This window comes from Megalopta genalis, chromosome 6 (assembly GCF_051020955.1).
Source record: "Megalopta genalis isolate 19385.01 chromosome 6, iyMegGena1_principal, whole genome shotgun sequence".
NCBI classification, from domain to species: Eukaryota; Metazoa; Arthropoda; class Insecta; order Hymenoptera; family Halictidae; genus Megalopta; species Megalopta genalis.
In genome coordinates this window covers 4,047,295-4,154,378 of record NC_135018.1, presented here as the reverse complement: position 1 = coordinate 4,154,378, position 107,084 = coordinate 4,047,295, and the positions used below count along the sequence as shown (strand labels likewise).

Here is a 107,084-nt window from a genome sequence, read left to right as displayed (position 1 = left end):
GTCGTTTATGTCAAACCGAAAGGAACAACAGCTACTTTTTTTTTTTATTACAAATACACCTAAGCGTTCGCACATGTGATCTAGCAAGTTTGTTCCGATTAACAATAATTGGACTGCGGACTTCACGTATTTCTTGGCGAGCATCTTACCGAATACAATATATTTAGATCTCAAAATTAGTCTCAAAATCATCAAAATATATAGACTTCCAGTTAATTACTGTCTCAAAAACCGCGGTCATTTATTTGCTGATCGTATAAACAAATACAGACAATAATAAAAACAATGTTGTATAGTTTCAATGTCTTTCGTAACGCATTCCCCGCTGCATGGGTCGTCGGTGATCCACGATGTATATTCGAAACGAAACTTAGGTCGATAAGAGGTCCCTATCCTTTGGCTTCATGTTCGGAATAAAACGATACAAATAACAAAAGGCACAAAACATATACAATTAAATATTATAATACGTATATAAAATTTCGGGTGGTCAGGGACGTATAATAAAATTGTTCATAAAAAAACGAAGGTGCACGTTATTACTATTGAATTTGTAAACTAGTCGACGCGCGGTTGCATCGCTATCCACAGTCCAGTTAATATACGCTAACGCGATTTCTATGACATGTACATTAAAAAACATACTCGGACGATCCGCGTTACACTTGCGAATGCTGCGTCGCACAAGAATCTCTCGCTACGAACCACATTTAATCTTAATAAAATATATCGAATACACGCATCTGAGTGTTAACCCCCTACGGTCCAGTATGGCTTCAGGATGTGTCCTGGTTGCGGTGATTCTACAGGTAATGTTGTTCACCTGTTTATCTTGACACCTCGCTTTCCGGCGATTATTTCAGAATTTTCAAAAATCTGTAATTTATAGCTAAACATTTTTTAATCATTTTATCAACGGTAGTAGCAATACCAATCGTTAACAGGTCACCTTAACAGTTTCCTCTAGGATTATTATTTAGAGGATTCTCTTTGTTATGCATAATCATTACAAATTCTATTAATAGACTTCAATATAAATTTAAGATTTTTAAGAACACCACTAATGGAACCTAGCACATTGTTCGTTGAATTATTATAAAGGATACCACAGATCGGTTAAATTGAATTATTCAATATCACCGTAAAAGATAGTGACAGTGTACACCTTGAGGATTCTAGTCCTTAAACGTCCAATGAATTCAGCTATGAATCGATTAGGAAATTTTGACGAATCAAACATAAAAATGTAAACATCTAATATGAAATTTTGTTCGGATCCAATAGAAGAAGACATGGTTCGAAGTGAGTTGGTCCATAGAGAGTTAAGAGGAAATATCAGTGGTCGTGTGTCGAGTACATCGTATGGATCATGTTTTACGATTTATTAATCGCGCGATAACTCATTCTCATCTATCATCACAGACGGAAAAAGACTTAATTATAATGTAGCGAAGGGCCGACGAGTTCCGTCCACATTCGTCTCGCTCTCCTTCGGCACCACAGAGGTCTCTCGGTCTCTCTTTCTCTTTCACGCACACTCTTCCTCTCCCACTTTTGCTCTCTCTCTCTCTCTCTCTCTCTCTCTCTCTCTCCTTCTCTCTTTCTTTCTTTCTATAAAGAATAAAGTTCAAGCAAAAAAACAAGATCACACCGAGACGCTCCTTGCGGTAATCTTTAATCAGGTTATGCTTTGCCGTTTTTTTTCTTTTTTCTTTTTGTTCATTTATTTTTTACTTATGGTAACATCGAGAGGGATGCCGAAAAAAGGCGTCCATCGAACACACGGATTACTCGCACGACAAATAACGAAAATTCTGCACGAGCATTAACAATAATAAACCATGTGTGCAGAGGACAACAAATCGCTGGTTAAAGTCGCTTAAACTATGCACAAGACTTCGCAATTTTCAAACCGTCGTCATTCAACCTCTTCCACATTGTACTGGATTCATTCAAACGTACCCGCGCGAGAACGGAATAAATTGAGATTCACTGAATGATCACTGGATCGTGCTGGATTACGCACGATCTAGCAGCCACGAAGCTTTTGTGCTGGTAGCTCGAAGATGAAATGGCGATGAAACTGAAGAGGACGCTCATTGACGTTAGAGCGGGGCAAGAATCGCAAGGAATCATTGTATCGCGAAATAGCGAGATGGTAGAAGACCGATGGATCAGAGAACCGTACGACGAAGCCTTATGTGGTCGCTTTCTAAATACAAAAACAGTACCATTGTTTGTTGAATCCTTCTCTTTTCTTCAAACTTTTCTATAAAAATCTGTTCTTATACAGACGTCCGCAGTCTGTTACATATACAATCGTACTAATGAATTTACAATGATCCCAATCGAAAAGTAATCGCTAGACTGCAGACATGTGCTTCCAGTTTAAAAGCTAATCAATTTTATAATTCAGTAATCATATAGCTTCAACGTTTGCAGTGTTTGTTAGTTAGAATATCATTTTTAATTTTTGCTTGTATGGTTTACAAACTATTTCTTCTTAAGTTTGTATATTCTATATGATTTACTAAAACGATTGGCAGAGATAGAAATAGTTTCTTGAGCCTTCAACAATGGCACCGGTACTGCAGTGTTCGCACACGTCGTTTTTCCTCACACGGTTCGCATCTCCGTCATGTCGTGTACGCGTGACAACATTTGGTGTGTATACAGAATGCAAAGACGTCCTTATTCCGAGGAATCACGAATTTCGCAGTTGCGCAATAGTATCTTCTTATCACAATAGATCGGTGAAAAGTCGAGCGCCGCAGCAGCGCGTCATCATAATAAGTAGTGGTTTTTCGTAAGCCTTTTCGAGTAGAACACATTACAGTCTCTCTGAACGACAATGTTAAAAAACCATCATCTAAACGAAAAGCTAGAGCAAAGGTGTCTCTTAGGAATCTAATAACGCTACCTATTGCTACTAACAGATCCGTTCGTCGGGAACAGTTACTTTCAATCGGTTCTACGTATTTTCTCTTTTTTTTTGTTCTTGTTTGCTTTGTGTTTCTGTTCTCTGCTTGGTCCCACGAAAATTGCGCGATCGCTCGAGAAAGTACACATGATCTAATTTTTTTTGACGATTCTACAAGAATAATGGACACCAATTTTTCAAGTGTGTGGTCTACGGTCGTACAAACTAGAGAAATACGAACCATAATTGACCAATCTGAAACACAAAGATTCTAATACGCATTCAGCTGACTTTCATCGGAATAAGGCATGCCGCCGTTTTTGTTTCTTTCTCGGTAATTACAAAAAACGACATCGTCTTAGTATTTGGAAGTCGATTGAGATTAATATCACGCTGAAGCGTAGCTACAATAGGAAGGTCTCGCAGCATACGAAGCAGACCGGGGCGTCGTTTAATAAATCTCAAAGAATTATTAACGAATCATTCTATTTAGTTAAGCAGACAATCACATAAAAATTAATTTATAGAGTTTCGAGACAGAGAGAATATTCTATGAGAAAGTTGTAAAGACTTATCTTTCACAACTATTACAGGAATACAAATCCCATTTGCGTTTGAAAATATTCTGTATTATTTATTATCCGATTTTCTGCAAAACAAGATTTAATCGAAGCCCAGGCCTGAAAGAAAATTGCGTCCCGCGTACATCATCGTGACGCCTCGAATTCTCGAATCGTGTCGTTGTTTGAAAGTTACAAAAGAGCCCGCCATCTTGCGTCATGATTCTATGTATTAACAATTAGTACAGTTTTGCGAGTGTTAAACACGCTCAATCAGCGATTAATCCTAAGTATCTTCACATTTCGGAGTATCTGAAAATAGAGATATCTAAGCATTTGTTTTTGTTTTCTTTCTTTTTTATATACTAATCTGACCGGTAACTCTTGAATACCTCCTCGTTCATCTAATATGAATTCTCCTGATAAGGACTAACGTCAGTACTATCGAGTTGCCTATCCCTTACATTATGTATAAGTCGTATCAAAATCAAGGAAAAATAGGTTTCGCGACTGGACAATAACGAACATGATAGTACGAGCGTCTTCCGATGATTAATATTCTTTCCTTCCATGTTTCTCTTATTTCTCTCTTTTTTACCTTTCGTTCTTTTTCATCTCGTCGTCTATCGTTCGTGTCGTAAAGTTCTCGAGGAAGTGAACACTGCTGAAAACTTCTGTCAAGACTTCGAAACGTAAGCTTGACGGAAGCTTGGGCGCATCTCTTGTACCACTCTTCTAGTAAAGCTTTTATATATGTTTGTATATATACAAATACAACAAATTAAATCTGTTGTCTGAGAGCCTCTATCATGTGATCACGACGAACATTAACTGTCCCGGTTTGGGTGTTTGGCAAGGAATCGTCGAGGCCAGGGTAGAGGCCAGTCGTATTGTCGTGGCACCGTGCCGCCCACATTTTTCTCGAAATATTTGAACATACGAAACCACCAAAGCCGGGTCAAGAAGTTGTTCGGTTCGTATTGCTGGAAATACGAAAATGCTTCCATTAATATAGCTGTTCTACTAGGTTGGTGCCAACGATTTGTCGGTCCAATGGGCCGTATTACGCCGTATATGTATATGTATATTCGCTGTAGTTAAGCAGAATTCATTCTTTTTTTTAATTGAAGAAGTCATAATGCTAAGAAACGTTTAGATCTATAATACGAAATGCATGTATGCATATGCCAATGGTTTGTGAAAGCAGTCCAAGTTTCGAACTGAATGCTGTTTTAACGACATAACTGCCAACTCAATTTAGCGATCCAATTTCCTCTTGGTATCACATTTTTATAGCGTTCAGTTTAATTTCTTCTAGATTTATGATTTTCAAATATGTTATTCAAATAGTTCCCTTCAATTTTACTATAAAATATTTAATATTTGCAATAACATTTTACATGACGTTTTATGAAAACAAGAATCCCTTGCACCAACCTGATATTATTTCATTTATTTTTATAAGAGATGTATCTCATTATAGAAAAATATTGATGTGTCGAATTTTCTAAGCTAATATACATTCACTTACCTTAAGGTGCGAATTATTGGCTAACGTATGATAAATATACCATAAGCGTGTGGTTACGTAGTAAGCTATGAGGACGTCCACGGTATAGTGTCCATGGGCCACCAAGACCATTACTACCCCAACGAGAACCGTTATGCCTGCTAGCCAATGAATTGGTTTACACCTTCTTGGAGAATCTACAATTTCAAATTTCTTTTGAAACTTACAATTTAATAATATCAACGTCATCAATTTTACGATTAGTTGTTACATAAATTCTCAGTAAAATTTGACACAGACAGATTAGAAGACCATGTAAAAACTGGTAAGGAACGAAATTTGTTACATTTCCTTTACTTTTTTTGCATAAAAAACAGTGCAGTCGAAGAATTCATCTTTTAAACCCGCTGTCTAACGATTAGCATATCATTTAATGTGTAACTAAGTTTACAAATTCAGCAGACAAAACGGGACCAAGGAACTGAAAAAGTTTGTCAAAAACAGAAGTTTCTGAAACTCTATACAGTGGGACTGTTGTCTAGAATATATGTAGCAACCAAACGTTTCAATTACAGGGGTAAGTACGTACATTCCTCGATAATCAGGTAACTAAGTACAAGCACGACCGTATGACCGCTGTAAATGTAATCCCCACAGTAAGTGTGCTTGCCATTTATAGACAAGCCGAAGCCAGAAATGAGCTGCAGAACCCTCTTCATAACAAGAAGCGGACTAGTATTGTTCGCTTTCGGGCTGCAGAAATATGTCTTACTGGCTACCGGCAGTACTGTCACGAACATCGTGACACTCCTCATCATATACAACAATCCCATCAAAAGAAACACCCGCCTAACAACGATAAACCTGAAACAAGATACAATCATGAGTATAACAGTAATTTCCTACAATGGATCAAAAAAGTATTGGCACGCTCAGTGTCTGACAATAATCCAAATTATGAAAGTAACATATTGAACAAATTTAGTTCTTGTAGTTTTTTATTAAGCACGAAAGTGTGAAACCAGTTTAGAAATAACAATGATTTATCATTGAAATATGTACATATACGTACGTATATTGTGTGTAATAAAAATCTATATATATAATTTATTAATAAATAAATAAATAAATAAGTATATATATATATATATATATATATATATATATTATTTAATTATTATTATATATATATTATTTATATTATATTATATATATTTTTTTATAATTAATTAAATAGCAATATATATTTCTAAAATGCATAGAAACGTGACACTTATATCATGCTTGTCTCTCAACTACTATAATCATTGTAATCTTTACATACCTATGTTTATGGAAAATAATAAAAACCATAGCTGAATTGGAGAGAATCATAATCAGAACTTCCGACACATTAAGAGCCCAATCCTGTGCTGCAATATTATCCAATACCACATCTGGTAGAGGTCCGTATGTGTTTCTGTCCGGGACTCTTTCGTGCACCATTGCAAGGGACGCTGTCGTTAATATGAAGTTCACGACCATAAATAAAAAAGCTGCAACAGAACCATGACACCCATGAAGTTATAGTTAACGGTTTCTCATTATCACGCAACAAATTATTTGACTATCAAGTAAGCAAAATAATTCAGTCACTCGCATATAAGTCATAGTTTGAATAACCATTTATGTATGGAAGGTGTTTTCAAACATCTATGATTGTAAATACAGTGGAACATCGTTTAACCGGAGTCGGATCTTCGTATTTAAGTTATCACGGATAACCGAATGTGTTGGGTAATCAAAACCGAGAATACTCGGACGTCGGTTAACGACATTCCATTAAAAAATATTTTTGTACCAGGTCTTGCTTATCCGATGGGTCTCAATTTATCCGGTCTGTTTCGGTCCCAATGGGACCCGATAATCAAGGTTTCACTATAACTACAAAAACGTAGCTAACATAAAAAAAGATCAAAAAACATGTTCTTCAATTGTTTTCTATGCGAATTACGATGATGATATAATTTTTCATTTGTAATTTTCTAGGTCCAATTTGAATTAATTTTTAAGCTTGTTTTCTCTTGTTTATCAAAGGAAATTTACATTATTCAGTCCCAAATGTGTGAAAGCTTTCGTACAAGCATAAAAAATAAAATACACTTTTGAGTTAAGAAAAGTTTAAGACATTCAAAATCGTTCTTCATCAATTTAACAAGACACGTTTCAAAGGGGCATGGACATTAAGGCGTTGAAGAAACTTCACAAATGTATCATTGGAAGAAACTAAAGCTAAATCGTTCGACATGAGGAACGATGTTACTAGACCGATTCGTTACTTATTTTTAATCTCGTACGGCCTTGGACGATAGGTTCGATGACACGCCCTACAGAAGCTTTATCATTCAATTTGTCCCACTACCTCCTAAGGAGGTAGCACGCGTGTATATGCGAACAAATTTGTATGTTGTCACCTTCTATGCAATTAAGTATATAAATGTAAATTAACTCATAACGACGTGAAAACGCAAATAAAATAATTTATGTATTATGTTGTTGAATTATAAAAATTACTACACAAAACCACATGAAAAATGTATCTATGATATATCTGTTCTTAAATTTTATTTCATAATCAAATTAATGTTTATAAATTTCAAAGAAATTCTTTAGGATCGGGCGAAAGAAGAAATAGTGCAAAAATATATATACATATATTAAGCAACATCAAAATTCAATAGTGTAAATTGATCAAATAAAGTTTCGTGTAAAATGTTGCGTTTACAGAATTTTAGGTCTCAATGCTTTAAGAAAAAGAGCTTAATACCACCGCAATGTTTACAACGAGGATGACAAAATTATTTACTATTCATAGGACTGAATAATCGCTGGACCGTTTCAATTGAACATCTATCAGAAAAACGATCTTCTCATTAGACAGAAGAGAAAATACTTAACAGATCCACTACTGCTGAAGAAATACATATGTATGTATGAGTCATTTGCATCGTTGTTTACAAGCTTATTCATTTCAAGATATTTGTATAGTCGTGTATTGCGTATATAGAAGGATATACATATTACCTTATGTTTTGTCGATGGATGACAACAGAAGGATCGATAACTGCAAATAACGCGACTGATATGACAGGAACGTTCGTTACATCAGCAGTTAAACTATGTTCCAAGATAAATGAAAGTCGTATGAAAACGAAAAATCTACAAGCATTCGTTTATTGGAATATACGGAAATCAAGATTAATTTCTAAATCTAGCCCCAAAATAATGTCATTATTTATCTATTAAATAATAAAGCAATTCACGGAACTTAGTATTTTTTAAAGAAATAATAAACAATGTGACAACTTGACAAAATAGTCTTCAAAATCGATTTTCTCTTTTACTTCAACCAATATAGTGGCACACATATACATAGATTACATTTCGAAAGTTCTACGTTAATTATGAGCTCATGGGAAAAGTAGCACATTGCGCAGATAGATATAGTTGTTGAAAACTTCAAAGAATACGCTTAAAATTTTTTCTGCATATAGTTCTTTATCATATATAGTTCTTTTATCATTTCATTGACAGACAAACAATAGGTTGCACATATTTTCTTCAATTTCCAAAAGTTTCTGGCACTTCTCGAGTAAAATCGAACATTTAAATTTGACGATATTGTTTCTCTACGCTTGGCTCATTGGCTTCCTAATTATGATTTTTGATATTAGATAAACTTGAGGACAGATGTTATAGTTCACGTTCGATGCAAACTATATTCTTAGATAAATGTACCAGAACCAATTTAAGTAATACGATATACAAATATGAAAGGATTGTGTGCAAAGTTTAAGATTTTTTTTTAATGAAAAATTCTAAAAAAATCCGTATTCTTCAATTAAAAGAGAAAAGTTTTTGGTATTCCCGCAATGACGTAGTAAATTGTCAACTATAAATAGTCGAGACTTCTTTTCATCTGAAACTCGCCGTAGCAAGGAGGTTAAGGGCGATCTCTTAAAAGCGTTTCCCCTCCGGCTGATAAGAAGAAAATGCGCCTGCGAACTAAATTTTGGCACCGCGCCATTTCCCGCGAATATGTACCGTAGTAGTAGCAGCCGTCGCGGCAAAGCTTTTAATTACTGAATATCCCACGCCCTGTACGTACCTCCCTCCGCGCACGTGTCCCTCCACTGAAAAGTATTATGCACCTCATCCACGCGAATAGTATATTTTCAGAACTACGTACAGCCCGAATTTTGAAAACAAAGGAGAGGCACGGTCGAACGGAATGAAAAAAACTGCTTTCGTATTCGAATGCGAAAGAAAGAATTAGATGTAGAGTAGATCGAGGTAATACGGGGCAGCGCGTAATATGGAGCACCGCCAATGAAGAAGTGATCTTTAAAAATAATTACGTGTATTATTCTCTCAGAAGGAATAAATGATAATTATGCCAACGCGAATAAGCATCGATTATATGGTATATTATACAAAGTGAATCTAATAACTGAGCTATGTCGAATATTTTTTAATAAATAACTTTCTAGAAAAGTTTCATGAAAATCAACAGATGTCACTTCGTTATGTTGCTTTGTTAGATCCGCATCCGTGAAGAATCCCAAGTTTAGTATCGATCTATCGAGGCATGCACATGATACAAATGCATTGTTTAAAATGAGACGATGATGTAACATGCGGTTTTATGTTGATATCAGGAAGTAAAGAACTTGTGTGGAGAACAATAAAACAGGAATACTATACAAAACTAGAGAAAGTCATTATGAATTAATTAGTAGGGCAATGAAGAAAAATGCGGTAGCGAAGACCATGTTACTCGTTCGCATAAAACGGACTGTAAAGAACATCGTTAACGTTAGAAACTGCTTTTGCGTCTTCGTTATGCATGTGAACAAACAGATATTGCACAGTATACGAAGATGTATGCTTGATGTTAATCCGCAAGGCTGGTTGAGAGGAAAGAATTTTGTTGTGGAAAATTAAATTCGTAATTATTATTTCGAAATTATCGACAACAAATAACAAACAATTGAATATCTAATTCGATATTGATATAGTGTTCGACAGTATTGTTTACCAAATAGATAATTGCGTATATCTAAACTGAGAGAAAATAATTGACCAAGAAGAGATAATCTTCTTGAAAATCATATAAGAAGTAAATAAAAGAAAGAAATGGGTAATATATAAAATTTAACTTAGACAATTGTATAACTTTAACAAGTTATATACATAATACATAATTTAGATTAGTTTCCTTCATTTTGATTAACCATAGTCACGAAGAGCTTTGGAAATCTATCTGTAGGTCAGCTTTTATCAGTAATTAATTCGAATATTTATGGAAGTTACTGTACTTCACTAAATGTTGTGGAAATATAAAATGCATCACAACTAGAAATTGAACCGAATAATTTTGCACTATATCTAATGTTAAAGTACGAGAAAAGATAAGTGGTCCCGCTATTTTAAGACGGACTACCAACAATGGACTTGGAGTTGATGAAATTGTATTTTCAAACACGATTTTTTGGAAGAAACCAGTCTCGTGGAAAATAGTCAGTTTCCTATTGAAAAATGTCTAGCTACCAAAAATACTTATTCCGTTTGAAGCTATTTCGCGGCTATATGTAGTGAGGAAGATCACGAACGATAAAGCAACCAGTTAAACGGGAAACCAGTATTCCCGTTCTGATGAATCGGTCGCGTCCGATTCATCATTGGAGAACGCATCAACCGCATCGGATCAGGCTTGGTACAGATCCACGGTGAAATACCAGGCCACGCAATGACCTCGATCTCGATCAGCACCCCGTCGTGCGAACGAATTGCGCGCGAGCAACTGCCCTAAAAAGTTCATTGCCGACTAAATTACAGGAAAAGTTCTCCTTCTCCTTTCATACAGTTCGTTTCATAACACGTAGCAACAAATTTCAGAATAAACAAACCCTGTACACTTCAACCCCTTGCACCGTAACGAGTCAGATTCGCGATGAAGATTTCATAAATGATCTACTAAATATAAATGTTATATTAATTTGTTCTAAATTCAAACAAAATGGTCTCGTTCGGTTAGGGACATTATACAGTTCAGTTTTCATCGAAGACTTTTCCTTCCCACGTTCTACACTCGCCAACTATGTATTATAATAAAAACTGTACAAAATCTAAATAAATCTGATCTGACTATTTTACAAAGCAATGCACAAACTTGTCAATTTGACTACTCGGTAGGTTTAGTGGTAAATTTATAAAAAGTGTACAAAATCTAAATAAATCTGATCTGACTTTTTTACAAAGCAATGCACAAACTTGTCAATTTGACTACTCGGTAGGTTTAGTGGTAAATTTATAAAAAGTGTACAAAATCTAAATAAATCTGATCTGACTTTTACAAAGCAATGCACAAACTTGTCAATTTGACTACTCGATAGGTTTAGTGTTAAATTTATAAAAAGTGTACAAAATCTAAATAAATCTGATCTGATTTTTACAAAGCAATGCACAAACTTGTCAATTTGACTACTCGGTAGGTTTAGTGTTAAATTTATAACTGCTACCGAGTGTTCATCGGCGATGTCCAAGGGAAATGGCTTACCAAGGAAGGTTTTCCATTTCTCTTTTGGAAAACGAGGCTCCTCGCGGAGAGGCGCGGGTATATCCAATTTGACGATGCCATTCCCGGATCCGTTAGGCAACCCAGGATGTCGACCGAGGCTGTCGATCTTCTCATCCTCCTCGTCCTCGTAATAGTCCGAGCCGGATGCCACCCCGGACCACTTGTCCTTCCCTTTGGTCGGTGCACCAGGTAACAATGGCTGCCGTTGATAAACGTCACTCGACTGTGCCATTCCGTTGCTACTTCCATCAACCGCCGCCTCGACGTCTCTCTCGTGGCCCTCTCCGGCGTCCAATGGTCGATCGAAGCTTCCGTAATCGCTATGCAGACTTTTAACCTTGGGGTCCAATACCATCCTGCGAACAGAAAACACGGGTACAGTCGCGGCAGCCGAACGTCGAGCGGGGACAACATCGATTTTCCACGGAAATCGAACGATTTCGCGATCCCCGGCGATAGTGAGGATGGAAGATCGCGAATTCCATGGAAAACTCTAGGAACCCTAATGCACACGGACCTTCTGTCGTTCGAGGAATCGGAGCAAAGTATGTTGGAGAGTGAGAAGCAGGCTTTTCGTCTCTCGGTCATTTCAAGACTCGAATAAGTTTCCATAAATGGTACTTCGATGTTAGCGATATTGCCTGTTAAACAATTGATTCAGCTGGTAACATTCGATACCATAAGAAATATTTCACGGATTTTAAGTAAACGATGTGAGTTTCGTCAATGTACACATTCGTGCCATCGGAAGTATCCAATAGATTCGTGATGAAATATATGTGCATGCATCGAAATTGTAGCTAATAATGCATTTAAATTGATTAAATAGCTATTGCACTAGAATGCGACGTGATAGGATACTTAGGGTGCCGTTTTTGTTTAGCGTACAAAGCTCGGCTTTGGAAAAGCTGTGGGCGCTATTTTGCAAACAATCGCTTAACACTCGCACTACCATGATCTATTGAAAAAAGTGCCTAAAATTATGATGATAACATAAAAATGGTGCACCACAGTTGTGCATTATTCGAATAACATTTCGAATAAATTCTTCGAAAAATATTTTATTTAAGAAATATCTCGACTAAATTCTTCGAATAAAATCGTATTCGAACAATGCCCAATTCTGGTTTATACCGCAACTACATCTATGCCAATGTTCGTTCAGTAATTATTTCAGCAGAATGTTATTATTTCCAATGAAAGTATTTTTGTAACCTCAATAATTATAAAATGAAATATCCGAGACCTGTCATATTTTTTACTTCGATATCGTTAATCTTACCTCGACATTTTGTATTGTGCAACTGGAGGATTCGGTGTAAATACGATGAGTAGGGTACGAAAGTATCAATGAACATGCAGATTTAGTATTTATTTATAGACGTATGAGATCGAGCTATTTCCTTCTTGCATGCTGGAGCATAAAAAACCAACGTCATGTACGTTTAGTTTGTATTATCTTGCAATTGTGTAATCGAATTTTATCTTGTATTCATAGAACATGTATGATATACATGTGTAAGGAAACATTGTGACGAACATTTTCTTTTTAATTAGCGACACAATATTTTGCACTAATTTTCAAAAATTATTTTTAGAATCGAAAACGTAACTAACATTTGCTGTGTACAGATTGCAAATATTATGCATTTATGAGAAAAACAGAGGAATGAAATGTAAAGCACATAGTAAAATCATTAGAATATTTTTAAGTGTGCTATTATATTATTTTCAATTTATTAAAATTATTTAAAAAAGGAATTTATTCTATTTCTTTTTAAGATCGATACAGAAAATGTTGATTTTGCACATTTGAATAAAATCAAGTCAAAGAAATAATGAACAAAAAATTAATGTCACGTAGAGACCACATCGACAGCACAGTTATTAAATAATTGAGAAAGTTCGTGTCACTTTTAGATTTTATCATTAATACATTGTGCAAATAGAGGCATTGTTATTATCGCATTAAACTAAACAACTATTTCCGAAATCCATTATTCGGAAACCGACAAAGCATTAAAAGGATGTTGAAACACTTTTGTGTTAACAGAAACAAACATCTTCATGACAAGAGCATTGAACAGTTGTCTTTATCACTAAGACAGCATGAACTAATATTTTGATTACAGTTGCTACAAATCGTAAACATGTACACGTTTTCCCAGAATTCAGCAAAGATTTTCCTTGTTTCCCACAACATAATTTGATACGTTCATTTTCTACGCTCATTCACAGTCTACTTCTTAACTGGTCTAATTTGATTAATACTATGTCCTACTTGCTCTCCCAGCAGACAAGTGTTACATTTCACTTTTAGATTAAACAGCATTAATTTAACACGTTATGTACGTTCCCGGGTATCGTTTTAATCAATCTCAACTAAAATCAACTTTCTATGAAATCACAAATTCAATAACCACGTATCTTATCTTCGTCGGTTTGTATCGTTCAACGGAACATGCGGTCTGCATGCAGCTAGTTCGTTGACGCTCAACGATGCAGTCACTCTAACGTTCCACTTTTAGTTATCCTCGCAGCCAGCGAAAGGTTATCGTGTTAAGGATACTTGTCAACTGCTTCAAGAACAGGCTTCCCCAAGATCACGAATGGGCGAGGCATGATATCTGGACGAAGGCTGTGAATAGCACGAGGACATTTCGCGATTGCCCGCAGGAAGCGGATACCGAAGGCTCGACGATGCACAGAAGCGCACTAGCATAAACAGGTTTCCAGAACGAACTACTAGGAGATGAAAAAAGTTTTCCGTTCATTTAATTTCCTTTCCTGCTTCGCGTTATCGTTTATTGGAGAACCGTAATTATAGTACCGCAGCAAATTGTGTTCAACCAGTGAATAATCTTCGCTTCCCTTTTATTTTTACTTCAATCTCAAAGATAGAATCTCACAAATGAAGGGAAATTATTTTCATAGATCCTCTCTCTCTCTCTCTCTCTCTCTCTCTCTCTCTCTCTCTCTCTCTCTCTCTCCGCGCGCGAATTAAAAGCATCTTTTACACTACTGGTTTTGTTCGAATCAATTTTTGTTCATACAATATTGCTAATAAATTCTTCTGTACCTTTGGTTTGCTTTCGGGCATAATTAACTTTATATTTATCAAATAAGATATATTAAATTTGTGTATTCAACATTTTCAATGAAATGTATGAAATCTTCATCACTAGTCTGACCTGTTGTTATAGTACAAGAGGTTTAACTTTATAAGATTTTTGAGATAGCGATCAGCAGTGAACGTGTGTGAAAGTCTTCTAATATCTTCATAATTTCATATTTTAGCTATCCAACTTTGTCATAAATTCACAAAATCCACGGTCCAATACATAATAAACTGATTAATACAAAAGAAGAGCCGAGTGAAAGAAACCCAAGAAAAGCATCGAAAATGAGGATTCATGGAAAAGGTTTCCCGTTAATTTAATTTCCCGTCCCTTTCTATGACGTGTTCCATAGAAGCCGACCCCGAGGCGGCCACTTTGCCCGTCCGCGGGTCGAATTTAATTAAGTCGGGCTGCGTTCGTTTCCAACGATTAACTCGAATCATGGTTAATTGCTGATTTATCTTAACGCCTATTCAAGTAGCGTGTAACTTCGTTCGCTTCCGTCGGAGACGCTCGACCGCCGCGATGAAAAATTATGCGTGGGTGGACAAGCAACTTTACGTCGGCGGGTCCCATTGCACTCTGCACGCATGACAAATAATCCGCAGATAATCCGTGTTCGTTGCTTAGTCTACGGATGCTTTATGCGACTCGATAAGCAGAGGAAATTCCATCGACGCACAGTGTAATATTTGCCCGATCTCGCTAGCTAAAACTATTTTTTTTCACTTAACATGTGTAAAATGTACTTACTATCTTACTTGTAATAATTTAACTTAAAAAAAATATTTATAAATAAATAAAAATAATTAATAAAATATTCAAAACATTATTTTTATTATTTAAAATGTACCGATTAACATAGTAGGAATAATTTTAAATATTAAGAAACAAATATTATTATTTGCATTGTGTGAGGGTTATACATGTATTAAAAACATGTAAAAAAAACTGGAAACAATCGAAACCAGCTTAAAGATCATAGAAAACTATATGAAACTATTACGAAGTATTTAAAACCATTAAAAGCTGTTGCAAAGTATTAAAAATTATTGAAAATAGTAAAAGAAACTAAAACCGATTGAGAACTATTCAAAAATTTTATACAAGCTATACAAATAATATAACATATCATTTAGTATGCCTTATTTTGTTCCATACATCGATATAAAAGCTGTATTGACACATCTTGGCAACCAATTCTTTTCGCATTCTTCACAGAAACCTTTACAGTTTCCAATGCCACGAAAATGAACACCGGGACTCGCTTGGAAGCCTAATATCTACAAAGTACTAATTTCTAAAGCTACTCTTCTAAGAATTAACAGTCCACCATTTTGTTTGAAGTTAATAGAAAACTTTTTCTTGTTTAAAGCAATGAATCCATAATAAAATAAATCCTATTTCACAACATACGACACAACAAAGCACGTCAAATGTCAAAAGACTTTGAGTCGAACCGAATCTAATTTACTTATTAGAAAAGATTGACGACCTTGATGATGCAAACTATAATACGTATAACTATATATGTACGTATAAGTGTCTAACATATAATAAACATCTATTGGAGCTTGTTATCTATATTATCCATTATCCACAGAACAACAGGAGACTAATTGAGAGGGAAACATTTTGATTAATACCAAGCATATTAATTATCGATAAATGTATTGCGTCTCATTAATTCTCCCACCCGTCAAAGCTACTTCATTGTTAATGAGACTTATTAAAATAAAATTGAACTTCAATATCAAGATTAAATATTAATCACTTGCCCAACGATTTTTTCACAGCTGTACACATTAAATCTTTGTTGTTAATAATGTCCAGCATGAAAGAAGAATGTTATGTCATGAAATGAAGTTTTGTAAAATTCACAGCAACGATGAGTTATTAGACTTTTTAAGAAAGTTGTTGTTTATAGGATGGACCTATGAAGAGTTTGCTATAAGTCTCTATGAATAATAATCCAAGCTTTAACAATAAACGACTGAAATAAGAAGTGAACTTATAATTTTATCGAGCTTTATATCATTGTAACTATCAGAGTAATAAAATTACACGGAATTACGTAAACGAACTAGAACGACATCAAACCCCAATTACGTCTTCTCCTAAAATTAGTCACGTTCTTTGCTTATTTAAATATGCTTGTTGGTTACAATGGCCCTTCACGAGAAAGAGGAAATGCAAGAAAGAATATTTACGTCAGCCTATTATACGATAGTTTTACGAGTCGACAGAGTCTTGACCTCTGGGGTCCGATAAACAGACGAAATGAGACCTTTACGATTCTGACGTCATAATGTCGAAACCTGAGAAATTTTATGACCAGGACCAACCGGCGCACAGTGGGACAAATGGGCAATTTAGGTGGAAAAAAGTTGTCTCACGGCGTAGATATATATTCTATTTATTCTTCTTTTCCAGAATGTGTACTGAGACTAATGATTAGTAACCATGTAAGCATAGAAATCGTTGCACAAAAACTTGGAATCATGACATGATGAAAATATACATTCGTGTTATAAATAACGTTATGTGTATAGCAACTAGTAATTGTTTTTGAACTTTTATTGATTATGAACTTTTATTGATACTGTGCATGAGTAGTGATTCCGAAACATCTATAAAAATTTGTTTATCGATGCATTTTAGAAGTTCTGGAGGCTTATATAAATTTAATTTATTGTGCCGTTTAATTCACTTTAGAAGTGAAGAACTAAATAATAACAAGAGATACCGGCTTCGAATTTATACGATATAAAGTTTAAAATAGAACAGATTTGTCAAAAATTGAACTGCTAATATGTATCTGGTATAACCTGCTGGTTGCATCATTTTAAAGTTTTTCTGAGACCTTCAAGCCATGCAGCCACAATGTAAGGAACGAGCGTTCAAAACGGGTCAAATTTATCAATATATATCTGTTGTTTTCTTACCGTCTTTTGTTTATGCAGTTCTCGAGTGCAGAAGAAATTAGTTTAAGTCAGTTTTCAGACACTAAAATCACCAATTTGCTTTTTACCAATAGGAATATTGAAGACTAAAGAGGAAACTGTGAGGTGTGGGTTGAACACACTACAAAACATTCTCGTAAAGCCCAAACGTTAATTTATTGTCAGTGTTATAAACAGTCGTAGAAGCAGTCCACAAAAAAATAAACAAATTTTACCGTCAGGAAATCTTAAAGATAATAAACCAAACAGAGCTTCCGTCCAACTCCATAAGCATCGAACAGACTTCAGAATCTCGAGATTTCAGATTTCTTGATTATACATATATTAATTTTACTTATGTTTTATTGTATTTTATTTTTTGTAAATGTAATGTATAAATAACATATATACATACATATAAACTAAAAAGTCTTTTTTAATTTCTGTAATTAGAAACTTTTGTTTGCAATGAAAATCAACAGAAAATAAAATTTGAAGTTTCCCGTTTATATCGACCACATATAAAAATAGCGTTACTGATGAGTAGGAATTCTTTTCATTTAGTTTTATAATTCGTCCTACTGTGCGGTGATCTCTATGCATTGCGGAAAATAGCAAACGGGTGAGGAAATGGAACAAATACCGAGGAAACCTTCAACAAGGCACGATCGATCACGATAGCATTATTCTTAAAGCGTTCGTTTCCGCTGGTACCTTGGTTTCTATGAAGGCCTCTCGCAAAGGGGGCATTTACTAATCACATAAATATTTGCCTGGTGGCTGAACGATCTATAACAAAATGTCAACCAGTTGCTTATTCGAAACTAACGCTGACTTCAATTCGATTCTACGTTGTGTGAGACAGGTTCAATCAATTCTATCCCAAAATTATTAATCATAGATCTTGGTGTAAAATAATCATCAAAATCAAGACTGGGTTCCTTAAAGTTAACATGTATTTACGAAACAAATTGTTGTAACACAATTGCTTTATCAAACTCTGTCAAGTACATACAATTTCTGTATGTATAATAGATCTCGTCTTTTCGGCTCTTATATTATTAGAAAAGATATTCTAATTTTATTATTTATGTAATTGTGCAACAAGGTTCTTTGGATGTTTTTCACTCTCATAGTTATGTCATAATTGCATAAACTGCACGGTCCATTCATTACTAACAATAATACTCTTCAGCTATCAGATATTTCTGTGTTTAAACTTGTTATATGATTACTATGGAGGATGTGTAAACGTCGCTGTGACGAGATTAACCACATAGTGTTGGGAAATGACAAAATAACGAATTATTTTGTTTCTGTACACGAAGTAAAAGCTTTGGTAAATCGTGACACTGCACAGATTGCGAAAAGTGATGATTGCATATTACGTAAATCACGTGTTGTATACGTTCTCCTGTCAAAGAACATTTTCTTCTGTCATCTACACACTACTTCGGAATGAATTATTTTTGTACATTAAGTAATATTTCAATTATCTTTAAACGAACGATGTGTTCGGTCAACAGGTTGTGTTAATTAAACATGTGGCCTAAACCAGTGTACCAAGTGCTAAAAGCGACTGGCATGTGTTGCCTTATAAAAGCTACAAGATTGAATTTACTTAGATATTTTACAATATTTATGTTACTACGTGTCGGAATGAAGAAATTTATTTAATGATTTTCGATGAAAGTATCTTCATAAATTCAATAATCGTAGAATAAAAATTGCCAAACGAAAATTGCCATGTGACCGGCGATGGTATGGTTAGTGTAAAAAATTAATTTCACTTAACGAAACAGCACAAAATCACGATTTTCGACATCTTCTAATTTCAAAATCACCTATTTGTACAACAGGCGTGCAAGACCTGTATCACACTTTGAAATAAATAAATATTATTCTAAAATGTACACAACCAGACCTGTTTCTCGTTTGAATACCCAAGAACCAGTTCCGCGTATTGAGTACACCTACATTTTCTCTTGAAAGCGAAGTATCACAGTCAGATTACCAGCGATGACCATTTCTTCCGATTCGGAGATAATAGTGACAATTTTGCGCGGCTGTTCGAACTCCATAATCTGCTTGAAGAAGGGGTCGGGTATTGAGCCGTCTAAAGTGAAATTTTAGAAGCACTTCGGCCACGATAACGTGTTCTCTTTAAAAGCTTGAGAAATGGTCGCTGGGCGTGTAAACGGATCGACGTGAGTTTGTTTACACCGGGAATCGTAGGAACCAGGAACGCCGATATCCACTTTGCATGCGGTTTGATAACCGCGATCGTATGAATTCGCGACAACGCTGTCAGCCAAGCTTAACCCTAATACCGGCCACGACGTTATCGTGCACGAACTACCCGCGGAAGCCTCTCATCGGCGGACAATAAATTCTTTGTTGACCAGTGGCGGCGTTCGGCCAGTTTTAATTATAACTGCGCGTCATCGTGTTATTCACGTTCCGTCGAATCAGACGTGTCGATCTGTACGGTACGGACAATTAACATACGTATACGAGTAATTACAGGATTGTGATTCTGTACGTGCAGACTTTCGTACATTTCTCAGGGTGTCGACAGGGTAAAAGGACAGAAATTTCGAGTATCTTCTCGATCTCTAGATCTAGTATAATATAGTAAAGTTGTATACTATATTGATGTTTGCGCAGCACATTCTACGCAGAATTTCCCACAGTCCCACACACGCTTCATTTTTATTTTTTAATTATTTATGAATAGACTGCGAAAACTAAAGAAAAAAAAATACGTTTTCGACATTAGAAATTACCATAAATAATTAACACTGAAATAACTGTACTGTAAGTGCATCTCCTAACAGCTTCCGAGTATATCTCAAATCTCGATAATAATTAAAAGAATGATCTAGATGTTTAGAATTTCGCTTTGACTTTTGTCATGGTGCTTCATTAGAGTTTTGCTGTTCCAACTAATCCGTTCGAGACGGGACTAGCCCGTTAAGAGGGTTGCATACTAATAGTGACTATACATATTTTATAGTCACGTGCTGTATTCAGCGATCCTTCGATCCTATAGGTGACGTAAAAACACTTGTCACACATATTTTAATAATTTCACTTCAAAAACTTATAATTTTTTGTGTGACATTCGCGATAAAATACAATTCCGTCGTAACTACAAAAGGTTAACAGGTTCTTTTTTTCTCGACTGAAACCTAAATAATAGCTACATTTAATTAATGTTATAACTTATTATAATTATATTATAATAAATTTTACATTAAATTGAACTTCATTCTATTTTATCTAAATGGAAAAGAAATCTTTTAAAGTGATATAATTAGTTATTTATTCCGTTGGTTTAAAAATATGTTTTTAGTGATTTTATAAATTAAGTATTCGTATTTTTTTTTTGTTAGACTTTTTCAATAATCACATTTGCGATTTTGATCCAATATTTTCTGTTAAGTATAATAGAGTCTGATGGTTGAATTTATATCTAAAAAGTTAACGATAGACTCTTAAAACGACTAAATGTCATTGTAATTATGAGTACGCATTATATGCTGTATCAAAGCAAGGTCCGTGCTCCCGAGTGTTTACACTCGTATGATAAAACTATGCAAGAGATTCACATACATACTTGGTGACTGATAAGGCGATAACACAAATGTTCGAAGTGCAATAAATAATTGCATATTGATTAACGCTTATTTAAATGCTACATCGTTCGACAAGTTTTATATACATGTACATTTATATTTTTAATAATGTTCGAAATATTTTTTGACACGACAGAAAATTCAAATATTTCCAAAACGACGGTAATGAAGAATTACTTTTTATTTAATCATAAAGTTTCTATCAATTTAATAGCAACGTTTAATAAAACAAATATCATTCATTTTCTGCTGTAAACATTTTGGTTATACCAAATATAGCTTCGAAGACATAAGGAAATAGCAAAACATCAATTAAATGATGTATAAAGACCTATATTATGACATGTTTCAAGTGAAATTTGTCTCGAAGATAAGTTTCGAGATAAGATATGTTTGCTTTTTGAATTCTTTAAGCTGATAAGATTTTCTTTTGTTTCAGCTCACAAACTATACAGCAACAAATTGAAAGAAAACGAACATTTAGAATGTGTAATCTAGTTGCAATGTACATATATATGCAAGGAGTTGAATTACTGCAGAGCTTAGGTTTTTAAATCTGTTGCTGCAATGCTTTCAACACCCAAAAAAGCAAACATTTTTAAAGCGTGTGCATAACGAAAGTTTATGAAAGCGACAGAACTTTATGCATCGATCCAATATCTATTTTCAAAGGGTATTTTGTCTCTGAAGAATCGAATTTTGTCAAAAATAAAAACTGCTTGTTTAAAAGATTTGGAATGTTTGAAGAAAATACGAATTTTCGTGTTACCGATGTTTCTTTGTAATTGGCATCGCTGCTTTGATTTGTAGTTTCCTCACTAATAATTAAATCTGAATTATATAAACTTTGATTTATATTATAAAACTTCATTCTATATAGCCCACTGTACATAAAGAAGGTACAGGGACAATAAAATGGTCTCACCTATTTTGACATCTCGATTTTCTCGTTATTATTACTCGCAACGAAAAATGTTTTAGATCAAGATGTTTCGTCGCATATTGCAAAATATCACCCGATACACTGAACAATGTAGGGTAATCATTACTTTATCGATAATAAATAATATTATTTTGAATAATAAATAAAAGCAAACGTCTTAGTATTACAGTGATGGTCATTTAGAATTACTTAAATTGAACTATCAACTTTTCTATGCATCAATTGATCTATTAAAAATGCATGGATCCATTAAAAGATACGAAATAACTAAAAACATCAGAATTTGCTTCACTCGAGTAGATCCAAGATCCACGGCTGAAAATTTTCTGTGTTACGTGGAAGGATACGGAAACTATTATCTGTTTGCGCAATAGCTTTTAAGTAGTACTTACTCAATGCGCGATATGACCTCGAGTTCTTTGTGTCGTTTGTTCCGGATGAACAAAATGAACTTATGACAATACCAAACGAAAAGGAGCTCGGTCAAAATGTCTACTCACGTACCTGACAAACGTGACTAATGTTTTTAAGTTCTCATGGCACTAAAGCACTTCACTTCGGTATTAAAAATGTTTAGTTTGCATTACGTAACTGTCTTTGAACACACGCTGACTAACTTTAGAAAGTGAAAATACCATTTTTTCCAAATACCAAATCAAGAAGAATAAAAAAGAAATGTATGATGTTAATAACTAGATTAGTTTACTATTTGTGTAATTTTATGGGGGAATGTAGCCTCGTACCATTGGCTGTTAGAATAGCAGTTATTTCATATTTTTGAAACATCCACTTTAGAACAATGCTTATGTTTCAGTTTGAAACACAATTCATGTGCACATATATACAGGGTGGGCTAGAATTCATAATACAACCGAGCAGAGAGTGATTCTATATTTAAAAAAAATAAGAAACAAATTTGGTATAACATTTTTTTATTCCGGACTACGTTTTCGAAAAAATCAATTTTTAAATTTATTCATTTTTTTAAAGGATTGAGTTGCCGTCACTTCTAACGCAGTTTCTCCGCCCGTAGCAGCGTTTAAAAACATTAATTGTTGCAAACTATGTAAGTACTATCCGCTGCTCTGAAGAAGTCCAGCGAGAAAAGTGTAGAATCGATTCCCATCGACCCACCCCTATTAACTCTCTCGCAGAAGCAGGGTAAACACGTTTCCCTTATTGGCAGAAATTATCCCTTCCTATTAGCCCCAAATTAGCCGCCATACTGAATTTCCATGAAACGAGGGGTTCGAGTTCGGTCGAATAAAAACAAACAATGCCTCCTGACTCCCGTCACGTCTCGCTCCCCCGTGGTCGCCATTTTCGACTAAGAGCACATCAGACGCGTGTGACTGTGCTTTCTATGATTGTGTGTGTGTGTATTATTTACGTGACCGCTGGCGAGCGAGACGCGCGACGGGAGTTATGAGGCGTAGAACAATCGAGACAAAGTAATACAGACACAACAATTAAAAGATGCAAGAGCATTGACTTATCCCTAAAACATTAACTTCAGATTCTTCTGATGAACACATAATTATTTGTAATTATTAATTACTAATTATCATCTTGATTAACTTCTCATTGGATTATGTAGCAAATCTGCTGTACTATGTCGTATCATATGATATCTTATGCCTACGATAACGTATAACGGTTAAGAACCTGAAGGTAATATCGAAAAACGAGAATTATAGACTTGCAGAAATTATAAAATAATTGCCAGTAGATAATGTGTTAATCGGGTAAAGATGCTTAATATAAAGCCCATCTTTTTAAAAATCATAATATTCGATTACAAATTGGTTATACTTGTATAACAAAGTTGTGCTAATTCAAATACAATGCAATTGAAATAAAATGTAATTAAAGTACAATGTAATTGAAACACAATGTAATTAAAATACAATTCTTCAAATTACACATCAGAATTTTGAAGAAGTGAGATAAATATTTCCTGTACTCATTTTTTGTCTCTCCTGCGTATCTTCTTCTCTTATTACCTATCAATTTATTACTTATTAATTTGAAATTGGTGTAATTTAATTACTTAGTATTTTATAATTGTATTCCAATTGAAATTACGCATTACGTTGTAATTTAATTAAATGGAGATCTGAATCATGAATTACAATGTGATTGAATTACTTTGTAATTGGATATGTTGCTACAAATAATACAAAATTGTCGAATTAAATTATAAACGGAAAATAAGAGACTAATCCAAGTCGCTAACAGCGCATTATCTCAAAATGCATGTTTTTATTATACTTTTGTAAAGTCTTTAGACAATTGTGAAAATAACTATAAAATCAGAGCTGAAAAAAATAGAAGACAAGAATAAAATTAAAATTATAAGCTGGCTGATTAAAAAATGTTGAAAAATACCTAAAAAATTTCAAGATAAGTTCATTGTATTTTTTCATTATTAATAGAACTGTTCTATAATTAATATTCTAATCTCATAAAACAGAAAATCTACTTTCACGATAAAGTATCAAACTTATCTATTGAATGTCCATTTTTTATAAAATTATAGGAATTCACAAGTACGTATCTTCTTAGTGCAAATATGTATACATACATATGCGTCATCTCAATCAATATCGCTACACGTATCTGAAACCTCAAAATCGGTCAAATATCCAAACGTTAATCGCTTTCAATTCACAGTACTTTTCCATTAACCGGTTTCACGCTCCAATTACTAGTTAAAACGTTGACACCACCGTTTAACGCCTACTTTGTATTTCAGTAACCAGTGCTTATATATATTTTTTTAGGCTAAACGTGATTCAAAAAACTATTTTTCTTCCTCGACTTCTAAGGTGCCCAATTTTAAGTAAGAGTAAAATTCCCAATTTTAAGTAAGAGTACAATTTTCCATTTTAAAACTTTTGTTCACTAAATATAACAAAGAATCTTCGCACTTCTGCAATTTTCGAGTAAACTTCATTCTGAAAAATAAAGTTTCTATTTTCACATCCCTATGCTTAATTTTTTGGTTGTACAAGGTGATTACTGAAAAACTGCAAAGTACGAAGAAGTCATAACTTATTCATTTTCAATCTCTTTTATTTTCTTTTTCTATCCCTTGGAGATTAAAATGGGAACGTGTGATGTCTAGTAGAGAGCAAAATTCATTAATTTTTTTATTCCAAATAGCCAAAGTCCGACGTTCAGAATATGAAACCTTGCATGAGGAAGCCTTGCATTGAAATTTTTTGTTGAAAGAGCCCGTATTTATGAACAAGAAAATGGTTGTCATTTGAGGGATATTGTCTTTTACACATAATACTGAAAACTATCCATTGATTATATTTCCAAAGAAAATAATGAAAAATTAAAGAAACGTGTGTTTGTGGAAGTTATTTTTGTTCTATATCATTCAGTCATTTAGTGGCGAACCTCTAACCCTGACCAACATCTATTTTTGTCATCAAACGTAATGAGAAATTGAGTTCGCTTTCTTTCCTTCTGAAGATTTACAAATTTAATCAAATCTACAGAGTTTAAACGGTACATATTTCTCCATATTCGTATTCAATATAATCTTATAAAGGAAAGTTATTATACTTCAAAGCACTGTATTCAATCGATAAATTGCGGTTAGACATGTTCTCATCGCGTCATGAGAATCAATTGTTCCCGCACTCAATTTCGTTCACAAGCCTAACCCAGTACGAAACACGGTCGAACTAGATTGGAGTTTGATCGTGAGCTTATTCGCAAGGATATTCATCACTCGGGACCATCTAAAAGACGATCGGCAAATTATCCAATCGAGTTCAATGAATCGGTATCATCGAGGGGAGAAAGTCTACTACTCGATGGCGAGGAACAGCAGTGGAATCGGACGCAAGACGATCGCGGACCACCAAACTGCACCCCGTGCATAGTTTTGCAACAGGTGAGCAATATTTTAACGAGGCTGTGGGACACTGTGGCTCGAACGTAATTGCGTCCGAGCGCACGAATGAAGCATATTATCGAGATTATCTAGTTGAGCGGAGGGAATATCGCACACCAATAAAACTGATATATCGATGATAATTGAGAGTGAAATGGTCACTGCTAATTTTATGCGAATTCAAGATAACTTCATTTCCTGTCACAATGATTGTGATACAGAGTTGAGCACTATTCAAATTGTTTCGATTGTTTCTTTTTAGACGAATATTTTATTCGAATAACAATTATGTATTCATTATAAGTTGTGCGATTTTTTTGTGCGAATAAATTATTCAAACAGAGATTGTAAAATTATTCGAATAATAATACGAATAATTGTTGACCGTTATCTAGATCAATTTTTATTCCATCGGATATTTATTTGATAGTGTCGAATTAAGTTGTATTCGTTAATCCTTATCTCTTATCCGCAATCCGAATACAATTTTGACCAACTCTGCTGTGAAATGCATGTACCAAGCGGTTGGTTTCGAATTAATTTGAAATTTTTAGAAGTTTAATTGAGATGTTGACAAATCTTCGAAATTTACTTATAGAGCAGTAGTATAACATTTTGGTAAAATAATTAACTCTCTATAATTTTTCCTTACTTTGCTAATTGTATCGACTATGCAACGTATGCGAAACAGTAATAATAATTTTTTCAAATGTTAGAATGACGCTGCTATTTATGTAAATATTGAAATCACAATTTTTCGCAAATTGTGGACGTAAATATTCACCTTTCGAAAAATGTCCGTATATCAATGTAAGGCAACAATGCAACAATTTTTTGTTTAAAATATATTGCACAACACTAAATATAATTATAAGAAATTATTTTATGCGTTTTTAATCTACAATTCGTCTTTTCGTCTGTTTTCGTTTTTTTTGCACATAATCCAGATGAAGATTGCAAACTCGTCAACGTACCTTCTGTCTAACGGTACCATCTGAAGATGCACAGGTGAAGCACACATATTGATTTTATAATCGTTTACAACGGTCGGCTATACTTTCAGTCACAAATAAATTAAAAATTGTCCGCATTCTATGATTGATAAACACTATATTAATAAATAATTAACATTATTAAACAGTAACGTATTTGTCGTATTTCGAAAATTCTGGTTGTATCACTGAGTGTTATATTATCTAATTTAACTTAATTTTCCTCTAAACGGCGAGATATTTTTGCGAAATTGAACTTTTCTTTCAAACCACATATAACTTAAACGATAAGTATAAATAACAGATCCATAATTCTGCTTTATCCATCAATTTAGGACAAAGCTTATCTGTGTGTGACGAACTACTGCAATCCGTTTAATTACTAATGAAACAAGTTTCACAATGCGGAGATTTACTGAACTTTGTCTCGTCGCGAAACAGATACAGTTCTGACTGTGAAATATCGTCGTCGTACGTCTGGAAAAAATATTCATAAACATTGTTGGTATAGTTGTTTCTCCTACTATAGGTATCTAGTTACTTCCAGCATAATACGTCACTGTCGGTAGGCGGAACTTGACAAGGGAGGGAACGATCGCAGAGTCGAGTTCGGTGCTTCCTGCTATCACAGTACCAATTCGTAAATACAGTGCGGTGCATAACTTTGGCAGATTTGGCTTTTGGATACGTATACATAAAAAGCATTCATACATGAAACCTGCCATGTATAAATAATGTTAATCAAGAAAGCAGTTTCTTATTGCTACAACATTACTATGTCAACAAGTTTATAATATCAGTCCATCGAATATTCAAAAACGATATAAAATTTAAATGATGCTGTGACACATCGCAGCGTGCAGAAATGAAATGCCATTCCTTCTCCAAACTTCTATTATTTCTTCCTTGTCCCATGAAAAATTAATGATTTTTAGTCAACAATTTCCAAGAAGGGACTAAGATATTATAAACAATGAACTCATAAATTATCCTATACAAAATCGAACGATTCGACGTTTCCAGTTAAACTTTCACCTTGGTTCGAAACAGCAAAGTCTCAAAGGAACAATGAGAAAAGTTTATGACGCCGCAACAAAACGAAATAATCGAGGGGTAACAATGCGACGTTATAAATATTCGTTGCAGTCGCTCGTGAACAATCATCGCTCTTTCATTCCTTTCTTCTAATAAATAATTTTTCTTCGAGAGATTAACGCTTCTCGTTGCTGGATTTGTATCGTTCGATTCAAGCCTGTATCGAAAACGGGCAGATCATCGTGGTACAATCGGCAAAGAAATGATTCTTTACATAAAACTGAGCCGAACATATATAATAAAATGTTGTCATACGAGGCTTCATTTCCGAGGGAATCGAGTTTGAAACTTCGTTAGGTGCGCGTGCACTGGGATATGAATGAGGTTTGACAGGCCGGGCAAACGAACCAAATTGTATCTAAGTGCATGCGTACATAACGAAGTTTCAAACTCGATTCTCTCGAAAATGAAGCCTCGTATGACAAAGTTAAAACGACTCCTTTGTTTGACCCTTACCCACAAGTTTGATCGTGACAGATTAAATCGATTTTCCTTCTGCCAAAAATTTCCACAAAATTATTTATTGTTGTTTATACGTTAAGATTTAGTATTTGATTAGTATTCTCTGGGCATGGGAAACCGATTTAATTTATTTACGATTAAACTTGTGGGTTCGGCGAGCCTTCCTCTTAGAAATTCTCGGATTAATGAAAATCTGTTTAAAGCATTTTCTAACACTAAATATTTCTTTCTTAGTAGTTGGAATTTCGGAAATCAATAAATCGAAGGTACAAGATAAATTATTCCTCCTATATAAATTTCAACTTTGAAATTATTCTGCGCGCGTTGAAAATAATGGAAACTATAGTGTAACGTTAAAATTGAACAACTTCTCAACGAAAATTTCAGCCAACTCTGTGTTTCCATAAAAATGTTATTACATCTCGATAAAGAAAACCTGAATTCCACTTTCAACTTTTTCTCCCACTAGTAAATTGCTACAAAATTCTCCGCTGAAATTATCATAAAAAATGGAGATATCAACCATTGACTTTCGAAAAAAGAAAAAAATATATATAAACTTTCTCGCTACTTCATGAAGATTGATCCGTATCTGCAACGTCACGGCCTATATAGTTTAAGATTATCGTGCCGTTGATCCTATACTCCATTTTTCAAGCAGCTTGGCATTGATTAATCAATTCGTGCGTTCGTTGCGAGCCGTTGTTGAAATTTAAACGTTCGTCGATTCCGCGAGGAGTTATATCAAATATTTATTCAGCGTGACGAACACCGAAATAAACACGTATAGGAAATCGATGGAATCGCGCATCCCGTAAATCGAAGGACATGGTGACGCAATACGAACGTCAGTCCCGTTGTTTTCGAGCGGTTTTTCGAAAGCGCAAGATGATTGTTCGCCGCGAACGGTTTTTAATTAGTTACCGGCGCACGGTGAAAGCTGCTGATTGCGTTGTTGCATGCATCGAGTGTCTCTCTTCGATCACATAACGTCGAACAGTGTAGTTTTGTTTCGATTACGAGATAGGGAGAACGAAAAATATGCATCACGAATTAGGGGAAAGTTGTCGAATGCGTTATTAGTGACCTAAATCGCACCTCGTGAATTAATTTGTTATTATATACCGTGCGCAAAATTTAGTAACATACTATATTGGTAGCATAACCGAGCGGGGGGTAATGTAGAAAATAAGAAAAAAATTTTGGTACAACATTTTTTATCCAAGGCTCCGTTTTCCAGAAAATTGACTTGAAAGTTTGTACATCTTTGTAAAGGATTTAATTATCGTCTATTCTTCTACCGCAGTTGCCTCTGCCCGAGATAGTGTTTACAAACATTGACAATGATGGAAACATTCCGTTTACTTCATAGTTCGTTAATTGCGATTAAAACCTGCCATAATAAAGTGTACGACTTCAATGTATGCTGTAAAAGAGTCGAAATACTTTTGATCGCCTTATAGAATTATCTTTCAGGGAACTGGAGACGTAAAAATATTTAATATCTGTATCAGCTAAATGATGTTTAAACGGCAGAAACAAGGAATAATCCGATTGTGTAAGGTCTGATGAATATACGGCATGCGCAGAACTTTCTATCTCACCAAACAGATGACATACAAATCGTTTATACAGATTAGGTAACGGTTTTCTATAACTAAAATACAAGAAAATAATAATATCACAGATTTTGTCGTGCTGCGATAGTGCTGTATAAATAAACTGCGGATTTTATGTACTTATGATAAAAATGAATTCCTGCGATTTAAGACAGCATTATTTTCAGATTAATTGAGATTATTAAAAAAGATTTTCTGTCTGTCTTCTACTTGTAGCAAACGACGAAGAAAATTTTTATTTTGGGTAAAGATCTGCAATCTATTTATGAGTTTTAAAGTTCCAAGACACAGAAAGATATTGAAATTTAACATCGCAATCAGCATAACTTCTACACTAATCATAATAATGGTTACGTATGTACTGTTACAGTTATCCTACAATTATTTTATAATAAAATTTCCAATCACGCTTAAAGAGCTCAGTTACGATCAAGAAAGCGTTTCCATCAGAAAAGCGCTCAGCAAAAAGAATCGATTGGACACATGAAATATTAGCTGAAACTAGGACGATGTAATTTTTCTCTGATGTATACTCTTTCTGAGCACAATGTACCAGTAATCGAACATGATCTACTTCCGCTAATAGACTTCTTCAACGGTTAGTTAGGTGGTCGATAAAATACGAATTTGACATAGCTTTCCGAAGAAAGGTTTTGACACTTTGTATTTGTTCACGAACAATTTATGTATATCCCATCAGATATGTATTATCATTTGCGAGTCAAACATATGTTTGTTGGATTATAATATAATTTTATGATTTTTTAAATCTGTAAAATAGTAGATTGTAGTCTATGTTTATAAGTTGCTAATTTTAGTTTATGGTGCTTGGATAAAGAGCAGGCATAGATGTAAGTAGTAAGTAGTCGTATTAGAATTAAACTATAATTAAGTTACAGAGATAACTTAATTATAGTTTTATAGTTTTTTTACGTATTAAAAATGGTTCTGTTTTCTTACACCTTTTTCCTTAAGTTACAGAGATAACTTAAGTTACAGAGATAACTTAAGCAAGAAGGTGTAAGAAAACAGAACCATTTCTAATACGTAAAAAACCAATAAAGCTGATAAGTTATTATCATTTGCGAAACGTGGTTCGAAAGCAACAATTAAAATTGGATTCTTCAAGAAGGTAAAAATTTCAGACACTTTCACGGTTCGATAAATGATCATGACAATAGCTATATTAATCTTTACAGTCAATTGTCAATCCGACAAGAAAAATAACAGCGATTTCCTCTTACAAAGTGCACTAGAAAATTAATGGAAAGTATTAATATTCAGAGACACTTTAATAAAAGCGATGTGATGGGAACAATTCATACGAAAATGCATGCCTGATCTTTCTTAACAATCAAAAACTTATCAATCTTTCGAATTACTTCTTTGAGTAAATTCTACGAATTAGCGATTCGATATCAAAACATGTACAACAGTGCTGCACCAAAATATTTATTCGTCTTTGAACTGTGAAATTGCGCGTCAACATCATCCGATTCCATCTTCTGCAGTAGCGTGTAGCATTTATCTGCGTTATTCGATATAATTACACGCTGAAAAATCGCCAGGACAAACGGGCTAGATGAGAAATCATTATGTCAATTACACATATGGCAGAGCGACGGTAATTCAAGACTTCAGATGGGTGAAAGCAACAAGAATCATGAAACCAATCAACGAAAATAAGTATGATGCAAACGTCACACGTGTCGAGACACTGTGAGCATTCATGCGTCGTGCTACAGAAACTTCATAAATTGCTCGGATAACTGCCATCAACGAGCAACAATAACGGTCGTCTGAACAATCATCGGAATTGTCTCAGTTACGTCAAACGTTAAGTTTCGTTTATGCCTCTAGTTTATTATCTCGGTTATTTAACATCAGTTATTTATTATCTCCCCGACCGATAATTATCATCGAGACACTGTCTCGACTGTCAGAAAGCAATTGTCGACTCAGTACTCCAAATCGATACCGTGCAACGCAGATACCGCAAAACCTATTGATCGGCGTTCGCTCCTCCAAGATCGACTCGACTCCACAATTGAATAACAAATCGCTGATGCAGTTTGCCCACAAGATGCAGTTTGCAATTACGCAATAATATTATGACCAGGAGTGCTCATGCGCGCATCGACGAAACCGTCGTTCGATCCAATTCGCATGATTATTGAAAGGTGCTCGAAGACCGTGAAAACATTTATGAGTGATTACCGTGACTGCGGAGTTTAGTGACCGAATTACTACAGCTACAGTGGTGTGAATAATTATAGACTCAAAGTAGCTTTTACATTTTGTTAGCAATATTTAAACAAAAACTTAACAAAACGCCAAATTTACGTATTTCCATATTAGAAATAAAAAATATCATATTTGTATATTTATATTTTCTATTATTTTCAACATGGAAATATGCAAATTTGGCGTTTTGTTAAGCTAAAAAAAATATCATATTTGTATATTTCTATTTTCTATTAAGTTCTCGTTTAGATATCAGTAACAATGTAAAAGTTACTTTCAGTCTATAATTATGCACACATAGTTTGGAAAATGTACTGATTGTCCAATGTAATGGACAGTATTCTCCCCAATGTTGCTAAATGTATATTTGCAATTTGCAAATATCAGTACTTTATAACAGAGTTCGATGTAGCTAGATTTTGATTTAGAAATTGATTGTTTTTAGATAAACTGGACAATTCATGCAAGTGGCTCTACAAACTATGCAGTACTACCTTGCTCCCTAAATAACCATTTGTATCCCCACAATTTTACTGTGCATTCAATTCCGGAGCGAATCCTGTGTCAGCAGTGAATCGTCTGCCAATTAGAACAAACCAATTTCTGTCCCCATCCTCACAGCTTAGAAAACTGCGGTCCGAAAATGTGCAGCAGTCGAAGTACAACTGGGTGTTTAAAATACAGTGGAACTTCGATTCTGCGGACCCATCGGGACCGAAACAGACTAGATAAATCCAGATCCATCGGATAGGCAAGACCTGGGTATAACATAATTTTTAAGTGGAACCTCGTTTAACCGACGTCCGATTATTCTCGGTTTTGATTACCCAGTGTTCGCTTATCTACGATTTTGATTAACCGGATCTCGTAACAGATATAATAGCATTCTTAAATACGAGCAAGCATCTAGCTCTAAAGGCCATGTTAGTTACAGATAACGCACCTTCGCATTCAACAAACGAGAAATTGTGTTCCCGCTTATGCAGCTAATGATGTTAAAGAGAAATTATAAACTATTGCTGATGGTGCATATTCTACAACATGAAGATCTTATAGTTTCATTGAAATCAGTTAACATAAAAGAAAACATTTATATGAGTGCCAATACGTGGCACAAGGCACAGTTGAGTACTATTAAAAAATCATGATTTAACTTATAGAAATATAAAATTTTTAATTCTCAAATATTAAATAAAATTTAGCAATCCGAAGATGAAATAAGCCAGGAAATTATACAACTTGTCCATACACTGTAAGAATGCGAAGAAGTTAACTTAAAAACAATAGCCTACTTATCACCCATAAATAATGTAGGAGAATTACGAGAACTAATAGGAAATGCATATCAAAGAATATACGAGATTCAGGAGAAATACTTGCAAATACGTTGATCAATTATCCATATTCGAATTTTCAGTTATGAAAGAATCTTTGTTGATGCTGATCTGATAAAATCTTGTATTGAAATAACTCCTAATTGTATCGCGATTCTCACACCGAATAATTAAAATCACAGGTAAATAAAACCCTGGTTAATTAAATAAAACCCCGATTAATCAAAAAAAGCGCGGATAATCAGATCTCGATAAAACGAGGTTCCACTGTATATGCAGAATAAAACTGATATAATCGATAAAACCGCATTAATCTATGATAAGATATGAAAGAAACAATGTCGGCCAACGACAGAATTAGACATTATTCGAATAACATTTCGAATAAAATTTGATTCGAGTAATATTGCGAATGAATTCTTCGAATAGAATTTTATTCAAGCAATATTTCAAATAAATTCTACGAACACAATTTTTCAAAATACTTCTCGAATAAAATTTTATCGAAACAGTTTATTCGAAATATTTCTTGGCTAAAATTTTATTCGAATAAATTCTTCAAACAATGCCCAACTCTGACCAATAGTAATTAAGAATAAAAAAACATGAACGCGCTGAGCGTTTTAATGTTCTTACAAGTATTATCGAGAAACTTCTTGTTTTCACCGCACTCGTTGCTAACAGACTCCTTTGCACTTCTGTTCACAATCATTCCGTCATTCACTCATTTTTCAGGCGAACAAGCACCACGCGACGCGAACAAAATCGACCCCCCAAAACGAAACGCGCACTAGCACGGCCCGGGCACGACGACGACCAAAATACGGCTGGGTCGTGGTCGTACATCGAAGGACTAAAAGAGCGACTAGCCGTGCGGCCAGCTCTGTAATCTGGTGTGATTGGCCAAAATTGATTGACAATTGACAAAACGTAGCCGACGCGGGGCTGCGCGGCTAGCCATCGTAATGTGCGCTGTTCCATGCATGCTATCAGTGGTGCACGATTAAATTTACTTTTAATCTTAGAACACAAGGACGGAGTATGATTACAGTGAAAAAAAAGGTGACAAAGGTACATCAATATGATATAATCCGCGCGCAAGGTGGAGGGGTAAGATATAAAGGATAGAACTACATATTCTGTTTAAAACGGGTTACTGTTACCACACCGGCAGTTATTTCATCGACAATCATTTCATCAACACGATTTCACGACACCTAAATTCGTCGACAGTCATTTCATCGACACCAAATTTTTGTCCATAATTTTTACTTGTTATTTTCATTTCATAAAAAAACAGCAAAGCTAATGATACTGTAAATCATTTGCTATATTTATTATTTTATTTGATTCATATTATTAAATAACAAATAAATACATAATATATTATACATTTTATTAACTTTATTAACAGATACATATTAGAGAGAGAGGGGGGGGGCCGGAAAGTAATGTCGTTTCTGCGCACATATTTATCTGTTTGAATTTAATGTAAACAAACGACATAACTTTCCGGTCCCCCTAATATTTAATGCGTAACATAACACGAACACTGATCACTGTACGCAGTAGAGGTCGACGGCATAGATGTAAACATTGTTGGCGAAACTCGGTGCCAGTGAAACAATTGTCGGAGATCTAGATGTGTCGGTGATATGGTTGTCGGTGAGGTGATCGTCGGACATCCAAATGTGTCGGTGAATGAATAAAGTCGGCGAAATGCGGTGTCGATGAAATCGTGTCGAGGAAGAGACACAGTCGGCAAAGCGATTGTTGATGATTTCAACGGGTCCCTTTAAAACAAACCTTGCACGGCATTGACACTTTTTTTCTATCTCCAGAGTTGCCTTCAAACGTTCCGCTCTTTTGGCTATTAAGGCTAATTGAAAATCTTACTATCTTTAAATATAATAAAGAGCAGAAATAATTTAAATGATTCGAAATCATTATTACAGCTTCCATTTTCCTATTTTCCTGCAATATTTTGTTCTTCACTTTGCATTACATGCTCTTGTTTACTTTACTTTATCATCTTTTTATATTATCGCATTATCGTCACCGTAAGGATCTCGTTGTATATAATATTTGTAATTATATTTATAATGGAAAAATTTCCATTTCCGTCAATTGAATAAGTAATTAAAATAGAAATACTGTCAGTGAGAGAAAAACTGTTTTCGATTTAGAACTAAAGTGCTTCGAGTGCAAAAGGATCTCGTTGTATATAATATTTGTAATTATATTTATAATGGAAAAATTTCTATCTCCGTCAATTGAATAAGTAATTAAAATAGAAATACTGTCAGTGAGAAAAACTGTTTTCGATTTAGAACTAAAGTGCTTCGAGTGCAAAAGGATCTCGTTGTATATAATATTTGTAATTATATTTATAATGGAAAAATTTCTATTTCCGTCAATTGAATAAGTAATTAAAATAGAAATACTGTTAGTGAGAGAGAGAGAGAGAGAGAGAGAGAGAGAGAGAGAGAGAGAAAAACTGTTCGATTTAGAACTAAAGTGCTTCGAGTGCAAAAGGTTAATAGTCACCGTCCGAACCGTAACGCGTGACATTGGAAGCCGCGGTTCGAGAAAATACCGTCGAACGGCGAGCAAGCACGAACAACATCGAAGTCGCATTCCCTCGCGAACGCCGGGAACGTCATAACGTGACGATTCATGGCGAGTCGCGAAAACACGGCATCGATACAGAAGTGGTGTTTACGTCACAAATAAACGGGCCTGGCTCGTGACTCATTTCCTCTTTCCCCGTAACTGATTCACAGTACCACCTACAACGATTGACGCACTATGCGGACATCTCGGCCCGACGAATCCCCAGATGACGCTGTTTTCCGTTTAAATGACCGCGCGATTTCCGAACTTCTACTGCGAGGAGATTCTAAACTAGAAGTGTGCGAATACATATGCGTACTCGCGCACTCAAATTTTACGAGCCGAGCTGAACGAAATTGCTCGAGCCAAGTTGATCGTTTGAATATTCCAAGTTACTCGAAATCTACGAACTGTTCGAAATAATGCAAGCTACTCTTGAAGATGCATTCAACGCCTTTAAAGCTTCTTCTCTTTTCTTATTATTCATAAACGATATATCCAATTGCTTCAAGTACAGCCTTTTCTTATTGTTTACGAATGACCCGAAGATATCTCACTGAAGATATTACTCCATTGAATCTCCCCGTAGCGCGATACTTTTACAATCAGACTTACGCAACCTTCAGAGATGGTGCGACGATACAAATTATCTTTTAATGTCTCGAAGTACACTGTAAATAGATTCTCGCTTAAGAACAGTACGTTTAGATATGATCACACTTTGGGCTACGTTAATTTAACTTATTGCACGGATGTTCGAGATCAGGGTGTCCAACTTTTCGACTAATTTGTCTTTTGCAATGCATATATACAAAATATAACAAGTAAGACTTTTCAAGCTTTTGGATTTGTACAAGAGTCTTTAGGCTTTTTTAAGAATGTAAATGCTCTGAGATTACTGTATTCCTCATTCATTCGTCCTATTCTGGAATATACATCTCTAATCCGATCTCCTTGTCAGAGTTATCTATCTAATCAGATTGAAACTGTTCAGCATCACTTTCTACGTTTGACCATCCTACGCAATGGGATGTCCTATACCATTATTTGATGGGAATCACATTGCGCATCAAACCAAGTTTAATCTCTTACCGCTCGAAAGGAGACGCAATATCTTAATACATGACATTATCTTTGCTCACAAGGTATTTACTTAATAGCTTCATTGTCTACCCGAAATTACTGGCTTTATTTTGTTTAAGTTGTTCAGCAACTTCTATTAAATCGAAAATACTTCTTCGACACGAAAACCACCGTACACTTTATGGCGAACAGAATTGTATAAATCACGTCTTCATCAATATGAATACCTATTGCGCTTTATCTACCTGCGAATATGACTCTATAACACTTACTCCTAAGGGTTTTCCTATTTATTGAATAAATAAAAAAAAAATTTCACTCCGAAAATTTTCAAATAACTCGAATATGTTCGAACAGATCTCTAATTTTCTAGTTGCTCGAGAATATTCGAATTACTTGAATTACTCGAATATTTACATTTGTATTGTATGTAGAATTATCAAGCACTATATGAGTGGGTTAGAATTTTAGCGGCGTAAGTCACATTTTCGAAAATGTTGACTTATATCTTAAAATGTAATTTATACATGCCAAAATGTTAAAAGATAAGTGAAATAAATGATAAAGTTACTATAAGTTAACTTAACTGTAAATTATCTTAACAAGAAATTTGGTCAGTAAACAATACATACGTTAGTAAACAATAACACTCCGTGCTTCACACAATAAGGCAATTGTAACTTATGCCACCACAATTTTAACCCACTCATACGACGCTATAATTTAATTAACTTGCTTTATAAACTACAGCATGAGTATTCGAATAGTTTGGATTTTTCAAGTATCGCATTTTTTTGGGCAGTCCATCGATTTCAAGTAGCTCAAAAGATCGAGCATTGCTCGACTCGAAAGATCGATCATTATTCGATTCGAAAATCGAGTACTCGAATAAATCGAATACTCGTTTGCGCCATACGAAACTTGCTTCGACAACGACAGATACCTGTTTCGCTGTCGAACCGGTCCTAGATATCTTCACCGTGTATACATAGATAGGCGCAATCGGTACCGACGCATCAAAAAGTTGCATGACACGGACGTCCCTTGTCGCGATTACTAATCACAATCACGTGACGAACCGTCCACATTCGGTGATATCGATAATCATGCTAACCAACTATGTATATCGAATTCTATAAGCATGTGATAAGAGAAATTCTTATACCGAAGTGAATGAACTCTCTGAATTTCTTTGATCTACGAGCTAGTTTGTAAGGCATATTTTGGAAATCGTCTTTCTTCATTAGTTTTTAAAAGATTTAATTTTTGGAAAGAAGTCGAGTTTCCAAAGAGAATTTATTCTGGTTAAAACGTAAAAGCTACACGAATGATTCTTATGTAGGATCATTCTATGTATGTATACATTCTCTCAAATGCATGAATATATTTCTTAACATATTTCTTAATAACAACATTTAAATATTGTTTCAAGATTGTTTAAAAACAATTTTCTCTGAAATAGTAGAAATTTGATAGCTGCTATTTATAGCTAAATTTTATATAATTTTATGTAACATGTGAACACACACACACACACACACACACACACACACACACACACACACACACACACAGAGAGAGAGAGAGAGAGAGAGAGAGAGAGAGAGAGAGAGAGAGAGAGAGAGAGAGAGAGAGAGAGAGAGAGAGAGAGTGTTATAGTCTGTAATTAGTATAGTATAACGCATCACTTATTCATATAATAGTCAACAGTCTCGCGCAGTGAACACTAGAGTGCTGATTTTAAAAATAATCACTGGCTCGCGAAAATTGGTTGGATCGAAATCACAATTAATAATTAACAGACAGGTAAACATATTAAATTTCAACTGTCTCTTAAACTCTACCGAGACCAAATATTGTTGAAAAAGACACCTGATTTAACTGCAATAAAAAAGTGTTTCACAATTTTGATAGTAATGTAGTAAAAAAGACTTAATGACATTTGTAGAAATATTAAACTAACATTTGAAGCTGTCTAAAACTTTCTAAAGTTCGTTACAATTAAATTGTGTATTTTGAGTATTTATAAAAACTTACTGAAACTATTAAACGAAGAAATATATATTTATTGTAATCCTGTTCCTTACAATGAACACCAAAACTACCATACCAGACAAAACGAATGATTTCTAACTTTGTCTTTCACTATTGAAATTATAGAAACCTTTCTACGAGAAATTTTGCGATAAACTCTGAGTAAATCCAATCTAGTATTAATGTAGAAGACTCTATCTCTCTCTCTCTCTCTCTCTCTCTCTCTCTCTCTCTTTGATTTTGCGGTCTAATTATGACCCACTATGGAATGCGTTTTCGAAATTTTGCAGTCAAGAAATTAATGTGCATACAATGAAAAATAAGAATCGATGGTTGCTTGATTGTACGGTGTATTTCCTAATGACTCGAATTTCTTTAATTAAGAAAAGTCCAATGTGTTCATCGATCGTGAAACGAACAATATCTGCAGCGTTTCTTGGTGCTAACAAACAACAATAATTCATTGAATTAATACGTACACTTTGTTAAGTAACCCTGTCAACAACAGAACAAGTTTCCGGCTTATTATTCCTCGCACAGCAATACCGATCCAAACTATTGTCTCCCACTATTGTCGACGCACATTGTCAGCCATATCGATTCGTTTTCACAGTCCATGGGCACGACATCCACAGAGCAACATTGTTTGAGAAATTGTTTGAAACCGTCAAGGTCAAAACCAATTACGCAGTCGGATAGAACAAATCGATGCTAATAATCCTTAACGCGGGGAATCGTATTAATCACCGAGAGACAAATATATACGTCAATTACGTTTACGTGACCCCAAAGTTGGAATACTTCCTTCCAGAACGCGATTTTAATTTAACACTCTGATGAAAAGCTACAAACATTTGATTTCAAATAATTCGGAATTTTCCAAATACTTTGTATATCAAGAAATTTATGCATTTGTGGTATCCTACAAATATTCTAAATCATTATCCTAAATAGGTGATCTTCATAGGTGATCTTTCAAAATTAAAGCTAATAATTAAGATTTCTTTAATTCCAATGAAAAAAGATTTTTTCACTTTTATGATGACACGATTACGAAGATATAATAACGTTCACAGAAATACAGGACAGACTATTTGCAGCTATATAAAATTTTGTTAATTCAATTTTATTAAATGAAAGCTTTGAATACTAATTTTTCTGCATTTCTGCAGTTTCATAATAACCAGACTGAGAGTCTTTATGCATTTATGATACAAGGTTCTAATATGCAAGGTTTACAAGGTATGCAAGGTTTTAAAATACAAGCGAACCTGCATATTGGTAAAAATAAAATATATTATTATTCTACGTTCAAGGGATTTTCTAGTTGCTGTTAGTAATCTTTTCCTTCTTCAGATTTTAATAAAAGAATTCATGCAAATGAGAATTTACATAAAAGTCCGCAATATAATTAGAGAGATATAATATTTCTTCTAATTATGAAAGAATGTTATATCGAAAATATTATTTTTGACACCATATATTGATCGCTTCTTCCATATTATAAACATCATTCACAAAAGAATCACGATACAGTACAAATTATTTGCGATTAGGTGCAGACTTTTTGTTACGGAGGCTAAATCAGAAATACCTGTTTTCAGTCATCTCGTCGATCCTCAAGATAATAAATTAAATTCCAGAACTCTCCAAAGCAATTAAGCTATGCGAATGAAATCGTCAGCAAACGCCTGCAAACTGTTCGCAATATTATTCTGCAAAGTAAATTCCGCTGCACTTGAAACGAGTTTCTCTGCGTCACTTATTTCCTGCGTTCTTGATTATGCGATTAACAAGCAGACACTTTTTTGCTTTCAGTCGTCTTGGCTCGACGTAAATCCGGACATTTAACAGGAGTTAATGCGCGACCGATTCAATTTTCGTACTTTCAACCGTTCGCGCTACTATTGTTCCTGCTGACTCAGCAGCGCACTCGATTATGTGTATACAATTTTATTTTCGGCCGAACGTGATACAGTTGGTGAAATATGATTTCCGATCGAGTGTAGCAGGCATCGCAGAAACGCAACGGTTCGATGTTAAATACTCCGTAACGAATTAATTCCTGCGAACGACGACGAGCAACAACGCGTGAACTCTAAGAAATTCCCCGAAACTGCGAACTATGTCAACTGTAGCGACACATGTCGTCGATAACTTGCAACACACCCGCATCGTTTGTCTACAATGATATACTTATTTCCATCCTTCTTTTACAAACATGGAAAACGCTCGCGGAGCGCACACATGCACGACCGTAAACAGAAAATAATTGCCCGCTTACGTAAGCCGTAGCTGAGCAAACGTTTCCCACAAAAGCGACTAGAAAAACGGACCGACACGTTCCCCGAACCATTGTTTTACGACAAACAAAAAATAAAGGTCAACATCCCAAGAAAAGCTGATACCACTTATACCACTTATTTTATTTGTTGAGGAGATAAACGTCACCAGAGCTTATTCATTAAAAGACGCAATAGGATAAGAATTCCCTGCGGCAAAAATAGAAATTTCGTTTTCTTGTATCAATTTTTCAATTCTGTTAATACTTTCACTGTTTTCAACTACGTCTAACCATTTTTTGTCACAGGTCCATAAAATCCCCAGTCTAATTATGAGACTGAGATAATTGGAGTGCGTGCAGTATAACCCTGCCATACGCACAAATTGTAAAATTTGTTGCACACTCTGATCTTTGTAGCCTGCTACTTGTAAGTATTTTTAAGATATAGTTGAAGTATTTTTAGAAAATTATGACAATATTTTGAGAGAAAGGTTAATCTTTATCATTCCAAAATCTGAAGGAAAAATAAGCATTTGCAGTAATTCTTGTAAAGAAACATAGACAATCTCAAGTTATATCTTTACCAAGTTACTGTATAACGTATCTCTTCGTCGAAATATGGACAAAATTTCATAAAACATACATACATAAACGCACATGAATCTCGATTTTCATCAATTATTTTGTTAAAGTTAATATAAAACAACAATTTTGTTTCTCGAATTAGGAAATTTCTTGTAATAACAATGAAACAAAAATATTGTTTCGTGTACTTTATAAATGTTATAAATGCGTACATAGTCTAATTACTACTATAAATAATAACGTGCAGAAAATTAATTTTATTATGTTACTATCCAGGTGCCCCACCCTCGAATATCGTTAATGCGAACCTAATTGCGAACAACTGACGACATACAGTGGGCTTTAGAAACTATTTGAATACTACACTTCTGATCGCTTTCCGTTATAAATCACGATCTAAAATCATGAATTTACTGGACATAATTTACCGTGTCGGTCGACGACATTTGTCGCACGATAGGATCAAAAATTGACGTACCATTAAGCACATTAAAACGCCGACTGCCGAGACAGCAGCCATAAAGATCCCACAAAATCTTTTAACAGCATTCACAGCTACAAAGTTCTTTTCGAACACTGAAGCAATGAATTGTTTATTTTATATTATTTGATAAAAATGGCGAAAATATATTTATTCTGATTTTGTAATAATTTTGCTTGAAATGATTCTTTACAATCTCACTAATTTTATATTAAAAACTCTTTAGCCCGTCTTTTCGATGAGTCTTGTTATTCTGGTGCTAAATAACGTACACAAAATTAATTCCGACTTTCCGCGCGTGAAAAAAAAAATCGTTCCAACAAAATTTGCTCCTCTCAGTATTTATATCACTATAAAAATTGCTTTTTAACTCTATAGATGAAGAATTGTGCCATCGACGTACGAACCACGTGGCAGTTCGGTTAAAGTGATAATCGTACGGGTACACCTCCCGATAAAAAGGTAGCACACCATACAGGTATAACTCTATTCAACTTGTGAAATAACACATTACATTGCCTCTTCGACGTATATCGTGTTTAGACCAAATTGCAAACTATTTTGTTATGTGTTAGCACATTTCTTAACCGATCAGCTGTTGCGACCTCATTAAACGCAAAAAGTAAGTGTCGCGAAAAGTAAGCAATGCGGCGATGACTAACAACGCATAATACATCGTTCACGCTGTATACAGTTTTTTCATAATAATTATTTATATTTTTTTATCTGTTTGTTTTATTTCGTCTTGATATTTCAAAATTTACGAATATATTTTAGTTTTCACTAAAATTGCAATTTAAACATCACATTGTAACTACTTTTTACGCATGACGAATATACTCGTCAAAAACAGCTAACTGGTTATCAGTGTGGAACATATTATTTTACAATATTATAGAATGATTGGCAATCTATGTATCAAACAGATCACATACTGTTCTCAGTTCTTCTACAATGATGAATTGTTTGCCATTAGTATATACCGATTTTTCTGCTTGTGTCTACCAACTTTCGATAACGTTCTAATTGTGAGATCTTGTTGGTGAGTCTAAAATTTGCATATTTTCCTATTTGTGATACTTGTCCATAAATTTTGGTATATGGACTCTCGCATTGTCCTATTGAAAACAAACTTTAACTCATAATTTTAGATGCATATTTCTCGATCTATTTTGTAACCATTTAAAATTTTGATATCAGTATTTCTGAAATTTCCGACGTCAAACTAGATCATTATACCTCCATTTCGATTTCAACATCTTAACATCCTCGTTTCCTTTTTCAAATCGTGAAAATAGTGACAAATGTACTTTTCGAAAAATTGCAAACAAGCTTCCCTGTGTACCCTTGTCAACGGTATTATTTTCCTACGATTATTTTCCTAGTTTCAAGTGTTTACATATTGTATACTACGCAATTTCTATTCCAATTTCCATTGCGATCTCTTTTAAACTTGCAACAGGATTCGATGTTCTCCTTAATAATCACATGTTCCTCATGAGACTCATATATATCATCCTTTCTGTATATTCTGTGCATTCTTTCCCACTTCGAGAACATTTCTCAAGAACTTCTAAATCACTTAACGATTACCACTTTCGTAACTTTCGACATGGAAAAATTTGAAAAAAACCGTTCCAAATGTAAAGAATGAAAACATTTGATCTTGAACCACAACCCAGTAAAATCACAATCTTACACAATATTTGGCGTTAACGCGTTAACAACGCGTTTGGGCGAACGAGCAACTCAGCACTGGCAGAGAAGAGCAATTTCAAAAATGCGCTACCTTTTTCTGTCACACGTTCTTCTGTGTAAACCAATTGTAAAGCAATTCAACGAACGGACCAGAAGAAACTGACTGAAAATCGGCAAGTAATACGAAAAACCGTATTCGACAACTGCGATCATGGTAGCTTTACGTAGGATGAGAAAAGTAACAAAAGCAGGCAGAAAATCAGTCCGGCGGGATCCTTTACTTACGCGTCCAGCAAAATAACAGTTTGCACCGGCTTCATGTTCGCACGCAACGTAAATATGTACTACGGGCAGCGGAGCTCGCGGTAAGTAGGCAAGGGAAACGGAGGAAGACGGAAAAAGAAGCCGAAGGCGCGAAGAAAAGAGGGAGCAAGAGAGAAAGACTGCGCTATGGTATGTGACCGGTAAAGAGCGGAGCGACCATATTACTGAAAACTATAGCCGTCCTATATGCGCATCGATATGCACTTAGTTAGGCTCCCGGCAAGGCGGAAAGCTGGGAGACACGAGCAATTCCGAATTCCGATCGAAATTGAGAACTTCGTCGACGCTCGATCATTTGGATCGAGGGTGCGCCCAAACCCAGGTCGTCCTCGATCGAGAACTACTGTCGATCGGCACGGAAAATTCGACCGATTTCAAGAAGGCGCGGGACGAGACTCGAGTGGCAGAAGGAATCGGGTTCCGAGCCGCGATCGTAATTACTCAATCACGTTTGGGCGTCGTGATTCGTCTCGCGTTGTTGGCGCCGTACTCGTCGCGCCCGACGCTCAACCACTGTGTATCAATGATGTCTATATTCGCATCGTTAACGACACCACCGATCGATCTCCGACGCAATCCAGATTCCAACGATGAATATTCAACGCGTTCAGACGAGCAGCCCGATTCGAGCGGGTGCCTGCTAGGTCTCGCGGAAGGTACGACGTCGAGAAAACTGGCCGGTTCCCGTAACTACGTCGGCAGAGCTCGGTCATGTTCGAAGGTGTCTGCATGATTTGCGTTACCGACGATTCTCGAAATACCCGGGGCACCCGGAAACGTATATACACGAGATTATTTCGACTTCTAACGGGAGAGACGCTGCACGGTCGCTCGCACACGCCGATTGTTACGGAAGGTAGAAGAATAGTGGAGCCGGTTACTGTGGGGTGACCAACTCTGCTGTCTGTGCCTTCGTTTTGTTTTCCGGCATAATTATCTTTATATTTATCGAATAATATTAAATTATTACATTTTCTTACTCTTTCAGTTTGTTTCTGTTTGAATAAAAAATATTTGTTATTCTGGTATGTGTTGTTTCTGTTTGAATAAAAATATTTAAAACTTAATTATCTTATTCGATAAATATAGAGATAATTATGACCGGAAACAAACCAAAGCCACAGCAAAATTAGTCACCCCACAGTAACCGGCTTCACTAGAGAATCGTGTAAAACGAAGTTTTCTTTCTGTGATTAGAGTTCGGGGAAATGTTAAGTAATTCTGTATGTTAGGTCACTTCTTATCACGCTTCGTATACAGGCGAATCGCAAAAGCTGGAGCTTCCTAATTGGACTTTGTCTCTATATGTTATATTTCTATCACTGATACTTTTGTAACTCGAAGTTATGTATGAGAAACTATTGATTCTATATCGTCTTTTTTTTTGTTCAACTGTTCCCTACTTCGTATCCCTACTTCTTCGCATATCTATGGAAGCTAATCGCTTTTCGTCAACATATCTAAATGTCACTATCTTTCACACTTTTCATCTTTCACGTTTAAAAAGCTCTGTATGGTGAAATAATTTTAGTTCAAATCCAGAAAGATTATTAAATTACAAAATAATGAAAATATCAAAAGTTGCTGAGCTTTCTACATATAAGATGTAAGAATATCTATAGTAAATATTATACAAATACAAAACGTAACGCCTGCACTTAAGTAGTATTTTATTCGCTGTGGAGGAAGAACTAACGTTATGTGGTAAACAAAAAATATTTATTACAAACGGAGTCATTAAAGCAATATTGGTGCTATTCATGAATATTAAAGAAACTTGAATGTACCACTTCGTTTTATACAATCAAAAAACGAGAATTTCTATACACACCATTTTATCCTGTCTTTATTAGTTTTATAAATATTTTATGAAATAAGTTTCTTATTGTACATATATCTTGAAAGTTGGAAATATTTCAAGGAAACAAGAGATTTTGCAAATTTTATGAATGTGCCTACAAATATGAAATCATACAATTTACTATGCCAAGAAAAGAATGTTTACATTTTATGTTTGTTATAACAATTATAATAACAAATATTATTACTTCTATCAAATTCGTACTGTTTACAGATTTTCGTGTTTTTTTTTGCATTACGTTTTGTTTATATTGTTTTATAAACATCAGAAATATCATCGTTTTTAAGAGCTGTCTAATTTTATCTACAAGTAAATGTCAATAAAACATCCAAAATCTTGCTCTCTTATAAACACAGATGTAAACACAGTAAAAAATATCGTCATTTTTTTCGGAAGCTTGATTTAATTTGTCAAAGGTTTTTCAGATGTACGCAAATTATTGTTAATATGAATCTATTACCGCCTAATCAATGAATTGTGTAAATTAAGATAAGCAACATAACTTGATCACCTTGGGTACAAAACTTGTTCCCACAGTAGAAAAAGATTGAAAACAAATCACTGTCCCGTAAATAATATAAACATGGACATATTTACATTATTTAGTCAATAATTGTTCACAAAAATAGCCAGTCACATCGAACTATATAGTTTCATCTAAAAAGCAAATCAAAAACTACCTTTGACTTGTTAGTTTATTTTACCACAGTCTATAGATAAAATAATCTCATTAATTAACTATTAAAAATTTTGATTTACCCCTTACTTCATAAGCCTATAAACCTAGCCGAACTTTGCTCAATATTTATGATGACCGAATACATAGCGCATGTATAATAATAATATCTATGTATACACAAATATGTATATGTAAATGCTGCTAATTCCCAGAAATGTTGTTACAAGTAAAGTTTCATTTTAATCGACGCGTACGAGCTCAACGATGTTCTTTAGAAATAATAATAATAATAATAATAATAATAATAATAATAATAATGTCACTGGATTCGCCCTGGCCAGTCCGGCCCTGCATTGAATCACCGAGGGAAGACCGAACAGATTATTTTATGTGAGTCGTATTCGAATATCCCAATGATTTGTATTCATACTGATCGAGTAGGAGGCTGGATATGAGCGTACAAGGTCTCATGGTAGGTGCAACGCCAAAAATACATTTCGAAATCGTAACGTAGGTGAGCGCTCAAGTCGAGTCGAGACGAGTCAAATAGCCCGCGCTTGTTTTCAGTGCGGTACGTTCGGTGCACGTGCACTCGACAAACCACGAGCACGCGCGCACTCGGAAACACGCACAGGTGGTTCGGAGGAATCTCGATTGAACTCCGTCGCCCTTCGACAGGCAACCGCGAACGATCGATCACTTATTCCGAAGTACACGCGGTGCACCAATAATCGAGTTTCCATTCCTTTCCCGGCACGAACGTTTCAAAAAATGATAACGCACTTAGCCCGAGATTAGTTCATCCGCACATGGAGAACGTATTTACAGAGAAAACGTAACGCAAATAACACTATTGGTTTGAAATACCTACAACGGAAGTGAATTATCGCACTCGTATACTCGTACTCAACTGTGTCACGCTATCATAACGTTCGTAACAAATTATCCGATGTAATTATTTATAAACCCGTCGGAAAAGATAGACATTCCCAAGTAGTTAGATGTTACCGACTTACTTGAAGGGACAAATTAGAAATCCCAGTTATAAACAGCCCCCCTGAGAACGCGAGAGACATCGAATCGATGTCTTGTCCGTAAAGAAACTACGCGAAAGATTCGTCGCGTCGCTGGAAACGAGAAACCCGGTGGTAGGAGAGTTAGATGGGCGGAATCATGCAACTTGCATTAGGTTTTATGACTGCCAAGGCCATATGCTTTCCATAAAAACGGCGATATAAACGTCTCAACACAGCGGCTCAATTATTAGAGAGGAACAAGCATCCAGAGATCGTCGGAACGACAGAGTTATCGTCTCGTTATGTGAACACAGCCGACTCAGGTTCTTTTAAGTGCTCGTGACCTATTAGTCAGTTTCCCTTTTTTTCCCTAGTTTGGAATAGAGTGGAACTCGGAATATAATAATAACGCGTTAGCTATGGTCTCATTACGATTTTGCACAAATCTAAATGAAAGAAAGTATTTAGTAAACATTTTAATCTGATTTCTTGCGGGAAGGTATTAATTTTACGACGGTCAACGATCAATCTGGTTTTGAATAAGATGTCCGTGATGGAAAAAACAATCAAACCATCAATTATTCACCCCTATGTTATTTGTGATTGCACGTATCGCAATATCGTTATTAATAGTAAATATACACACACACAGTGATGCATAAAGATTATGAGTTATGCTTTGTCTAACTAATATACCCGGAAATTCGTAATACTATTAACGAAATAGTCATCGTCCTGCCAGTTCATGTCAGTGTAAGCAAAATATTTGACATTGTTTATATTTAAAGAAATATTTTCGTTGAATATTATTTTGGGTACTATAGCGTTAAAAAAACGCTAAAGTTATGTCACTGAATATCACGTGCTCGTCAATACCATTCCTGGAATGATCAGAATGCGTCAATAATCACAATTCAGTGAACTCTGATGATTGAATAGTTTGCGACGATGAATAATGCACACGCGTAACGTATATAAATCGCTGTATATAATAAAAAATTTAAAATAAGGTTATTAAATTTTACAATGCACTCGATATTATGAAAAAGTTCGAATGATAACACATAGTATCAGTATTTCATATTTAGGAAAGAGAAAGCAGCCTCGAATTTCAAATTGTTCCAACCATGCAACAACAATGCTGCTCTTCTATTTAAAACATACAATTACTGTATCTACTTTAAAGTTCCGTGGAGAGGACACAAATAGACTGAACTGCGTATTCGAAACAAAATCGTGTCATGCAATTACAACATAAATATGGAACGACTGGATCGTGATCGGCCATCCTTGTGGCACGGTTGTTTACAATCTGGTTGTAAGGAGCTTAACGGCATCTCGCCAACGGAAGAATATTATAGTAAGGAAAAACGAGAAGTATAGGAGCAACAGTATCGATACCTCTAGATCAAATATCCACCATACCTTGTTAAAGCACTGGGCAATTCGACCTTGACAGGCAATCTTAACTTGTGCATTTTATTTTGCTACATACACGCACTACTGTATCTTTTTAGTCTCTCACTACTCGGTACGTGCTAGAGAAGCGTGCGATTTACGGCAAACGATTGTAACAGAAACATAACCAATAAATGTAGAGGGCCCGATTCGGCGACCCATTCGGAACAATGCGTTCCACGAGTGTGCAACAGGAAGGCAAAAAAAAACACATTTAACAAACAACACATAAACTAACCAATACTTCAAAGGGGGAAGAGTTCTAGTGAATGACTTTTACATGGACACTTGGATGGCTAACGACTTCTTTATGGCTCGCAATCTTTCAGGGATGCAGGCTAGAGTTACGACGCAACTCATATCCGCGTGTTCACACTATCGTTTTCGATTCCGACGAATGTTCAATGTTCGTTCATCGCACTTGCTATCTGCACTTACAACGCGTATTCCACGAACAATTCACTGTGTACCGTATACCGAAAGTTGACAGTTTAGTTGACAACAAAAATAAAAAAAGAAGAAAGAAGATGGCGTCAGCCGGACAGCCGTGAACGGGAAGATCGAAAGGTACAGGTCGAGAAACTCGAAGTGTTCTGAATCATCGTCGCGTTTTCTTCTCGCACAGTCCATCCGATTCTTTTGAAGCCTCACGCGCATAGTGGCGATCGTTGAAGTTAAACAGAATTCATTACCAACGGTTGTTACAGAGCAACCTTATCGACATCTCCATTTCTGGCGGTAAATTCAATTTAATGTTCCGTTAAAATTCATCGAAGAACACGATTTCTTAATGGAATCAACTATTATTACACTATAGAAACTATTAACGACGGTAGGAAGCATAGTATTTAATAATAAATGTGTCGAACAATTTTTAAGCTTGTGATTTACAAATTGGAACTTGAATAATAAAGGAATCATTCAATCAGTTAAACGAGTCTCCTCGAATTGTGCGATAAATTATTGAAATACGAATATGACACGATTACGTTTACCTGATCCAGCTTCGTCGGATATGATTAACGTCTACATAAAATATTGACAAGCAGGCTTAACATTAACAGACAAGTGCTGAAAGCATAAGCAGCTTGGTGAGAATGTTACTAGCTTACCTAAAGTACGCTAGCCTCCAACAGTAATCCGTTTTGATTACGAGCAGCTGTAAGTTCATCATATACGCGAACGTAGCTCAAAGACATGTAAGATCGTCGGATACGTCGGCTGGTGCTCACTTCCACACCAATCAAACGAATTTCTTCGCCTTCGATGTTTTTTTGCGTATATTTCCAATATTCGGGGCGCGACTCGTGGACGACCTAATTCACGGTTATCGATCAATCGAAAGTAAAGCGTGCTCGTGCACTTAAAAGTGGTCGCACGAATAACAACGGTATCTCAACACACAATGAAAACATTCGTGGATACCTTTTGTTTCTTGTTTTTTCTCTAGCAATTTCCCTCCCTCTCGAAGACCTTCAAAGCCACACGATATTCGAAATATTAATCACGATACATCCACCGTGCACCAGGATATATCGCGACGAATTCAGTCACGTATTAATGCGACGTTCCCTTGTCAAATATCTTCACGGTCTCATGATCGCTTTACTTTCCGCTCCGCCAGCAAGTGCCACGGTCACATCTCGTCTCGTCACAGTGGAACTCGAGTTGTGACCGAAAAGGCACCGGAGCCTCCACAGAGTCTCCGCTGGAAAGCTCACAAGCGCCGCACAGGGGTCGTTCCGAAAAGCGCAAGCGCTTCTTCATAGATCGCGCTTTTCTCATGGACGAACCTGGTGGACTGATGGTAACCAATGACGTCATTGCGGAAGGGAAATTCATTCACGAATGTTCGACGCCGTCGCGTTCCTAAGGCCAAGGACCTTCCCTTGGAAACTACAGATGTTCGTAAATTTTCAGACTTATTATCAGTCTACGCTTTTTACATTTTGCCAATTTGCTGTATAAATATTAAGCAGTTAAAATATTGTAAACAAACACGATCTACATATACTGCTCTCCGATGAAAATGATCAAAAAGGTAAATGCCCGATTAATGAGAATTTTAGTAATTTATTTACGTATAATAGAAATTTTAAATAATGCTTGGTAAATTTAAAAACGCGTGTAATTCCTTATTCTATGATGTTTTTTTTCATACAGAACAATGTTTCCTCAAGGTATTTAATCTAAGAGGGAATTTCTTCTTCTCTTGGGTAATAATTTGTGCATTCTGCATTTTTTATAGAAAAAAAAACAAAAACAAATAGAATTACTTTACTTTTTAATAATGGGTTTTACCTCACATCGATCATTCCTTTGTTAGCTACTTTTTAAATGAATTTATCTTGCGTCTCTAAGTAATTATATTTAGTTGTATTTTTTTATTTCATTGACAAAGTTCGGGGTGGTTTCCAGACGTACTTGTAACGTCAATGACGTGGGTGGTTCTATCCTACATTCAAATGAAATTAATTAATTTGAAATTTTGTATATTTTAATTATAGTTTTGAAATGTTACTCAAATTACTTCGGTTCTATTTACTTAAAATTACCTTTTGCATAATTCGCGCGCACGTAGACAATTATTCACTTTCTTATTTATGTTCTGTAAAAATAATTAAATAGTATTAAAAATCTTAACATCTATGCCAACATAATATTGTTACGAACAAAACTTTGATGGATTAAGTTTAGTACGATTCAACATAGGATGGCTCATAGGCAAACACTTCAGTATATTTTTGTCTATTTCACATGTTTAGGTGAACCATTTACATATGTGGCTCGTTTATGACAAGGTGTCCAAGTTTTTCTCGCCAAACAGTGCCAGCGTATTTTATAAATAAAAGTGACATTAAGATATCATATAAACATAGGTTCGTAAATGTTTTTACTGAAAATTAAAAAAGAACGTAGAAAAACATTAATGAGGATATTGGCGTCTTCCTTTCGATATCCAATACAAATAGCCCGGAAATATTTATTTCAATCGAATTTCAAAATGTTGCCTACCTCATGAGTATACAATTGACATTTCTTTTTATGTTATTTTCACTGATTTTAATAAGATTTAAAATCGGTTTAAAATTGGTTGAAAAATGAGATAATTCATTGCATATAACATGACATGTTTATATGTATAGATATACGACAGTTCAAAAAAAGGAACCAATCGTAAAGCTTCTTTTATATGACACAGATGTCCATGAATGTCTCCATTACTTCAATTTTTCACTCTAACCTGCGAATCAGCAACACAATAACAATCAAAAGAGTATTGTTAAAAGCAGCATAATAGTAATTCTTATCGGTGTTAGTTAAATAGTTAAATATATAATGGTAAGTTTTGATTAATATTGCGTTATTTTTCATAATATTGCTTCCATTCACTTCTAAGTCACATAACCTCATCTTTAAAGAAAATTTTCATTGTAGGATGTATTTCTTATGGTTCGACGAAAAAATATGACAATATTTACTAATGCTACGGAACATACTTCAGTTTTGGAACTTAAAAATATGATTGAAGGTAAAAAATGCATAATGCATATATGTACAAATTAAAGAAACTAGATATGACAATCGTTTCCAGTAAACATTATTATTAAATCAATAGTTCTTTTCCTTCTTGATTAACAAGTATTTATTGATTATATTATACAAACCAAACATGTAAAATATATGTTACGATGAGTAATAAATTAATCACTATTATTTTGTAGGTATAATAAAAATACCACCTGCAAATCAGCAGTTGTACAAGGATAACATAGTAATGTCAAATGGATCAAGTTTATCAGCATATGGAATAACATCTGTGACAGCAAAACCCCAATGTCCTGCATTAGTAGGATTAGCCATACGTGAAGAAAATGGTCGATTTGAACCCTTATCGATGACTCCTTATTCATTACCACCTGATCTACCAGATGTGATGAAGTCTCAAGAAAGCAGTGACTTTGAACATATACCTGGTCTCATTCCAAAGCATTGAGTCAGTTGACAATAAGGTGTTGAATTCATTATAATTTTATGATTGTCAAATATTCAAAGAAAGCTTAAGTAAGCACGATGCAAATCTTATAACATGTTAATATAAATTTATTATAACTTAGTTTCATAGTCTTTTAAGATGTTTTTGATTATTTATCAAATATATTTTCAATATATGTTATTTACTACAAATTTCCATGATTTTTCAATGAAACATGAAATAAAAGATAATCTTTAAAATTTTACAAAGTATCGATAAGAATATTTATTATTTTATTCATACAATGGAAATACAGTGATTATGAAAGCATTTAATATTAGTTTTTACGGTTGTTTATATTTTGTAATCCATTTAACAAACAATTATTTTGAGTATAAAGTCTAATATTTTTATCTATTACATTTTATACGTGAAAAATGTGATTAATACTTCTACCATACAGAATTATAAATATGAAATAATCATAAAATGTCTTCTAAAATATATTGCAGTTTTAAAAAATAGATAAAATATCTGAATTAACAAATTGGATTTAAATTATGGGTGATGCAAACTGAAAATAATTTACAGAATTGAAGTATTCACATAGTATTATACAATAATATACATATATACCGATTTGTGTACATTTAAACACAATGGTATATAACTTATTGAGTGGGTCTTCTACTGCAGAACATGATTTTTGTTTTTCTGTTTTTTTTTTTTTATAAAGAAACTACGCAACTTCTTGCGTCGTATATATCTGTTAAAATTGTTCTCATGGTTTCTACAACTTCAGTCGTTCTGTTCATCTAAAACAGAAAAACGGAACAAATTCTTAATCAAGATACATTTTTCTACAAGTACCAGAAGGACAAAAAAATTGATAATTTAAAAAATGGCAGCATTTTGAAGTTTAAATATCGATTTTTTGTTGTTGTTTTTAACTGTAGCATACTGAAAAGTAATAGAAAAAATAATGATGTACTAGAGGTACACGCCAAATTTGAACGAAATCGGTCAAGTAAATCTTGACATATCATGGAAGCCAATTCGAAAAAGGTAGTTTTGAGAAAAACGCATTTAAAGTTTTCCTATATCATCTCACCAAAATCATGCTTACAGCTAATTTGTCAGCTCAGGATCGTAGAAGGGACCTTTCCCTTGTTTAAAAAAGTCGTGCACCGATAATTTCTATCTCTTTGTGCAATTTGGACATTCTTTGCAGCATCTGTTACCTGGTACTCATGAGACTATTATACTATTGCCTCCTCTATTCTAGTGTTTTAGACGATGTGTTTGCGAAACTTGGTTCCGACACAGTGATATACTGATTGCTCCTGAAGTTTCTTTTCTTCTGTCGGTCTGCATGGACCAGGATGTTTGATTGTTGTTTGGACAAATCTTCGGAAAGGGAGGATCCTACGAAGCGGTAGAGAAATCTACTTGCAGTAACGGTGCAACTGGTATAGGTCGACACAGCAATATGTATAATTTCATTAATTTTAGGAGTTCAGTGATATGTTTTTGCACATACATTTCTAAGCCTGTATCCTTTAAGGAAATGCAAAAAAATCGAATTTTTTGGCAGTTTACAGTAGAAGATCCTCTTTAATGAAGTTTAATATTATCAGCATTTCTAATGATATTTTAAATGTATAATGCGAATAACATGTTTTTCTGCAATATTAGATTAAATAATAAATCTGGATATCTTAAGTCTACAAATTATGGTGAATTACAGTATACAAACCAATATTGATAATATTTACTTAAGCATTCAATATCTAACACATTTTCATCAGAACATGCATGATCTGAATAAAGTAACTAATTTAAGTAATTAGTGTACACCTCTCTATTGGACAACATAAGGCATGATTTATTATATTTTAGTTTGTATAGATAAAAGAAATCTTGATTCTCTAAAAATAGTGTAAGATAGTAAATGATTGTGTTATCAGATATAGTCATTGTAACTTATTGCATTTAATGTTCTTAGCTTGATTGCTATATAGAAGTCTAAATATAAACATTTAATGATTTTTTTTAGCACATATTCTATGCTATTTGTATTTGATTATCAAGTATAAATAAATTTACTAATATTATGAATTTATAATATTAATATTGTACTAATATTGTTCAATAGTGATTATAAATATTTTATAATCCACAAAAATGTTAACTTTTGTTGATCAGTGGATGACAATAGATGGTAGATTGCATACTGTGCATGTGGGTCAATGGTGATTCGTGATACAAAAAAAGCAAAAACAAATAATAAAATATGTTTGTAAAGAACTCGGTTTATGACAAAATTAATTTTCAAAATTCATTTTGTACATGTGTACTTTGAGAATGTTAGATATTAGAATACAAATCAACAATAAATTAACTCAGCTATAAAATTAGACTCCTATATTTATGTAATACAAATGCAACTAAAAAGACTTCTTTTTTTATTTCGTTGAGATTTGTTTTCATAATTTCAGCTTCTTTCAATGGTAATTTTCAAACGTAATTATTAGTATGTAATGAAAAGTACATTGGCTTTGAGCTGTTTTAAATACTACTGGGTTTTGTATTTATATTATGGTCTATTTAAAAGAAAGAATAATTCCACTAAGTGAACTACACCGCATTACTATAACGTTATTCTGTATTGTAATAACTTTTGGATACACCATAATAACATTAGTAATTATTTCTATTTTTATTTACTAACATTTCTGTAATAAAGTCTTTATAAAATTCTTTTTTACTTGGTATATAGTGGCCACCTTCATGTTTTATTATTTTCTTATTTATAAATAATTCACTAACTTCCTCCGTCATTTCTGTAAAATAACAGTTATTTGCCGCAATATTTTAATAATATATTACTATTACTTCCTTTAATAAATTATGAAAGACTAACCTGTTGGTATAACTTGATCAGTATTTCCACAAATGTGTAAAGAGGGTATATTTATTTTGTCATTGTAATATATTGCATGAGGTGCACATAATGACTTAAATCCTGATATAATGATTACAAAATTAAATTGAATTTCCAGTACTGAAAAATAAATAACTTTTATTTAAATTTCTTTTTGCATAGTTTATACTTGTTATAATATTTGTTTACATTTTTTCTGTTGCATATAACAAAGTATAGTAGCAAATGCTCCTCCTTGTGAGAATCCTAAAATACCATCAAATGGTCCAGACTTTTGAAATACTTTTTTTATTAAATCTATACTATCTTCAAAACCTACACATAACTGACTTGGTATAATTGCTTTAAATATATGATCTTCTGTATTAAACCACCACCCATACCCTAAAACAAGTAACATAAAGCGCCGTTTGATATTTATCCATTCACAGCTTTATACATAGTAGTTACATAAAACCTTACATTATAAATTTTTATTTTACAAAAACTAACTTTTCTAAATTACATACCTTCTTCTGATTCATCAATGCCAAAATTACTTTTCATTGGAACATTGTGTGGGGCTCGCAGAAACGTAAATTCGACTTCTTTTTTGAAACCTTTCCTCAAAGATCCTAATTTTGTATAAAAAATAGTATCTGATTGAGCATATCCATGAATAGCAAGTATCTAAAAAATATATTTCATAAAAGTAGTATTCATTTAGATTTATACTTAAATAGAATTCTTAATAATCGCTCACTCGTAATTTTGTATTTGCCATATTTGATAGATACTTAAGTTACTTAAAATGACCAATTCATCTATTTTTGTATACAATCAAAGTTGTAGAAACATTACAACTATCGTTTATTGTTAAAACCTAGAAAACTATAGGTTAAATTGTTTTTGATGATATTTACTAATATAAAGCATTACAAACAATTAGAAACATATGTAGTTTTCAAATATCATATGTAAAAGCTCAATTTCAGAATGTAGTTGTATATGTATTTGTTGCCAAGGAATACTTGCTGCTATCAGGAAAAAAACACACAGTTTCTAATTTAATTTAGTGACCTGTCACTTTGACCAATAGTAAAACTGTGCGCCTAACAACCAATCAGATTCACATTTCTTTCAGGTAATTTATTGTAAACTAATCTTAATGTATGGAGCAACGTACTAAGCTACACATAGATGACTCAACGCACAATTTTAGAATGGCGCGAAATTCAAATTATAAACTAAGAGAGTGACAAAAGAATGTGACATGAAAAATGATGAAATATTGATTTCACAAACACTAATGACAATTCCCTCTCTAGTATTTTGCTTAGTAATAATTTTAAATACTATTTTAAGCACGCAATACCAATAAAGTAATGTTGAAAGACAAGATTTTTTGATCACTTATTTTGAAAGTCGACGTATATATAATTTATTTATTTTGGTAGAATTAGAAAAGATGCTAAAAATAGTATAATGACGATTTTTACACATTACCGTTATTGGTCATAATCTTTATTTATTATACATCCCTCATGGTACGTACACTGTTTATCATTTATTATAAATTTTATATTGAAAATATTTTATTCAATTAATTTCAAATATCTGTTCAATTTACGCTTGTAATACTGGTCTTTCATGTTTCCCTTCTAGACGATCGTTAACAGCGGCGTATCCAGTACCACCCTGTAAATAATATTGTTAATATTTTTATGCTCACAAGTTCCAATCAAATGTTTAGTAATTACCCTTTGAAGCGGTATAATGTCGGCTTCAGTCAGTTTTGTGCTATCCAAAGGATTTATCCAGTCTCTTTTTATAATCTTTTCTACACATTCCAAAGTTATTACATCACCACTAAAAACAAAATAATTATTGTTTAATCCTATTGAATAATAATTAATATGAATAATATGTGAGTTGGTTAGAATTATAGTGCCATAAGTCACATTTTCGAATATGTTGACTAAAAAGATAAGTGAAGTAGATTATAAAGTTGCTATAAATTAATTTAACTCTAAATTATCTTAACAATAAATTTGGTCGATAAACAATGCACATGCTGGTAAACAATAGCACACTTTGTCTTTCACAGTGAGGAAAATGTGTCTCATGCCACTATGATTTTATCCCATTCAAACGTAACCATACGTTGTTCTTATAATTGCACATGGGACACTATTACTTAAAATATCATGAGTAATAGGACACATATATCGTGCTTGTTTAACAATAAGAGATTTTTGATCATCTGGGTCTTTCACTTCTGTGAATTTTACTGGTATAAGATCTTTTATTTTCAATGACTTTCCACTTATAGGACAATAAATTGTTTTGTCTGGCTTTTGTAATATTGAGTCTTTAGCTTCTGGTGTTTTAGAAGGAATCCAAAAACTGGGGAGTATTTTATCCTTGCCGTAGCACATATTAGAAACTGAAGAACCTGATTCATCTACACTACTTTGACTCCTAGAAACAATATTTTTTTCCCCCTTCAAAAAGTTCTGTAGCTTTTGTAATTCTTCATTAGCAGTTTTTTCATGACTTTGTTCCTGGAAATACCATAGAATTTTATGTTAAATTTGATCCATGTATAACCATTTTAATTTCAGCTGTCCCATAATGAGTTGATTCTATAAAAGAGAAATGTATAGGACTGGGAAGGGTAAGAAAAACCAGAGAAGTGCTCTGTATATTTGTTACAAAAACCTAAACAACATTTTTAAGAGCTTCAGGCTTCTCTTAGTTTTGAAGATAAGGATCATGGGCATCTTGCTCTTACATCTCGTAGATGCACATACTTTCAATTTTACTCAACTCATTCTAGGGCGACAAGGTAGTATTTATATTAACCTCTTCTTGCCGTTTCTGTTTTTCATATTCTTTTAATTTTCTTGTGTATTCTTTCTTTTTGGTCAAAACGTATTCCAAAATTGCCTCCTTATCAAACAAATAACCACCTTTCCTATAAATAAAAAGTCAGTAATGCGGAACAAGGAAATATATAAATAAAAGTTAACTCGATGATACAAACGTTATTACAGGGTTTCTACATGGTTGTAAGGTAAGACAACAACAATCAAAATCTTTCACAGAATCTTTGCCCACTCTTTGTGTATTTGTTCCATAACCAGACGCTGCTGCATCTTTCTTTTTCTCGTGATAAGTGTAAACAGCACCAGCAGTACAATTTCTTGCGTGTCGCGTCATGTTTTGTTTACTACAATAATAGACAATGGCTCCTACTGCTGCACACCTCCAGGCCGAAACTTGATTTGTCAGCGAAGGTCTATATAGAAATTTCCTTTGCTCTGATTGGTGTTGCCCTCTGATTGGTGAACATAAAATCAACGCAACTACACGTGGAATAAGTTACGGTAGTGCGGGACAACCAGCCTAATAGCATGAGGTAGGTAGAGAAATCTGATTGGTTGATGCTTTACAGCTAAACAGTACTGCCCTCACGGTTCTAGACAAAGAGAGGAAGTGCCGAGTGAGCAAGAGAGTAGGATATCAGCACAACCTCAAGCAAAACAAGTCACACCGACGACCAATGCTCCATTTGAAACATGTGGCGCGATATTCGACTTGCACTTTACGTCCCATAGGAATCAGGTATATTCTTTTTAACAGTGAATTCAAAATTAATTTTCTATATTCAAACAAATTTTTTATTCAATATGTGCACATGTATAAGTGTTATTGTATGCATGTATAGAGCATGTAACTTTATTTGTACACACTATGTTAACCATGAGATCAATATTTACATTATTCATTATAAACTGGAGTTATGAATTCATATTGTAAAAAATTATCTTTTTTGGTCATTATGATCACTATCAGAATCATTGTCTTTTTTATGCTTTTTACGTTTCTTGTGCTTTGACTTTTTCTTCCTCTTTTTATGTTTGTGTTTTCTTTTCTCTTCACTAGAATTATCTGTTTCAGATTCGCTATCACTTGTCTCAGACTTTTCATGTTTTTTGGACTTTTTCTTACTTTTCTTCTCTTTGTGTTTCTTTTTTGCATCCCTTTGTTTTCTTTGCAATTCCTTCTCTCTTAACTCAGTCAAAGGGGTAACATAATTTTCATCGCTATCAGAACTTGTGCTACTGACATCCAACACAATTTCTTTGTTGGGATCAACTTTAATGAAGTTACGACACTGATATGTAAGGTGTCCAGCATAGCCACATTTCTTACATGCTGGACGAATATGATCTTTATTTTGTGGAATCAGTCTAGAAAGAAATTCTGGATCCATACCTACAATGAAGCAGAAAAGTATTACTAGAGACAAAGAGAGAATTAACAGAAATATTGGCTTAAAGCATATGGAAATATTTTATGCAGATAAGATAATACATTAATCCCACTAGATAAGATGCAAATATAAGTAATTAGGTATCTAATATATACACAATATAAACCTTTAGTCACAACAACAATTGCTGTACAAAATTTTCATTCTTCAGTCACAGGTCGCAAAATATATTTTTAATTTCGCTAACATTATTACGAACTTAGTCATATGTTCGTGAAGAATACGTAATTATGTATGTAGATGCGTTTAACTAGGATTAGTTATTAAAAACTCTTAGTTGTAATTGTACCTTGTACACATGGCTACACAACAGAAATTTAGTTTGTAGACATAGAGGTCGTAGTTGTGAGTAGTAGGTGGCGCTGAAATAAATTTATTCGGAATCATTCGGAATTTTGACAAGATTTGTATTGCTAAGTAAGTTTGTACGAAAAAATAATTTATGTTTATCTTCTCTATTATCTTCTCTGTGAAATTGGACATTGCTAAAGAATTTATAAAACATCTACAATTCGTTTTAATTATTGTAAATTTGACATTGAAGTATATAGATAAGTAAATCGATATAGAAATTTTGTGTTTTCTGTATTATGTTCGATGTGTATACTAATCATATTTAGTGTAATTTTTAATAATATAATCTCATGTTGTTATAGCTATTTTCAATACATTATCTTATTTTCTAAATAATTGATGAATTTGTTTATAGGATTTAAGTAGTAGTTTGAATAGTAATAATAATTAAAAATCACAGTTACAAAAAGAGTGTTTTGCAGTTTGACCCCTTTTTTAATCTTATGCTTATCAGCAAGATAAAGTGTAAAGCCCACTTGCTGTAGGATACACATTTAGTATATTATTCATTTATAAATTCTAAAATCTTGAATTAATTTTGCAACTTATTTATTATTTTTGTTTATTTATCTTCTGTAAAATATTGTATAACAACGATATTATAATTTGTAAGTGATAATAATATTTCAAACAATAGTTGTACTATAAAAATCTTTACATGCTTCATTCTTTTTAGAATAACTTGGAAAATGAATTGGTTAATATTCCTGCTACTTTTTGTAAATGTTATAAATGTTACTATGGCTTGGCGGATGTTTATGAGAGGTCGAAGTAGATATGGTAATTTAGGTACTCCAATTTTGCCAGAAGATCAAAACGAAGTGGAAGAGCAATGGTTTACACAATATTTGGATCATTTTAATCCAACCAATGCGCTCACTTGGCAACAGGTACTGTAAAGAAGAATTTATAAGAATTATAAATTTAAGAATCTATAATTAAATTGATATATTTAATGAATCTTCTACAGAGATATTTTGTAAATGAGGATTATTATAAAAAAGGTGGTCCAATATTTTTAATGATTGGAGGGGAGGGTGCAATTTCTACTAAATGGATGAAAGAGGGCGAATGGATTGAATATGCTAAAAGATTTGGAGCTCTTTGCTTCCAAGTTGAGCACCGTTACTATGGAAAGAGCCATCCAACATCGTAATGACATCTAACATTGTTACTATATCTAAATATTCAAGCAATACCATTGTAACACATTCAATGTTTACAGAAATTTAAGTGTAAAAAATATGGTCTTCCTTACGTCAGAACAGGCACTTGCAGATTTAGCATACTTTATAAAAAGTATGAATGACAAGTTTAAATTACCAAATAATACTCAATGGGTTACGTTTGGAGGATCTTATGCTGGTTCATTAGCTGCTTGGATGCGTGCTAAATATCCTCACTTAGTACACGGAGCAGTTTCTACGAGTGGCCCATTGTTAGCTGAAATAGATTTTCAAGGTAAATGTAGAAAAGATCCAATACTTTACTGAAAAGAAAGTTGTATTAATTTATAATGGTTACAGAATATTATATTGTTGTTGAAAATGCTCTGAGAAATTACTCTCAGGCTTGTGTAGACTCACTAGTGGAAGCAAATAAACAGTTTCATATAATGTTACGTCACCGCATTGGTCAGGAGGGTTTATCGGAAAAATTTATGTAAGTCGAAACTTATTTATTTGTTTAAAATCTTCAAACATGCTAATAGAGTTTCGTTATTTTATAGTCTATGTGATCCTATCGACTCAGGACACACAACACGCAATGATATCTCAAACTTGTATGAAACAATAGCAAGCAATTTTGCTGGTATTGTACAGTATAACAAGGACAATCGTAATAATTCAGCAATGGCTAATTTGACTGTTGATAGTGCATGTGATATTCTAACAAATCAGTCATTGGGTATTGCTATTAATAGACTTGCGATCTTAAGCAATACAATATTGAATGCATCAAAAGAGAAATGCTTGGATTATATGTATAGTAAAATGATTCATGAACTTCGAAATGTTACTTGGTCTAGTGAACAGGCAGAGGGAGGTAACTAATTTTGACATTAAATTTACTATTTTTTTTTTAAATATATTTCTTTTTTTTCATATTATAATTACATTCTTTCAGGACGTCAATGGATGTATCAAACGTGCACAGAGTTTGGGTTCTTCCAAAGTTCTACTGCGCAATCGAATTTATTCAGTAACACTTTTCCAGTAGATTTCTTTATACAACAGTGTACCGATGTATTTGGACCCAGGTTCGGTCATGTACAATTGTTAATACTTTTTATTACTATACAGAATAATTTAAACTTTATTTCCCAATAGGTACAATATTGATTTGTTAAAGTCGGCAATAGAGCGAACAAACACTTTATACGGTGCACTAGATTTGGAAGTTACAAATGTAGTGTTTGTACATGGATCAGTGGACCCTTGGCATGTGTTAGGAATTACAAAGTCATTTGTTCCACAAGCACCTGCCATTTACATCAATGGTATGTAGACATCAGATATTTTACATGTGCAAACTTTATAAATTATCGATTTATTGAATTATTTATTTGTAAAATGTACAGGTACTGCTCATTGTGCAAATATGTATCCTCCATCCGAAAATGATTTACCTGATTTAAAGAAAGCCAGAGTTGAGATTGCACAACTGCTTGCTCAATGGCTTGGGTAATTAATATATCTTAAGTTTTCAATGTAATATAAGTGAGACTGCTTAATGATACGCGGATTTTCTTTCCTAGTTTTTAGTGATACAAAATACAAACAATGATTAAAATTATTTCAAGAATTTTGTTAAAAAATTCAAGTTTTTATTTCTTTATATATTGCTTAAATATCACTGTTAACAATCAGGCTACATAAATATTTTTCGGTCATATTTCTGTGCATTAACGAGACTAACCTAACATTAGATGTTTACCAGCATTAGTCATCCTGTGCTATGTTAAATGACAAGAACATATGTGTAAATATATTAAACAAGTTTGCCCATAATGGCACTATTACAATTTTTTGCGGATTACAAAGATATTAAATACATGTACAAACTTATTCTGAAAATATCTTACTTCAGTCAATGAATAAGAAGATATCATTCCCTAATCGTAGTTTCGACAATATTGAACTGGTTAAGATAAAACGTATCAATACTATGTATATATAAATAAATCAGTATCGTCAACTTTGATTTAAATCATGTTTTATATTCTTATATAAGCACCACAGCTACATCGATTTTGGTTCTGAAATGGACAGCATCAACCTTTCCTTAACGACACTTCTCTTAAATATCTTGTGTTGCTGCAAGAAATTACTTTAACTTCTTAAAGGTGAGGCCAAGGTGCCCATATCAGATTTTTCAGTGCGTCGAGTACAAAATTTTTATGAACATCATACTATGAGAAATATGGTTGTAACAAAGAATCCCTATAAATATCTCTTAGAAATCGTTTGATCAGTAATTAGTAATTATTTTCATTTTTTGGCATGTTCTTTGATCAACTAGTGATCCTCCAACATCAGCGAACAACTCTCCTTCTCTTACTTATACTACTGCATATACTGTATTTACATTAGATAACAATGTGGTAGTAAATAATTTACTGTATAACAGAATAATAATTGTAGGACGATTTCATTCTATATCTTGTCCACAAATCGCGCTGAAAGTTTCCGCTACGCAATATTTCATCATTCACCACGTTTCTAGAAATTCTATTGCAGAATTCACGTATTTTCCCTAGCAAACCATCTTTAATTGGTCACAGTAATATGAAACTACCTAAATGTAATGATACCTTAGAGGTGTAAAGTACTATTATAATACTATATATATTCACATATTGCATAAAATAAATAATGAAATAACAAAAATGGCCAAATAGTAAAAAGGATAGACAAACAGAATAAAATGTTGCTTGTAAAAATGTTTTTATGTAACAACTTTAACCAGTTATTGACAAAACATTTTACTCCAAACAATATTCTGTTCTACCTTTTCTTAAACAAAATTGTTTGTTACTTTATCATTTACCTTACACAAAATTAACATTACCGCAAGATATAATTATTTTCAGTTAGCTTCAAGTCACCAGTCGATTAACAGCTTTTTGCCAGAGCTAGTAATTAATGTAAAAGCTTCCACGTAATCCAATCGTGATTCGCTAGAGTATTGATTCACCGAATTTCTAATAAATGAGGTTCCTATCTACGAAAACCGGTGTTCAGTATCTGTGATGCGATTGAGACTGCCTCCACTCAGGTGTAGAGTTACCATGGTGATGGTGATGGTGATGATGATGACGTTTCTTGTCGGAAATACTCGCGTGTTTGCTGGACGGATACGTGGCCACGTCGCTAATCACCAATTCTGAGCCGTCTCTCTCGGTGTTGTTGCTATTACCACGATAGTTCTCTCGGTAGCCTGGTTCATCCAGGGTTTCCTTGCGACGAAGCGGAGGATGACCAGCTTTTTGGCCTGCAGTTTCGTGCAGATTCTCCCAAGCTTGTCGGTAGTATCGATTCAGACCACCTCGACTTTCGGAAGAACTGCTACCAAAACTGGCTACAGTGTTGCAATCTGGAGATGCACGGTGCCTATAGTGCTTGCTGCTTCCACCACGATTTCTGTGTAAAATAGAAAAACACTTATGTAATACATTATCCTCGAATCAATGATGTGACAGTCAGATTGATTAACATATCTTTTAACAGAAAAAGAATATGCATTTTATTGTATCGATTTGGTTTTTTCCGTACAGCTATTTTTTAAAATGCACATTACAAATAAAATAAAAGAAAAACATTTTAAATAAAAGTTGTATGGCATCAAGACGATCACTTGATGAAACAATTCAGTTTTACTAGTTTGAAGATTGATTTCAGCTTTTTAAAATGATATACAATTTTTTTACCGAATTTTAACAGAAAAAGAAAAACTACGTAAAAAGTATTATGTGTTATAGTTTGAACTAGAAAACCAAATCGATCAAGGGAATCACAAAATTAAGCACCTTTTCGGTTACATATGTATGTTACAGTCCACCACCAAGCTGAAAATTTGAGGAGCAGAAAGAATATGAAGAGAAATATGGTAAATCTATCTTTTCTACGATCAAACTTGTATAAGTAAATCTATATTTACTAAAATTACTTAAGATACAGCCATTATTCTACATAATCATTATCTTTATAATTTGAAAGGAAATTTTAAGTATTGATCTGGAATAGTTGTGTAGACACCTATTAATATTGTAGCGTTCTTCATTGGTAGATTGTGAAAAAAAATGTTTCTATTAGTATGGAAGATAGGGATAGTTATGTAGGTACTGTGAGTGTAATTATTCAAATATGTACAACCAATTCTACTCTTCATTTATGTCTACTACATACAGGATGTATTAATTTGTAGTAATAGTAACAGGAAGTGAGTTTTCATTTATAAGTAGAATCTCCATTTTCTTGGATATTTTACTTGAGTATATCTACTTAAAATTCTTTTGTGGCAAATGATTCCTATTGTTAATAAAATTTGTTTTATTACTATGAACTTCCATGTTCAGGAAATTCAAATAATATCTTCAAAGTTCACAAGGAATGTCTAGAATCATATTAAATGTTTGGTGGTTGGCCTAGACTCTAACGCAAACGACCAGGGCAACAAGATTCCAATCATAGATGAAAAGGATCAAACACTTTCCTGACTGTAACAAGTATTACAAAACAATAAACCGCTAGTGACAATTAGTGTAAGACTCGACAATTCTCAGCATTGCTGTCATTGAAAGTTTAAAATCATCAGTGTTTACCAGGGAACTCTCTCGTTTACCGTAGAAGCTTTGGTGGGAACTTCGAGGTGAAGTGCATGATTCCGGTGCGTTCAAGAAGCCTCTATCGAGTGAGGTGGTGAACGAGCTATCGCTATCAGTGCTCATTATTAAACCTTGCTCGTTTACCTTGACTAGTGGGTGGCGCATGGGCGGTTGTAGTGGTACGTGGTGATTGTTGATGTAGTGGTGGGCGGTGGTTGCGTGGAGGGTGGAGGGCGATGGTGGTTGGCTGTATATGTATATATATATATATAGAGAGAGAGGGCTAAGGTAATTAAGAACTAGAGGGATGGATTGGAGAAGTATCCAGCGCGATGGGCCGCCGAGAGACCGAAGGAATAAGGATTATCGGTGCCGCGGCGGGCTGTCAAATCGCGGCGCCCCAGGTGCTGGTCGGGGAAGGGCAGCGCCAGTAGCGTATACCAACGCGAGGGCATTCCAGTTTCACCTCTTCCAAGGCCACCACTACCGCCACCCCTCAACGCACCAACCCCACCAAGCCCCCTGCGGCGCCTTCCTCTGACGCTGCCACTGCCGCTAGCCATCGCAACGCAAACGGGCTCAGTGTTAATAGTTATCCTTCATCATTCAACTTCCCTTCCCTTCTTTCCTTCCATTTTCTTTTCTTTTGACTCCTTCGCTCTCCTTCTTCACTTACTCATTCTCATGCTTAACCCCTTCATTGCTTGACTAAATCAACAACTTGATCTCGACTCTGCAAGGTATCTCAATTCCAATGTATATGTACCTCATATGTTCCTCAGGATGAAAATTCAGCCATTTTCTTTTCTTTTTTACGTGGTGCAACATGTCTAATTGTGAGTTCTTCTTGTTGGTGTTATAAGGTGAATTTTAATTCTCTCTCTAGTCTTACGTTGAAGTAGACTCTTACAATATAGTGATTTGTTTTACTGATTTACGTTATATTCGTCAATAGTGTACATTGTATGTAAGAACAGTTACATTTCTTAACTGGGAGAGGGGAGACACTTTGTACGATAAATGGTTGAATTGAAAAGTTCAAAAGAATCACAGTTTGCTGTTCTAAAGTGCAAAAATGGATGAAGCATCCTACGATCTTTTGAAGAGCGTATGACTGTTAAATTTTTATCCTAATAATTATTCGATTATGTTTATCTATATCAATTATTTAAAATCATAGTTCCATTGCTGTCAAAAAATACTCTACAAATTTCGAAATTATAATTGTTAAAATAGTACTTTAAAGCTTTATTGAAAATGGAAAATATTATTGCACAAGAACATTACTAAAATGGTAAATTCTTGATATTCTTGTAAAAAATTCAAATTTATTTGGTCTTGGTTATGTAAAATTCGTACTTACTTAAGATATGTTATATCCTACATTTATGTAAACTGGAATATTCACAGAGGAGCGATCTAATTTGTAATTCCATGGAAGCAGCAATGAAAGAGTTAAGCGATACCTATACGTATCATAATTTTGTGGCTATTACTTTTCTAATTACTTTCTTAGCACATATAAATGTACATTAAGGAATAGCAATCGTCATTGAACAAATTATTATTTGTTTCTTATTTAACATTTGAAATTCATTTCAGACATCCTACCCCTTAAAGTAAGACAAAGTTTTACTGTGCACACCGAAATTAATCTTGTGATACTAATTATTAGTTAGGCGTCGAGGAATAGAATCCTATGACGAAATTATCAATTTTGTACACGTTTCATCTCTGGAAGAATTAATCCCGCTAACTTTGTTACATTACTTACAACACTCAAGATGTATCAATTACAATATTTCATGAGCAGGTGACATGAAAATAGTAAGAAGGCAGACAAAGGTGTAGAAAACAGTTTAAACAAATGTAGAGCAAGCGATACAGTATACACACGTAGAATCGAAAATAAAGTATATTCTGAATATTTAGATAAAAGCTAGTTATGTATAATTTGTCCAAGAAATAATGCCTGTTAGGATGATTCATGATACTGTAGTCTTTAAAGAGAATACAAAATGGTAAACCGAAAACTGATAATATGCGAAATATTTTGCAATGCTCTAAAATTTTAGATGGATATAATGCAACCTCCACCTACATTACGTTCGAAATAGTACATTATGTTTAGTGATAGACGATGGTGATAAATATAGAAAACCAGTCTGCTCTAAACGATTAGAATATCATTTTCTATAAATAACTATAACAATTGTACATGAAAGTTGACTTTGAGTATTTTATACAGCATTTATAAAACAAAATAATCAAATAATAAGTTTAATAAATGTTGAAAATTTTAATTTAGAATCATTCTTTTTTGACGCACTTCTGGAATGTGCAACAACAATCGAAATGTTACAGAAAATTATGTAAAAAGACGTAATCACATATTACATTTCACGAATTATACTACAATTTAATATTTAAAATACCTACAACATTACAATAATTTTGTTTCTACTTTTCGTTCAATCTGTAATTATTATTTCTAAAACGCAGGTTCAAGTAAAGCTATCTTAAAAATTCTGATCTCTAATGATCTTGAGCAGGATCTAACCTAAAATATTATCATGCAGAATATTTCTTTGGCAATGTGCAATAACAGGCGTTACTTTTGGATCAACCTCAGCAATATGATCACAGAATCGAACAAGGGAGGTACACTAACGAGAGCAATAAACGAAGCTTCAATAAATAATTGCTGACATCTTGAACATTCATCAAATGTTGATGGACAGATTCTATCCTTCTTTCACTATTCAGCAGAAAAGTTGGCGCGTCTTGGAATAATTATGTAACTTAGAATACAATTATTTGCATGTAGCAAATACTATTGCAAACAATAAGTAAATGAAATAATAGTCTTTACTATTGGAATACTACATTAACCATTATAAAAAAAAACTAAAATAATCAAACTAATGAACAAAATAGGGACCAACTATAAAAAGGAAAAAAATGTATAAATACGTAGCAGTGATAAAATATCAGTAACAAATGCTTGAAACTTCGTTCATACACATCGGTCCGCTTGTAACTTATCGAAATCGTGTACTTCCCTTGCAAGAAATAGGCAAAGAACGAAAACCTTGGGTTCGTTTGAATGATCTGCACACAGATTTACCTGCGTATGAGTATCACAACTGTGGTAATCACTGCGGCGAGGAACACGAAGCCACCGAAAACACCTAGAGCAATCACAGCACCCAGGTTTAGCTTCGCCTGATGGGTGTTGTTTGGTTGATCCGTGTTGTTTATTCTGTACGGCCCGGATGGCTCCGGCACGCCGGATCCGATACCGATTTGTGCATTATCTACACCGCTGCCGGAAATCTCATTGTCCTGCGGATGATCACTGCTGTCGCCGTTCAGGATAGCTGGAGGCGGGGCTGTTGGCCTCTGCAGACCTACACTCGGTTTTCTCGGGACCGTCTCTCTGACCGTCGCTGGCAATTCGCCTGTACTGGCTATCTTTCGAGGTGGAGCGACAGTGGTTGTGCTCTTGGTAGTGGTAGAACGCACCTTTGGCGGCAGGAATGTGTGTCGTGTCCTTGCTGTTGTTGGTCGCACTGTTATCCTTGGAGGAACTGTTACCGTTGTTCGCGGTTCCTCTGTAACATTTGGATCAGGTAGCTGAACAGTTTGCAGCTAGATCTTAATTTTTTGCAATGACAGTAATTTTTATATAGTTTCAAAGTTTTCCCTTATCACCCCTAGTTTTTGAGAATTTTGGAAGAAAAGAGATATTAACCTTTTAGGCACGACGCGCCACTATAGTGGCTTCCGCGGATATCATCTTTTAGAACGACACGCCACTATAGTTAGTGGCTTTCGCGGATGTCATCTCTCTGGACGACGCACCACTATAGTGGCTTGCTCTAATAGCAAATAATCGTCTTCATATGCATTGTTTCACACTTCTTTTGTCTTCACATCGATTTACAACAGTCTACAGGGTGTCACAAAAATGTCTCGCAATCCGGAAATGGCGGGATCCTCGGATCATTTGAAGCAACTTCTTCCTTTACAAAAATTTCCTCCGAGACACCGTTAACGAGTTATTAACGAAAAACAGTGACCAATAATTGGCTCGGTTGCCTCGCGCCAGCTGAGCTGGGATTCGACCGCTCGACCGCTGGTGCCGTTGGCTCGGCCGACTCACGCCAGCTAAGCTGGGATTCGACCGCCTCGACCGCTGGCGCCGTTGGCTCGGCCGACTCACGCCAGCTAAGCTGGGATTCGACCGCCTCGACCGCTGGCGCCGTTGGCTCGGCCGACTCACGCCAGCTAAGCTGGGATTCGACCGCTCGACCGCTGGCGCCGTTGGCTCGGTCACCTCGCGGCAGCTGATCTCGCCTCTCATTGGTCACTGTTTTTCGTTAATAACTCGTTAACGGTGGCTCGGAGAAAACTTTTGTAAAGGAAAAAGTTGCTTCAAATGGCCTGAGGAACCCGCCACTTTCGGATTGCGAGACATTTTTGGGACACCCTGTATATACAAGTATCAGACTCTGTACAGTACACATCAGACTCTGCCGTCCAGAGAAATAGCCTCGCGCAGAATTCAGCCGTACCTAAAAGGTTAATCTCTTTAACTCTAAATCTAAAATAGTTCTTCTGACAAGACAGTATTTCCACTTTATTACTGCATTTTATGCATATGAAATTGAGTGTTGCGACCGAAACACTTTTGATAATGTAAACATTGTTTTGGAACCCGATATAACAATTTTCAGAGTCACTCGGCTGCATAAGATTGATTTAATGCGAAGTGTCAAGATAAATCGAAAAGAAAAGAATGAATTAATGTAATTCCGAAAGATACTCTGCGCAATGGAGGTAGCGTGTAAAGTGATGTAAGAGCTGAGACTTTACATAGAAGTAATTGGTGTACCTGTACACGTTGGTGCGACATGATCGTATAATCCAGTAGGCAGACACAGTATCTGCCTAAATCCAGTGAGCCTGTAACCTTTTTCACAAGTGTATGTGACGATGCTGCCTACGAGTAAACTTCGATTCAAACCCGCCTTTCCTGATATCGTCTCAGTCTCGTCTATTTCATCTATTTGAATGTAACTGTGGGGAACAGGTGTTGGAGGATCGCAGAGAATCGGCTCGCAACGAGGCGGTGGTCCGTTCCAACGTTCATCGATGTCGCAAGTCAGTCTTGCTCGGCCTTCAATAGAAAATATTGATCACTTCTTGTATGAAATGTGAATTTTGATAATAATCTGGAAGCATCAATTCAATCTACATGTGTGGATAGTAGAAATACTACGCTGCAATTCTTATAAAAAATTGTAGATCTCCTTACCTACTATTTCAAATTGGTTCCTTTAAAAATTGAAAGCATGTAAGATATAGGCCACTGTTACGATCTGAATATGGTCAGCAATTTAAACGATGGAAAAAATGTTTGACCCCATAATAAACAGTAAAGAAAACTTGTGAAAGGAGCATAAACATTTCTAACTACTCTCGCAAAACCAAAACATTATATGTGCCCATAATTATGAAAGTGGTCTAAGTCAAAATTTAAAAAAAATGAATTTATCACTTATTTCACACGACATGATTTTAAACTAAATTTATTCAATGTAATTTTTACGATATCGTCAAAAATGAACCTTTAGATAGTAGTTGTAATTACAACGTTATACGGAATTCATTTAGTGTTAATTATGAAAGTGGTCTAAGTTAACAATTTAAAGAAATTATATAAAGATAACTTGAAAATACCGCGTGGCCCTCTACCGCGGGCGAATCTGTCCCTTGGCTAAAAATTCAATGCATGAGATTCTTGAAAAATAAACCTTATAAAATGTTTTGTAAGACTTCTTTAGATGATTCTGAATTCCAAGGTTTGGATCTTTCACCTAAAAGAGGAAGACCAAAAATATACGAAAATATTCAATTACTTCCATTATACAACACCACTAGACCAGTAACGGAAGAAAAACATAAAGATCTTATGTGTTTACTATCATACATCCCTCCAGTTTTTCAGGAACATTTTAAAAATCTTAAAAACTCGAAATTATGATAAAAATGGATTACTTTTTAAAAATGATTAATAAATGTTTATGAATTATTTCGTTAAAGTTGTTGTTTCAAATGGACCGTTTATTTTAAAAGTGGTATAAGTTCTTTTTTTTAAAGAAATTCAAAATGCCGAATCTGAGCTTGTATTGTCTAAATACCCCACGCAACGCCACTTACAATTTTTTTCGACGACATTGGACTTACACCACTTTCAAAATAAACGGCTCAAATAAAAATCACAATTTTTTATTACTTTAAGTCAATTATAGGACATTCAGTTAATTTTGAAAATGGTTTAAGTCAATTCAAGCTTTAAAAACAACATTTTCCTATGAAATTCACACAAAATTTCATATCTATAATAAATTTCCATTAATCAAGACTAATAAAATTATAAATTAAAATGTCGCATAATGTAAAAATATTTTTTAATTTATTCAAATGCGATTCATTAAATATCTCGAAACAAGAAATATATGACTTAGACCACTTTCATAATTATGGGCACATATAACAATGAGTATCAAAACAGCTAAAGAAAAATACAATCTGTCTATCAGGTCACTAACGCAGTCATGCAATAATTCTCTGTCCAGATTTAGATACTGATATTTGCGGCAATACATCGAGGACGGCAAGAAAGATTAAGCATGATCGCTATTACAAATCGTGACTCGACAGTTTCTGTCTCATTGATTAAATGGCATCAACTTTACTATACTTTCATGAGCACTGGCTCGTTCGGCAGTGTGCTAGCCATCGAAAAATTTGCCCGGTCGAGAAATAATACAGCGGAATAAGAACATGAAACGGCAGAAATATGAATTTATTTTCCTCGTTTTCCCCGAAGAAAAGATATTTAATTCAAGATCGAGTCACAGATGTCGGATATCGATGAACCAGAACCGATTCTTACCAGTCATCTCGTATCCTTCCTCGCAGGAATAAAGCACCTGGCTTAGATAAGTAACGGTATTGTTGATAAGTGTGTAGCCACCGTGTTTTATGCTCGCCGGATAGCCACATTCGATGCCTGAAACGAGCAAGTTCGAACTTGAGATCAAGCGAACTGTATATGGTTCACGAAGTCACGGGACTTCTGCCTGACATTGCGGGTTTCTTACTTTTGCACACCGGCGGGAACTCGTTGTAGAAGCCGGTGTCCAGGCAGGTACGGGTCGACGGTCCTATAAGAAGGCTGCCCGCGTTACAGGTGTACTCTACCGTTGCTCCAACTTCGTAAACGCTCGCTGAATTTCGATCCGTCGCTGTGATCACGCTCATTGTCGAATTCGGCGGTTGTTCTGGGCGACCGCACGCACGTGGTTCTGTAAGTCATCGTACTATTGTACCGGTTCCCTAAAATTTAGGGTCTAAGGGGTAACGGCATTGGCTACTACTCATTTTCTAATAAGGGTGGGACCAAGTTCAATACATGCTTAAGAATTCAAGTCAATTTTAACAACCAAGTTTTGTTTCATAGGTTTCGATTACTGCTAAAAAACAATAATGTTTCGTCAGCCCTTTGAACTACAACAACGAATCAGATTTCAGATGAAGATTTCATATGCAACCTACTAAATATGAATATTATTTCTTTCTTCTAAATCGAAACACTGATTTTTCTGTGATCAAAATTTTGGAATGAAAACAAGCGAAGGCGTACAAGAAACAAAAATTGTCTCATACTATTTGAGCAATTATTAAGGGCGAATAAGTACTATTCGATGTGTCTATGAAAAGTATCATTGTGCACATTGGGTTAACACTAAGCATACTGAGCATGAAAATTGGAAAAACTCGTGTTGCTTTATAAGAATGACAAGGCTGAATGTATTTGGATCATTCCTGATTTTTATTATAATGTATGCTCGAGTTACGAAATTTATTTAAGCGTTTTCTATGAAAGAATCTTCACCGTTTCAACACTTTTAAAATGTAAAATCTGAAATCGGTCATTTTGTGACCGGCATTATATGTATAAATAAAAGATTGGAGGGAGGAACGGAGGGAAGAATTGCATATTTTTGATTTTTGCAAAATGTATTATGAAAATGACAAAAATGCAATTTATTGATTATTAATAAAATATATTGAAGCTAATGGTAAGCAATAAAAACAAGCTATGTAGAAATCTCTACTAACAGTTTTACCATACCAATAGATAAGTAAACGGTGGAATGAGCGCATTTAAATCTGACGTGTGCATGGAATGAGAAATTTTATTGTAAATGGATTAAGTGTAACAGTGTTCCCATACGATCCAGTAGCAACGGAAGAGAAAGATGTATTAGAAAAGTGTGATTCGAAAGTCGATACTCACGATGCTGACAGATGAAATTTAATCGAGCCGTACAAGGTGTATCAGACCATAGCCAGCCTCTGCTGCCGTCGTATCGAGCGCAATCCTCTTCCGTGCCTTGAGGTAAGCTCCAGAATGAAACTGAAACCTCATCTCCGCTTTCCGTCCATCTCCAAACCGATCGATCTTTCTGATCCCTTACCGCGCCCATCCAGTACTGACTCGATGTGTCGCTCCTTCGAAAACGAAACGTGCTTGTAAGCAAAGACTTGTGCGACAGCGAAGAGAAATAATGTAGCGTTTAGTTCTTCCGGTGCACAATGTAAACATATCATTTGAGAATGTTATGCGTATTCGAATGGCAAATATAAAACTGCGAAAACCACTGACGTAAACATATCTATGTAGACGAAGTAGACTCGATAACAGAATTGAAACCTCCGCGTTGGAAGATATTCGGGCTACAAAAGTTGATCGAGTTCAGAAATTTTGAAAAGTGAAATTGAGTTGCTTGAGATTTGCAGATTCCAATCAATTTGTTACATTAAATCATGTTGCACAAAAACAAACTTGTATCGATTTACGCTGGTAACACGTCGATAATAAATGTGTTACCTATGGCGTCTCCACAGTTCCCAGGAGATGAATCCCTGCAGCGCAGGATTACTTTCGTCCACCAAGGTACCGCCCCGTGCACGACAAAACGCCAATGCTTCTCTAAACACCATTGGCTGACGATTATAGAAAATGTAACATTTTCCGTTGTATGTTGCCGTTGAGCCCGGTGGCTGGTCCCTAAATTGTGGACACCTCTCTATCGGGAGAGCCTGCAACCAAAGAGTGACGATACTAGTTTTTATAGCATGCGAAAAGAAAAGACCTTCATTATTTAACCCTTTGCACTCGAGGGCTCCGGAGCGGAGCCATTTAAAATTTGTCTTCAAACTCGAGGGCTCCGCTACGGAGACAATGCAAATAATTTTCAGTTTTTAACATAAGAACAAAAACAAATCGTAAAAATTAGTTATAGGATGTTTCGCTGTTGGTGACAAATGACGTTTGTATCCATAAACAATTAAAAAAATAATAACATACAACGATGACTTTTCTTTTAATGCTTATATCATGAACTTACATGTGAATATGATCTTTTCACTAAAATGGCTTCGAGTTGCTGGTAATATGACTCAAAAAAAACTTCGAGTGCAAAGGGTTAATTACTAGAAAATAATCCTGAATGTCTTCGTGGTAGAAACAACAATTTGGAAAGGATCGAAATGATTACTTTTCGTCAGATCATTAGAAAGGGATTGTTTTGAATGTCTTTTTGAGGTGCTAACTAGTAAGAACAACAATTCCGGAAGAATCGGAATGATTAACACTATGCCGTCCGCAGATCTTAGATATGATTCTTTCGTTTGACGCCGGCATAATAGCTTGGAAATTTTAGATTTAAAAAAAAAATTCGAAGATGGCGGCAATATAAATTCCTAAAATTAAGATAAGTCATCCAAGAATTTTCGTACTTAATTCTTAGTTAAATAAGCGCAATGCTATAGTTAGTTTGCTGCCTTTTAACACCTAAGAAATATAGTTCAAATGTTATTTCAGTTTTTTAAAATGGCACCAAAGTGGTACCACCGGCATACAACAGATAGTTTTTGCATGGCACCAGCGCGGTCCCACTGGACGGCACAGTGTTAAGATGGCTGCTTTACATTTTAGGACTTTACCTGATCGGTATAAACGAAAACCTCGCAGAGAGAAAGCTGCACCGGTGTAGGTGTCGGCGTGTTTGCCTCCAGGTGTACGGACACGAAAGCTCCGGGCATCGGTGGATTACAAGGCAGAAATAATGGTTGTCCTTCTCCTTGGGACCCGGTGAAGCGATTGCAAATTGGATTGGTTCCCAAGTCTGGACGGTTATTACCGACACGAACGACAATTGTTCCGGGTACCCCATCGCCTGCAACAGAGAAAAGTGCATAAAATAGAAAACTTATTAAAATAGAAACATGTTCCCTCAATAATAATAATAATAATAATAATAATAATAATAATAATAATAATAATAATAATAATAATAATAATAATAATAATAATAATAATAAAAATAGGTTTATCAACACGATGACCTCTGTGTTACCTATAAGTGAGACCTACAAATCTTTGTTCAGATCTAAAAATGAATTTTTATCGTGGCATAGTTGTGTAAACCGAATTTCATTATGGTATGCAGGATCTTTTGTTTCAGTTTTATAAAAGTTTTCAGGGTGATGGCAATCATTGCATTAAAGAAGAGTGTCTTTGTATGTACCTGAGAATGTTCAGCACATGACTGTTATACTAAAAGAGCAGACGTAGGATTCCTAAATAAGGAACAGTAACATTAATTAAGACTGAAATGGCTCTCTGTGGAGCACTTCCTAGAAATTCAGGAACTTGTTTCAATTGTTAATGATCTAGCAATTCCGTTCCGCCACGTCTCAAAATTTATGAATACACTTTACGCATGCTTTTTACAGTCACGAATCGCTATCTGATCGTATACACGACATTCTGCTACTAATAACTTTCAACGACTCGATAATTTGATTGCACACCACGATTTAAGACAATCTCGTAGAATATTTGGATTCACGGGATACAATAAACTGAACGATACTATTTATGCAAATGAAAACGGCTTTCATATCTCAGTATAGTGAGAGTGTGCAGTAGAGACAGTGATTTCTTGTTTTGTATATTGCCATTAAATAATGTGAATGGAGGTAAAATCAAATAAAAATTTAAGAAAGATTTGGAAAGCGCGCGCTGCACGAGTTATATACGGCTTGCGACAATAAATGAATAAAACGCGTTTGTCACGAACAAATACGATTGCCGTGTTCGGTGTAAACGGTGATCGAGAAACCTGGCATTCGAACGCGAATATACATATAAACTCGTCTAAAATAATCCGGAGCTCGGCGAGTATACTACATCTTTCGACCTGGAAAACACTTAAGGCGTGACCAGATGGACAGCCGTCGTTTCGTCCACGACCATCAACTCCAATTACATGCTTTCCACCTTTCGTTCCTTGTAATCGCCTACGCGATGGTCACAATTTTCTATTCAGCGAAATTGTTCGGTATTTCCATTATTATTATGTATTATTTACTATACGAGACGAATCAATTGGATGCGTACAACTTAAGTGACAGTAAAGAGTTCATAACTATGTGTGAATGTTAAATTGAATTCAAGTAATTCAATATTCCCTACAGACTATAATGCTTACTGTTAGTTTGATAATACACAGGTAAGATAATATCTAAAGTATAACGATAAAGTATGTGTATACTCACGAAAACGCAATAACTTTTTTAAAACTGGACGAAACGATTTGAATCTTTTTAGATAAAAGGGAGACTGATATACTAGACAATGACTAAACTATTTTGTTTCAATTTTGCTATTATTTGGAACGAAAAAAATAAAATAAAAAAACTTTTTTTAACTCGTTTTTTAACTTTTTTTATCTGAGCCTAGAACGCAAATTTAGAAAATGCGTTTCGTAGATCTCGGTTAACGCAAAATTAAGTTACAAGAGTTAAAAGATTTTAAAAACTGCAGATTTCTCACACTTATTGGTAGGAAATGTCGAAAATCGGGACAAAACTGCGATTTTTGCGATCTTCAATTGTTTACAGCTCATACCAAGGTCAACCAATTTCGATGGCATTTTCAACGCGCACATATGTATGTAAGTTACCGAGATCTACAAAACGCATTTTTTAAAGTTTCGTTATAGGCTCAGATAAATAAATTAAAAAATGAGGCTTTTATCTTCTTTTGTCATTCTAGTTATGGTCTAGCAAATTGATCCCTTTATCGAAAAAAAATTCAAATTCAAGTCGTTTAGTTCAGTCCTAAAAAAGTTTTTGCGTTTTAAAAGTTTTCCGAGTATTGATGGGGATCTCGATATCCTCCAATAAAAGTTGACTCAGTATAAAAGTAAAAGTAAAAGTAAAAATAAAACTAAAACTCTCTTATTCTTAGATTATAAAACTATAAATAACTAAATCTAATCTTAAAAATTCGATCATGATCTGCTACAAATCCGCATAACAATGAGTAACCAGAAGAAACCTATAAACTGGTTAATAAAAGTTTCTTTTTAAACTGACTGATAAAGATGAATTTTTCAATAATAATGGAACCAATTCTCGATGAAAGGAAAGTTGAATATATGTAGTGACATGCATTGAGTTTCATGTTATACTGAAAGTACACTTAGCACATCTAACAATGCTATTGTTACTGTTATTAAGAATCCGTTCACTGCTGAAGTGTAGATGATCCACGAGTCATGAGCACGCTAGCATCATCGAGTTTTTTTTCTGTTATCCTGCTAGAAAGACGGTAGCAATACGATAACCGAACTCCTTTGCAATTAAAAGTGCTCGTGCAATGCGCTCGCACCACTAAGATGCATCGTGAAAGTTGCACCTTGTTCTTCCCTGCCGAGGCAGAAACGCTTCCAAATGTTTAACCAATCTGATCACGACAGCTATCATTATGCGTGAGTCAGTTCGCAAAACGCGATCGCGATCGCGATCGTGGCGATCCTCTTTGTGGATGCTACCTGAATCCTTACAGAAGAAAGCTGTATTATTCAGAGTAGAATCGTTTTTGTCCTGAAATGAATAAGGAGTACATTCTACGTTCAGACGCATTAGGAAAACTTAATGAAAGTAACGTTGAACCGTGATAATTGCATCGAATCTTCTCGTTCGTTGAGCGGAACATTTCTGGATGAGTTTAAATGCTTGAAAATCAGTTTATTCTGCAATTATAAGCCGAAATTCTGTAATTTCAGTCTCACAAACGCCATAGCATTTATTAACTTCGTAACTATTCAACTTCGCTCGAAATATGTATTAATTGATAAAACAAAAATTCGAGAGAATTCAAAGTCAGGAAAAATTAAAATCTAGTAAAATTCTGAAATATCGATAAATGTGACAACTTTAATTTAAAAATGATGTTGAATATGATTGTAAACGAACAGAGAAATGAGAGATTAAAATTTAAAATTGGCCTGCGAAATATATTCCCAAATGTTTTAAGAATATTTGTTAGTGCCGGAGTTTCTGCGATGTTTCGTGAAAGGATAGAAAATGGGTTTCCTTTCCGTGAACAACAGAGCACTCTCACTCTTGATTTCCGTGTAAACGTGAACGTCTGTCATTATTATCGGACGTTTCGTTTAACGGTGAAAGTTTTACCCCTGTTTGATCAGCCATTTGTCAGTGGAAATCTATTCCGCGACAAAATCACGGAACTTGTGAAACAACCGGCACGGCACGTCTCACCGAGATCGTAAATGCTTGGATAAGTATTCACGTGAAATGCTCCGGAGACATTTTAAAGTCATTCTTTGTACCGTGTTAAAAATTTCATGAATATTTTTGATACTTTCCAAGAAAAGACTATAGCAAATTTATTGAAGGTTTGCGAACAATTATTAGTATATATATACTAATATTGTTATTATATATATTAGTATATATATACTAATATTGTTCGCAAACCTTCAATAAATTTGCTACAGTCTTTTCTTGGAAAGTATCAAAAAAATTCATGAAATTTTTAACACGGCACAAAGAATGATTTTATATATATATATTTTCTAATTTTTGAAATTATTAATGAAAGAAAGAAATTTCTATTTAGACTCCGAATTTTACAACTGATGCAGAAAATTTTTATTTTACATAAACATTTGTAGACTATAATTAAACTACGAATTTCTATGTAAAATCAAAATTGTCTAAGTCGATTGTAAGAAGGGGACGTTAAATGAAATAGTATTTCTTCATTTTATAATTTTTAGTGAGCCGGAAATAATATACCTACATTTTTAAGTTTTTCCAATGGCGTTATAATTTTGAATTTGATTTATTCATGTTTGTCATAAATGCATTAAATCTGCAGCCAGTTTCTTGAATTGTACTGTGTTTTACGTACAATTTTATCGTAATTTCTATTGACTTCTTGCATCATTTATGGTAGTGAGTTTGCAGCAATGAATAACTTTTTGAGGACTAACTAGCCACTGTTAAATGTGTTCTGACTTCTGTTGTGTATTTATAGTTCAGGAAAAGATCGATCATTAATAGTATAATGCTGGCAGAGTTTAATATTGGACCCAACGAATGGTTTACCTAATTGGTTTACAATTTTCGAATCGCGAGTTTTATGCAGTTATAAAATCTTCAAGAGAAGGAAGATTGTCTGCTCAATTATAACTATTTAAACTGTGAAATATTATAACTCGTTAGGATTGAATTAGATTTACAGGAATGAAAATTAATAATCGAATGTGTTGATCACGTTACGATAAAATCTACGATTTTTTCGTGGTAAATTAAATTTCAGCGTTATGAATGGATCGAGGAAGTTATTAAAACAGAATTGCTTCAGTCAGTCAAATTAGGTAATGTGTTTAATAGAGGAGCGTTACTTGGCCGTTTAAGAACTCATTCTGAACGAAACAGTAAAGTGGAAGCTCCAGGCAGAAAATGAAAATGACAACGGCCGATAATAACATGCAGGAGTGCAGAGCGATGCACCATTATTCAGCGATCAAAAGTGAAAAGACTCTCACTTTCGTTCTGGAAAGTTTCTAAATATTTCTCGCGTCCGAACAATGCTCGCGATGGACGAATTTACGGCCATATTTTACGGCTTGCTGAAGAGACGCCATAATTTTTAGTGGTTCGGTCGCAGGCATTAATCGCGACGGCCAACTTTTCTCATAGAAAGTGTCGTATTATTGCGAATTGTCAGTTTTCCGGAAGACGTAAAGTACACCGAATTTCAGCTTTTTAACATCTTCTAGGGTTTAGCACCGTTGACAACTTCAGGTATTTTTTTATTGAAATTAACCGCTTGCTATCTCCGGCAAAAATTATTTGTTAATTAAACGAACTAAGCGATTGTCATGATCATTATTTGTATATTTCAGTAGGCAATATTATCGTTAATACATTGCGGTACCATATTCTTCACAGTTGCAATGGTTAAAACTTGTTCAATTGTAATAATTTCTTAGAAGAAAAGGAAGATTAATATTTATTGTCAAAGGATGTCAGGAAGCGTTATTTGTTTTTATTCGGCCGAACTCGAGTCTCTCGTTTTCTGGAAATTCAGTATGGTGGCTAATAAGGGGAGGGATCATTTCTGCCAATAAGGAAAACGTGTTAACCGTATGCTGCGAGGACGTCTACATGGGTGGGTTGGTGGGAATATACTTTTCTCAGCGGACTTCTCTGAACAACGGACAGTAAATAGTTCGCAGCAATTAATGTTTGCAAACACCATCTCAGACGGAGGCAACTGCGGTAGAATAGACGATAACTAAATCCTTCACAAAGATGAACAAACTTTAACCCTAGAAAGATAACCATATGACAACGTACGTAAAAGATAACCATACGCTTCAGAGGCGCATGCTTTTCTAAGGCGACAATTTTATACCAACAATGGATATTTATTTAAATTAATCTAGTCATTTTAAAGGTTTAGCATTATTGTAAAAATAAAATGCATTTATATTATATTTTTTTATATTTTAAGTAATTTTAAACTTACATCACTAGACCTCTATGAAAAATTAACAAAAATTAACAGTCTTCGCAGGCGCCTCTGCGACGTAGATTATCTTTCTCGGGTTAAAGTCGATTTTCTCGAAAACGGAGCCCCGGATAAAAAAATGTTATACTAAATTTGTTTCTTATTTTATCACACAGGATCACCCTCTGCTCGGTTGTATTACGAATTCCGGCGCACCCTGCATATAGAAAGCGTTCGTAGTTATTTTTTCCTGAATATCTCTATCCAAAGTTTAGTGAAATTGTTTGTACTTAGTGAAATCTTAAGACGAATGATCATGCAATCCTTACACAGCTAGAAAAAGAGAGTATGAAATGTGCGAAACATTCTCGTAATAAGCATCTATCGAATTTGGCACAAAAAATAGTTCACGTATGCCTATGAAAGTTAAAAAGGAAACTAGCCATTTGCTACTTGAATATGTAGTAGAAACTGGTCATTTGTTATTTGAATATTTACATACTTTCCTTTTGGTTTTATAATCGCTTCTAAGAGTCTTGGCATAAAACTTGCTAAATTAGATGGTAGATTGGACGGCACTTTTTCATTGATACCAATGCGTTCTTCCATGAAAGTAGCTTTCAGATTTGCTTTTGATAGCGGAGTAGTATGAATTCGTCGTTAAAGAAAAGTCCGTGGTCGTTATATAAGATCGATATTAAAAATTTGTAACAAATATTCCGAGGTATCATATATATTGCATAAATGAATAAGTCGTTTTTAAGTCCCGTCATTTTTAAATGTCAGCATCATTGGACAAATTTTCTGTTCTTCATATTCTTTTCCCGTTTATGAAATGTTTGTTCGAAGCAAATGCAGCAAATACTTTCCTTTATGTAAATGATATTGTTTCAGTAATGCATTGCAATATTTATGTGCTACCTTGCAAATTCTAACGTGTTCTTCCGGTTAGCATCAATCATGAAGTATTTCTTATGGATCACGCAATCACGGTATTAAAAAAATTCTGGATACGAAGCACATATTTACATTACGGTAATTTTGAATTTCCATAAACAACGTATTTTCATTTTTACCCCGGATTTGTAAATAACTACTCGTCCATCATACATTTCAATTTCCCAAGTTTGAGATTTCTGACAAATATCCTTGAAAAATACATAAATGAACTATAAAATCATGTTTACTGCAGCGTTACTTTGCTATTAGTACCATATAACCAATCGAAAAAGCAATTAAATTTTATTTAGTACCAATAACGTTTCGCATAGCATATCGTGGTCTCTTTATAGCGCGAGTGGTTCTCATAAGTCTTTTCAGCTCTCACCTGTGTTGTTTAATAACATTCGTGAACCATATTGAAAGATAATTCGAAATTTTGAACCTTCTACACTGTTATTAATTACATCTGAAATTGTGCATTGCGTTTAGAACCTATACTTTGAAATGTCACGGAAAGCAATATCTGTAGTGAAAATGAAAGAACAGTTTAGATAAAAACAGAAAATTAATGGAATAGGAGAACGTATGGTGAATATTCAGGTGATTTTATTATTTCTATTCTAAAGGATAACTTAAAAAATTTTTTGGTTTTACTCACCGCAACATGGTTTTCCAAAATCTAGCCGGACGAGCTGCACCATGTATGGTTCGAGCAAATTCACGTACCACCACGGCCTAAGTTCCGGCCTCGTTAAGGTGCAAGTTTGGGGTGTATAAATTTGTCCACTGCTACCGTCTACTGCTCGTTGCGGAATTCCACCTTCTGAACTGCTAGATTGCATCGGCGCTTTACCTCCCGCAACATTTAAAACTGTAATGACAAAAAAGTCGTAACATTAAATGTCGACCGATAAAACATGTTTCATCAAACGGACCAAACATTTGTTACAACAAATGTTCATATATTAGTCGTGGAAAACATTTTCATCAATAGTAAAAGCAAAGACAATGATTACATTGATCGTATGTAAATATTAACTCGATCTAATCTCGAAAAAAAAAATGAAAAATGTCCAGGGAATTAATTTATTTATTTCAAAGAATCGAATTATAACAATCCTAATATAAAATTGACTTTTTCGTAAAATGATGACTGGATTTCGGATGTTTATGGAAAATAAAAACCATTGATTTCCCTCTTTCTTTGATAATTCTAATAAAATCAATTTAATACATCGATATCGTTAAATTCTTTTAGTTCTCTTAGTGTCTCGAATTGCACCTATCCAATTTTGTTAAAAATGCGTAAAATTTCCAGTTTAGCAATGATAAAATTGCAATGATAAAACCTGCATATTGCTACATCTACAAAAAATTCATATTTCTATTTCTGTACATGCGTTATTCATTTACTTTAACACGACATTACCTACGATCTTTTTAATTATCCGAAGAACTCGGGTTTCTTTTTCTCTTATTCGAATATTTCTGCGGTTATCATGTAATTGAAATAACTGTACTCCGTTACGATTCAAAAGCAAACGGAGACATTCTTTTCCGCTGTCTTCCGTTCACACGACGAAAAAGTGAACAGCAGAATAAGCGATGGGAAGCACGAATTAGTTTCTTAGTTTCCATTGCATTCCTAGTTATTTTGTACACTTGGAACTGCCCCGCCCAAATTGCGGTATTTCCGACACGTGCTCGCGATGTGCAAATCCTAGGTCACATTAGCTTCTGGTGTACGCATTCTGCAAACTACATATACGGGGTATCACATTTTCGACGCTGTTTAAATCACTCTATCATTCTAACCGCGCGCGAAACTAGCTATCTGGTTAATTCTCTGCCAATTAACCCCTGTTTGTATCCCGTTTATTACCCGCGTTTGCGATACAAATCAACAGACAACGATGAGAAAGCGTTTTCTATTGAGAATTTCATGGGCTTCTCTTCTTTGTCGAATGATTTCAAAAGTATTTTTTTTTTCAAAATCGTGGAAAGATGTACCGCCGCAAAATCAATTTTACTTTTAAACCATCATTTCTTTTTGTAGATGCAAATTATATGTTCATAATCTCTAAGAGCAGAGTGTAAAATATTATCCCCTGTAAAAAAATATAAAATTGTTTTCAGTTTAACGAAATTAAGTAGTTCACAAAACTTGTAATTGCTTCTAATTAGAGAGAGTTTATACATTTTATTTTTTCTTCTCTACTTATGTATTTTACGTGTAAAATTCACGTTAGAATCAAGTTCTCTATAAATTTTACGTGAGTGCAGATACACTGAAATCTTTTATAATACAAATAATCTTCTACTTGCAAGAATGAAAATCATAAATATACATTTATAATACATTCTACAGAATTTCTATTTAACATAAACATGTGTAGTATAATGATTGGACTACGGATGTCTATGTAAATACCCACTTTTGTGGACTATTCTGCAAATACCAGAATGAGAGGAAGTTTATTTTACTGTTTAAATGATTGCTTATGATAAACACGAATCTTATAATTTGCCGTACCGGTAATTTTTGTGCAGGAAAAAGGATCTCTTTCCAGAAAAATCAAATGAAAATGACATTAATTAGGTCGGCGCACATTTTCCTTGATCAGAAGATGCAGAGTCTAATAATTATGATTGGCAAGAAGTTATTCACAGTCGTTTGATGTAGTCACTGGGGAGCGTTTCGCCGAAGGACCTGGGAAAATGTTAGCGGCTCATTGCCGTTCCCATTAAATAAAAAGAAGGTCGCGGAACAGTCACGTCACACGGTTGAACAGCCGTTCGGCACGCAGATGCGCAAACTTTTGTGTACGCGTTGCCGCTGTTGCACATTCGTGAAACAAGTTGCGTCGATCTTGCGGTAGTTTTGCTGTACCGTAACGTGAGAATTTTATCGACGCTAACTGGCACTCTGCCTAGATGTTAGTAGTCCTCTTTTCCATTGATTAGCTTCTGTCGATCATCGCGAGAGTTCGGTCTGCCGGAATTACTGCCCTTGCCATTCATAACAAGCAATTTTTGTATATTTGACGCGCACAGCGAAGGAAAGTGGTAGAATTTTCATTTGTTCTTATTATCGCGGACAATTTCTCAACAATTTTTTCATTTCTTCGTCAAAAACTTTCACTTTGGATCTTACAAATAATTTGTCTAACAGTGGTGTTTTATTCACCATTTATTTAGATTTTCAATGATTTGATTATATTAATCCTTTACTTTCTATATTAGTAATTTTATTATATTAATAATTATTATATTAATATATTTATTATTATATATTACAAATATATATATATATATATATTATAATATTTATTATATTAATAATTTTATTATATTAATCCTTTACTTTCAGTCAAAAATTCTTACATTTCTTGTCAGACAACAATTATTATTTAAATCGAGATATAAATATTATGAAAAATATATCGACATCTTCTCAGCTAACCAAAGATAAGAATGGAACGGTCTGATAAACGTACGAGTACAAAGTGAACTTGTTTCGATTTATCCTTTACTCCAGTTTGACACATTTCTTCTCCTGTTCATTGTAATGTTTCATGTTGCAATTAATACAAAAAAGCAGTTCACCCTGAATATTGCTCTATCGTATGCGAACAGTTCAAACAGTTATACGCTTGAATGCGCAGGAGTATCAACTGTTATTTTCAGTAAAAAGATACGCAAATTCATCAATTTATTTTTTAATAATCTTGAGTTTCTTTTTAGTCTATTGATTTCATACTAAAGTTTATTTATATGTTCTTTCTACGATTGTGTTAATTTAGGTTCGATAAAGGAATAGGTGAGTTTTTATGGAAATAGTTCCATGGTGTTTTGAATATGAGTAGTATGATGTGTATTACAGATGTCGAAAACGGGCCGTGAATCATAGAGAACCGGTTGGCTATTGCGGGTTTGCTCAAGATCCAAGATCCAAGAGAAGTTGATCGGCATTCCATCCAGGTGTAGTTGGAGGAACATAGATAATCGATGCGTTCTCGACCTAAACCTACATACCGAGTCGTGGAGTTACTATATACCACACGCGTTCCCACAAGCCCATACACATACACGCGGCCACGTCTTTATTTACAGTTACTCTTCGCGCGGGCCATCAGCAAAGATTTCATCTCTCGAGAAACGAAATCATTTTCTGGTGCTAGATCGAACGAAGCATTTAATACTCGATTCTAATTTTAGTAACACTTGTTCCTCTTCAGAATTTTAGTAGGTCATTTCAGACTGTTTTTAATACTTTTAACGAATATATTGCATCAAGAAAGAAACACAATAAGAATCTAGTCTAATTTGGACCAACGTCTATGTATTATAGGAAAGAAAAATTCTTCTAATATTGTGTGTTAATGATGTGGTATCACATTTGATTGATATTATTACTGCTGTATGTGGCGTTTCCGTTTGTGTTCTATCATTTTCTTTTTAAACTAAAAATTGTCAAGTCGTGCACTAAATTTACATTCAACTGAAAAATAATACCCAATCAAAGTACAAAAGAAATCTTTTATTTATATTTAGATTATAATCTGAAAAATTAAGTTGTTTGCTTTAATTGGTCATTTCAGGAATTATGCTGAAGTTCCTATCTTTTTCGACAAGATCCAACATATAATGAAACAAAACAGGAAGACAATCCGACGACTTTGGTGTGAACGTGTAAAGCTGTTTGTTACGAAAATATTTGAATATTCGTGACTGATATTTTCTATTGAAATATGTTCTTGCGTGAAACTCGGCGAAGATTACTGTCTCCCATAACTATTTTTGCCTATTTTATCTATACAGTTAACGTGACTTACTAAAAATATATCTTGGGAAACGATCGGAATACAAATGTATCTAATTTGCATCTAAACGGGTGTCCAAACACTTAAACCATAATGGAAAGGTTATAATACTATAGTTCGATTATCATTATGCGATCCGTACAACGAGTTAGCAGGCATGCATATTCCCCGAGCAAAGCTATAGAATAATAAATGAGTCATGGACACAGTATTATTAAAACGAAGGTATCCCTCGTTATGCTTGAATACCTTTTACAGTGAATCTAAACGTTTAAAAAATTCATATGCGCATTACGTACAAATACAAATACAAATACAAATTATTTGACTAATCTTCAAAGTCAATGAACCCATCAGTCGACTAACACACGCCGATTATTCAATTTTCTTCGTGCAGTTTCAATTGATTAGAATAACGATCTTTTATATATGTATAAGAATTAATTACAAATTAATCACTCTACTCATGTGTGTAAACATTTCTATAAAGTGTTTTGAAAAATATCGTGCAAAGGAAGTTTTTTGAAAGAGATTTTGAAATAATTTGTATGAAAAGCCTGTTTTCCTGTTTGGTTACTGTATTAAGAATGCACGATAATTTTCTTCAGAGAAAAACTGATTTCTCTACTTTCTTTTCTTACATGTTTCTAAAAGATATTTCATTCGAAATATCCTTAGACAGAAATTTACACGGAGGTTACGTTTTCTTCTTCCTCTGTTTCTGATTTTTTTCTCATTTAACCTACTTTTACGAGCTAGACGAACTTTTGAAAAGTAAATTAGTTGTTAGATGATAGTTCTCCGTAATAAGAAAAGTTAGTGTTAACTAGGTACCCTGCGTCACTTGAAAGAAGTGCTACCGCAATAGAAAGTACTAAATGCTGTTTCCTACAGCTTGCGGACAAAAGCTAATGCTACTTTTCTATCAAACTAAGTGAAAGAAATCGAACAACGTGGCTACGAAGATGACTGCGTTTAAATAATTTTTATTCGGTTCCGCGAGACGGTCTGACCACGATCATTAGGACGTTTGCGAACGGAAAAATTCCGGGGGAATAAGTGAAAGTCGTCGGGAAAATTGCAGATTGCAATGCGAAAACTTGATTGTACTTGCAAACTAGAAATTGCGCTACCTGATTTACGCAGCTTCGTCACGTTTTGATTGTTGCATACGGTCGTTGAACTCTCCACAATAGATCTAGCATAAGTTGATCAAGAACTATGCATAGCCGCGGGAGGTGAAATAAATTAAGAAAACATCGAGTGAGAATTTAATCGGATAGTACTATAAATGATTCATAAGGAGATTGTTGCGAGTAAATATTTTCAAAAGATGTAACAAAAGCATTAATCAAATTGGTAGTTAGCTGTCTGCGATTATTAATTAGTTTTTAGAAACTTATGAACTGCAGCTGGATTTCTTAATAATATTTTCAGTAGTTATAGCAGCAATTTTACTCGAGAAACAACGAGTCTGTTTCAGTAATGTAATTTAACAATTTTTTTATTGGGGTTATTATATAAACCAAGATCTTTAAACTTTCCTTTGATGTAGTGTTAAGTACTTAACGTATGCTTGTGCGGATTTCGTTTGTTTTGAAATTTTTGGGACCAATCCGTTTTCTATTCCGTATTTATCCGTCTAAAGATCCAATAACTTATGAACTGAATTGCAACATTATTACGCTAAAGTGTGAATCATTGTTAATTATGTATTTTCTATTTTTTTCACAACTTCTCAACCGCGAATCCATTATTTACACCGTTAGATTTCTAAGAGTGAAATCAATTGTAAATGACTGCATCAATGACAAATCAGTGGAGAGAATAATTAACAGATTGCGAAATGTTGTTTTTGCTGATTTGCTGAATCTAGTTTCAGTTTTCTTCGATATTGGTGTCAGCGAAGCAAAATATATTAGGATTGTATTGCATCTTACTGGAATCTATACTATAAAAGTTATTGGAAATTTTCTAATATTACAAATGCATAAAGATTCGCTGCACGGCAATTACAAAATTAATCAATCAAATAATTAATACTAATTTACATTATGGTATCTGTAAATTAGATGTTACGCATCGACCATTTTTATTGTGTGTACGGTATTCGTACAGGTAAGAAAGTTCAAAATGAAGATTCATGCTCCATCTAAGTTATATTTTACATACTTACGCACGCTACGAACGGATAAAATTCACAGCCTAGTTGTGACTTTTGTAAAAATATAAAATATAATATAAAAAAAAAAATTATCTCGCGATCTGGAACGGAGAAGTTGCACGTTTCGCCGCGGTTAAATGGCATTCCAAAGAGACTGTACGAATTAGCGTAGAGTGACTTGAAACAGTTCGTTATTTGGCACTAAAATGACGGTACAAGCGCGATTACGCCTCTGCCCAGCCGTGAGGGTCTAACAAGTTTACCTTCGAGGAGTCAAATTCACGCATAGGTGCGCAAGTAGCAAAATTGCGAGAAACTGCAAAGCTGTTCGGTTGTTTACTTGCAACGACGACACGGAAACACGGCAGAGTAATCGTGGACAGTCATTTTTTTTTCTAACCTACAAGAATTGATTTCTGAAGAAGCATTGTCCGTTCTTGTCGAAGAAGTACCGCTGCGGAGAATTGTCTCGCCGCTTCGAAAGAAAACGTCATTTGCATCTGCTGAAGAAATATTTACATTTATTTGAAACAGAAAAGAGTTTCAAGTTTAAAACATTTCACATTGATGCGCAGGATTCTAAATTATTTATCGTGTTCGCTAAAGTTATATATTTTCATTAGATTGTTTTTACACCTTCGAAAGCGGTACGTTTTTTTTTAAAAAATTATTCACTTGACTTCATTATGACGTTCTATCGATCAGATTTCATTTTGCATTGAAGAAAAGATGACTTTTTTGTTTTTCATAATCGGTGCTTTTCGATTTTCCTTTTTAAATGAACATTTTCAAGGATGCATTATTCAAAACTACAATGATATTTCAATTTTATTTTTTAAGACATTTCTTTATCTTAGTTTTCATGAAATTAACACTTTCAGTACTGACCAAAGTGAGAAAGTGTAGTAAAAGAAATATCTACTTTTTATATTATCTTTGTAGCTCTCTCTCTCTCTCTCTGTATTATATTGATATCATATGAATGTTATTAAGATTATATATATTACTTCTTTACATTATATTCATATTATAAAGTACGTGAAGATCGTGATCTTGTTGATCGTGATCAAACTTGTTATAAATTCTACAAATGAAACAATGTGGGTTAAAGGGTTAATTGTAAAAATGGGAATTACAGTCGAGTCAGAAATATCTGAAAGTCTCGAATCAAGTATAGAATAAAATTAAAAATGTTAGTCGCATGAAATTTATTTATATAATGTTCAATTCCGGCGAAGGCTTCCGAATCTTTCTTTTTTATAAGAAGTCTGACCTGGACCGAGGAGAACGAAACAGTGAGCCAATGCCAGGAATGCGAGTGACGTTGAAAGGCCGGAGGCTCTCTTAGGAGGTAGCAGCAGGTTCAGAGTTAACGGTGTTCTGCCCCCTCTATTTTCTCCGCTCTTATATACTGTCTTCTCTTCGGTCAAGGACACTCGGAATCAGGTCACTTGCCACCGAAAATTGTTGAGTATTCAATCGGGCTATGCATGGGCTTCGGTCCACCATTATCCACATACAATTATCACCTGTGCAGATGATCTTCAGCAGCATTATTCGATCGAACCCATTTTTGTAGAAAAATACTTCAAATTTGCGACCGACCTTCAGCATTTTTCTAAAATCTACGGACGAGTTCACTTGTTCTACTTGGTCAACCATGAAGCATGTCCTGAAGAATTTCTCAGGCTCATTTGAAAGAAAGTCTAGCTAGCAATCAATTTTCATTTTCTTCGAATTACGAGTCGATTTACAATTGTCTTGCAAATCTATGTTCCCATAAAAGTCTGTAATTATTATGACGATTATCACAATAAGATAATGCTTTCATTGACTAGAAGATTGTTCGTGGTAAAAGTAAAACAGGTATATTATATGTTTTCGTTCGCTTTCATGTTTTCTTGTATATCAGAAATTCACGTATACATGATTACTTCTCTCATTGACCATAACGAATGTCTGAAAATTGGAAAATCTAACAGAATGCACAGCAAGAAAGATAATATATATATATATATATATATATATATATATATATATATATATATATATATATATATATATAGGTAATATTCTATGGTTAATTGTACTCGAGCGAAACTTTCGATAAAATCTTTCTGGCTGGCGTCGACTTTCAAAACTTTGCCCCAAAAAGATGTACTCTCTTAAATCTCCGTAACTATATACGATGAATCAACGCTGATTATTGCTCGGAGTTACGATACGTGTATTCTCAAAGTGTTTCGTAGAGGCGTGACCGGAAGCGCGAGCACGTTTCCTCGGAACGCTTGAACTTTCTCTTAAACCCACATCCGCGAGCGTATTTGCCTTGATGATTCCACTGTGAATTTCTTGTTTTGTTTTTGTAAACGGATGCAAACTGTTCGACGTCATTCGCTGCTTTCATACTTTTATTCAAATTCCACGATATTCGATTCATCTCTACATAACTTATAAGTAGACCGCAGATATAAGGTAACCCCAGATATGAAAGGCACCCATCTTTGTCTGCAGCCTCATTTCCCGTCTTTAGAACGTACAGTTCAGATGAAAAACATTTTTTAGACCTCCTTTACGCATCGACAGTTAACCCTTCGCACTCGAATGTCCCGTTTCAGGGGTCATAACAAAACTGCTGATAATTATGCTACTTTCAAAGTTAATAATCTAAAAAATTAAAGTCGCATCGACGCCAAGGTCATTAGCGACATCTTCTTTTGGCAAATGTTAGTTAGAAGGATGTTCATGTTTTCTAAGGATATTCAGGAGATTTTCGACATTTTTGTTATCACTGAATAATTGGTGTAGTAATTTAGGAAGTTTACTCTGTTTTCTTGATGTTGATGCTCGTTTCATGAACTCTGGATCTTGTATGAAATATTATTTAAATTGGCGAATATTATTTCCAACGTTCTATCATTTTATATATTTTTTAACACTTTGACTGCAGCGTCAAACATGTGTGGGTGACAGAATTATTTGCTCTGATTTGAAAATTTATTTTTACGCTAAACCGTTATGTCTTTCTAATTTTATTAGAATCCGCAAAACGCGTAAGAATGTGGAGAAAGTAGTCGATGCCATACAACTCAACTTTACAATTTTAATGTGATGAAATATGAAATACTTACTATCTCGCGAATAAATACGTTCGAGTTTTTGGCGAATCGAGAAAATTCTTCGGGTGCAAAGGGTCAGGTTTTGGTAGTGAAAGGTAACTCACCGCAAAATGGTACCCCTTCGGGTAACCAGGAGCCATCGGCCTGACACTGTCTTCGTGCAGGACCAAGCAGTTCAAAGCCACGCTCGCAAGAGTACGTGGCCACGGTGCCCTCGAGGAACATGGTGTCCTTAAGAAGGGCGTCCCCTTCGTCTACGACGTCTTGAGCACCTGTTCCCGTGAAGCGGACGCTGCTGTGTGCAGGTGCGCCAGGGTAACCGCATCCGGCACCGTTGCAGCCTGTAATCAAATCAACACGTGGACGTCAGTGAAACAAACTCAATTTGTTTTACTTTCGTTCAATCGCTAACTGACACCAAAGATTTTCGGTTAAATAGATCAAGCATTTATCTCACGTAGAAAACATTTTCATTAATGTTTAACGCAAATTAACACGTTTAACGCAAATATAAGAATACGTATGTCTGTCTTTTAAAAGGTATTGAGAACCATTTGTCAATAAATTTCAACAATCTCTATCTTCATCTTCATCGTTCGGCTTCGTTTTTATACGAAGTCTCGTGAAATGAAATTGATTTTCCTGCTTCATTGTCTTTTGTATTATGATTTAGTAACTATTCGTATGACACACTTAGATCCCTTACAGTTAGATTCGAACAACATTTCATTCACTCAATATAACATTCAAACGTTCATATAGTAAATGATAAATTTTGCGAAATCGTAATCATTGTGTGAGAAAACGTTCCAACGATGTCGTTTCGCAGATAGCATGAGACTGAGAATTAACGATTAGTATTTAACAATAATGCATAAAAATTGTGCGAGAAACCTGTAAACATTTATCCCACTTATAAAAATTCATAAAATCGATTCTAGATGAGAATTTCCTATTAAATTTAATTTCGAATGTTATTCAAATTTTGATTTCACTGGACTCTATTGACAGCCAGGAATTTGCACGAGTTTATAACAAAAAAGAAACGACAAAAGCCAAACACGCAATACGAAAATATTGAACGAACGGGAGCGTGATTATCGCATACGTTGCACAAAGATTAACTTAACGGGGTATCCTAGCGTAAATTTTGGAAAAAATTAATTTTTTTGCACATTCTTAAAGGATATAGTTTCAAAAATACATCTCTGGAACCTTACGTGCGAACACCTAAAGTTAACGAAGTTATGGTTGTTTAAAGGTTGCAACGACCTTACATCATTATCGATATATTATTAAACTTTAAAGGCATTTTTCTGGAAACTATGTTTTTTAGTATGGTGTCCATGACGTCTCAAAACCTACTTGACCAATTGACCCAAAATCTTTTTTAGGCCTCCGAACCCTAACAAAACACAAAAATCGATAATCGAATTTCAAAGTATCGCTATTTTTTTAATTACAGATATTTTTCTTTTGTTCAAGTACCTGTTATAGCCAAATTCATACTAATTAAGGAACTTTCATGTTTTTTTTTTATTTTGGACAAGCAGAATGGCCGGAATTATGGTCACCGTGAGACGAACTTTTATAAAAGCAACTATGCTCGAGAGTATGGCAGTGCCACTAATTTTAATTTTTCTTATTCCAATAAAATTGTAAAGCGTCGTTGAAATGTGTATAAATAAATCTTGTCAATTTGACTGCAAAGGATGTAATACTTTTTTTTTGCAAAGAATCTAGAATACCACTTTGAGCCCGAGGGAAACGTTGAGAAAGAAGCCATAGAACAGGAAACTGCCTGGAGAAAGTCCAAATATCTGTAATGCGAGGCGCGGAATATTAACGTCCGATATAAGTTTTATTTAATTCGACTGTAATGTTAGCATAGTAAAATACGCTATGAATTTGTCTAAGCAACTACGGTTTGCTAATGAATACAGTTCATATCTCGTGGATTATGAAAGTTATACTTGATTCAATTACGGTTCAATTATCTTCCATCTCGCGTGAACAGCGGTTCAATTTCTTCGCGGCTAATTTACACGAACAATGCCACATTCTATTGTCCGGCCGGCAATCGGTGCACGCGCGTGCGTCACGGTGCATGAGTGACACGCAACTCACATCATCACGCGCGAAACGCATTCGTTAGAACCGTTGCGAAGCGGGACGTTGCCTCACCGAGCGTCACCAGCTCCTCAAGCCGATGATTTCAATGATCGGCCAAGCCTTGTGACCTCCGCCACGCGTTCAACTCTCCAGTTGTTTCCTTTTCTTTTACCACCCTTTGTTCTGACGGCACGTTTCACGCGATTAGAAAAGACGATCGCCGTTTCTCGAACAAAAGAACTCTTCTTTTACGACTACTAAATTCATCTTACACGACAGCCATCGGTGATTAAGAATTCTTCAAAATGAGAACGTAAATCCATTGTCGGTCACAATAGTGTTCTCTTCAATAGTCATTTCAATATCGAGGATCTAGATATGATTTTTCAATTTCATAATCAGTCGTAGAGCGACATTATGTGTACAATGTATCGTACGGGGTGTCACTCGCAATCAGGAAATATGGCCGAAGCCACCTCGTGGCAGCTGATCTCGCCTCTCATTGGTCACTGTTTTCCATTAATAACTCGCAAACGAAGCCGCGGATTGCATCTGCGCTAAGGAAAAAGTTACTTTAAATGACCTCAGGAATCCCTCATTTCCTGCTTGTACAATAATTTTGGGACACCCTGTATATCTATGTGTGTATATGTTTCGTCGAAATTAGTGAAAAGTGACTGGCGTGTGTTGCTGTGTAAGAATGAGAAGCCTGAATTGCTTAGACCTTCTCGTTATTATAATGTATGTATTATATATAAGAAAGAGTCTCTATATAATTTCAACAATTTAAAAATTAAAAATGTAAAAACCTGTTTTTTTGAGTGTCATAGTACGTTTAGTGTTAACAGGTTATCATTTCAAGAGTAAATCAAAGATCGGTTTTGACGGAACTAGTTTATGATGTAAGCTTACTTTATTCATCAAAAACGGATTTTCATTTGTCTTTTACTTATAAACGTACGTTATCGAATACTACTTGAAGTTATGTATCTTGTTCCTGTAAAATACAATTTATGTAGGTAAGAAATTAATATGAAGTAGAAATTATTTAAAGAGATTGAGTTATATTGTCTATTCAGGAACAATGATATTATTTCAAAAGTCATTGACCTAAGTCAATGTCCTAAGTCCAGAATTTCCAAGATTCGAGGTGGAAAGTATAAAAACAGTCATAATGACCGCATCTGGAGTTCCGTAATTAATGCCGAGCGGCGAGCTCAAAAATATGATATCATTTATTAATCAAGGAAGCCACGAAGTCACATTAGTGCATGACAACGCTCGGTCGCGTGTTAGGCAAGCCGCGAAAGAAATAATAATCAGCAGGGTCTGGGAAATTCTTCCAGGAAGACTTACGGACTTACAGTTAGCTTCAAGTGCTATCACTTGTTAAAGCTATCGCTACATTAAGTTGCTGGTACACGTCTCAAAAGAGTCGGCGATTTCTTAGAATTTGCGTCCATACTGTCGACGGGGTGCACGAAGACAAGTTATTGACAGCGAAGAATATTTCAATTGCGAACCAATTTCAACGGGACTTGTGATCATTTTGATCCAATGTTGCAAACACTTCGTTGCAGTTGTGTCATCTTTTAACGGTTGAACCAAGTTATTGGCCATTTACGTCAGATTTACATAATCAATTTAGATTCAGGAAAAGAATGTTCGAAAATACATGAAAATAAAACAATAAGTTATTTGAATGGGATCTCGTCATGGATGCTAAGAAATCATTAAAAATGTTCTCCTTAAAAAGTAGGAAAGTATATTTGTTATATTTATATATTCGAATAACTACATATATAAAATAATGCCACTAAACGAAATGTTTTAAAATGTACCCTTGTACATTTGTGCAATAAATAATCTTGTGCACGTTTTAATCAAATACGATGGAAAAGTTAACGACAATCCAAGAAAATATTAATAAGACGGGTATACAGTTTACGTGACAAGACGTTAACATTCGTAGAAGATGATGAAGAATACCGAAGAAGGTTTTCGATGTTTGGATACAAATTAACCAGGGTCTTAAATAGATGTAAAAATTTTCGAGTTTTCTAGAAACATTTTTCCAACTTTTCTGTAATGATGTTCTTTCCAGTGAACAAGTGTCTGGAATAGAAATGTGACTCATAAAGAGTAGTCATTCTTTCGATCGACGATAACTGCAGCCGGACGACAGTCGAACAAAGAAGACAGCGAGCACAAACCAAAAGAATTGTCGGCGTTACGTAAAGGAACAAAGTGAAATTTTGCGAACACGACACGTTAGTTTATTTTCCTCGGACACACACGATTCGGGCTGTTGGCGCACGACGCATAGCCAATGACTTCCTAGATGATTGCGCGATGGCCGCAGGATGCGAGCTGCTTGCATTATCGTTTCCGTTACGGCCTCGTGGCGTTTCTCTTCTGCTTATCTGCTCGCTTGGCCACCTTGCTTAGCTACCAAAGATCATCGATTCGACGCGGCCTGCGACGCTCCAGATGGAATCCGCTAATTTAAAGTGAACCTAGCAAACGAGACTGCGGAAGTTCATGCAGTTCCACGTTTCCACATGGATTTACAGTCGAAATTCTGCTTAATCTCGCACGTTATGTTCATTACCAAATAGAAAGGAACTAATTACTAAGTCGGAGATTTCGATCAGACTTCGTGTAAAGTGCTAGGCTGCGGTTTTTATGCATTTATGGTAAAAACGAGAGGCAACTTGGAACAGTGAAAACAGACGAAGAATTGAACACATGGAGCACCAATGATCTCCTTTTGATTTACTTGTTAATGAAGCTGATGATCTAATAGATTTTTAATCATCTCATTATTTTTGTTTACCTATCGGCGGTCACTTTCACATAGCAAAATTTAAAGTCGCACTCAGATTTCCGTTAAAAATTACATTCATTTTAACATGAAATATCTAATACGGAAAATCAAAATATGATCACCGATGCGCGAAATGTTAAAGATAATGTCACATTATTATTGATCTCATTATTGAGATCCGGTCTATCCAATGTCTGAATTATAAATGTTTTACCACCAAATTTTAGACAATCATGTTTATCGTAAATGTTAACCCTTTGCCGTACCATTATCTTCGATCGAACATTAAAACAGTTTTACACATTTGGAACATCGGTGCGTCACTTTTCCAAAAATACGGTGGCCCGCATAAGCGTTCGTACACCTTTTAAAACGCAAGGCTCGAATAATCGTATTTCTTCTTCCCAAATCGTCCATTTTTGTGCGTAATCGGAGCGCGAATTAGTGAGAAATTACTGTAATTATTTAGAACGATCTGTGCGAGACACTTATTTTTCTCAGCTCTACGAGAGTTCAGCTACTTTTGTTAGTAGCAGCAACGAACACGTGGTTCCGACAATTCGCTCGCATCTCGAAGGAAAAGTGGATAACCAGGGCAGAAGTAGGTGAGAGAAGAGGAAGGTCGAGCACCGCCTTCCTCTTCCTCTTCGTCTTCATCCTTGCCCGCCATGCACTCCCGTTACTTCACGGAGCCGTGGGAAATTGGGAACTGAGCCGAGCTGATTAAAACGCGTCGATCTTTTCTTTTCAAGCCAGAAATCGGCGAGCGTGATCTTCTGTTTCGTCCACATCTAGAGTGGCATTGACACTCGCGCGATTGTTGGCTCTATTACATGGTTGCTCGATACACATATCAGCGCCTTCTCTTAACACTTCGCGAGCCGGAATCTTTATTAACCCTAGAAAGATAACCATATGACAACGTACGTAAAAGATAACCATACGCTTCAGAGGCGCATGCTTTTCTAAGGCGTCAATTTTATACTAAATTTTATACTATTTATTTAAGTTAATCTAGTCATTTTAAAGGTTTGGCATTATTGTAAAAATAAAATGCATTTATATTATATTTTTTTATATTTTAAGTAATTTTAAACTTAAATCACTAGACCTCTATGAAAAATTAACAAAAATCAACAGTCTTCGCAGGCGCCTCTGCGACGTAGGTTATCTTTCTCGGGTTAACAGAACTTTCAATAAATGTGCCATATACTGAAATGAGTTTAGAAATATTTTCTAAGAAATTATCACCGCGAATAAATTGTTAGGACATGTTACTGAGGATATTTTGTTGGTTTACGATTGAAGTTGACATTGTTATTATCAGGAAGTCTTTAGCGTTAATTCTTTGCACTCGGAATGACGACTCCAGAAACTAGTATAGCTCAAAACAGGTTCTACATTAGCAAAGTGAATACTTAATAAATTGTTGAAAATATTTAAGCAAGGTATAAGTACGCAAAGTGCGGATTTTATGCGTTCACGTGAAAAATGAGCAGATAAATTACAAAATTCGTGTAGGTAAATAGAAGGATTTAAAAATATTTCTCTAACCTTTTTCACTTATTAAAGTTATTGAATGAAATAATAATATATATTTAGAGATAATATATATTTAGATAATTAAATTAAGAGAATAAATTAAGATTTTTAAACAGTGTCTTAAGAATTCCAATTTCCACTGTCCACTTTCTTCGACAACCGAGTGAATCATAGTTTTTCCATTTTTTGTCATATCCATTCACCTATCCGTCTAGTTTCTAGAAAAGTAGTTTGCTGCAGCTAGTAATTTCTGCTTTCACTGTGAGCTATCCTAGATCCCGGTGTCTGTTGTCGTTCGAACTGTTTAGTTCTCAGGCGATGAAAGATAAATTCTGCTAACTGGTGAAATGGCAGTTTTTATGTATTCCTTAACTATGCATTTACTTAAATTCTACTTACTTAAACTCAGCTTATTATAAATTTTTTTTAACGAAATGTCGTAATTATATGGTTTTTGTAAGGTCACAGCTTAAAATCATTTGCAAAGAATGAACTTGGCAGATTCATATCGTTTGGGATGCAACGGTTCATGCGAAACATACCAAGAGGCATAAGTGAAGCTCAGTGTTCCTGATTAACCCCTTATCTTATTGTTTATTTCAATGCTATGGTCTCAAGATTACTTTGTCAGCAATTATTCCTTAGTAGGAGAAGTCATACATATATTCATTGTTGGTGTATATTAACTGTAAAAATGGAATGTTTATAAATTTCACCGAAGTGAACTAAGTATATTCATATTTATTAAATTTAATCACGTGTCAAACATGATATTTTAAGGTAGAATCTTAGAACCTTGTTGACTTTGGACGGCAAGGCTTGGATCTAGTATGACTCAGAGTATCAAAATCGTCATTTGGACCCTCAGTATTCAACTTCCAGCGATTAATATTGTTTTGCATTTTAATTCGACAAACTATCTTTGATCATAATTTACTATATTTTATCTAAATATGATGATTAAATTAACTAAATATGATAAAAAACTTTAATATGATTATTAAATATACTAAATCAAACAATTGATAAATAACGTTATAGATAATCTTTAGCACTCTCGGTTGTATAATTGTCAAAAAGGTCCGTTACTCGAGGGTTAACAGACTCAATGTTCACAGCGCTGTCTGAATGCATTCAAACTTCCCATTTTGTTGTTACCAGCTATTTCCAGAAATGTCTGAGAGAGTGCACCGGTTCTACCAAGCGTTTATTGTCTCGACGTTATTAGTACAGTTGTTAAAAGCCTGGGAATAATATAAAATTAAGAGTTGAAGGTAATAATAAAGAAAAGTAATTAAGAATCTTAACGGTACCATGAGAAAAATAGATGGCAATGTGTTCTTCAAAGAATTTATAGTTTTATAAGTTTTATAACTTTACACTCCGAATAATTATTACAGTTTTGTCTATATTGAAGAAAGTGAATCAACAAGGTGAGCAACAATTTCTGACTTCAAGAAATTCAAGAAATTATCTTAACAAACGAATCAATTAACGTACATTCCGACGCATCAATTGTTTGCTAATAGAGTAATGTCTCTCTAATTGACGCCCAGATTGCGCACAAAAATGGACAATTTGGGAAGAGAAGATACGATTATTCGAGCCTTGCGGTTTATTTTTATACTTATAAATTGTTCATAATTATAAAAACGAGCCGCAAGGCTCGAATAATCGTATCCCAAAATTATCCATTTTAATGGACGATCTGAGCGTCAGTAAGGGAGACATTACTGTAGTTTGCAATCGTTCCGAACGTTATCATAAAAGATCTATGGAATAAAAAAGATTTGATTTCAAAATGCCCTATTTTGATATTTGTGGATAACAAATGGAAACTACGACTTCAATTACTCATATACTTTAACAACAATTTTATTTAATTCTTACATTTTTCTCAGTTCCTCCGTTCCTCATAGCTACTTCAATCTATGTCAAAGCTAACTTTCTTAAAATGTAAAAGAACTATCGCGTGTTCAATTCAGTTATGTGTCACTTATATATGAACGAGAGTTAATATTATACATGTATAATTATTGGAGGGAAGTATCGAACACGTACCACGATTGAAAAATGTGTAACTATTGGAAGAAAGTATCGAACACGCATGAGGGTTAAAAGATGTCCAATTAATGGAAGAAAGTATCAAACACGTTCGTGGATTAAAATATATGTAATTATTGGAAGAAAGTATTAAACACGTTCGAGGGTTAAAAGATATGTAATTATTGGAAGAAAGTATCAAACACGCTTTGACACGCTTCATTAATTTAACAATTCACACCGATGTCTCTTGTTTGCCGGTGTCAAGTAGAATATCGTTTAGGACGGAACGCAGTGCCCCGCAGGAGAGGTGCAAGATAAATAAACGAATAAATCGGAGAAGATCGGAGATAAAGAAATGAAAGATTGATAGGGCCGGAAGAATGTAATTAGTTGGGAACACGGTGTTCAGGAAGCGGTTGGAAACCGCGTAACAGAAAAGTGTGTGGGAAAATGACTGAGAACTTACACTACGAGAAGGGACCACGAGAGATCGTTCAACGTGGAAATGGCAATTTTTTTTGCTGAATCGTTTTTCACACGGGTATACAATGCAGTTTAATCTGAGATTCCCCGGTATCTCTTCTAATGGCATCGAATGAACGCCTTGCAGAACACGGTGTTCGATCATGTAACAAAAGAAAACCACAATCGAGAAAATCGCTTTCTTTTTGTTGTAGTATAATGCAAAATAGGCCACGTTTAATTCACCTGCCACTAATTATGCCGCAGTAATTGCTGCCAGCCGATCTATTCTTTTTAAAACGTTATAGGTTATCGTCTGAAGAAACGTTATGAACTGTTGCATTTCAATGGCGGTGATCGTTATTAAATGTGTATTTAACATGTAGAATCCGAAAATTTCTAGGAAATTCAAGCAATATATTTAATCACTATTTAATCAAAAAAAAAAGAAACACTCAATGTATCAACATGAAAGTGTACTAGTTTAATAAATCTGCGCACCGTATTCAATTGCAGTCACGATAATCGTATCGTTTTTATTGCAAACAATAATATATAATTACGAAAGGCACGAAAGGTACGAAAGGCAGAGAGATATGAAAATAAATATGTTCTTTTAATAACGTCTTTTAAACCAGATGATTGTGTTCCGTTAACATCATAATTAAATATAATTGAATTGAATTTTTTTCTTGCACTGTTCTCCCATTTTACTGTATGGTATCTTGTTAAACTGGCAGCTGTTGCGTCTCCAATTTTCCTGTTTCGCTGAAGCGTAGAAAAACAGCCCCTTCTACATTCGTTCGAATCCACCGGTCTATCGATCAGCTTTGCAGAGTAATTCTTACAAAAACAGCTCTTTATTTTGGGTCTGAGAAAAATATATCATCAAATATCTTGAGAATTACTGCAGCTTCATTACTTATTCGAGTTTCTTACAAAACACTACAAAAAAATCTAATTATATAGTATATCTCATCCTCAATTTGAAAGGTTGTTTAGTTTTTAAATGGGATTAACAGTTTATAAAAACACATCAAATATTTTTAATTGTACTATTTAGTTTTAATCGTAAATATTGTTAATTGCACCGTTCTCGTTAGCAATTATTTCATGGCGTGTACGATCTTATACGCATCGCAGAAAGAACGTCAAAGTTCATTTGATAATATAATATATTTGAATAAATTTTTACTAAGCTATGAAGAAAAATATATGAATATTGAAAACTGTGCGAATCAATTTTGTTTTACATATTTTGGAATTTAGTAGTTAATAGTTTGAATAAGTTGCCAGAAAAATAGAGTTTACATTAACTATGGATCAAAATGAACCTAAGCACCGGCATTCAAGGGTCAATATCAGCTGAGACATAGTGGGGAATCAGTTAACTAGTGGTAGAACTCGCTGACACGTGCGGCTCCAGCCGGGAAAGGAGTTTGTCACCCTGCGGTACTATTCTCCGTCGTACCGTAACTCAATTATTGAAAAAGTTCGTGAATTTTGCTAATTCTTTTTTAACAAGATCTAACGAATATTAAGAAAAAAACCTGCCATCCATGATTTCCAAGAATCACATTCGTTCTAATTGAACACCGATACAAATGAATTTCTAAACGTATCTGGAGTGTAATTATTCGCAAAGATGTTTGCATCTAGCCAGTGTGAAAGAAGTTTTTCCATTTTCTTCGCGGTACCGTTACAATAGATTCTGTACACGGATAAACAAACACGCAACGTTTCAAAACAATAGCGCGAACGTTTTCATTGAAATTCTAAAAGCATTCTGCTTTTTCACAGAGGAATAATCCCATACTATTATACTTTAAGTCATCACATGATCGGTCATTAGCATATTATCTCAAGAACTCAAAATGCAACATTATAACTACTTTAGAGAAAGTCTATCAAGGCTTCAATCCATTTTAACTGAAATCTCTCTGGAAGCTTATCGAAATAAATAAATTATTATTCAAGTCGAGTCTCTACAAAAAAAAAGATCTAGGAACGTTCTTTTTTGTACGAAGATCCGTCAAAGTCCAGCCATAAACCTAGTTTATTCCAACTTTCTCATTCTTCGTGGACTCTGAACGAACACACATCGTTCAGCATCCGTTCGGAATACGTTGGTTTCGAGTGCCGAGTCATAGACTGCGTCTAGCCAACAATAAGAATGAAAATGAAAAAGACGAACCTCGCAGAGCTAAGGCAACGAAGAGCAGAAGTAGCGCAGCGGTACTCTCCATTTCTTCATAAAAAACTGATCTCGACGGGAAACGAAGTCAGTCTCTTCACAACTACTTCCGGCAAAACACTTCAGACGCGGAAACGTTACTAATCCAGCAAGGGGTAGGAGGCACTCTTTGCAATCCCAAGTGTTCTTTTTTTTTCACCGTGGGGCTAACGTCATTTCGGCAACCGTTCCCGAAGAGTCACACCTGCAACCGGAAGTCCTCTCGAGAGATGCGAACCTTCTTTTCTGTTTCTTTTTTATTTTGGTTTCTCTCTTCCGAAGCCGAGGAAAGTATCGAAGCCGCGGCGTTAAGCTCAAGGATGCATGAGGCCGGAGAGCGACCGACGTGAGACGATCTCTCCTGAAGACTGAGGTGCTCCGATACATGGAAGCAGCGTTGTCAGAAACGGGGACAAACGGGACACCGGTGACGTCACGCGTATAGTAGAAGTGGCGATTGAGGTGTAGAAGGGGAACGGATTAGTTCTTATGGTTGGCAGTGAACGGCGTTAGCGTCGATTGTGTGCGCCGGTATCTTCCGCGCTCACTGCCAGAGGGCTGACTACTTGATCCCTTTCCCTCGACTACTCGATCTCTCATCGTTTCGTATACCCTTCTCGATCGTCCTTGTAAGAGCCCCGCGTCTAAGGGCTCGTCAGAACATGTCTCAACACACACACAGATTCGTCGACTCTACGTTAACCCGAGAAAGATAACCTACGTCGCAGAGGCGCCTGCGAAGACTGGTGATTTTTGTTAATTTTTCATAGAGGTCTAGTTAAGTTTTCTAGAGGTCTAGTGATTTAAGTTTAAAATTACTTAAAATACAAAAAAATATAATATAAATGCATTTTATTTTTACAATAATGCCAAACCTTTAAAATGACTAGATTAACTTAAATAAATATCCATTGTTAGTATAAAATTGACGCCTTAGAAAAGCATGCGCCTCTGAAGCGTATGGTTATCTTTTACGTACGTTGTCATATGGTTATCTTTCTAGGGTTAAAAGACGCGTCGAAAACAAAACAATATACAATAAAACCAATATCAATAGAGTCGATAACTACATAATCAAACTAGTCGAATAGTTTAATTTTTCCCATTGCTTCTCGGACCAGAAGTACATTAAAATACAGGGTTCCCCGGAAAGAATCATCCGATTTCAAAAATTTATATTTTAAAAAATTACACACAGAGAATTATAATTCAAACACGAATATAACGGGAAAATGTGTGAGTTTTTGTTTACAAGTGTTCAATATGACTTCCTTTCGTTACACGTATGATATCACTGCGATATGAAAGTTCTTGCCAAACACGGTGTAATGTACCTCTGGTAATTGTTTGTACAGCATCACAAATACGTTTTTTCAGTTCATTTATACTTGTAGGTGAA

The 107,084-nt window shown here is 34.6% G+C and overlaps 7 protein-coding genes across 28 annotated transcripts; 2 read left to right on the top strand and 5 right to left on the bottom strand.

Annotated features, from left to right (window-relative positions):
* Window positions 1–216: 216 nt before the first annotated feature.
* Window positions 217–51,715, bottom strand: LOC117223787 (phosphatidylcholine:ceramide cholinephosphotransferase 2). 16 transcript variants are annotated; one of them, XM_076522704.1, is made up of 8 exons: window positions 51,449–51,715; window positions 51,136–51,339; window positions 12,127–12,250; window positions 11,589–11,965; window positions 6,315–6,525; window positions 5,580–5,854; window positions 5,012–5,187; window positions 217–4,463 (listed from the first exon to the last, which is right to left on the bottom strand). In XM_076522704.1, the coding sequence occupies exons 3-8, from the start codon at window positions 12,219–12,221 to the stop codon at window positions 4,308–4,310; spliced, it is 1,290 nt and encodes a 429-aa protein (XP_076378819.1). In that variant the 5' UTR covers window positions 12,222–12,250; window positions 51,136–51,339; window positions 51,449–51,715; the 3' UTR covers window positions 217–4,307. The 16 variants fall into 16 exon arrangements, with proteins under 16 accessions (XP_076378819.1, XP_033332183.1, XP_076378818.1 ...); XM_033476292.2 differs by lacking the exon at window positions 12,127–12,250 and having other exon boundaries at window positions 51,449–51,714; XM_076522703.1 differs by lacking the exons at window positions 51,136–51,339; window positions 51,449–51,715 and adding an exon at window positions 50,262–50,631.
* Window positions 51,716–51,909: 194 nt separating this feature from the next.
* EloB (transcription elongation factor elongin B) lies at window positions 51,910–56,773 on the top strand. 3 transcript variants are annotated; one of them, XM_076522711.1, is made up of 6 exons: window positions 51,910–52,064; window positions 52,789–52,902; window positions 53,170–53,365; window positions 53,462–53,555; window positions 53,749–54,036; window positions 55,285–56,773. In XM_076522711.1, exons 3-5 carry the CDS (start codon window positions 53,363–53,365, stop codon window positions 54,018–54,020), a joined length of 369 nt encoding a protein of 122 aa, XP_076378826.1. In that variant the 5' UTR covers window positions 51,910–52,064; window positions 52,789–52,902; window positions 53,170–53,362; the 3' UTR covers window positions 54,021–54,036; window positions 55,285–56,773. The 3 variants fall into 3 exon arrangements, 2 of the variants coding, with proteins under 2 accessions (XP_076378826.1, XP_076378825.1); XR_013033630.1 differs by having other exon boundaries at window positions 51,911–52,064; window positions 53,749–54,088; XM_076522710.1 differs by lacking the exon at window positions 55,285–56,773 and having other exon boundaries at window positions 51,912–52,064; window positions 53,749–54,271.
* Window positions 56,647–58,027, bottom strand: LOC117223733 (esterase OVCA2). Its single transcript, XM_076522709.1, has 5 exons — window positions 57,686–58,027; window positions 57,453–57,612; window positions 57,133–57,327; window positions 56,923–57,063; window positions 56,647–56,842 (listed from the first exon to the last, which is right to left on the bottom strand). The coding sequence occupies exons 1-5, from the start codon at window positions 57,704–57,706 to the stop codon at window positions 56,700–56,702; spliced, it is 660 nt and encodes a 219-aa protein (XP_076378824.1). The 5' UTR covers window positions 57,707–58,027; the 3' UTR covers window positions 56,647–56,699.
* Window positions 58,028–58,430: 403 nt separating this feature from the next.
* LOC117223730 (nitric oxide synthase-interacting protein homolog) lies at window positions 58,431–60,199 on the bottom strand. Its single transcript, XM_033476190.2, has 5 exons — window positions 59,969–60,199; window positions 59,788–59,899; window positions 59,086–59,486; window positions 58,683–58,791; window positions 58,431–58,620 (listed from the first exon to the last, which is right to left on the bottom strand). Exons 1-5 carry the CDS (start codon window positions 60,142–60,144, stop codon window positions 58,549–58,551), a joined length of 870 nt encoding a protein of 289 aa, XP_033332081.2. The 5' UTR covers window positions 60,145–60,199; the 3' UTR covers window positions 58,431–58,548.
* A 250-nt stretch (window positions 60,200–60,449) lies between these two features.
* LOC117223729 (putative serine protease K12H4.7) lies at window positions 60,450–64,825 on the top strand. 3 transcript variants are annotated; one of them, XM_033476187.2, is made up of 9 exons: window positions 60,450–60,549; window positions 62,292–62,505; window positions 62,586–62,767; window positions 62,841–63,076; window positions 63,142–63,277; window positions 63,345–63,661; window positions 63,743–63,875; window positions 63,946–64,115; window positions 64,197–64,825. In XM_033476187.2, the coding sequence occupies exons 1-9, from the start codon at window positions 60,488–60,490 to the stop codon at window positions 64,301–64,303; spliced, it is 1,557 nt and encodes a 518-aa protein (XP_033332078.2). In that variant the 5' UTR covers window positions 60,450–60,487; the 3' UTR covers window positions 64,304–64,825. The 3 variants fall into 3 exon arrangements, with proteins under 3 accessions (XP_033332078.2, XP_033332079.2, XP_033332080.2); XM_033476188.2 differs by lacking the exon at window positions 60,450–60,549 and adding an exon at window positions 61,539–61,678; XM_033476189.2 differs by lacking the exon at window positions 60,450–60,549 and adding an exon at window positions 61,910–62,223.
* Window positions 60,583–61,633, bottom strand: LOC117223732 (uncharacterized). Of its 2 annotated transcripts, none has more exons than XM_033476192.2 (2): window positions 61,551–61,633; window positions 60,583–61,203 (listed from the first exon to the last, which is right to left on the bottom strand). In XM_033476192.2, the coding sequence occupies exon 2, from the start codon at window positions 61,199–61,201 to the stop codon at window positions 60,749–60,751; it is 453 nt and encodes a 150-aa protein (XP_033332083.2). In that variant the 5' UTR covers window positions 61,202–61,203; window positions 61,551–61,633; the 3' UTR covers window positions 60,583–60,748. The 2 variants fall into 2 exon arrangements, with proteins under 2 accessions (XP_033332083.2, XP_033332082.2); XM_033476191.2 differs by lacking the exon at window positions 61,551–61,633 and adding an exon at window positions 61,368–61,507.
* On the bottom strand, window positions 64,421–106,041 carry LOC117223728 (uncharacterized). Of its 2 annotated transcripts, none has more exons than XM_033476184.2 (11): window positions 105,647–106,041; window positions 94,568–94,804; window positions 85,016–85,228; window positions 77,526–77,758; window positions 76,408–76,619; window positions 75,814–76,028; window positions 74,615–74,818; window positions 74,407–74,523; window positions 72,340–72,624; window positions 70,570–71,056; window positions 64,421–66,258 (listed from the first exon to the last, which is right to left on the bottom strand). In XM_033476184.2, exons 1-11 carry the CDS (start codon window positions 105,696–105,698, stop codon window positions 65,856–65,858), a joined length of 2,658 nt encoding a protein of 885 aa, XP_033332075.1. In that variant the 5' UTR covers window positions 105,699–106,041; the 3' UTR covers window positions 64,421–65,855. The 2 variants fall into 2 exon arrangements, with proteins under 2 accessions (XP_033332075.1, XP_033332076.1); XM_033476185.2 differs by lacking the exon at window positions 64,421–66,258 and adding an exon at window positions 67,703–67,997.
* Between the last annotated feature and the right edge of the window lie 1,043 nt (window positions 106,042–107,084).

Excerpts from the sequence above, each read along its gene's own strand:
- EloB (XM_076522711.1), top strand. Across the intron at positions 53,556-53,748 it reads ACTTAAAAATATGATTGAAG|GTATAATAAAAATACCACCT; the intron begins GTAAAAAATGCA and ends ATTATTTTGTAG.
- LOC117223728 (XM_033476184.2), bottom strand. The coding sequence starts at position 105,698 with ATGGAGAGTACCGCTGCGCTACTTCTGCTCTTCGTTGCCTTAGCTCTG. Across the intron at positions 72,625-74,406 it reads GGAAGGATACGAGATGACTG|GCCGAGCAAGACTGACTTGC; the intron begins GTAAGAATCGGT and ends TTTCTATTGAAG. Across the intron at positions 71,057-72,339 it reads TGTCGCACCAACGTGTACAG|AGGAACCGCGAACAACGGTA; the intron begins GTACACCAATTA and ends CAAATGTTACAG.
- LOC117223730 (XM_033476190.2), bottom strand. The coding sequence starts at position 60,144 with ATGACGCGACACGCAAGAAATTGTACTGCTGGTGCTGTTTACACTTAT. Across the intron at positions 59,487-59,787 it reads AACAGAAACGGCAAGAAGAG|GAACAAAGTCATGAAAAAAC; the intron begins GTTAATATAAAT and ends TGGTATTTCCAG. Across the intron at positions 58,621-58,682 it reads ACATTATACCGCTTCAAAGG|GGTGGTACTGGATACGCCGC; the intron begins GTAATTACTAAA and ends TATTATTTACAG.
- LOC117223732 (XM_033476192.2), bottom strand. The coding sequence starts at position 61,201 with ATGGATCCAGAATTTCTTTCTAGACTGATTCCACAAAATAAAGATCAT.
- LOC117223729 (XM_033476187.2), top strand. The coding sequence starts at position 60,488 with ATGCTCCATTTGAAACATGTGGCGCGATATTCGACTTGCACTTTACGT. Across the intron at positions 63,077-63,141 it reads AGCTGAAATAGATTTTCAAG|AATATTATATTGTTGTTGAA; the intron begins GTAAATGTAGAA and ends TAATGGTTACAG. Across the intron at positions 64,116-64,196 it reads ACCTGCCATTTACATCAATG|GTACTGCTCATTGTGCAAAT; the intron begins GTATGTAGACAT and ends TAAAATGTACAG.
- LOC117223787 (XM_033476288.2), bottom strand. The coding sequence starts at position 12,967 with ATGTTCATTGATACTTTCGTACCCTACTCATCGTATTTACACCGAATC. Across the intron at positions 11,966-12,126 it reads GATTCCTCGAACGACAGAAG|GATGGTATTGGACCCCAAGG; the intron begins GTCCGTGTGCAT and ends TTCTGTTCGCAG. Across the intron at positions 4,464-5,011 it reads CCAATAATTCGCACCTTAAG|CAATACGAACCGAACAACTT; the intron begins GTAAGTGAATGT and ends TCGTATTTCCAG.
- LOC117223733 (XM_076522709.1), bottom strand. The coding sequence starts at position 57,706 with ATGGCAAATACAAAATTACGA. Across the intron at positions 57,328-57,452 it reads CATTGATGAATCAGAAGAAG|GGTATGGGTGGTGGTTTAAT; the intron begins GTATGTAATTTA and ends TACTTGTTTTAG. Across the intron at positions 57,064-57,132 it reads TTATATGCAACAGAAAAAAT|TACTGGAAATTCAATTTAAT; the intron begins GTAAACAAATAT and ends TTTATTTTTCAG.